At 39.0% G+C, this 144,179-nt stretch overlaps 5 protein-coding genes across 6 annotated transcripts in view; all 5 read left to right on the top strand.

Moving 5' to 3' along the window:
* Positions 1 to 3,990, top strand: part of si:ch211-215c18.3 — a 4,760-nt gene extending 770 nt beyond the window's left edge. The window contains exons 3-4 of the mRNA XM_036581018.1: positions 869 to 1,285; positions 3,331 to 3,990. Of these exons, the coding sequence (XP_036436911.1) occupies positions 869 to 1,285; positions 3,331 to 3,437 (524 nt within the window). The 3' untranslated portion in view covers positions 3,438 to 3,990. The remainder of the gene's footprint in view (positions 1 to 868; positions 1,286 to 3,330) is intronic.
* Positions 3,991 to 14,244: 10,254 nt separating this feature from the next.
* thy1 (Thy-1 cell surface antigen) lies at positions 14,245 to 19,405 on the top strand. Its single transcript, XM_036580495.1, has 4 exons — positions 14,245 to 14,356; positions 16,216 to 16,281; positions 16,985 to 17,293; positions 18,885 to 19,405. The coding sequence occupies exons 2-4, from the start codon at positions 16,242 to 16,244 to the stop codon at positions 18,983 to 18,985; spliced, it is 450 nt and encodes a 149-aa protein (XP_036436388.1). The 5' UTR covers positions 14,245 to 14,356; positions 16,216 to 16,241; the 3' UTR covers positions 18,986 to 19,405.
* Positions 19,406 to 41,606: 22,201 nt separating this feature from the next.
* On the top strand, positions 41,607 to 52,797 carry usf1l (upstream transcription factor 1, like). Of its 2 annotated transcripts, none has more exons than XM_036580493.1 (11): positions 41,607 to 41,669; positions 42,373 to 42,457; positions 43,515 to 43,564; positions 44,941 to 45,056; positions 46,605 to 46,730; positions 47,649 to 47,799; positions 49,660 to 49,714; positions 50,029 to 50,087; positions 50,698 to 50,792; positions 50,948 to 51,076; positions 51,509 to 52,797. In XM_036580493.1, the coding sequence occupies exons 2-11, from the start codon at positions 42,450 to 42,452 to the stop codon at positions 51,596 to 51,598; spliced, it is 879 nt and encodes a 292-aa protein (XP_036436386.1). In that variant the 5' UTR covers positions 41,607 to 41,669; positions 42,373 to 42,449; the 3' UTR covers positions 51,599 to 52,797. The 2 variants fall into 2 exon arrangements, with proteins under 2 accessions (XP_036436386.1, XP_036436387.1); XM_036580494.1 differs by having other exon boundaries at positions 41,657 to 41,778.
* A 2,846-nt stretch (positions 52,798 to 55,643) lies between these two features.
* f11r.1 (F11 receptor, tandem duplicate 1) lies at positions 55,644 to 66,596 on the top strand. The gene is made up of 10 exons (XM_036580492.1): positions 55,644 to 55,856; positions 60,190 to 60,249; positions 60,626 to 60,742; positions 61,019 to 61,159; positions 61,722 to 61,924; positions 62,219 to 62,321; positions 62,645 to 62,752; positions 62,864 to 62,876; positions 62,989 to 63,046; positions 65,560 to 66,596. Exons 1-10 carry the CDS (start codon positions 55,817 to 55,819, stop codon positions 65,593 to 65,595), a joined length of 879 nt encoding a protein of 292 aa, XP_036436385.1. The 5' UTR covers positions 55,644 to 55,816; the 3' UTR covers positions 65,596 to 66,596.
* Positions 66,597 to 67,230: 634 nt separating this feature from the next.
* Positions 67,231 to 115,846, top strand: ubash3ba (ubiquitin associated and SH3 domain containing Ba). Its single transcript, XM_036580491.1, has 14 exons — positions 67,231 to 67,727; positions 101,026 to 101,079; positions 103,396 to 103,582; positions 104,484 to 104,682; positions 106,180 to 106,349; positions 107,513 to 107,721; positions 108,948 to 109,098; positions 109,565 to 109,685; positions 110,517 to 110,639; positions 111,955 to 112,047; positions 112,730 to 112,874; positions 113,443 to 113,549; positions 113,970 to 114,079; positions 114,330 to 115,846. The coding sequence occupies exons 1-14, from the start codon at positions 67,600 to 67,602 to the stop codon at positions 114,465 to 114,467; spliced, it is 1,935 nt and encodes a 644-aa protein (XP_036436384.1). The 5' UTR covers positions 67,231 to 67,599; the 3' UTR covers positions 114,468 to 115,846.
* The last annotated feature ends 28,333 nt before the right edge of the window (positions 115,847 to 144,179 follow it).

Below are 144,179 nucleotides of genomic sequence, written 5' to 3'. Positions count from 1 at the left end.
AAGCAGTGATTAATAAAGTCTGTTTGACCTGTTTTACATTGAAAACAATACAAAAACACAATACTGTATGTTTTAGCTTTTACATTACCAAGAAGGGGCGTCATTCACCAACATCTTCCTGAGTTTCTTCTTAAATTTGTCTTTGAGGAAGGTGCTAAGATAGAGTTTACGTCAGATTCAGGATGTGTTTTTGAAGCACAGAACTGTTCACACCTTTCAGTGTGTGTAGATTCTGTTCTCACCTAAGAACAAATCCCAAATATGAAAACATGATGAATGTCAGAATCTTTGTAAAAACTTCGTAACTGGATTTTTAGAAGAAATGTCTTTTAAAGAATGGTTGGTGAACGTTTGGAGGCCAATAGACGTCAATAAATTAAAACATTACATATCTTGTTTTTATAGTGGTTTTGTCCAAATGCCACTTAGAGGACATTTACATATATTAGTCTTAAATAATCAGTCAGCAGCCTCTTTAATTCTAAGGAATAAAGAGAGGTTGGAGAATAGTTACATAAAATAAAATTTTGACTATTTATGGTACATAAAACTACACAAAGGTCATAAAAAAATAAAATACAAAAAAAATGTATATACTTTAATAAGGACTACCAGCCTTTGCTGCAGTAAGAGCCTCTACTCATCTGAAAAGCACTTACACTACATGTAGCTGATAACTACTGTACATTATTGGGTAAAACTAATATGTGTGTTGTGTAAAAAACAGGAATTAAAGTGTGGGTCCACATACAGATGCTTGCATTTGAGGAGTTAATAAACCATTCTTTGTTGTTTTGTATAGGTTATAGCAACCATTTTGTTTTGCTTACTAAGTCTGCCCAATGCTCAATGTTATTTCCATGTTTAGTGTTTTCATCATGTATGATTGGACTGACTGCTGCATCATCAAGCTACCAGAAACCCAGCTTCCTAGATATTAACTCCTGGTGGTGGAACACTCCTAGAGGCCCTCAGATATTCTCCTGCCTCACTTACATGGAGAAGAATGTGCGGGTGGACTGCGAATTCCCTGTGACCGACAAGATCCCCGGGCCATTCTGCGAGTTCAAACAGGATGGACGCCTCATGGGCACCACCTATCCCAACAATCCAGTCCACCTCATCCCGCCCATAGAGACCCGCCGGAGGGCTAATGTCACGCTGGTGCCTCCAAACATCTGCCGCCTTACCTGGATGCCTATGTCAGAGGACCGGGCGTACACCTACACCTGCAGAGTGTATCAGGGGAGCACCTGGAAGGAGAATAGTATGGCCTTCAACCAGAGTGAGTACATGGTTCAGTCTTATGTAAAGGTTTGGACACACCTGGTCAAATGAGGTTTTGTTTTTTTCCTAAGTAAAAATAAGTACACATCGTCTACAGAGAACCCACTACTGCACAATTTGATGCAAAATTACTTTTTATTTGCTGATTTAAAATTAATGAAATGTGCTATTTGCAAAAGTTATCACGCATTTTTTCCCCAATATGATAAACCCAAATAAACAGAAATCGTGCACCCAATTTGTGGAAAAATGTCAGGTTTGAAGGCCACCGGCACACCTGGCGCATCACATAGCAGAGCACTGCTACAGAATACCGGCAGGGAGAGCTGTTAAAAGCTAGGTTCAAGTTCATTTTTACACTCTACTCATATAAATTGAATGTAATAAAGTCATTACTTATCACACTTTGTTTCACTTTACTACCTTTTACAAACTGGCTGTTCTCGAGCTAAAAGATACAAGCTGAAAAAGGCTAGGCTGGTAACGTTAGCTGAGGTAGACCATCAATACCTGTCTGTTTACCAAAAAGACCGTCTGTCTTTGTTTGTGTAAATGTCAAGCCAAATTTCAAGCCTTGGCTTTAATTTAATGTGGTAATGGCAAAATGCTGCATGGTGAACAGTGGTTGGAGTCACCAAGTGCTAGGCCACGTCAATGCAGAGTGTCGGCGCCAGTGTGCATACCTGCGTTATAAACAGTTTAAAATTTATGAATGCTGTGCAGTGCATCCAGTGTGTGGTGCCCTTGATGTGTAAACTTACTTTCTCTTAGAAAACTCAGTCTTAACAGGCCCATATCCTGCATCATATATTTTCCTCCTGGGGACCAGTTCTACTATTTGCTTGGTTATATGTTTATAATTCATTTTTACATGACCACATTCAAAAAATCTTTTTTTATCCCCAGTTGTTGCCTTCGAGGCTGAAATATGTAAATGAGCTCTGTTTTGATTGGCTGCCCTTTATTATGCTCCATTTAAAAAGCAGTCCAGGCTGAATCATTCTTTATAACACAAGTTCCCAGCCCTTTTCTTTCTTTTCTGCTAATGAATCACGTGCGTCATGTGCATCATCAGCACACAGACTAACGAGCAGGACGAGCTTTCGCTACGAAGATAATTAACTCTGAACAGCTCTCAGCTGCATTATTAGATTTGAGATGTGTTGCTTGTCCACCGTTTATGGGCTTTAACCTCTGTTCAGCGCTGTTGCCATGGTAAAGCTGAATGATGGTTCACGCGCAGTGGAAAAAAGCACATGAATTCCGATCTGAGCGTCACATTAACGTCGCATGGCCACGCATTGGATACATATCCGATGTAGGACCACATATAAAAGTGGCTCAGGTCGGATTTGACATGATCAGATTTGCATGTCCACACAGCTTTGAAAACATCAGATCTGAGTCACATTAGGGCAAAAGATCGGATTTGTGCCGCTTCAACCTGGTAATGTGAATGTAGCCTAAATCCCGGCGATGCCACAGCCAACAAAAAGTTGCATTCCAACAAAAAGTTGGATTCAGCCACAAAGATCATTAGTGAGGACAGGTACTGATGTATGTTGGATGGTTAGTTTTGGTTTGGAAATGCCACTCTCAACTAATCCCAAGGGTACTGGATTATGCTCCATCACTAGGCTTGTCCACTGCTCCACAGTCCGATTCTGGGGAGTTTTATACCCCTATAGCCACACTTGGCAATGGATACGGTGGCCTAAAGCTCATGTCTGGCTGCTCCAGAGCATCCCATTCTACTGGCAAAGCTTATGATTGTAAAGCTGTGTGCTTGCAGTTGAACGCTTGTGTCAGCAAAGTCGCAGGATGAACTAATTTGAAGGGGTGTCTGGATACTTTTAGAAATGAAGTTTGTTTACACAGTAGTGGAATGTAGACCATGACACTTTTAATTTGGCCAAAAATGAGTGCATTCATCAATACTTAGAACTTGAACTGTAGAAATTTATATATAAAATGTTATTTATTTTGTTTGTGACTGATTGTTTTTGCTCCTCTCTCTTTGTCTGCCTGACTCTTCTCTCTTAGGAAATTTGCTGGTGTGCTCTGCTTTGAGTGTAGTAGCTCATGTAGCACTGCTGATCTTCATGGTTATGGTGTCGCTTCCCGTCTCTCTGGGGCTTCTGTCAGCATGAACCACAGTGGCGGTCCGTGTTTGGCAGACTGTCCCTCCAGCATCGCCATTTCTTATGTTTGTTCACATGATCCCTTTTGCAAACTCATCACATGATGATAATGATGTTCACGTTCAAAATAATTGGCTGTTTCGAAGGTACAGTTTTAAAATGTTTCCAGTGTGACACAAAACTGTTATTTTAGGCAGTCAATTACATGCTTTGAAGGTTGTTTTGATCTGTAGGTCTCTTTACACACCCAGGTACAAGCGTTCACCAGTTGTGCACAACACTAGCATATGCGCGTAACATCTACTAAGACGAAGCACATTGTCGTATAAATAGCTGCTGCCCTCCCTTTAGATATAGAATATTTTTTAACCTAATTTCTGTCTGCCACATCTGCAGCAAATGGTCAATTAGACTGGACAACAAATTTGACACATTTTACCGGTACTTCAAAAACAGCAACAGGAAACACACTTATAAACAGTCTCAGCAATCTGGTCAGGGTTGCCAGATTGGGCTGTATCCCTGTGAATAACATTTTGTTTTACTAGCTGTGAGAATAATTGTTTATCAATGATGCTTTTTCTCTTACCTTGTAGTTTTCAAGTTTAATTAATTTATTAATTATTTAATTATATTAGCAATAATAACAGTAATAACAAGCAACTGCCCGTTGGCTTTTCCTGTAAGTGTGTTTTGATCCAAGAGTACTTATTTTATAAGTACAAGGAACTTACTCTCCATGGTAATCAACTTTGTGCTACTGTCAGCACTAAATCTTGGCTTTGTTTTACATTTCTGAAAACACCAACATCCAGTACCTTTGTCCAAAGAATTATGAGTAAATATTATAATTTTATACTGTTTTTGTGTCAGATGAGACTTTTCGTTTCAGATTCTAAAGAAAATATCCAACCAATTCAGCAGTTCAGTCGTCTCCATGCAGTCATGCTTTTGTTACCTTTTGATACATTACTCTTTGTAGAAATATGAAATCAGTTTAGGGGTGGCCTGTTAATCTCAGTAGTAGGTTGTATTGATCCTTGCCATTCGTTCACAGAAAAATTCATTATAACGCTTTATAATACTACTTGTAATTAACATTAAGATGCTAATGGCTTTTCAGCTAATCAGTTGCTCTGTATACAGTCATTTTGACTTCATACCTACACTATATGGACAAAAGTATTGGGACACCTACACATTACACCCACAGGAGCTTTTATGACATCCCATTCTAAATCCATAGGCAGTAAAATGGAGTTGACCCCCGTTTGCAGCTATAACAGCTCCCCCTCTTCTGGGAAGCTTTCTAAAATATTTTGGAGTTTGTTGGAATTTTTGCCTATTTATCCAGAAAAGCATTTGTGAGGTCTGACACTGATGTTGGATGAGAGGGCCTGACTCACAGTCTCTGTTCTAGTTCATCCCAAAGGTGTTTGATGGGGTTGAGGTCAGGGTTCTGTGCAGGCCAGTCAAGTTCTTTCACACCAAACTCATCCAGCCAGGCCTTCATGGACCTTGCTTTGTGCACTGGGGCTCAGTCATGCTGGAACAGGGAAGGTTCTGCCCCAAACTGTTCCCACAAAATTGGAAGCAGACAATTGTCCAAAATGTCTTGGTCTGCTGAAGCATTAAGATTTCCCTTTACCAGAACTAAGGGTTCTAGGCCAACCCCTGAAAAACAACACCATAGCATTATCCCTCCTCTACCAAACTTTACTGTTGGCACAGTGCAGTCAGGGAGGTAATATTCTCCTGGCATTCGTCAAACCCAGACTCGTCCGTCAGACTGCCAGATAGTAAAGTATGACTCATCACTCTACAGAATGTGTTTCCCCTGCTTCAGAGTCCAGTGGTGGCATGCTTCACACCACATTTTGATCTCAGGCTTGTCTGTAGCTGCTCGGACATGGAAACTCATGCCTTGAAGCTCCTAATGTGATTCTACAGAGTATAGGAACTGTGCACATCAGCACTCCCCAGCCCCACTCTGTGAGTTTGCATGGTTTACCGCTTCATGGCTAAGCTGTTGTTCCTCATAGGTGCTTCCATTTTACAGTAATAGCACTTACAGTTGACAGATGCATATCTAGCAGGACAAAACTTTTACAGACTGACTTGTGGCAGAGGTGGCATCCTATGACAGTGCCATGTTTGAAGTCACAGAGCTCATCAGAAGAACGACCCATTCCACTGCCACTGTTTGTGTATCGAGACTGCAAGACTATGTGCTTAATTTATTTACCTTTTAGCAGTGGGTGTGGCTCAAACACCTGAAATTAGGAGGTCTGTCCCAATACTTTTGTCTATATAGTGTCTGTGAAGGACACCATCACAGCACTGCTATGGTATATAGTATATAACAGTATTGCAACACTAATGGAAAGGCAGGCCACGTATCAAAGTCTTGGACTTGTGTGGTCTATCAAATTTAAACTAAAATGGTCGAGGGCAGTTTAGTTCAGCAACAGAATCGTACAGTAGAGAGTGTGACTAGAATAAGACCTGTGAGTCAAACATCTGTCATCGAGAAAAGTAGCCAATTATAAATATAAGTTGCACAAACCAATAAGAATTTGCATGTTTTTAATGCACTTGTAGGTGCTTTTGTCTTCCACAGTACTTCCCTGTACATTGTGCTGCTTTTTCAAATGTATTTTTGCACATGCTTTTGCACTAAGCCATCAAAGCCATTTTACCCACAAAAATGAGGAAATGTTAGCTGAGAAGTCTGAAGGAAATATGCTTATCATTGCTGTCAGAACAAAACCTCATGTCTCCATTTTTTCATTTCTTGTTATTATGTACTTTTTTACGGAATTTGAAAATGCCAGCTGCCCTTTACAGTGTGCTAAACGTTCATGATGAATGGACCAATAGAAATGCATAATTACTTGGAAAAAATGTAGTTGCATTAACTTCCATTCAAAGTTCTGAATGTTTTTTCCTTCTGTTAAGTTACCGTTTTGGAGTTATGAAGTTTTGTTTCTGACAGCAGCGTTTTGTAAGAGCACCACAAGGAAGGTACAACATCTCCACACACTGGTAAATGTAGTGTGTGATGTGGTGTGTTAAGTTGTAACGCCTTCTCTAGGCTGCTGCACAAACCTTCAGCGTCTAATGAGAAGGAAGAGAACCAGAGCTGTTAATGATGTGCTGCTTCCCATACAAAGCAGTTTTGGTTTTAGCTGAATTGTATCCGTCAACTATTTCGTTGTACATTTTGCACTAAAAGGAATGTAGGCCTATATCCATACCAGTATAGCCTGTTTGTGCACTCGCTGTGTGTTGCATTCCAATGTCTTCATTGCATACTCAAGGATCTATGTATTGAAACACAGAGAGAAATAAAGGAATGCAGACTGCAGGCTGTTCATCTTTGCTTCTTATACCATTTCATTTTGCTGTAAATACATCCAGAAAAACAGGGAGCCAGAATGCTGTAGCATCTTCAACGGACAGGAAATCAGATACCTCCACACATGCATATTCTTTAATGTTTCAACATTAAATTGCATGTTCTTTTTAATTCCAAATACTTTGGCAAAAGATCAGATGCATAACTGTCTTTTAAATTCTATTCAGCAATTGCAGTCCTGAAATCTGGGGTTGCTGTAGCCCCCTCAGCACCCCGACATCCCCTCCTAGGGCCAATTGCGGAGAAAGACACTTGAGGACTGGATCATGAGCTGCATCAGATGTGCTGGGAGCAGGGGTAATCCAAAAACGTTCAGGGCAGACATACTGCAGGACCAGGACTGAGAATCAATGCACTAATAAACTAGAGAATTAGCAAGAAGGTGAACCATATTTGGAAACTTCTCTGTGAAGAACTTCTTCACAGGCTAGGATGGTGTGGGTAGACAGAACATCTAATGTTGATGGCCTACAGCTCAGATGCATATCTGATTTCCCCCCCGACACATAAACAAGTAAATTTTTAGCAAGGTGATCTGAGGTGAGACTAACAGTTGTGTGCAAAAGTTTGAATAGTCAAATTAAATGTTTTGTTGATTTTCTTAATAGAAATCGGTTAACATCCTCTACACACTTCAATATGGCACTTTTCTGCTAAATGTGCACAATTATTATTTATTTACTAGGTTTCACACATTAGGGGGAGCAAGAAAATGTAAAAGAACATTTGCACAGGCAACATTTTATGTTTTATAATATGTCTATTTTACATTTTGTGATGTAATTCGGCAAATAAATAACAGAAATTGTGCATGAAATGTGCAGAAGTTTGTTCTCTAGTGGATCTGTTAACTTTATTTTTTAATTTTCACTTAGAAAACCAACAAAACGCCCAATTTTTTGCATGCAACTTAATATATTTACACACCTCGGCACATTTTTATGGACATAGCTTACTTAAACACAGCAATTCAATCAGTTAAGGAAAATCAAATGTGAGTATCTCATCTAATCTAAAACCAGAGGTGCTTTTTCACAGATGAAGCACTGCTCAGCTTTTTTTGCTTTTTCTTTTATGGACGCATCTCATACATACGACTGACAGCTCTTACAGGCAATATGAATTAGATTTTTTGCTATAATAATAATAATACTAAATAAATTAATGTACAAAACATCATTATGCAATTAATTTAACTACAACAATTACTAATATCTATTTAATCAATGAACAAAATTGACATTGACACTGTCACGAATTTATACAAATGACACTGTCATTTGTGTTTTGTCATAGCTTATTATAGTGAAATGGAATCATTAAGACACAAATTGATAGATGCCTCAACTTCATTATAAAATTTGAATGCTGTGCTTTGATTAAAAAAAAAATTATTTTTGAAAAAGACTGGGACTAGGTCACTAAATCACTGAAACTAAGGGGCCGAGCCCAAAACGCAAAAAACAGTGCCAGACCATTATCCCTCCTCCACCAAACTTTACTGCTGGCACCATGTATTCCTATAGGTAGCATCCACCAAACCCAGATTCGTCCATCAGACTGCCAGATAGTGAAGCCTGATTCTTCACTCCAAGGAACACATGTCCACTGCTCCAGGGTCAGCGTAACGACTTGCTCTGCATCCGGATGCTGCGAGACCGTTCAAAAAATTCCAGACGGTTTTCAAGGGTCTGCTAGGATTGAGCCATCAAAACGGGTTGGTCATGTCTCATATCTTATTAGCTAATACTTCTATCAGAGTCACGATTAATAGTCATATTTTTGATTAGAAGGAAAAGTGTTATTTTTCTCTTTCTTTGTATCGTTAGCTAGCCCACGGAACTAATGACTGTTTTAACTTCTCTTTGCTTTTTTTCAATACTGATACAAAACTATTGCAGATTCTGGTTCTGCATTAGCCTCTCTGTGCAGCAATGAGCAAGGCTGTGTCAAGTTGCACTATTCGCCGAGGGGCATGTAGAGATGTCAAAAGGAGACTGGATGACATAACGGAGGATCAGACTGAGCAAAGGGCAACAGTTCTAAGACAAATTGAGACAGGCAGTGAGCTTAGTTTGAGTTATGAAATTGGAAGAGGGAGGGAGGGAAGATTCAGAAAGTGAAATGGCAGAAGTAAGAAGTTGGGAGGATACAGAGTCCACTGCATGGGGTTGGGATAGTGGTGTCCATGCAACCTGCCATGACCAGAGTGCATCTTCGTCTGAGTGCAAAAATGACAGTTCTGAACAAGAGACAAGTCTTGGTGATCAATTAAGCAGTTGGGTGCTAAATTTTGGAGGATCTCTTGTTGCACTTACAGCTCTCTTGAGCTTTTTAAGGCCTTACCATCCAAGCCTGCCCGAAAGATGCACGTACTCTTTTGAGAGCAAAAACTCATAATATCAAATTGAGGAAAAATGTGGCGGACTGTACCATTACTTTGGTATTTTGAATCCACTCCAAAAGACGCTGACTGAGATTGCACAAACTGTTACTGAGAACTGTATGTTGATGCTGCAAATAAACATAGATGGACTGCCATTATTCAAAACCTTCAGCATGCAAATGTGGCCAACTCTTGGATTGTTAATCAGCCATCAGATGACAGAACCAGCAGTAATTGCACTGTTTTATTCGACAAGAAAACCAGATTCTTCTGCTGAGTTCATAAGAGACTTTGTTCAAGAGCTCCAAGACTTAGAGAAAGGTTTTAATTTCAAAGGAAAACGACTTTTTCTCAGATCATTTGTTAAGAACACAAAAGCACATAATGGCTATCACGGGTGTGATAAATGTGAACAGCCTGGGCGGCGTGTGGATGGAAAAATGACATATCCCTTAACCACTTTCAGACATAGAAGAGAGGCATGATGAGGAACACCACCATGCTTTTGAGGGATCTAGAGTAGGCATGATATCCCAGTTCCCTCTGGACTAAATGCATCTCGTCTGTTTGGGGGTTGTCCGAAAGTTGTTATTAATGTGGTTGAGAGGCCCTTTGATAACCAGATTACCCTCTAAGAATGTGAACAGAATTTCAGACCGTCTGAGAGAAATACACTCCTATGTGCCAGTGGAATTTGCCAGACGACTGAGGTCACTGAGTGATGTTGGCCATTGGAAAGCAACAGAATTCAGGGAATTTCTCCTCTACAGTGGTCCTGTAGTTTTGGCCTCTTTGATTGCTGAAAATATGTACAACAACTTCATGCTTCTTTTTGCCAGCATCTCTATTCTTATAAGCCCACATCTGTCATCAATCCATGCATTGTATGCACAGACATTACTGGAGAGCTTTTGTCAGTCATTTCGGTGAAATATATGGCCAGCATGAAATTGTTTACAATGTACAGTGTGTTTGGTTCATATTCCACAAGATGTTATGTTGCATGGACGTCTTGACAACATATCAGCCTTTCCTTATGAGAATTTTCTTCATAAACTGAAAAAGTTTAATAAGTTTAAAGTTTAAATACTGAATAGGAAAAGCACACAGTCCCCTCAAGCAGATTCTTAGAAGGGTATCAGAGCAGCAGAATACTTCTAAATGTCCAAAACAACACCACTTCTAAACCAAAATCTTCCTTCAGTGAAAAGACAGTACCAGGAGATGTATGCAGAAAAGTGGGCAATTAAAATATCAGGAGGAAACAACATTTTCTTTATTGGCAATGAAGTTTGTGCCGTTAATAATATTGTGGAGTGCTCTGATAGAATGTGTTATATAGAGCTTATGCAGAGCGGTCAGTTTATTAGAGTAGCCATTTGGCTCTGATTTTCTCATTTTCTCTACGTTGTCTCTCACTTGTTGGATGAACTGAAATGTGCCAAATCATCAGACATACTGCGGAAAAGTGTTGCATTGCCCCACAGAGATAAATTGGTGGTTATACCATTACTGCATACCTTCTAAGCCCAAGGGCCAGCAGGTAATTTCACTTGCGCATGCTGAAACCAGTCTCTGATCAGCACTACTGCAAAAAAGTGGACAATGAAAATGTCAGGGAAAAAGAGTGAGTATCCATTTGGCTCGGACTTCCTTAACGTCTATTGGACGGTCTGAAGTGTGCCAAATCATCAGATGTCTCTGTGGCAATGTGTAGCATTGCCACAGAGATGAATTGGCGATTATGTCACTACCGTATACTTCTAAGCCCAAGGGCCAGCATGTAATTTCACTCACGCACACTGAAACCAGTCGCTGATCAATGTTATTTCATAGTGCCAAAAGAATTCTTGCAGTTTTTTTGTGTTGTGGTTGTTTAATAACAGAAAAGTAGGGCAGAGAGGATGGTAATACAGAAATCAGATTTCCCTACACTGCCCTTAAGGGTTACCTGAACAAAATTAAGAACTGCCATTTTCAGTTATTTAACAAGTATTATGTCCTTTCCTTGCAGTTTTGTTGACTTAGTGTTTTTATCTAATCAACACAAAGCATGTTTTTGTCCCAGCAGTTCTTATTAGTTTAGCCTGTGAGTCTGTTTGCCAGGTAGACATTTCTTACTGTAACGTCTTCAGTCAACCTTTATTTAAGCTTGGAAGTACATTGAGGGTGGCCCTCATTTTAAATAAAGCTAAGCATATACAAAAACAGGGACTGAAGGAAGCAATAGCACAAAAAAAACAATAAATCAGTAAAATACAAAGTGAAATTCAAGAATAAAAGTCAAATGATAAAATAAGAACATTATATATACTCCTGGCTCTGGTCTTTTGTAGAAATTACTATCAATTCACTTGTATATACACACTGTGTATATGCTTTTGAGAAGCTCTTTTGTGAGAGCTTGAAAACATGTGGTCAGTGCATTTCCTGATTACATACAACAATTATGAACTAATTGAGTTTCTAAGTAGTTTTTTTCCTTTCCTTTTGTTTCTTTCAGGTCATCTACAGCTCGCCAAACCACAGAGCGTTAATAATTCACTTTCGGAAAACATTAAAAAAAAAAAAAAGAAGCTAAATGTTTTCAATAAATATTGTATTTTACAGTTTTTGAATTGTTCCTGGTTTTAGCTGTTTTGTAACTGTTCTTAACTGACATTTTGTGTTGTGATTGAAGAGTTCATTTATGCAGGTAAAATAAAGATATTCAGTACTGATACAGATTACATGAAAAATGAATTTTACCTGTTTATTAACGCATTGATCTGATTGTAATGCTTAGTATATTTCAAAAATAAAAACATAAATAATTATATATATCAGACTTTAAATGGATATCAGACATGCACTGATCAGGCATAACATTATGACCACCTCCTTGTTTCTATGCTCATTGTCCATTTTATCAGCTCTACTTACTATATAGGTGCACTTTGTAGTTCTACAATTACAGACTGTAGTCCATCTGTTTCTCTGCATACTTTGTTAGCCCCCTTTTACCCTGTTCTTCAGTGGTCAGGACCCCCATGGACCCTCACAGAGCAGGTACTATTTGGATGGTGGATCATTCCCAGCACTGCGGTAACACTGACGTGGTGGTGGTGTGTTAGTGTGTGTTGCGCTGTGTGTGAGTTGATCAGACACAGCAGTGCTGCTGGAGTTTTTAAACACCTCAGTGTCACTGCTCTGATCCACTCAGACCAGCTCAACACACACTGGAACCAGACGTCTGAACTGCTAAAAGCTCCCTCACAGCAAGTTATTACAACAAATGTTTATGAATACACTCCCTGATGCCTGAGACACTGTTTCACCACGGTTTGGAGAAGATTTCAGGTCTAAAACATTTTTAGATCCATTAGAAGGATCTGGCAATATGGTCTCAAAATAATGTTTGCAGGTGTCCCACTTGTTTACATCAACATTCCATATGAAACTAAGAAGACACGTGTAGGTTCACTGGTGGTTTTAGATAGTAAATAAAATGGCTATTTGTAGTATTTGAGTTGTAGTCATGGCAACCCATGGTTCCTGTCACCACCATTATAAGGAATACGCTCCAGTAAGAGTCAGTAAGTTTCTTTACAATTAATCATTTCACGTCAAACCACCAAAGTTTAATGTTATCTCCCAACTCTGCAATTAGACATTTATTAAGAAATACATTTTGTTTGTGAAGTAATATGTGTGTTCCCCACTCTGGTCTTAGAATACCCCTGCCCTGCATATTTTACTGTTTTCCTTGACATGCATGATGCAGCTAATGTATTTAACAACACCTGAGTAGTGTGGGCGCATGGGAGACAAAAAACACTAAAATATACAGAACGGACAGTCCAGGACCATGGTATATTTAACACAGAGAAACAAACCATCTAGTTATTTCAACTTTTACAATAAAATTAAATAAGTATTATTTAGTTTGTAGTTGGATTAAATACTTTCAAGTGCTAATATAAATTACTCAATTATATCATGTAAGGAAAAATTAAAACTGCCGGAGGAGATGTGGATTCAGGCCAGCAGGAGTGCGGATGCAGGCTGGAGGAGGTGCAGATCTGGACCGGAGGTATACGCCACTGGACAGTTACTGATCCAGATGTAAAAAGAGGATATGGATGTAGCCCGGATTTGGGCTGTATTAGTAAAGAAATCACTGGGAACTGGTTAGTGCTAGGACAGTGTTGGCCCAAATCCACAAATCAGAACTGTACCAGTATTGGCCCACTGTGCAAAAGGACACAGGGCCAGAGCTGTTTTCCGGACCTGGGTCGGAATTTGTGGATGATTTGTGCCGGATCCGGGCCAGATCATTTTCGCTATCTGGGTTGTATCTTCAAAATGACAACTTTACAGGAAAAGGAATAAAAACTACTTTACTTTTAATGTAAGTCAATGGAACCAGACTTTTTTTCCAAGTCATTTTAGGCCGTTTACTTTGGTCCATTCTTCCTGAAATTTACACACAATGTAAAGGATAAAGGCATTTTCAAATTATATCAGGAACTGAAAAACGACAAAAATGGAGATACAAAGATTTCTTCAATATATTTCAGCAATATATGGATATATACATTGTATATGTAAATACATACATTGTACAGCTTTTTTCAGTACCCAGGCTTGCATCAGGTTCATTAGGCCCAGTTTTAATCACAGTGACTGTTTCATTTAATGCATTACTCTTTTTAAACAATTTTATGTTTTCACTTTGGCTTTCAAAGCTAATCATAGCCAAAAAAGTAGAAAAGTAATCATAAAACTAAAAGTAGACGGAAATGCTGATGATGCGATATCCCTCAGTGATACCTCACTAGCATGCTAATCCATATTACCTCAGATTTACAAAAGTGAGGCGGTTTCTTATTAAACTCTACTGTTGGTACTGACTTTAAAGCAGCTGCTGTATATTCTGTGAACACTAATGGAAAATTCGAGAGCTTTGGAGTGGAAATGAGTGAGGCTGGTCAATACTTTGTGCGATGACACAGCGAGTTGTGCAGAGGGCGTGTAGCACAACCCCTCCATCTCTCCTCCCTTTCAGGAGTGAAAACAGAGGACCGGAGCACTCGAGCGCAGCGGACGTCCAGCTTCAACATCCGACGGGAACAAAGTCATAAGGTCAGAAAAGCCTGCATTTACCTCAAAGCATTACCTGAAATACCAGAATCTCTCAAAGTAAGACAGAATAGATGGAAATTACTAACATGGTCAGCACGTTGTTTTTCTCCTCAGCCGTCCTCTGGCAGGTCATGTAAGGATTTAACGTTGTGCTTTGAGCGCTGAAAAAAAGAGGCATTGATTAAAAATGTACAGCGTTTCCACATGAATAACATCTATTTTCAGCACGGTTTTGTCAGTCTTTTCAGTTTTCTTGTGGCAGCGGCTGTGTTGGTGCAATATATTCTAATCGTGTGGTAGAAATAATGTAGCCCACACATTTGGATGAAGTAACGGATTACTTTTTTTCATTGTTGTACATCGTGTTAACCTGTTAAAAGTGTCGAAAGCCTGTTTTAGGCATATTAATACGTGTTTGAGATTATTTTAAACCGAGCTTTGCCGTGAAAAAGGTGACCACTGTTTTAAATTAGCTGAGTTCTCGCCAAACAATTTTTGTGGAATGTAGGCGAGTACAGTCATGCGCGGTTAGAGGGAACATTGACTAATTGCAGCATAGAAACACAGGCGTTCACATGTGGGTTATCTGCAATCTGCTCCTCTTTTAGACTCAGTTTGAGTGTACTGCTCGTGCTAAACCTTATAAAGACAATAAAAAGCAGTATTAAAGTGGGCTTTAGTTTGTAAAATCAGGGAATTACATAGATTTTTCAACCTTTTTTGCACTCTCAGGAAAAAAAAAAAAGGTGCCAAACACCCCAGTCACTGGGGTGGTGCCCGCAAGAGTTCGTCTTCAGTACTTTTAGTTAGAAAACGTATTTGTACCATATAACAATACGTTTTTAAAGTTCTGCTGAGCCCACATGCCCTGTCTTGTGTCCAGGCTTTTTATTTTATTGTCCTATTTTAAACATTAGGTTATGAAAAGGAGTAAATATGTATTTTTCTCAATGAGGAAACCTTATTTAAGGTACACAAATGGATCTTGAGGGTACATTTACACTGTTTGTAGCTTAATGAATGATAAATGTACCTGCACTGTCCCTTTTTTCTGACAGCGTACATTCAAGTCGTTGAGATGTGAACAGTTTCATTCAGAGCAGATTGAAGCGAAATGATGCCAAAAAATGTCCTGATCTCCCTTTTCAGTGGTGGTGACAGGATCCAGGATTGCGATGTCTACAGTGCAAATATAACCTCTTTCTTTACTGTTCAAAAAGACCAGGAAACTTCAGTGTATGTGTAAATAAAGAATGCATTTCTGCCTCTCCACCACAATTTTTTTTTTTACCAGGTCTCAAAACTTCTGTAAAACAGTTACCTGTGTAAAAGCATTCTGCGAGGTAGCCTTAAAACCCCTAATCATTTCAACATTTTGAAAAGTGTCCGTTAGCCAGGGTTGACCCCACCCACATGTCTGTTGTAACCCAGCTGGGCCCAGTTTCCCTAAAGCATTTCAGTGTTGTGATTAAGCAATTGAGAGAGTGTTCAGTGCGATGCTTGCTCTACCATTTAATGATCATCTTTGTGCTAGGATGCTTACAGGAAATCACAGGTCTGACTAACATTAGAAAATGGCGCCGTTATTTTACTCCACTCAGCATGCAGCAAAGCCACATATTTGGCCTGAAGTGTGGCTAGCCTCTTAGCCACCTTGATTTGCTGCCAGCAGAAATTGCTGACAAAGAGAAGCAAGTTGAGCGTGTTGCTCAAACATTTTGCAAATCTGTCAAGTCTTAAATGGCAACTTCTGCCAGCGCCCTCTATCTATCTGTCTGTGCTGTATGCATGTTCTCTAGGTCTTAAAATGCAATTAAGCAATATTGATCTGTAAGTGCTCTCTTGTGTTCCATCTGCAGGCTTGACCGTGTGTTCCAAAACCATAATGATCTCATACACTATCATTGTTTCATTCTGTCTGCTGGGTAAGACAACACTTGTGTCTCTTCTCCATTATCCTCAGCCACAAAGAAGATGGAGTACTATATAAATACAGCATTTCTTATCACAATCAGAAGTAAAGACGTCAATAGATATACTAAGATGTACTGGCTTTGCCAGCATCCAGTGTAATTTGTTTAGTTTATTTAGTTTGATTCACACTAAGCCAGTTAATCCTAAATTTTCTTAATGCTCTTTACATAAGGTAGCATAAAGCTTTGTGCTGAAGTTTGTTTTGTGTACCGCATAATTAAGGCCGTTGCTATCAAAGATCTAAGTAATGTAATAATCTACCGATTACTTTGAGGATTAATTGAGTAAGCATACTTTTTAAAAAGGCCAAATGCACTTAAATCAGCAATATAAAACTATGTAATTGGTGAAAGATAAACTAGGAAGCCATTAGAAGACCTCATTTTTAATGATCTAATTTAGGAAAACAGTATGGGTTGGTTTCCCAGGCAGGGATTAAGCCTAGTCTTCTAATCCCTGTATGAGAAACCAACTCTGTATTGCAACAAGTGTGTATAAGTAGGTGTTTCCATCTGGTTTACTGTAAGGTAGACCAGTAGGGGGATTTACAATGTACAATTATCATCATACAAATGGTAACTAGTTATAAGTAATAACTGCTGATTTGTTGCAAAGGTACATTTTAATTGCTTTTGTTTGTTTTTTTTTTTTCAGGCATGGTCAGCGCTCAGACTGGGATGACTCTAGAGTCATGTCTGACCAAGGAAAACAACTTAGTGATATTGGGCAAAACAGAGATCAGTTCAAACACTAAATGCACGTATTACTCAGAGGGCAAGGTGGTGGCCAGTTCTGATACAAGAATAGAGCAGGACCCCACTTACAAGAATCGGGCCAGTGCAGAGATAACTGGAAAGGGCTGCAAGCTGACACTGAATGGCTTTTCAAGTGACAAGTCCCAGACATTTAACTGTACTATCGTGGGAACTCCATCTGTGTCACAAACTGTGACTGTGGACAAGAGTAAGGCTTTCTAAAGGGGTTTTGACCTCTCTTTCTCTTTTCCTGTCTTGTCTCTCTTCCTCTTTAAATTCACTAAGGCCACACAAATTTGAATACCTGTTTAATTAATTCACTACTTGCTTCTCACAAAAAAGAAAGAAAAGCTCTTAACCAAATTAATTGAGGAAGAAGCAAAAATAAGGCCTTGCTATCAAAATCGATATTGTTGCATAACATCAGTACCGGCATGCTGGTTTCATCGATATATAGCCTAATTCAATGTTAGCCTTTCCGGTTGATGTTCACCAAATTTCAGATGATGCTGACAATATCAACAAAGGCCATCGTTTTAAAATGACCATGCTCTACTTTTTCACTTCTGTCAAACAGGTATTCAGGTTAGCACTGCCTTTTTTTCCTGTTGTTTGTTTATGTTCCTGTAGCATCCTCCCTTCTCCCTCTTGTCTGTGTCATCTACATCCATTTGCAGTGTGTCTCTTGTGACTTCACTATCTGCTCTATCTGACCATAATTGGATTTCGGATTAGTGTCATATAGAACTGTCAATTAAAAAATCATGAGTGAGTCATTCGCTTTCCTGAAGGAAATGCACTGCACAACAAAAGCATTTAGTCATTATTGAGAGTACGGAAAAGTTGTTTCACTTTCGAGTAGAGATGGCACAAGTGGTGACTTTTTCTTTTCTAAAACACTAACACAGGCACTGGACTGGTGCTTTCTGTGTCTTTAAAAGCTACTAAGATGTAAAGGGCCCATATCAAAGAAGACCAAATTTTTCTATTTTTTTTTAATAAAAGAGTTTGGTGTGGTATATAAACACTGTTGACGTTCCAAGCCATGCCAGTCTGTATTCCTGAGTCCATAACGGTCCACATATGGAAACCAAGCTGCAAAAACAGCCTTTCCTCTGTTTGTGTGAAGTCATGAGAACCAACTAATTTACATACAGTCTGCAGCAGTTCAGCCCCGCTCATTATTTTAAAAGTTATAAGAAGCATTTCAGCCTGGCACAAGGCACAGTACAGGGCAGCCCATCAAAGGAAAGTGAATTCTAAGGGATAAAATAAGGTTGGAAAACGTCATGTAAAAGTTTATGATGATGTTTTGATACCTAAAACCACACAAATGTTAGGGCCTCAGGAAAAATAATAAATGTAGAATATGGGCCTTTTACATTGAACAGTTTTTAACTGAATACCATCTATAAGTGCCAGATTTCTCGAAGAAGCCTACAGGAAGAAACACATAGCCAAGACAATGACAATGACAAAACTCTTATTTTTTTATTCATGTGATATCTTTCACAAAAAAAAAAAAAACAGTGCAAATCTGTGCAAAGAAAAATATTTTAAAATAAAATAATTGGTTCCGTTATACTATGTATCCAGGTGTTATGTTACCACATAACTGGCTACATGTGGCTGCTGTGTTTACATGAATTATTTCACTTTGCTTCATTTCATGTTGCAATGCAACACATTGTGTAATGTTTCAGTCTAGATTTGCTATAGAATTGCCATAGAATGCAGTGATGAATGTTTGTATGAATATATCTCTTTCTTACTATTTTTTCCGAATTTGTGTCCTCCAGAAAATGCGCTCATTTGCTCAGCGTGTGGTATCTTTCAGCACGTCGGCGTGACCCTGCTGTTGGCCCTCCTTGCCAGCCATCTGATACCCAAGCTTCTGTGAGCCAAAGTAACGCTCAGAGAAAAACTCAAGCCCTGCATGTTTGCCGGCCGCTCTACTGTGGCACTGTAGCCAACAATTCAGCACTGCACTGAAAGAAATGCTCCTTTACTGCTGCCAACCACTAAGTGCTTTGTGATTTCAAATCACGAGAATAATTTATGTGGTTTTACGTTTTTTTTTTTTTGTTTGTTTGTTTTTTTCACTGCAGCTTTTGACTTCAGAAACCAGTATTGATATAAGAGGTGATGGGCTTTTTCTACAGTAATGCTTTGTATTAACATTACTCATTCACACTGGGTTCGGTGATTATGACATTATTAACTGTTGTGTATTGATAGATCACGCTAACCTTAATGTGTGCTTGTTTAAACTTTGTTTGTGCTCTCGGTGGTGTGTTATAAAATTACAAAATGTCCAGTTTTCTGACTCGGGTTTTCATTATTATTCCAGTCGTTTGTTTTGAGCAGTTAATAGGGTCAAATATCTTCAGATTTGCAATACTGAGTAATAAGAACCAGTGAAATTGTATTGCAAGTTCACTAGTAAGAACACTTTTCACATTTTGATTGAGTTGTATTACTGGTTATAAGCCAGGCAAACAGCACTGCCAATGCTCTGTAGAGGAAACACGGTGTCAGTAAATGCCCAGTGTAGAGGAAACTGCAGTATTGCAATAGTGTCTGGACATGATCAAAGCTTAAACAAGACGTGCAGCAGCCCCTGTGGTCAGAAAGGGTCATGTTCTTCTGATGTGAAATAGGACTGTTCAGAAAGTTATTTCTTTGGTATGACAGGTGGATGGTGAGGGAGCTTCGCAGGTGGGGTAGAGTTCTGTCTTGTCAAGATTTTATTCTGTGAGATGTTGGAGGTGAGCTTATCTGATCACAGTGATTTAGCTTATAAGGACAACAGAAGTGCTCAGCTCACTGTAATTTTGGCTCAGAGTACTTGTACTGTGCATGTAAACGGAAAATTTCCATCAGATTGTTCGGGAAGGCGTGCATATAAACACCTCAGACTTAATCTACAATCGGAGTGTATTCAATTGGATTGGCAAAAATCTTTGCGTGTAAACACAGACAGTGATGTAAAAGTGAAACGACCGCAACTGTAGGGAACCCAAAGAGCAAAAAAACATGGAAGCTGACAATGTTGAAGGAGATGGGGCACAAATGCAAATTAGTTATATTAAAATCTTTTCCAGGAAATATCAGGCAGGCAGAGAAAGGGTACGGGAATCCGTGAAAAACTTGAAACAAGAAAACTCAATGACACTAATAACGAAGATAAACAGACCATGAAAACAAGAAAATTCTAAAGCTACGCACATGAAAAGAAAACACAAGCAGGAAAATAAGAACACCATGAACATAAACAAAGCTGGCTAATGAACAAAGGAAACAAAGGGGTATATATACAAAAGCTCAAGACAAGGGACACCTGAGAACACTAAACGTGGGCGGGGCCAGAAACTAGGAACAGATAAGGACCGATGACGGGGCAGAACGAGGGAGGAGCTGTAATCAAAACAAACAAAAGCACATGGAAAAAAAGAAACACAATACACTAAAAGAGTCACTGACATAAATAAAAGAAAGACAAGAAACTTACCAACTCAGATATTATTACTGTAGTAATAACAGGACCCTTGTGAAAAATGTGTCTGTTATATATAAGTTATAACAATATATAATATAATTCCAGTATATAATTAGTATATTTACAAGAAACATAATCAAGTACTTTTGCTAAATTCTTTACTGGTTCAGTATACTAAAGTATGTACTTTAATTCTTTACTAAGGTGTACTCAAATGCATGCTTAGCATTCCATGCTATATACCCTTTAATATACAAGTATTTTACCTGTGGTACACCATAATAATAATATTTGCAATATTATATATGTCATAAGTGTACACCCACTGTATGTTAATAACCATTCATTTTATACTTTGGTCATGATGGTCAAACTGGTCATGATAGTCAAATAATTCAAGTCTATACATATTGTACTTAATGTAGTAACAGTAATGCAATTACTGTACTAACAACACATAAATAAGATTTAAAAACCTGTATGTGGAGCCCGACCATGGCCTTTACTAGCTATAAGGGCACCGAGGTCCGGTCATTTTTTATGATAATGAAATTTGATTTGTTTTTTTGTGAGAGCTGTCACTGTATTGTGACCAATCAAAGTCTGCCAAGCTCTGCCTTATTTTCTTTAACCCTCCAATCTCTGCTCAGCAACCATTGCTATAAGCAATTGCTTAAATAGCTTATCAGGGCCTGTCATGTTCATATCTGAAGAGTTTTATTAGATACAGTGTGGAAATGCAAAGTAACTACCCAATGAGTAGTAGTGACTGGTTCTTAGCTGACCTTGATCATCTGAACATGGCATGTTACTCACAACTACACCGGAACTCCTTTTTCAGACGTGCATAACGTCTCACAGCATATTAATGCGCTTTGCTCTCTAACAAAATAAAGCCATTACAGCACACACACTCACACTGCACATTTGAGAGAAGCTAGATAACTCACATTAATGTACGTGTTCCTTTTGGTTTAAAAGTTTCCAGTGCACCCACTGTACGCGAGTCGTAGGTAAATTTACCCTCTCTTTATTTAGGCACAAGGCTGAAGTCAGCTTCCTATTGACCAGCTTCGAATTTTCCCGTTCCACCTTAAATGGTGCAGTCGTGAGGTTCTGGCACATCAGCCAGGCTCTACTTGTACATAATCCACTTAATGTATTTATGCAATACTCTAAAATGTGCATGATGGCTAGGCCACTAGAAGGACAGAAAAAAAGAGAAAAAGAACTTCCGGTTGGGCTCCGGCCAAGATGGCTACCTAAGCCTTGCTCTGCATAGCCACTTTCACCTTTTCTTCTATAACTGTGAACAAATTTCTGTTTCGTTAAATAATCTACATTGAACCGATGATGGCGGCACGGTGGCACAGTGGGTAGCGCTGTTGCCTCACAGCAAGAATGGCCTGGGTTCGATTCCCGGCTGGGCGACCAGGGCCGTTTCTGTGTGGAGTTTGCCTGTTCTCCCCGTGTCTGCGTGGGTTTCCTCTGGGTACTCCGGTTTCCTCCCACGGTCCAAAAACATGCAGTCAGGCTGATTGGACATGCTAAATTGCCCCTAGGTGTGTGTGAATGTATGTGTATGTCTGTCTGCCCTGCGATGGACTGGCGACCTGTCCAGGGTGTATCCTGCCTTCCGCCCAATGACAGCTGGGATAGGCTCCAGCACCCCACCGCGACCCAGAAGGATAAGCGGTTTAGATGATGGATGGATGGATGAACCGATGATGGAACTCTCAGAGAAAAGGGCCGTCGAGGAGATGACTCCATCTACCCCTTCCCCTCGATCTAAGGTGGCAAAGAAAAAAGGCGAAGAAACAACTTTTCGAGGCTGACGACGCCTCTGCTCTTCCATGCGATGCCTCCACTAACGTGAGCAAAGATGACCTCTCTGCACTGACTGACTGAATGTTGAGACAGAGCTAACCGCCCTGACCGCTTCAGTTTCACTTCTAACCAACGTACAGGCAGCTCAGTGCCAGGATAGACAAGACATAAAGATGGCTACGTCGGCACTCACCAAACTACAGAATCAACTTGCGGAGCTGGAAGGCCGCAACTGTCGGAACAACTTAAGGCTAGTTGGCCTTCCTGAAGGATTGGAGGGTTCCAATGCGATCTCCTTTCTTCAGCGCCAGCTTCCAATCTGGTTTCCCTCACTTGCAGCTAACAACGCAAGCGCCATCGAAATAGAGAGGGCGCACCGCATTTACGATGCTGAAGGTGGCTCTTCTTCCAAACCGAGAACTCTCATTTTTAAGCTGTTAAGATACAACAATCAGATGGCAACTATGAAGGCCTTCAGGCAGTCACCTGCCAACTTTCTCCATGGTCAATCCCGTCTCTTTCTCTTCGCTGATTTCTCCGGATCCACTGCTCAGAAACATAAGGCATTTTTCTCCTTGCTTTGCTACTCTCAAGCAGAAGGGCATCCAGTGCTTTCTCATCTACCCTGCTACGCTTAAGGTAACTTTTAACTCGGAGTAATGCATTTTCCTCACTCCCGATGACGCTCAACGTTTTATACAGAGCATTTAATAGACCGCTATAATCGTGTCGTCATTTTGTAGTCGGCGCCATGCTCTTATGCCCATATTAGGAACTCCGGGTCTAAGCCCCATTTCTCTATGACCAGAATGAATAGGGTTTTAGAAAAATCGCCTCTATCGCCCCCTGTGTGAAATAAAAATGTTCAGAACCCGATTCGTGTTGTCCTGTGAACATTCTTCTCCCAAATACCACTGGATCCTCCGAATTACGAGGTTGTTAAAGAGTTGAAATATAAATATTGCTACATGTGAGCTAAAACTACTGCGCACTGAATTCACGTCATTAGACTGGCAGCCTCCTTAAGCAGGTTATCACCGCCTGATCAACTGATGTAGCGATATTAGTATTATAGCTCTTTAACGACCTCGTAATTCGGAGGATCCAGTGGTATTCAGGAGAAAAATGTTCACAGGACAAAACGAATCGGGTTCTGAACATTTATATTTAACACAGGGGGGCGATAGAGGCGATTTTTTGAAAAACCCTATTCATTCTGGCCATAGAGAAACGGAGCTCAGACCCGGAGTTCCTAATATGGGCATAATGAGGACTACAGAATGACGCACGACTACAGTGGTCTATTATGCTGCAATCGGTAGCTGACACATAGCATTTAGTTGCTAGTTCAGTATTCATGATGCTGACAGGAAACAGTTGTGAAATGTTTGTTTACAGATAATGATTTATGGAGAGTAAATGACTGTGGCTGTGTTTGTGTTCTCCAAGGAATGTGCTTTTCTTGTGGGTTTTGGCTAGCCCTTGCAGGAACTTTACACTCTGTTCCTGACAGGCTAACAAATGTTTGTTTACTTTTATTTGCTTTTTTCTCTGTCTTTTCAACGTTCTTGTTTTTACTGTACATTATGTTACATTGCCTGGGGGGCAAATAATTTATGTGATAATTATTCTGTTGTGTTTAAGTTACTTGATTGTTATTCATTGCTTCAGTTCATACTCTTTAAATTATAGCATGTATAGAATGTTTATATTGCACTTGCTGAATGGCATCTCTTTTCTGTACAAATTCTATGGATAACTACAATATTTTATCATGGAATATTTGTGGTGCCAACGAACCTATCAAAAGAACTATATGCTTGGATTTTTACATAGGAAAAAAGCACATATAGTCTTTATACAGGAGTCCCATTTGAAAACATTACAAAATAATAGCGACCTCCTGTGCACCTATCAAGACTAAAGGTGTCTTTGTTGTAGTCGACAGGAAACTGAACTTACTAATCATCAGCTCAGGAAATGATTACGAGGGTAGATCCTGTTATGCAATAGTTAAGTTGGGGACAGTAACACATTGCTTAGCTTCCATCTATGCCCCACACTCATTTGAATCTTCTTTTTTTGATGATATTAAAATCAAACTGCTAGCTTTAGGTAATTATCCATTAATATTAGGAGCTGACTTCCATCTTACCGTTTCAGATCTGAATAGATCTGTTGGGAATCTCCTCTCATCACAACAGAATGCATCTGCCAGCTATTTCAAAACCTTCATGACCAACCTAAACATTTCAGATGCCTGGCGTTTAAAAAATCCCACTACAAGAGATTTCACTTTTTATTCATGTTGTCATAACTCTTATTCTAGAATTGATTATATTCTTATGTCCACCAACTTGCTGCCATTTATCACTCATGCTAACATACTACCCATACTTATATCTGACCATGCTCCAGTTCAACTTGTGATCTGTAATAATCGAAGTAATAGCAGTGCAAAACGTTGGCGTTTTAATGTACATCTTCTTCAAGATAAGGAGTTTTTGGCATATATCAGAAACAGGATCAAGGAATTCACTGATTGAAATAATTTCCCAGATACAAACCCTCACACAATGTGGGAAGTTACAAAATCTGCAATTTGGATTATTTTTGATAATTCAATAGAATTTGTATTCATGGTCTTTGGAACCCCTAAAGAAGTCTTAGACGTCCTTGGACACCCCATTTACATAGTCATAGAAATGACACTTCATGCACCACAGAAACATTACACCAAAGTTCTGAAATTGAATGAAGGTCAAGCTGTCTAATCACCTTACCCAAACTATGAGAACTGCTGCCCTTCCACATCTCTGACTAGCACAAAACAGTACTTCAAATTGTACTGTTTGAAGTTAACTGGTGGCAAAAACTAAAAGAAAAACAAAAAAAGTACAAATATCATCCTTACTAGTTGGAAATGTACATTAAATTTCATTATGTGAAACATGGACACACAGTGTCATTGTCTGGGTTTCCATCCACATATTTTTTTGCACATTTTGGCATATCGAATAAAGGTTCTTTAAAGACTTTTATTTTTAGATGGGCTATTCTAACTGTTATATGTAATTGGTTAAAAATAGTAGAGTTTTGTGGTACAATCTGATGGTATAATAAGGAATACATACATATATCATCTAAACCGCTTATCCTTCTGGGTCGCGGTGGGGTGCTGGAGTCATTGGGCGGAAGGCAGGATACACCCTGGACAGGTCGCCAAGCCATTGCAGGGCAGACAGACAGACACATACATTCACTCACACATTCATAATAAGGAATGTATGTTCAAAATAATACAACATTTAATCAAAGTAATAAACCTCCATAAAACATTGCTGACAGAAACGGTGTCTATAAATTGTCTGCATTTCTATTATATTTTAAAAATCCAAAACAGCACAAAAATGTTACGATTCTGACTATGATCCAACGTGCATGTCACTCATATCAACAAAATAAAATATGAAGGGGGCAGAATCTGATGTCACTCATCCTCTGTGAAGATTTGCTCTCACAGAGTTCGGAACTGCTGTAGTGCCTCTTCCACCTCATCCTCCTCAATGGTTGGCATTCTGGGGAGGACTACAGTGAACTGAAACAAATGCTGATTGTCCTGACATCACTGGGCAACAGTTCTTAAATGTACAATCACAGTAGTCTCTGGCTCCTGTGATAAATTTGAGAAAACAACCGAAAATGAAGAAGAATTAGAGGAAACAACGAAGAAACCAACAGAACACACATTATATCAGGGTTAGGGTTAGTCAGTCCCAAAGTCAGTTTTGGGGACTCCATGCTGTAGTTTAGGCATATCAAACTGGGGACCTTCCGGGCCAAAGTGCTGCGGAGATTAATATTTACCCTCATTTAACGCACTGAATTGAGTTCATGAAAGCCTTGCTAATCAGCTGATGAGCTGAATCAGGTCTGTTTAAGGAGGCAGTGTGCTGAAGTCTGCAGTGTTCTGGCCCACAAGGACTGGAGCCTGACACATGTGCCCTAGCTCATCATATAAGCTTGTTAGTTAATGGGTTCAACCAGGTGTGTTACATGAGGGAATGCACAAAATGTTGAGTCCCCAGGGCTGACTTGGGGAATCCCTGCATTACATAATGCGCACGTGTGATGATGTCATCACTTGGTCCCAACAGGATGCACTCCCTCCCCAAGACGTACTTCTCCTCTGGCTGTAAAAAATAAAATGTATCATACAAATTTGAAGTAATTTCTCATATATAGTTTAGCCACTGTGCTCCTAAGGTTACTCTCTATCCTGGGCAGCCTCATCTGTCGATGTGGGCAGGGTGGCAGTCTGAACCGTCAACGTGGGTAGGGTGGTACTGTCAACCTTCCTCCTGGGCAAGGGGTGGACAGGCTCACTCTCACCTTGCAGAAGAGCCTGTGCCTCCTGTATCCTGAGTGAAACCATTTCCCATGTCTTTAAATAGGAATAGAGAGTGTCTTGTAATTCACTGCTTTGAAAATTATACTGACAGAAGCAAAACTTCCTCTTTCTCCAAGCAGACAGCTCTACCTGTCAAATTTTCCATAAGCAGCAAACACCATAATCATCTAAGGTGTGGCATGTCTGCCTAAATTAATAATAAGCATTAGTCATTATCACCCATTATGTCAAAACTGTATGTGATAGTTTAGTAAAAAACAACAGAAATTACTCACAACTGTGTAGACAAAGGTGATTCAGTGGCAATATATAGGGCTGCCTGTTAATAGTCATAAATAAACATGCAATTTATTGTTTGTAGACAAACACTATAAGTCCAGAAATATGCATACACCTGTGTGTCTGACATTTCTTCTGAAATCAAGAGTATTAATAGGGAGTTTGGCCACTTTGCTCTCTACTCTTCTGGGAAGCCTTTACACTAGATGTTGAAACATTGCTGTGAGGATTTGATCGAGCATTAGTAAGGTCAGGTACTGATGCTGGGTGATCAGTTCTGTATCACTCCGTCTCATCCCTAAGGTATTAGATAGAGCTCCATCACTCTAGAGAACGCAGTTCAATTGCTCCACAGCCCAATGCTGGGGACTTTATACCCCTCTAGATGAATTTATACTGTGCATAGTGATCACAGTACCAGTTTTAACATCTATACCAGTTTTAACATTTTAATGCCACTGTGAGGAAGCTCACAGTGTCAAGTCAAGTCAGCTTTATTGTCAATACTACAAAATGTACAGGACATACAGAGTATTGAAATTGCGTTACTCTCAGACCCCATGGTGTAGCAATAACATTAAATAGACAGTAAACAGGAAATGTGTGAATTAAATAGACACTAAATAAACACTAAACACATCATAAAAATAAACACTAATTGTAGAATAGAAAAATAGAATAATAAAAAAATAAATATAAGAAGGTCCCTGAATTTAACAATAAAGTGACATAAGTGACATAAGGCACATACAGATTAAGGTCTGTAGGTATAAATAGTGCAATTAGAAACAGTAGTGCAATTAGAATGAGCTTATGGAGCAGTTAAAGTGATGAGTGCGGAACAGAAAGTGATGGGTGCGTAACAGTCCCTGGGAATGGCAGAGTTCAGTATTGGGGAGTGGGGGTCAGGAACCTGTGTTTGGGTCCAAACTTTGTGTGGTGGAGGGCAGAAGGGGGGGGGGGGGGGGGGGGGCAAAGTAGGGAGTGAGTTGAGCATCCTGACAGCCTGGTGGATGAAGCTGTCCCCCAGTCTGCTGGTCCTGGCCCAGAGACTCCGCAGTCTCCTCCCTGATGGCAGCAGGGTGAAGAAGCTGTGTAGTGGGTGAGTGGGATCACCTGCCATGCAGAGGGCTTTCTGGGTGAGACGGGCACCTGGACAATTTTGGACATACTGTATCTGGTATTGCCCTGCGATGGACTGGCGACCTGTCCAGGGTGTATCCTGCCTTCCGCCCAATGACAGCTGGGATAGGCTCCAGCACCCCGCCGCAACCCAGAAGGATAAGCAGTTTAGATGATGTGTGTGTGTGTGTGTGTGTGTGTGTGTATCAGGTATTCTGATGCTCTGTATTATACCATTTTAAACAAAAAGTACTATTCTTATGACAGACCTAGACAGTCTAAATAAATTACAATGAAACACACAACAGACTTTGTTTAACAAGACTTAAAGAAAAGTAGCAAGAACTTAGGGGACTGTAAAATAAGGCCTAACCAGGCAAGGGTGAGTTAGTGGGATTGTTGAGTTAGTGGGAAAGTGGGATTGTTTTGTTGGGAGCAGTTATATGTGTAGATAGGTAATTACTATGCCAAGTGGAACTTATTAAAAAGGTGTTTTTAGTACTTACACTCAGCACATAGTGTCCAGGTATCCACACCGAATGAAAAGGGCATCTTTCATGAGAGCAACTATCCAATCACAATTGGCATCACAAAAAAACAGAAACTTCAAGATTTACATATCTTACACAGTTTTTATTTATACGGCATCAACTCTTTGTACAAGAAAAGATAGCAGTGGGTCACATCTGATTGGTGGTAGCCATGCTGGGACAGCATATACGTGAATGATATAAACGTACATCCCCTACAAATATGGATGCATATGTAAACCTGAATGTGAAAATAATTAAACAGAAATTAAAAAACAGCAAAGTATCAAACTGTACCTTTGAATGAACTGGAAACAGCCATTTCCCACATGAAATTTTAAAAAGAAATAGTTCTAATTAGGGAAGCACTGATATAGAATTTATTGGCTGGCATAATAAGACATTAACAAGAGTCGCACAAAGTATCAAAAGTTCAGTGTTTTTTTCAATACAGCAGTGTGGCAAACAACTCAATATCACAACACTTTAATTTTTTTATTTAAATAAGCTACCACTAGGCCGACATTGGATTTTGGCTGTGTTTGATAAGGTTTGTATAGATAAAAATGTAATTTAAAAAAACCAAACATTTTTATTAAGCTGTATAAATTTGAATATTTTTTAATCCAATAACAATTTGGTGTTCAGACAATGACAAGTATTTTTATTTATTTATTTTTTCGGCCACAGTGTTACTACACTGTGTTACTACCATACTACACTAGGTATCGATATCAAAATCTAAATTTTTGTATTGTGAAGACTCTAACCTTAACAATCAACTGTTTGAATTCATTATTTAGTAAATAACCATTTTAACTTAACTTTATGGTTTCACATTGTTTATGTTTATAATAAATTTATGTGCATACACTACGTAATATAGATACTACTATACAGTAAGTAAATGTAACTTGATGACAGAAGGAGCTGAGAGATGCAGAGTTTAGGGAGAAGTTTGTTCCACTGAGGGGCCAAAACACTGAGCAGTTACCTCATAGACATGCTTAGATTTTGAAAGTATATTTTAGGAGCCTAAAAGTGGAAGACCTAAGCTGGAAGGTGCTTGGAATGTAAGAACGAAAGAGTTGTATCTGCTTCTTCCCTCAACAGGATGCCAGTGGAGTGATCTCAACAGAGGAGTCACAGAAAATGCTGGAATTTGCATCCTGCACCATAGTTTTCTCTTTTATAGAGAATGAGTAAAAAGTTACAGAGTTCATGCATGATAGAATACAATTGTACAAAGAATATTATAGACACAAGACTTTCTGTGTAGTCATGTTTCTTTGATGAATACCAAGCTTAATTGCCCAACACCCCTTGGACTGTCTGCCCTAATGGTTAAATCTGAGGCTGTACACAACTCTGTGACACATTCAAAGAAACAAGCAGTACACTGTTCTTACCTGATGCACCCCAGATCTTCTGAAATACTTCGTCATAGGTCTGTTTGTTCTTCATCTCCTCCCTCAGTCTTAAAACCAGGACAGTGAGGGATCCCTTGGCATCAACGTTGCAGCTCATTGGCATAATCCATGGTGCCCAGTTCTCATATAATGGTTCAACTGCACAAGGATTCGGTGCACGGCCTTAAAAAATGGAAAAGGTAAATTTAGTGTCAGTATGTACAAACACATATATCTAAAATACCCTTTTGTCAAAATGTACCAACTTACTGTGAACAAAGCCATGACAAATCATCTCGAACTTAATGGAGTCCCAAAATTCCACAATGTTTTGGTTGCCATTGTGGTCATTAGATGGCTTCGCTTACTGTACAAACAGAAAAAAGTAGCACCTGGTTTGTGCTTTTCAGTTCATTTGGAAAGGTACATTCAATTAACCAGTTATTACCTGTGCAATAATTTAATATTATTATATGTATAGCAACAGTTAATATTGTACTCAGTGCTCATTAGGGCTCCAAAGTGGCAGTAGGCATGAAGGATGGGGTCCCTAGCAGGGTATTTTACTTTGCACAAACCTTCAGGTGTGTTGATGGCCCTTGAGACAGAAGTGTGATCCTACAGGGAAAGATAAAACATTAGTAAAACCTAAGACACTCATACTGAAATATCAACAAGCTTTTCAATACGTAACTGTAAACTGTGTCTAAGAAACAGACAGAGTTCAAGACTCAGTACAACATGGTCATCAAAGTTAAGAAGACTGTCTTGCCATTCTTGATAGCGGTGAGTCATTTGACACTCTGGACATCTTCTGTATAGGTTGACACATCTGAGAAAATATTATTAAGAAACTGCAAACATGATGCATAACAATGTATTGAAGAAAGGAACAAGGAAGGTAATTTGCATAGTACTTACTGTCTACAACAACAAATGTGATTAATTTTGCCTTTTCTGTGATTTTAACTAGGCTGTCAAGCACAGGACTGTTTGAGCAGAGGGGACATATGGACTCTTTCTGAGTGTGTTTTGAGCTTGGTCACATTTTCTGGAATATGAACTGGAATTTTTTCTTTTCAGATATGTACTTAGCAATCAATTTGAAGTCTTTGGTTGGAGGATAAACAGGAGTGCTTTTAAATTGTTTAACCTCCGCTGTGTCAGCTGGTGAAGACATCTGTGTCTCGGTTGATTTGCAAAATGTGCCGTTTGGCAATGTTTTTGTGAGTGCAAGTACGGAAAAAGGGGCATGTGCTGTCTTTGCCAACTGTTGCCTTTTTAAGACCACTGCCTTCTTTGCTGCTCCAAGGAATTTGCAGGCAATCATTTCATCCAGGACACTTACATGGAGGAACTCTTCTTCAGCTGTTTCTGTGCAGTAATCCACAGAAAGAGCAGTCCACTCCACCGTGCCAACAGCTGATACTGCCAGCACTCCTCCAATTCACACCTTAACTAATGTTGCTTGCCCCAATTTTTTTATTTTTTTTTTGTAATCGAGTAAATTATGAATACTTTTAATGATTAGTTGATTAGAATTGCTACACACAATTAAAAAGACCTTACCAAACAGAAACAACCTATGCAGAATATATAAAAGCACACACACACACACTTTCTAAGCTGCTTAACCTTCTAGGTTGCGAGGGGAGCTGGAGCCTATCCTAGTAGTCACTGGGTGGAAAGCAGGATACACCCTGGACAGTTATATATAAAAGCAAAGATTGCAAAATATTTTACCAGGAAAAGATGAACCCAGGGGCCTTTAAGAAAGACATATTAAAGATGCAGATAAATGAGTATCCATCAGGTTCTATTTCTCACTGTAAGAGATCAGTATGAAAACATTAAATATACACCAGTTTCCGCATATTAATTGTAATAGTTTGAAATTGATAAAATTGATACTTTTCAAGCCAATTTGTAAAACTGCTTTGAGTAAGTAACTTAACGTTTAAAAATGTGTAACATAATCAAGAACTTGCAATATTTATGCATATCATTATATAACAGCTTTTAACAGGGGTCACAAAAAGGAAACCCAGTAAAAAATGAAAATATTCTTCTAGCAACAAGTTACCTAACCGCTCACCTAGCCAGCAAGGTTATGTAACTAGGCTAGCTAGCAGTAGCGTTACAGTATGACACACCATATTAACACTAAAAACACACATTAACACATTACTTGTGACATTACCGAGCAATGGCAGCGAAGGGCTTGAGAGTGCATTTCCAGGGCTTGGTGATGAATTTACATCATGCATGCACAGTGGAGCCCCTATTGCTACCAGATGCTTCTCCAATAGACAGTCAGTACAAAGTTACATTAAATGTTCTTCACTTTAAGATAGCTTAGCATTAAAGCCCTTTGTCTTCAGCGACCTGTGTTGCAATGTTGGAGCAGAAAACAGAAACTCCCTCGCAGTCCTTTGAATCCTGCAACATTACATCACGTGATCATCACACGCTGCAGCACAGACAGTTCACTTAAAGAACTGTGTGAGGTTCACTAAAGCTGCTTTTCCACTGCATGGTATGGCTCAACTTGACTCGACTTGCTTTTGGTACCAGCTACTTTGTCTTCCACTACAGATGTAGCGCTCCCTCATGTAGTAGGTTGTTACTGGAAGCCAATCATATGCAGCCTGCTGATCTGGTCTCTCAGACTTTTGGGACCTTCCGTGGGGTTCTGTATTAAGTTACCAGATCAGTCCATTGTCCATATCCAGTGAAAATGATCCCCCATTTTCCCTACCACCACAGCCATGTTCCTTTAGCACTATCCTAAATGACACTGAAGCATACTACTACAGTGGCCTGGCTGTCACACAGTCTGAGCCGAATGACTGACATCTTCATCATTCAAAAGAATCTGCTCCCGGGTGAGAGATTTTGAAAGTTTGGCAGCCAACATGAAAGAGAAACTGTACAAACAAACTAAAGCGATGAAGAGAGGACTAGAAATAGAGCCAGTTGCTGCTGCTGAGTCCAAGGACATCATTGGAAATGAAGTCTACCCCTGCGGATTTTTGATGAACCCCCATGCTCCACCCCTGGGTGCTTCATCTGACAGGAAAGCGCCTGACTTTAGTGCAGCACCAACCTATGGATTTTTGGAAATCAAGCAAATCAGTTTTGAAGACTGTGCATGCTGCAAGGCTGATGGCACCTATGCTCTGAAGACCACCATTTAGTACTACTTCCAGATGGTTGAACAGATGGGTATCACTGGTATGATATGGTTCAATTTCTTTGTCAGGTGCAAACAGGACCATCACCTGCACAGCTCCTCAGTGTAATTCGTTGTGCCCCATAGGGTAGATTCGTGTAACCATTTAGAACAAATTTTAGAACAGAGTGCCTTGGAGGTTACTTAGGAGAGCACGAAAGGTTCACAGTTGGTTAACAGAGCCTACTAGTGTCATGAGTAAGACTCTATAAAATATGTGATACTCTTTGATCCTCCTAATGATACGTTTGATATGAATGCAAAGTCTGGCTATTGCTTGTGTCTGTCTCACCTCTTTTAGGCTGAATTGTGCGCTCGGGCCTAAAAAAGGGTGGGATCACAAGGGACACATTTCTTTCAGAAAGAAGGTCCTTGATGAGAAAGCCTTTATCAGCCACTTTAGAATTTCCTAATCAGCTTGCCGTAGTCACTGTGCCTGACTCCATCCTACCATGTTTTCTGCAGTAGGCTGTAGGGCAGTAAACACTGCTTTGAGTGTGTTGTAATCTGGAAGGCCTGTGCAAAACATGATGTACTTATCATCACCCTTAAAATCTTGAGAGGAGGAACTGCTTGTCTTCAAGCTATAATATTAATTCTGCTTGATCATTGATGGTCTTGCAGGCTTCCTCAAGTTGCGTCTCCAGTGACAGAGGCAGTTTAGCATAATCATAATCAGGATGCAGAGAGCTGTTTCTTCACAGGAAGTGCAAGACTAAGAAAATATTGAGAGACATTTTTTCTAGATGAGCACAATTTAAAGTAGTGATCAATCTCCAGTCTGATGCTGTTCACATGTAAAACAATAGCTGAAGAGACAGAAGACACATTATTAATACTGACAGGAACTAAACAAAAGTACCACCAAAACATCAGTCAAGCAAAACTATAGCAATCAGATAATACTGATAAGGCACTGCTCGTGAACCAAGGGAAGTGGATACATTGTTCTGCACTACACTTACCTCAACTACACTTGTCACTTACCCCAACTCACTGGAATTCACATCAACCTGCAGGATAACATCCTCACCAACAGTAGTGGTTGCATATTGAAAAGCATTAGCATAGTAAATTAGTTACATGAAAATATGTGGGCTAGGAATTTAACCTTGAAATGCCTTGAAGTTCCTCCTTACAGGCATCACGGTGCTGTCAGTCCAGGCAAACAAAGTTGGCACAGCCTTCCTCAACTTTCGCAGGCCAACCAGGGTCTTCAAGAAAGACTCTTTCATGAAGTGATCTGAATGTACTTTTGTGTCCATGTGGATCTGTGAAGTTAGATAAAAAGTTGATGTTACTGTTTTACAGCTGTGTGCTTCGCATAGTCCAGCTTAGCAGTGGTTATCATAAACAGTCAAGGGTTCCCTCTTGTTTTTATTTTGTCTTAAGTCTCGGCTACCCACAGAGGGACATTAGATGGCCAGGCCAGTCTAAAGAGCTTTGAATTGCCTAACGTTACCCTTTGAATCAGACCCTTGCTTGTTTTAACATGAAAAGAAGGACTGGTTCAGGGCTCATAAAGCCATAGCTATTAAGCCAGACTAGGTAGCTTTATGGTTACATATAACAGCTAGTTTGCTGGTTGGGCTGGCTAGTTAACGTCAATGTGGCTAGCCTAGTTAGCACCATCAGCTAATAACCCACCTACATCCTACCTTGAAATGGCAACCAGGATCTCTTCTTATTTTGTGAATCCATTCACAGCAAAGTACAGGATCTTTTGGGAAATTATGGAAGATTTGACCTCTGTGAGATTTTTACGTCACCTTTTGATATCGGCTCAACTTGCTTGGACCCTCGATGGAGGTGGTACCAAAGTAACAGATTTATCTAGTGGAAAACGTTGGGCTACTTAACATAATCCCTGGTTCTTTGATAATGGAGTGAGGTGTTTTACTATGGGAATCACCTTGGGCATGACCAACTATGGAAGCTCCAATGACATCACGTCTGTCTATGACAGACAGTTTGACCTGTGACCCCCTTCTTCCCCAGTCCCAATAGCCACGGTCGACCTACCTGATTGGGTAATTCTAAAGAGATTTCTTCCTGAATCTAAGCAAGGAGGGAAGAGTTGGTGAAACACCTCACTCTGTTGTCAAAGAACCAGGGATTACATGAAGTAACCCAATGTTCTTTTCCTAATTACGTTTGGTGTTTCACTATGGGAGATATAGACTGCTCCTGGGCTGCGTCCGAAATGGCATACTTAAGCAGTATGTACTAAATGCGATCCAGTACATACAGCTCAACCGTTAAAGAACTACGTACTGTCAGTATGCGAGTGTGCAGGATCCAAACATCCTCGGACGCACTACATCCGCCATCTTACCAACAAACGCACGCTTGATCATCGATGGTCTTGCAGGCTTCCTCAAGTTGCGTCTCAGCATAATCATGATCAGGGTGTGGAGAGCTTTCTCTTTACTGGAAGTGCAAGACAAAGAAAATATTGAGAGACATTTTTTAGATGAGCACAATTTAAAGTAGTGATCAATCTCCAAAGAAGACCGTTAAAGAAGCATGTACTGTCAGTATGCGAGTGTGCAGTATCCAAACATCCTCGACACACCACATCTGCTGTCTTACCAACGACCACACGCTCTTTCACCTGTGATGTTTCGACATAGCGCCAACATCCAAAGAGCGTTACTCACCAAAAGGATTTCCTTCTGTACGTCGTAATGGTAATTATCAGATACTTAGCCATGTTTTAACAGGCCAGTCACATTTTAACAAGAATTTGAGAAGATAAATATAATAATCAGGATTTTATGTATCAACAGGAATAATATAAAAACAATGTGCCCATTGAGAAACTGTAATTCGTTATAAATAACCAACAGTATAACAATAAATGCTAAAGCATATCACTCATGCAAAGTGCATCTTTTTTTCTGCTGCATTTATTTTACTCAAAAATTAACCATAAATTCTGTTTTATGTAAATATAGGAATTTTAAAAATTGTGTGTGTGTGTGTTTGTGTGTCCCACCTACCCCCACCCCACTTTATCATTTCAGCTCAGTGTGCTGTACTTTTAAGTCCACCAGTGTTTTTCAGTGGTGATTGCTCACCTTTTTCCTCTGTCCATTTTCATTGCTATTGTGACAGATACTTTTTCTTACAGACATATTACATCTACATATATGCTGCTGTTATCACAGAAAGCAATGTTATGTTGTTGACTAAATATCAAATGACAGCAACACTTAAAAACATTAGTGTTTTTGAACAAATAGAGAAATAAAATAAGCCAAACGTATAATTACAAGACTAGGGCAAGACCATACTGGTTCTTTCTAATTTGTTAATAACTGGGAGTGAAGTCAAGAAAAAAAAACATCTGAAGGTACACCATGACTTTGCATCGACACACCCTCAAACACTTCTCTTTTCTCACAAAATGTAATAATGACAGTGGACTTTTGGCAGTTGTTTCATTTTAATGTTTATTGTTAAAGTTTATTATTATGATTTTTAATAAGCATGTCTTAAAGATGAAGAAACCTTTTCTTTCTCTCAGCTCACATTCTCTTTTCTTTCTCTGTGCCTCCAGTTCTGTTCTCTCTCTCTCACCTCCTGCTTGTTTTATTTAAATTTACAAACACAATACGAGGAAAAACATGATGCAAAAAACATTAACGTTTCACTGACATTTTGCTTGTAATCTTAACAAAACCAGCCTACATTGTATTTTACTCTGATGTTGTCCCACTTCACATGACTTTCCCTCCAAGTTCTGCTCCACCACGAAGGCTCTACAACACAATGCACACAAGACAGTTAACAAAGTACAGTGGAAGCTTTCCTGTTCAAAATAAAGTGTACAATCGTTTAAACCATCTGTCGGTAAGAGTGGAATAAGGAAAAGGCTCACCACTATAGCATGTTGGCCAACAGGATCACAGCGTTAAGCAGACTTTGGCTTTTAATATTGACTGAAATCCTCTGATTGCAGGGTTTTTGCGCTGGTGAACAAGGCCTCACTTGCTACTTGATCAGCAGCAATTTACAATTTGAGAAAAGTTCACGCACTTATTGGTGGCAGCAGCTGTTAGTTAACACTAACTGAAACTGCCTCAGCTCGTTAACACTGCCAGCCACATCATCTCGCTTTGTATTGACCTCAGCTGGTAATCAACAGACAAATTAGTCTGTAGTTCACAGCAAAACTCCTCAGGTTGGGTGTTGTAGACTGAAAAAACTGAGTTCTACTTTCACTCACTGACCATCTGCTTACACTGTGCTAACGTTAACTGTGTGCTAGCAGTTACTGAAACGTAAAGCTACTTTCACACATAAACATTTACACCTCATACCGCTAATGTTAACCACATTTACATTGATAAAGGAGTCAGTTACAGACCGATTTTACAAGCCAACATATTTGTTTAAATCAACTTGTTTATAATACCTCAACATAAACACTGGTAACTTTAAAAAAAAATGCATTATGCACTTCAGCTTGTCAAAACTGTAAAGGACAGATACAATGGGTTGGTAGTTCAACATAAATCCCTTGTATTTGGTGTTATACTATATTTTTTTGTTCGTTTAAAGCTAACGTTACTCACACTTACACAAAGCTGTCTCCTCTGCTCAGCTGCCATGAAGTGACGTCCCTCCGCTTCGAGCAGCTCTTCAGCTCCAGTGGAATCATGGGATAGGACAGTGTGCTGTGGTCGCGTACTTCAAAATCTCTGCCAAAGGGGAATTTGCGTGCACTGTTTGATGAATACCACGTATTCGGACACACTAACTATTCTCACGTACTGCTTTTGCGTACTATACAGTATGGAAGTAAGCCATTTGAACTACCTTAGCCAGCCGTAGCTGAAAAGGTCCTGGGTTAGCGCTGCATTAAACTGTATTATCTATCCTCTCTTAGCACTGCATGTGCCAGGGATGGGCCTGCGACATCTAACCTGTAGAACCTGTGGCGGTGCACAGATCCCGTACTGACATGCCCCTGAACAAGGCCCAAGATGTCGCCGTGCCTCTTGTAGAGTGGACTCTCGGACCCTCTGGTGGCTGTGAGCCCTTATACTTCTAAGCCACAGCTGTAGCCTCCATATTCAGTATGATGGCCTTCGGTAAGACAACGGCTTCCCTTTTGAGGGGTTTTGCCTCCTGAAGTCCAGCATCCTAACTAAATAATGAAGCAACGTTCTAACAGGGCATAAGCAGTTCAGTCTCTGATCCTCCACAGTCGCTAATGGTGGGGGGGTGGTGGGTGGGGGGGTTGAAAGGCTGCCAACTCCACCGTCAATCAACTGTATGCTGAGTCTATCACTTTTGGGAAAAGCATGATTAGTGAGCAAGCACACTCGAGTGTAGTCTGCGTCAAACGCCTGTAAATCATTCACTCCCTTCGCTGTGGTCAGCGCCAGAAGCAAGGCTGTCTTAAGAGAGAGACACTTCAGCCCCACACCCTCCAGGGGTTCAAAGGGGTGATAGGAAAGAGCGTCCAGCACCAAGGACAAGTCATACAGTGGGACCAAAGGCCTGGAAACAGCCAGTTTACGGTGTGCCCACTTCATGAAATGACAGACTAGGCAGTGCTGCCCCACAGGCTAGTTTCTAAAACGTGGCAAGCTGAGATAGCAGTTAAGTATACCTTGATTGTTGAAAAGGCTTTACCTTTAACCAAAAAATCCTGCGTAACGCAAAGTAACTCTGCCAGTGAGCACTAAAAAAGGAGTGATATTTTTCAGAGCACACTAATCCTCAAAAACTCGCCATTTACTGCCATATAGTGTACGAGTGGAAGAGGCCCTGGTGCTTTGTATTGTATCAGTGACAGCAGGGGGCAGACCTGCCGCATTTAGATTTCAACTCTCACTGGCCAGGCCCAGAGGGCCATGATGTCTGGGTTAGCGCTGCATTAAACTGCATTACACATCCTTCCTTAGCACTGTATGCACCAGGGATGGGCCTGCTACATCTAACCCGTAGAACGGTACAAACGTGTTCCCTGAAGTGAAGCAAATGACGCTGTTCTCCCCTCCGACAGGCTGGCTCGATAGGAAAGGGAGTTTATGCTGAGACCCAAGTGCTCTAGGCACTGTGAGGGCTTTCAACGACTCTTTTTCCAATTGATTTTGAATCCCAGATTCCTGTTAGTTCACTACAGCTACTCTCAACCTCCTCTCTCGAATTATCTGTGGCAACAAAACACAGTGGGTGCACACTTGCTGATCAGCAAAAGCATGTTTAGAGCCCATGTAAATGATGCACAGCAGGTGAGGGTCCTTGCCCAAGGTGGTGGCTCTACATGACGCTGGGCACAGGTGGGGTGCAGCCTCCTTGGTGTCTGGTTCCTTCCCTTTGATGAGGGTGGAAGCCATGGATAATAACTGAGAAAGAGGCGAGAAAAACTGTACCAAACCTGTCACCTAGACTCGTCACAACACGGTAGCCTTAAGGTTAAGTTTAGTTAGTGAGGCCAGTTTAGAGAGATAACTTGTTGTGACACGTTACCTGAACTCTGAATGTCAGTCTTGGTCTAGCCTTTTTTTTTAATTAGCCGACAAACCGAGCTAAAGGTAAAGGCTCGCCTCAACGCATTTAGCCTCCAGCCACACTAAGTTTGTCTACCTCTGCAAGTTAATGTGAGGTAGGAAGAAACATGACAATAGCTTTGGCAAATAAATGCTGAGGTGGATCATTCTCAGCACTGCAGAAACACTGATGTGGTGGTGGTGTGTTAGTGTGTGTTGTGCTTGTACGAGTGGATCAGACACAGCAGTGCTGCTGGAGTTTTTAAACACCTCAGTGTCACTGCTGGACTGAAAATAGTCCACCAACCAAAAATATCCAGCCAACAGCATCCTGTGGGCAGCGTCCTGTGACCACTGATGAAGGACTAGAGGATGACCAACAGAAACTGTGCAGCAGCAGATGAGCTATCGTCTCTGACTTTACATCTACAAGGTCGACTGACAAGGTAGGAGTGTCTAATAGAGTGGACAGTGAGTGGACACAGTGTTTAAAAACTCCAGCAGCACTGCTGTGTCTGATCTACTCGTACCAGCACAACACATACTAACACACTACCACCACGTCAGTGTTACTGCAGTGCTGAGAATGATCCACCACCCAAATAGTACCTGCTCTGTGAGGGTCCATGGGGGTCCTGACCACTGAAGAACAGGGTAAAAGGGGGCTAACAAAGTATGCAGAGAAACAGATGGACTACAGTCTGTAATTGTAGAACTACAAAGTGCACCTATATAGTAAGTGCAGCTGATAAAATGGACAATGAGCGTAGAAATAAGGAGGAGGTCATAATGTTATGCCTGATCGGTGTATATTCAGTAAGTAAAAAGATAAGCACAAAGTAAAAAAAATAAATAAATAAATAAAATATATATATATATATATATATATATATATATACAGCTTTTTTCACAAGGTGAGTATAGTTAGCCATTTATTTACTATCTAAAATGACCAGTGAACATACACGTGTCACCTGACCTATTATATGTAATGTAGATAGAGATAAACTAGTGATAACTGATAAAACAAATAAGCCTTCGTTAGAGACTGTTTTGCCTTACAACACCCTGTATGTGCTGTAAATTTATGGGTGAATGTAAAAAAAATAAGTTTTAACTTTTTCAAAACAATCATAAAACACTCAACGTCTCAAGCATCATGCAGCATGTTCATAACTATTTGTTGTAATGACTTTCTGTGAAGGCGCTCTAAGAGGCATTAAACTCTTTAGGCATCTGGTTTCTATCACCACCACTGTAAAAAAAATCTGACTTGAGTTTATCTAGAATAGACCATTTCACATCAAACCAGGTTCTCTCAGCCAATGAGCTGATCAACTCACCAGCCAATCAGCACTCAGTAGCAGTAATGCCAACCAATCGGCACTCGCTACCAGTAATAACAACCAATCAGCACTCGGTAGCGTTAGTGCCAACCAATCAGCACTCACACTAGCGTCCAGCGGTACTAAAACCTGTTTTCTGAAAAACGAAAAGATACAGATGTTTTATTCATTTATTTTTATTAATTTTTTTATACTTATTTATTTTTTATATTTATTAATTTGTATTTTTGTAAAATACATCCTTCTACTTTCCAAAATTAAAGGAAGGACCTGTTTAAATGGTTGGAAACGAATTTGGACCGAAACGCTGGACTGTGCGCGCCCTCTAGCGGTTCGTACTGTTAGGGTTAATGTTTGTATTTTGTAAGAAAGCGCATGCGCAAAACCTCCATCTTCGGAATGCCTGCTTGGGAAGAGTTTATGGTAAATTTCCATAGTAAATAATTAACAAAATCTCCATTTGGCAAAGCGCATGGATTATAAGGATATCCGACAGCTCCTCAGCCGTTTAGATAAACCCAGGCCTTTTGCTGTAGGTGTTTTTGCTTTTGCTTTGCGTTTGTTTAGGCGTTAGCTTGCTAAGCTAGCACTGGCGAAATGCTAGCCAGCAAGCTAGCTAAAGCTATCGAAGACTGCTGTTTGTTATTCCGAGCTTTGTTAACTTTTGCCGGGTTGTCTGGATACAATGACATTATTTCAGTCAGTGTATGATGTGTCGTAAAATGAAATAGCACCTTCCAGGCAAGTTGTGTGGAGTACAGATTACAGGGGGATCAGAAGGCTGGTTCAGCTCACAAACACTACTGTAGCTACTGTTTCCAAGTCCTGTAGTCCACCCACAGATTCGTGCTGTACACCCTTCATTCATCTCAAGAAGCGTTTGGTGTTTGGCCAAAGATGTGATTCAGGTGCAGGCAAACTACGCCGTGCAGTGCAGGTGGACTACTTGACTGAAGCTGGAAAACGTGATGTGAAGCTTTACTGACTGCTTAATTCAGCCTGTCCGGGATAGAGAAGCTACTTAATTACAGACTGGTTTACTGCTAGGCTGCTGACTGACTGTAGCCTTTACATTTTCCCTTTGACATGTTGTTGGACCCATTATGACAGTGTGCTTTACCATTAGGCAACTGTTGGTAAACTGAAAGAGTGATTTAAAAACCCTTGGGAGTTTGGGAAGGACCTTAAGATTGACTTGACACCATGAAGGGGTGAGTTGCACCAAGTGCCGGCACTGATCCACAGATGCAGAGGTGCTCTGTGGAATGATCAGATCCAGCTGCATGAGTCACTTCTCTTTTGCTCCGAGTCTACATTGGGCTCCAGTCAGTTTTGCATCAGGGTCATCTTCACAAGGCTTGCAGGTTGGGGTGGGAAATATGGCAAAAATATAACATCGCATCTTCACAATATGCATCATAGTATTTTGTTTTTTGCCAGTAGTAGCACTAGTAGTGCCACAGTTGAAAACAACTATCAAAAACCTGATGATTTCACATTTAGTGCACAGTCCTAAACCCTTGAGACTAGTTAACATGAAACATTCATCTAATTATTGTTGTATAAGTACTGTTTATGTTCATGATATAATCAGTAAACCTTATAGTAAAACAGTATGTAATAAAACTGATAAAATATTAGTACCACCTCAGCTTGCAAGAATCCAATATGAATGGGATTTTTGAAATCCTTGGGTGTTATTTTCATACTTAAGACAAATTTAGCGAGGAACTTGCAGATCTTGAAGTTCATACAGTTGGAAATGTTCACCACCGTTGGCCACACGTAACACCAGTGAAGGAAAGGAGACACTGGATGTTTCCTCTGAAGCTGCACTTCAGGCCTAAGTCTCATATTTGACTCATTTTTCACTTGGCTCGGAATTGACTGGATCGCGATGTAGCCTCTACGCAAAATGCATTAAACAGGCACAACACATACGTACATTCACACTCATCCTTGCAATCCCTAGATTGCTCATTAATTTCTTTTTCTATAATTTATGTTGTGATACTCAGTTATTCTGCATGGCCATACTTTCAAAGCATCTTTCATTTGGCTTGGACGTTCTGTTGTGTATGGCGTTTTCTGTTAGCCAGTCTAGCTGGGATTGGTTTAAGGCGGTCTTACCTGCGCTGCATATATTAGCCCCAGTTTTTATCTTTTAGCAACTTAGTAGCTTTATAATCGCACCCTTAGGCAATATTGCTGCTTATTTAAGCTTTCAATGAAGTAGATAACATTTTTGTTCAACCATTTGTCTCACAGGCAGCAGAAAAGTCCAGATCCAGAAGTGGATGTGCCTCTCATTGAGGAAGGTATGTCATTTTAGAGGAAGAAAAAACCTGTCATTGTTAGGCAGCCGGATAGTACACTAAAATGTTTCTCGGACGCACCCCAGAAAAGTGAGAGGAAGATCCATCAATACATTGCAGTTTATGGCTCACCAAGATCTCTGAAATTATGTCAAGTTTAATGGGGTTGGGACCACTTGTTGATTTATCAGTTATTGTCAGTAACGGCCATGAAATTGAAAAGCAGAGTTTAGTGTTTAGTGCTTTTTGCTTTCCGTTTTGTATGTGCAAGTGTTCAGTGCACCCGTTTATTTTCCGAAAGACCAGTTATGACTTTATTTTTAATACACAGGAACTCTGTAACACCCCACACCTTTTTTTATTAAAAAAAAGGAGAGCCTGGCCTTTTCCTGTTTTTCCTATTATATCCATAGTATATAAGTACGACTGCAAAACGCTAGAGGGCACCCATGAGCAAGTCTCATGGAGCAAAATGCCTAAAATGAAAAATTAAATTGTAGCCATTTATGTGGAAAACTTTTTTTTTTTTTTGGAAAGTAGAAGGATGTATTCTACTAAAAGAAACAAGTAAAACTTACCAGTATGTTTCCATTTTTCTACAGAAAACAGTAGGATGCTTACATTACTGCTACTGCAAAAGCGGTTAGCGCTCACTGACGTCATAAAGATACGTGACACACTGTTAGAAAGAACTATGACTTGAGTTCAGAAGTGCTCAAAAACAGCACTTTTGGCATTTTTCATTAAAAAAATGATTAATCACTTACAAACTATGATATTGCACAACCTATTCAGGAGCTCAGGAGCGCTCTCTGGCATATGACATAGCTGGCAGGCATCAATGAGTGTCAGTTCTACTCATTACAGTTTCTCTGTTCCAACTTCCACCGAAGCTTTCCAGCAGGTGTGTGTGTGGGGGTGGTAGAGTTCAAGACACTGCTTCAGCTTGGGGCTACAAATTGCTGAGCAAACTACAACAGCAACCATGACCTCTAATGTAAAAGATGACACTATTACTAATGTTTACGTTTTCAAAGATTTTTGACTGTAAAGACTTTTGCAGTTATACATTAAGTACATAAAGGACAGTTTCCATTTGTGGGGTGACAAATGGAAACTGTCCTTTATGTACTTAATGTATAACTGCATAATACCTGTAGTACTAAATAATAATAATGAGATTTACAATAATAAATATTTATTAATAATTCTGTTTAGATTTATCTTAGCCTAAACACTTTTGCCTGAGCAGTTTGCCAAACATGAACTTGTGTAGAAAATGATCTGCTGTGTGAACTTCCTTCACAGGCTTTGTAGGTTTGTCAGACTTGTCTGACTGGTTTGGCAGATTGTAACCTCTGTGTGGTTTTCTGTGAAAGGCACTGTCGTCTCAGCTAGCGACCCATCTGCTATCGCAACGATCCAGTCAGCTGCCACATTTTCAGCTGATCAGCCAATCAAGTACCTTTTCAAAACGGAGGGAACGGCAGGGCAGGTACGATCAATGTGTTTCTGCAGTTTTGTTTGCTTTATGTAAACGTTTGTGTATTATTTCTTATTTTATGTGCTGTTTGTTAGTGTATTGACTTATTTATGTTATGTTTATGCTTAATGTTGGTAGTTGACTTTGTGCTGTTCCAGAATAAGAGGGTGAGGGTTCACATTGTCTCTCATTATGCAAACCTGATTCAACTGATTAACTAATTAAAAACGCCTTGTCAAGTTCAATCCCTGATGATGCTACAGCTATCCATGGCCGGGAGTCCTAGAGAGCATAACTGGCCTCGGTCTTTCTTGCTGGAAAGGGTGCCCTCCTGTCTCTCCCATCACCTAGTGTGATGGCGCCTGCTAGCTGATGTAACAGAACTGGTAGTTAGCGCAGAGAGGTTGCATTATCAGCAGTTTGAAAAGATGTGGTGGCGCTTCACAGGACTCAGAGGAAGCCTGTGCTATCCTTCACCCTCCTAGCGCTGGTGGCATCGTGTAATTGGGTGATGTGTCTCAACTGGGGGGAAAAAAAAAAGTTGGCTGGTCACAGAACTTCGTTTGGTACTGTCTAGAACCCTTTTTGCTCTGAGTGTATGTCATGCACTTTTGGAAAGTGATCAACCATTAACTAAGTGTAGTGCTGCTAGTAAAAACAAGCTAAGCTTAAAGCTTTTGTTTTATGTTGTGCTAATTTGTGAAATCATATAGTTCTGAATGTTCAGTGACTGCAGCTGTTACTGAAGGCTTGCCTTTTTTTAAAACAATTGGCCAGCACAGAAAAAGCTGTAGGCCACTTGACCTCTCCCAGTTGAGCTTTTTTATCGCAATTCAGGGCAACCAGAGCGCGCTGCACAAAACACAGTTGCACAAGGCGTGTAAAACATGAGGTGCCCAGGATGAAAAACAGTGTACAAAATGCATCTCTTGATTGAAAATGTAAAAAAAGGCACCTGATTAAGCAAGTGAAATCAGGTGTGCTCCTTCTTGACTGAAATGAAAACCTGCAGCCAGGCAGTCTCTTTGTGAATAAGATTACTGACCCCTCTTCTAGATCAGTGTGAGTGGTGGTCATTCTAGAGCAGCATGAATGGTGGGGCAACTTTTTAGAACAGACTGTATGCGGGAGAACATTCTAGAACAGCTTTAATGGTGGGAGAACATGGTACCACAAACCACATTTGGGTTTCTTGGTGGTTACTGTAGAACATTTTGTCGTTGTGTTCTAAACTTTTAGGTCAAAAGCCACTATGATTGTAAGGTTGACAGCTTAAAATCTACTCGTAGTTTCTTTACCTTTCTTGCAAATGTGGTGAAGGATATTCAGCTGATTAGCGATCTTGCCACTTAGCTATGTTCATTTACTAGTTGTACTGTCGAAATGATGCACCACACACGCTCGCACAATTATCTACAGTTACACAGAATTGTGTATGTGAGTGAACCTGATGTCTTTGGAAAATTATTGCAGTCTGCTGCGATCACCTCAGTTAACTGCGATCATCTCAAATAATTGTGATTAGGCTATTATGTAGGCCTGTTGACCCCTGTGCCGTAGGTGACATACCGGGTGATCCACGTGGCTGATGGACAGGTGGAGGCCCAGTCAGATGGAGCTGCAGCTGTTAGTGTGGTTGCTGGCTTCCCCACGGCCACCCAAGCTGCGACACCAAATATAACACAGGTATCTGAATTTGTTATTACTAGCTAATTGCTCTTGTACCAGGTTACTATATGCAAGCAACAGTGGCATACAGGAATGTAAACGTTGCCATGATGATTGCATTACTCGAATAACAGTGGCGTTCCTATCTATGTGCAGAGTCCTAAAAGGCATTTTGAACACGTTAATATTTATACAGATGTGTCCAGTTTCACAGCGGTACTCTGCCATTGCTAATCTATTCAACACATGGAATGTCCTCTTTGCCATCATCTGTCTGCTGGCATAATGCTTCCAACTAGCAACTTGCCACTCTCCCCCTTGCCTAACACTAATGCATCTGATCCAGCTTAGAACCGCAGTATTATTCTGCTCGTTAAGGCTTAGATCTCCTGTAAAACCTTATTGCTTAAATCAATAGTTTATCAAAAATGTAAATTCACACAATTATCCTCCACCGCAAATGTAGCTGATCACTCAAGACAGGTTGGTGTTCGAAGTTCGCTTCTTTAGTTGCATTGGAATTACAAGATTAATCAAACTAACAACTACTGCAACACCCCACTAGTATGCATTGTTTAAACTGCATGACTAAATCATCACACACTTGCCTCAAACCGCCACAAGTCGGTAAGTAATCTGAAACAGACTGTGGGCACTGTGTGACATGCTTTTATCTGTAAAAATTAACCTAATTCAGCCTTGGCTGTACCATGCTAATCTGGTGACTATTAACTGTGCAGTACATTAGCCTTATAACAGTGTAAAACTAAGGAAGCAAACTTCAAACACCAAATATGCCTTGGCTGATCAACTACATATGCAGCAAAGGGGAAAGTAAGTTTGATTTTTTGCCCAACTGCCACTTTAAGCCTTGTGTAAGGCTCATGACTATCCCTGTGAGGTAACTAAGAGATGGCAGATTCGATGTGTCCACAGGCTGTATTCTCTCAGGCTGAGGGACTAGAAGGAGAGGCTACCGAGACTCACTACTACTATCCGGCCACCATTGCCGCCGACACCACCCCTGCTACCATGGTAACCAGTGTCCATGCAGCTGATTCGCTGCTCACTCAGCCCACTCCAGCAGGTGAGAGCACTGTTTGCATGCCAAAGTCATGAGGTAGCCTCTAATTTGCTTAAGGGCATTTGTGGTTGGTTTAGATATAAGCTGCACTGTGACGTTGCCAGCGGACATGTTTATCAGATTTACGTCAGCTCATGACTTTGCTCATACATACCAGGCTGCTAGTGGCACAGATGCGCTGATTATGTCCTTCTGTCTTCAAAATAAAGAAATGCAACCTGTATCAGATGAGTGATTTGTATCTATTCATGATGTTCTTGATATCACAAAATTCAGTTTTTATGAGGTTACCTAAGACCTTGGTCAGACAGGCAGCTCAAGTCAAGTCAATTTTTTTCCAGATTGCACCACTTAAAAATTTAAAGTGTATGATGATCATTAGGCTGTTTAGGTGCCCCTCTGGCACAGGTACTGCATCAGCCATTGTGGTTGAAAGTAGTACTACTTTTCCTCATTGGCTCATTGGGTCTCTTTCTGCCTGCTCTCTCTGTGCCTGCACTTTCATCATTAGCTACATACATGCGAGCAGTGCACTGATGAAGAAATGTGTGAAACAATCCAGTTAGCAGTCTATGGAGTTAATTTTGTGCCGGAAGTTTCAAATAAAATAATAAAATCCACAAGCGAAGTATTAAAATGTCCACAATATTTTGCAAATACAAATAATGAGAGTTAAATCAAACTTAACTTTTCAAAAAATTACTGCTCATTTTCACTCATTTTGCCAGTATTTCCTTTATTTTCCCATTTTGCTGGTATATTATTATCTTCTGGAATCACCTTTTGCTTCTGACGTTTGGCACTTTTTAACCAGGAGTCAGGTCTTAGAAGAGGACGTTCACCTGCACTCTGTATTGGTCAACTTATTTAGAGTGACAGGTCTTCTAACCACATAGCCACGCCTACTCATTGAGCCGTGATCTGCCTCGAACATTGTACTGATAGTAGTAATGTTACTGCCAGAGAGGATTGTGCTGACGTCTGATCTTATGAGCAATGTTTGTTGTATTAGTTAATGTAACACACACTCAGGGTCCTACATCACCCTGTGTAAAATTGGAAATTGAAGTATATCAGGTAAACTTAGCTGTTTGCAGCTTTGTTTTGCTAGCGCTATCTAGCAAAGCTGTGTCCCCTGAAGAGCTAACTAGGCGAGCTTTGCAGCTGTTTAAATCAAGGTTTGTTATCCTTGCTTCTGGAGACCCACAGCTCCACACTGTTTCAACTATTCTTTACGTTAAAACGCCGATCCAGCTAATCAATTGATTATCAAGCCCTTCATGAGCTGAATCGAGTGTGTTGGGTCAGGAAATCGTTGAATCTGCAGTGCTATGTGGTCAAGGAAAATAACGCAGCACTGACCTAAACACAGTGAAGTGTGGAAAATACAGTCTGATCATACCAATCAGATTTGGTAACTTGGATCTTGAAATCTGAAGAGCCGGTTTTAAAAAAAGTCAGATATGAGAAATAAATCTAATTAGCCCTGCCGTCTGAGCAAATACTAATTAGTTATATAACAGTTGCATCAGTAAAACAGTAGTTCCCCTTTTCTATCAGTTCAGTTACTTTAACTCCACTGGGTTAGTTGGGCTATTTATTCTCAAAAATAAAAGATAAATCGAACAGTTTGTACAGGACGGATAGATAATGTAGATAATGCAGCATTCAGGTTCTTGTTGCTATGCAGTTTCATTTGACACCACCGGTTTTGCACAGTGCAAGTGGTTTTGCTCTCTGTAATTATTTTAAGTCTCTTTTTTATGAAATAGGTGGTTATGAGGAAATACTGACAACACCAGGATGTACCGCCAACTTTGGAAAAGTATGCAAATGTCTTGATGTTTTGATTAATATTTTCAGGTCAACTCTACGTGATGATGTCATCCCAAGATGTATTAGGCACAGCCCAGCAGAGGTGAATATCTAAACTCACATGTGAAAGAGTATATATCACTGTCGTCGGAAGAAAACCTTGTATCTCCAAAATGATAACTTTACAGGAGAAGGAAAAAACCTACTTTACTTTTAATGTAGGTCAGTTGAACCTGACTTTTTTTTCCAAGTAATTTTGGGCCATTTCTTTACACACAATGTAAAGGACAACAGGCATTTTCAGATTGTCAAAAACCGAAAAACAACTCAAATAGAATGGAAAGTTTTCTTCCGACAGCAGTGATGTATTCTGTTTTTTTACAGTCTTTTGATTCAGCTATTTTTTTATATCCACAGTAAGAAAGAAACCCCACGTACTTCGAGAGATGACAAGAGAAGAGCACAGCACAATGAAGGTAAGACAGCGCTCAACTGCTGCAGTTGAGATATTCAGATAAAAACGGTTGTGGTGGTGCTTGGCTCCAGGTGTATTTCATCAGAAAGCCAAGGGTACATAAAGGCAGCTTGTTTACTGTATAAAAACTTTAAAGCTATATCTTTTTTAGTTAAACTGAAGGGTAATATCACCAAATATTCCAGATTTTTGCATTATGAATTTAAGATATAAACAGAGTCATTCAGTGTGGTTTGATATGAGAAACTATGTGAGGTGATAGAAAGAGGCGTCTAAAGAGGTTAATGCCTCTAAATGCCACATTGCAGTAAATTTTTATATGAAATTGTTAAAAATATGCTGCCTCCTGGCTTAAACATTGATTTACAATAGTTTTAAGATACGTTTTTGGCCCTTTTTTTAATTGTTAGTATGCATTAGTGGTGGAGTGATTCATACAGGCCATAGTAGAGCGACATAGTAGTATAGTACTAGTAATGTTTTTTTTTTCCTTCAATTTTCCATTATTTTAGCAATAACTTTGCATATTAAAATTCAGAAAATGCTTGTAGATTAGGAACCAAAGTTTGTACAAAATGAATTTAATGTAAACCAAAATTCATTCTTTTTAGTCGAACGCAGACGCAGGGACAAAATCAACAACTGGATTGTCCAGCTGTCCAAAACCATCCCTGACTGCTCCATGGACGCAACCAAAAACGGACAGGTATGGCTTGTGTCCACACGCTTCACTAGAGAGAGGTTGCTTAGAGTCAGCCTCTGTTCAGTGCATTAGCTGTGAGTTAAAGCTGTCTTTTGTGTTATTGGTGAGGTCTGTTCCATTGTTTCAGTTTTCTGGGTTTCTCTATCTGTTTCTCTTAGAGTAAAGGGGGCATCTTGTCGAAGGCCTGTGACTACATTCAGGAGCTGCGCCAAAGCAATGCTAGATTAGGAGAGGAGCTGGAAACGCTGGAGAGGCTGAGGATGGACAACCAGCTGCTTAGACGAGAGGTAGAGCTCTGAGAATATCTAATTTAGAATAACATGATGTTTCCTGAGCACATTATTGGTATCAGCAGAGTTTACAGAATGCTGGCCAGTTGCATCTTTTTTAAAAAGAAGAAAAACTACAACCATTTTTCCACTGTCATTTAACCTAACATTTTCTTATCTATTTAATTCATCACCAGTATTTCATTGTTTTCATCCTGTTGTTTATTACTTAATCAGTTTGTCCAGTTTTTCAGCTTTCATTAAAATTGTTTTGCATTACTGTTTGAAAAATGAAACATTTTGATATGTATTATATATCATGAAGATGTCCTCAGTATTGCAATATTACAGTTTTGCTAAATTGCCCACCCCTAATTCAAATTTTGAGAACTGTGCTTGTTCTTTAACCCCGTCCTCTGTTTATGTTATGTTTTTTGATCTTTTACACAGCTGGAAGAGTGGAAATCTAAGAACCAGATGCTCAGAACTCAGCTACGGCAGCATGGTATCGTAGCGGCCTCGAGCATGGACCCTCAGTGAAGCCCTTTGAGGCTTCACTTATTTGCCTTTCAGCTCATAATGTAGGACAAGGTTGGGAATTGTTTAGAGAGAAATGAACCCAGATAAGCCTGTAAACGCTGCTTCTTCTCTCAGTGAAAGACTTCATTCTCAACCACAGGTGATTAGGGGTACATTTTAGGGGTATGATTTCTCAGTTAGACACCTTAAAGGAGTACTCCGGCTTTTTTAGCCTAATCTCTGCCTGCCACGCCTGTAGCATACAATCAATTCCACAGACAATAATTCTGACACCTTTCCTTGTACTTAGAACAGAAACAGAAACCTGTTGACCTCGAAACTCACTGAAGCACCTGCCTATTGGCTTATATATATGATATATAAGAGATACTGTGTATATATAAGAGATTTTCATTTAGTACAATTTTTCAGTTCTTTTCTAAATCTAGGGAAATTATTGTCTCTTGTAATCAACTGTGTACTGCAGATATGATGCAAAGAGTTCAGGTTGAATTATGCTGCCTTTTTCTTTTAAGCCCAAAAGTCAGACTGTCCAACAGGAGAAAAGCGAAAGAACATTCCTACTGGAGAGTGTTCACATTGAGCTTAAAGCAGCCCTGTGTAAGATTTTGTAAGAGTCTTTTTGTTAAAATTGAAAGGAGTAACATTACTGAGTCAGGAGAAAGAAAAACAAGTGTGTGCGCTGCTGTAAGTCACCCTTTAAAGCCTGGAATAATTCAAATGTTAGAGGTGTCTGGTCGGCTTTTATGAGAGTTTTTCGAACCGTGTCATACGTCTTAATAATGTAATAACATCATATTTAAAAAGAAAGTCTGGCTCGATGTTTAGGTCTCAAATGCAAATAATGACAATAGTAAATAATTAACTTACATCCTTGGAAGACATGTCCTTCACCAAGTTTTGAGCTCTCTTTTGGTACTCTCTCAACACGCTCGCAATCATCAGATCAGCCAATGTTACAAGTCTTTGTTGCATGCATTTCCACATTTCCACCAGTGATGTCTCCAAATCCCCAAATCATACATAGTGCAGCTTTACTAAGAAATCATGCCATTTGAAATGACCCCAAAATTAATGTCAGGTGTATCTGAACTGCACTGAAATACTTTTATATATGTTTTTCTGTAGCAAGAACTATCAAGTGTCTGAAGAATATTTCTCTTTTGTGAATCACTGAAGAATAGATTTATAGTTTGGAGCCTGTTAAATATTGCAAATGGAAATAGAATGTGAAGTTTTTTTTGTTTTTAGGCAAATAGAAAGTGATGGCATTTGTGCTGTGAAAATGGTCTGAGGGAAGGGACGCAACTGGAGACTGACAATCTGTTGAATAAGTTCTGTAAATAAACAGAATAATTCAGTTTACAAAGATTTGTTATTGATTCAGAAATCAATGAATATTTGTAAAAAGATGACATTTTGAACTGGACAACGGGGTCAAGTTTCCATGATTTATTTTATTAGACTGCATTTAGAACTATATATTACATGTTTCACATTCATATGCATTACCTAAAAACTTTACCAAATTCAAGAAGGTAGCAAATATATATATATATATATATATATATATATATATATATATTGCTCTAAATGTAGGTTTAGGTTAGCTGTTTTTGCTTAGCAAATATTTCATTATTTCTGGCCACATGGTACTATGTTTTAAGATATTGTTTTAAATGATGTAAGTTGTGGGAATTCCACAAATGATTAAAAATTTCTACATAATTCAGTCATAAACAATTGAATTATGTAGAAACATGGAAACAAAGTTTTCAGTTTGGAATTTTTTTTTTATAGTGGTGGTGACCACACAACATAAAACAATGTCTCAGGCATTGGGCAGTGTATTTATAACCATTTTTAATGATAACTTTCTGAGGTACCTTTTAGAGGCATAAAACTCTGCAGACATCTGATTCCTATCCCCACCACTGTGAACAGTTCTGAGTTTAAGTTTCTCTAGAATGGAGCTTTTCACACCAAACCAATCTGAATGACTTCCTTTACATTCTAAAGACTGAGTTATGCAGACATTTTGAAAATATTGATGGAATGCCCCTTTAAGTCTACGTACCAACAATGAAGTCAGGGGATATTGTGTAATTAATAATGTAAAAATGTTTGTACTACTTTTCTTTCTCCCAAATAATTTATCCACATTGTTTGTAACACACTTATTGTTTTTATTAAATCTAAAGAAATTAGGGTGTTGGGTGTTATGTCGTTCTTACATTAAGCACACAAAAATACACATTTCCTGCTGGAAAAGATGTCCAAAAGTATTTAGGCAACCTTTTCTTGTTAGTTAATTGAGCTACTTGAAAGTGCACCCATTGCTGACACAGGTATACATACAGTTGTCTAATCTCTATAGAAAAGCATTTTGGAGCAAGCAAGCAAAATTTATTTATATGGTGCTTTTTACAACAGGTGTTGTCACAAAGCAGCTTTACAGAAAAATCAGCATTACAGAAAAAGAAAAATCCGGGTCCAAGCCCCCATGAGCAAGCCAGTGGCGACAGTGGCAAGGAAAAACTCCATAAGAGCAGGAGGAAGAAACCTTGAGAGGAAGCAAGACTCAGAAGGGGAACCCATCCTCCCCTGGTCGACACCGGATAGCAAACATTGTTAGTATGAAGTATTATAGTACAAAGCGGGCAAAACAGGTGGAGCAATGGTTAATTTGATTAGCACATCTTTACATGTGTAGAGCAGCCACACATGAGCCTAAAGTCACCATGCTCAATGCCAAGCAATGACTTAGTCTGTGAAGCAGTGGAACTGTGTTCTCTGGTGTGATAGAGCGTCATCCAATACCTTTGGGATGAGTTGGAGTGATCCAGAACTAACTATCCAACATCAGTACCTGGCCTCACTAATGCTCGTAAGGCTGGATGCAATCAAATCCTCACAGCAGTGTTCCAACATCTAGAGTAAAGCCTTCCCAGAAAAGTAGAGGTGATGACTTCAGTAAACTGGGACAACATACAACATATTATTACAGCAAAATAAATTGTATAAAACCTTGTAGCTGATAAAAGCTGTGAAACCAGCTGCACTGAGAGATTTATCACACATACAAACTGAAGGGGAATCCCACATTGTTTCAAGATTTTCATCATCATTAATGTTACATATTAAAACAAAAGGCACAAGTAGGTTCACTGGTGGTTATGGATGATAAATAAAATGGCTATATTTGTGCTGTAGACGTTGTGACCCCTGGTTTCTATCAGCACCACTGTACAGAAATCTGAGAATGCAAGTTTCTCTACAAGGAACCTCTTCACATCAGACCACTCTGAACGACTCCGTTTACATCGCAAGGACTGAATTATTCAGTAATTTTTAAAAATTAGTTGACTTCTCCTTTAGGTAAAACAGGGGCGATTCTAGGATCAGAGCTTTAGGGGTGCTGAGTACCCAATAAGACCCCCCCCAACCCCCAGTCTAGCACCTTGGCTTTAATATCAATACATAGGCCTACCAATGGCACAGCAGCTTCTCTCACTCGAATTCAAACAGTGGACGGTCGTTGATTGACAGCCTGCAACATCAGCTTGCTAGATAGAAAAAACATCAGATGGCCAACAATAACAACATGAATGGTGATCTGTGATTCAGTGCAGCAAAAATTAGGACTGCTGCTAGTGATTGTATGTGTTGGTGCAGAGTGATCATCCTCGTCTGCGCTACTTACTGGAGCCACAGCACCACACAGTCACACTGTAACTGTGTGTGTGTGTGTGTGTATGTATACTGCACGGCCTCGGGGAGAGCGGGGCGGGGGAAGAGTAGGAGAGAGAAAGTAGATCATATAATTTGCTCATTAGAGACAAACTTCTGTTTAAAAAAACGATTTTTCCTCCTATTTTCAGGGGGCTGGGACTCAGTTTAAAGGGGCTCGACACGCCTATGAGATAAACATCAGCCTCTCCTTCTTTCCTGACCAAAAGACGAGGAGGAATACAAGCGTAACCCCTGCAGTCTACTTTCACCACGTCACACACTGGGCGGGGCCAAGCTGAACTCAGGTAACAAGTTAGACCAGGAAGGGCGTCCAGTTTCAGCAGTTTCTCTTCAGCGTCACTTTTGGCTGTTGTTGGCGCTTAGATAACGAAAACGGACCGGATTCCTACTTAAGTTGTCGATATTTTATATTTAAATATTTCCTGGCTGTTCTCCTACAAGCAGGACATTTCACATTCAGCCATCATGTTCTTTGTCTTGATGTGTCTCTGCCTGCACGCAACAGGTAAGACCTCCGGCCGGTGTTTCCTTTCTAAAAGTCACACTTCGATTTATTTATTTGTTTGTTTATGTATATGATTTATTTATTCTTTATTTTTTTAACTTATGTCATCATGTGCTGTCGAATACCTGAACAAAATTAGACCATTTGTATCTTAAGCCGAGGCAGAAGTTGAGCTGCTGTTTGCTTTGGCTGCTACACACGAAGCCAGTGAGCTGTGTTCTGTTACAGTCTCGACAAACAGATGACAGGCCGCTAAAGGGCCGGTAAAATTGTCGACTTCTGGCACATTTAGGAGGTTTTTTTGTGTTGTTTTAATCTATTAATTATCTTACTTATCTTTCCCCTCGTCAGTTGACGTTGTTTGCTTCGTGAAACTCATCTTTTCGCCTGTGTGTGTGTGACGCACCTGTTTAGCACACCTGCTATTTAGCCAGCAGCCTGTATGAGATGAGCCTGTAAATACCCAGTGTAGGTTGTATGATGCTTATTATTAGGCTTAGTCGAGTAAAACCTCGACGCTGATTTCATTTGAAGGGTTTTTTTTTATTGTAGGCCTTTAGTCTTCAGTTTTTCAAGCAACAGTATCACCTTGGAACCCTTATCTCCACCACCCCTCCCCCCGAAACTCAACACACACACACACACACACACACACACAAACAAGGAAATGGCTCACTGAATACACACTTAAGATAAAGGTAAAGCAAAACTAAAAAGACAGAGAGAGAGAGAGAGAGGTGGGTAGTTTTGTAGTAAACTAGTGGTGGGTGAAATTATTATTATTATTGCTGTTATATATTATCACAATACTTCAAGAATTTTTCATGATACACAATATGTCAAAATATCTTCTTATACGTTGGAATAGGTGCCAGTGGTGTCGCATTTTATACAATATCAACAACAAATAATTATTTATGTGTATATTTTAGTTTTGCACATCATGATGGACTAAACGCAATTAAACAGAACTAACTGTGCGCTCCTTATATTGAAACAGGCAGTTGGTCTGTGTTCTTTGGGCAACTGACGATATTCACAATATACTCAGAAAAGCTTATTGTGACACTGACATCCATTTATTATGATAACGATGGATGATGTTGTTGCCCACCTCTAAAGTAAATCTAACTGTATTTGAGTAGATATAAAATTAGCTGCCAGGAAACATCTTGAATAAAAAATTCTCAGGTCAAAAACTGAAGTGCTTAAACCTCTGAGTACATCCAGCGTAACAGCTGAAGTTTGTTGGGCGGTATTCTTCTCTGTTTGGCCTAAAGGGAAATGCTAAAGCTCAAAAGTGAGAAGTGTAAATCAAAGCATTGCAGTTGCTGACACTTCAGAACAGACTTAAATTAACCATGATTAAAAGAATTAGGAACCAAATGTGAGGGACTAGAGGGACTGAGGATAATGGGAAATCTTTTCCTCACAAATAGGGGTATAATTTGTTATTATTTGAAGTGTTATGTCAAAATACTCAGAAAAGTACAGATGCCTTTAAAACTGAGCTAGATGCGAACTGCTACCCAACTTTGTAGGTTAGTGTTTAGGTTCTTAAAGCAAAATTCTGAAGATTTTAGTAATTTTCTACATAATTTAAGTGTTGAAATATAAACAGGGACATTCAGAGTGGTTTGATGTGTGACGCCCCGTTCTAGAGAAAGTCACCGGCTTTGGTGTCTTTACATTGCTGGTGTCAGGAACCAGGGGTCACAATGGCAATAACACAAATATAACCATTTTATTTATTAACCAAAATCACCAGTGAACCTCTGAGTTTTATATGTAATGTTGGTAGTGATGAATCTGAAAACCATTTGATTTTCTTTTATTTTCTTTGGGTTTTGCTACACACCCTGCATGTACCTCTCCATCATGAATGGATTTTACTCATACATTTTACACCAATACATTATCGCAGAACTATCATGAAACAGTGTCTTGGTCAATTGCATCAGGCAGCGTATTCATAACCATTTTAAATAACTTTCTGTCAGGGAGCTTTCAGAGGCATTAAACACTTTAGATGTCTGGTTCCTGTCACCACCATTGTGAAGAATTCTGAGTCTGTAGGTTTCCAATGAAGCGTTACACATCAAACACATCAAACCAGACTTTCTTTACATCCTATTGATTTATTATGGAGACATTTTTAATACATCATTTTAATTCCTTTTTAGACCTGTCTAACTACAGTCAAGCCAAGGGGATATTGTGTGATCAAAATATAAAAATGCTAGTGCTACTTTTCTTTCTCCAAAATAATCTTCAGTAATTTATTCAGGTTGTTTGAAACACACTTATTGAGAGAGTTTTTATTATATTTATTAATTATATTAAGTGCACAAAGGTACACATTTCTGCTGAACAAGGTTGAATTACTGTCTAAAAGTATCCAGGCAGCCCTTTCCAATTAGTTAGTTCAGCTACTGTAAGGTGTACCAGTTGCTGATACACTTGTAATCATTTCATGTAGTAACTTATTGTAAGATACCTTTTAGAGGCACTAAACACAGCAGATGTGTGGTTCCTATCATCACCACAAGTTTCTCTGAGCACTTCAAACCAGAATATCTGTTTACTTCACAACCAGTTAATTATGCAGAAATTTAAAAGATCAGAATTCCCCTTTAAACCATTCCTAGAGTAATGTAAAGCTGTAGGAAGCTAATTTTCAGGTGTTATGATCTGGAATACAACCAAAATAGGGATTTTGCTGGTGAGATCATAAGGACTGGCTTGAGAACATGTAAGTTAGCGTAACGAGCATTTTTCAGTTTATAGCATTGTAGATTATTAAAGCCTCAATAGGACAAGATCAAAATGGATTAGCCTGTGGTGAACTGTAAGCCTGCTTTTGTAGTTCTAAAATAAAGTCAAAGTCCACTTTCTTGTGCATGTGTGTTCTGTGTCTGTGTCTTATGGTGCTGCACATTATTGCAAAATCAGTAGTGATCTTGTCCACGTCAGTGGTAATAAAAGGCCACGATGAGTGTTTAGAGCCTCTTTCCGGTTGGAAATTGCTAAATTGTGTGTTGCTAAATCGATTTGTGTATTTTAAGTTGTTTTTGTACCATACGGTCAGTGGTGAGTCAGAGGCTGTAAGTGTAAAACAGACATACTGTAGCTCAGCTTTTTTGAACCTGTTGCCTTTGGAAGTTCCCTTGCCGGACTGCTTACTCAGCAAATCTAGCCTTTCAGTGTATTTGGCCACACCTTTAAAGCTAGAAATTTACAAGATGATGTGTTCATAGTGTGTGCTATAATTGACAATTGAATACACCTCATTAAATAAACAAGTATTGCTTTGAAATATTTACTTTGGAATCACACTAGATCTGTTCATTGCATTGTCCTAATGCTGAGTGATCACATTGTGCACTGACTGCCTCATAGGGCCAAAGAACAGAACAGTTGTGCTTAAACACGATATTTGAAAGCAGAAGTTGTTATCTTTATAGCTCAATGCAATTTTTAAAGCTGCCTTTTTGACAGTTGTTAGCTTTCACAGTCACAACAAACGACATTTAATTGGACTTGTCTGCAGCCATTGAGTTGAGGCGTATACATGTAAATTAAAAAGAGCAGAAAGCTAATTTATTGAGACATGTTGTGGGTGTTGGTAAAACAGCAAAAGTCCGAACTGATGCGTTAAGAGGGCAGTGGTGTGTAGGTAGCGGGTTTTAAGCTTAAGATATGTATGTCTTCAGGTAGGAGCCAGTAAGTATCCACTATTAGGTAGCTAATCAGCAAACGTGGCCACTTGAGCTTTGTGCTTTAGTAGTTACCATTAACAAAAAAACAAATTGTTAATCACAATTATTTATATGGCACTTAATGGCCAGCTAAAATGTCATGATTGTGATAGGCCGAATTGAAAGTTTGGGGAATTAGCTGATGAGTCAGGTATGTGGCACATGGCCTTCTAGTCAAGAATGCTAGTCTAGGTCATGTTACGAATAAGGAAGAAATGTGATGAAGCCGTGATAAGGAAACGAAAGCTCTGAGCGTGGGCAGTAGTTTCTGCCAACGAACATTTTCTTTTCTTAGGGTCGCTGAGTGTGAATGTTTCGGGTTTGTCTTTATTTTGAGTGTTTCTAAATGTCTATGAGATTATGAGAACATGGTAATAAATAACTAGAAACTTTAATAAATTCTAAAATCTGGCACATCCAAATCTTTGGTACCGTACAATGAAATGATCTTGATCAGTTTTGGTTTATACCTCAGAGTGCTTTTAGTTTCTGCAGTTTTGCTCAGAGGGTTAAAAAGAAATTGGTCTCAATAATTGAACATTTGAACACTTATTATCTCTCTTTATCTCTTTCAGGCCTACATGCTTTTTCTGCCTCCACTTCTACAGGCACTGTGATGGTAAAAGAGGGCAGTGGTAAGTGCTATATACACATTTTATATATATATATATATATATATATATATATATATATATATATATATATATATATATATATATATATATATATATAGAGAGAGAGAGAGAGAGAGAGAGAGAGAGAGAGAGAGAGAGAGAGAGAGAGAGAGAGAGAGAGAGAGATTTAAAGGCATTACTCTTTCTGATACTTCCAATTATGTGACTTAGATAGTTAGTCTGCTTAAACTATGCTTCAAGTGTTGATCTCTTTGGTGTACTTGCAAGCTAAAGAACAGTTTCATAGATTTCAGTCACTGCATGGAAACATTTCACCCAATTTAACCAGTATTAGGAAGATTTAGCTGAACTAACCTGGACTTTTATGTATTTTCAGGAGCTGATATGAAATGTGATTACACTGCTGATTTTGGGGCATCACCTCGAGTGGAATGGAAATTTAAGGATTTAAGGGGCTCACAGTCCTTCATCTTCTTTGATGGCCAGATTACCGGTAAGAATAATATTTTCCAGCCAATCAGTCTGCTTTTTTTCAACCATGCACGTACGAAGCTCAAATGTTTATTATAGATGAAGAATGGACGACGGTGTTTACTGTGTGCTTTACATGAATCGATCTGCTGTAAATGCTAATTAACTTGTTAGACTAGTCTGTCAAGTCTTGATTCTTTTCTGTAAAATCAAATGTCTCCTCGGCATACCAATCTAAACAGATTTCATTGTATGACAAGATTGTGTTTTATTTTTATTTTTTTTTTATTTTTTTAAGCCCCGTACAAAGAACGGTTCACTCAGTATGCAGGTGGTCTGAGGATCGAAAAGACAACCAGAAAAGACACTGGAGGCTATACATGCGAGGTGTCTGGCAATGATGGCTATGCAGAAGTTGTAATCAAGCTAACAGTGATTGGTACGTTGTTCTTTGTTGCTTTATGTAGCTATATTTTTTCACTCTCTGTCACTGAATCTGTTTCTAGCTGCAGTATACATATTTTCAATTCGTTATTGTGAGGGTGAAAATTTGACTTGATTTGTTAGTATTTTCACTTAGTAAGTAACAAGTTATTACTTTTTATATAAGTGTAATTATTTGACAAAGTCAAAACTTTGAAATGTCAAACATAAGCCAGAATCTGATATACTACTGTCAGAAATGGGGGGGGGGTGCCTTTTTTATTTCACCTGGTGGGAACTGGTTTCCATTTTGTTTGACTGCTGTCTCTGAGCAACAGCCATGACAGCCATTTTTTAGCATAATTTAAAAATTCCACTTACCCTTTACTTTGTGTCAAAATTTCACAGTAATTTGACCGACAGAAATAGTCCAAAAAAAATCAGGAAAAATCTCTGTTCTTTAATTTCTGTTATGTTCTATCAGGTTAAGAAAACATTTTTTCTTCTTTTAAAGTTACCAGCGACATACGCTGTCCTGTACATGCTGTGCTCATGATAATAATCCCTGTACCCCACAGTACCTCCCTCAGTGCCTGTCAGCCGAATCCCTACCTCAGTCACAACAGGCAAGAATGTTCTGCTGACCTGCTTCGACAAGGACGGCTCTCCCCCATCCACCTACCAATGGTACAAAGATGGCACACCTCTGCCTGAAGACCCCAGCAAGTTCCCTGCCTTCAAGAACATGACCTACAAAATGAACGCTCAGAATGGCAACCTGGTAAGTGGATAAAACCTTTCAAAAATGACATATAGCTGATTGCTGGTTCTACTGAGGCCGTTTTAATGACGTACATAATATAAAGTATTACTAGTAATAAAAGTAAGTATGTAGCATTACTTTTTTGCTTTGACCATGATGAATTAGAACAGTAAGAAGTCAGCGAAACCAGAATTTTTTTAATGGATTGTAGAACTGCCAAATTAGTTGTTGTATGTACTGACCGTCATTGTATCCCAAATTTCCCCTTGGGAAATCCATCTGTTTATTATTTATGTTGTGTGTGTATAACAGGAGTTTCCCAGTGTGGCCAAGACAGACAGTGGGAAATATTTCTGTGAGGCTTCCAACAGTCAGGGACCTAATCAGCGTGGGGAGACTGTGTTAATGGAAGTCAGTGAGTAAACTTTTCAACCTGTCTTTAATTTTCTTAAAATGCTTTTAGGGCTAGATTAATATGAAGAAGATATGCATTCCTGTGGGCCTCCTGCAGGACCCACCACAACATCTTTTGGCGCATGGTTTATTTTCGGTGTGTGGATCGGGCCCAGTGCCTGCGTGAGCGGGACAACACGTGTTGAGGAATCTCATGGATGAATGAAGAAGCAAAATAAAATGATAAATCACTTAACTATGAGCCTTAGTCTTAACCTTAGTTGCTTTTATTTCAAGTCATCTGTAGGTACTCACTGTGTTTTATGTCTCTGTTTAATTTTGTAGAGGATGTGAACACAGGAGGCATCGTTGCTGGGGTCATTGTAGCCCTTCTAGCCATTGCGTTGCTTTGCTTTGGCCTGTGGTACGCTAAAAAGAAGGGATATTTGCCCAGTAAGTTTTTCTTCCTTCTGTATGTGTTTCCTTGTTGAGATTTAGCTCTTTTTGGTTTTCTATGTGTATAATGATCAAATTCATTCTGTATTTTTCATTCTCTCCATCCAGAAATGCCTGAGAGGTAAGATATATCTTTCGTCTTATAACTGATTTTGCAATGCATAAACTCCTCTTAGCATCTTAAACGAGCAGACGTTAGATGGATGACAGTTTTTATGTGTTTTATATTACAGCAAGCAGAAATCAGCAGTGTATACTCAGCCTAGACAGGACTATGGGGATGAAGACGATGTAAGTACAACTGTCTGACACTAATCTGATCAACTCATCTGCCTTTTGTGGTGTTACTTTGTTGTACTGTTTTCTTTTAATAGATATAAAAACATTCCTTCTGTGGTAATATTGTTAACTCAGTAGGGCTGCACAATTCGTGATTTGTGTTGTGTTATCAAAGTAATTCCCTTTGCTTTTTTTCCTCCTCTATTATCTTTATTCAACAGTTTTGCAAAATAAAGAAAAAAGTAGAGCAAAGAAGTTTGGAACATTGTTTCAAATATATGTTTTTTTTACTTATTTGCCAAAAAAGTTGTTCCAGCAGCTTAGACTAAAGCAGACAGTGTTGTTAATTAGCAACCAATAGTCAGTAGAATAATACAAGTATGGAGAAAAAAGTGCTGTCATCAAATATAACAACACAGGTAGGCTTAAGGTGGGGCATCAAATCATCTGTACTATTATGCCTTGATATTGTAATGACCATAAACTAGATGTTGCTGCTAAAATAGCTTACAATCTATAAAAAATAAATAGATTAGAAAAGTAGATTTTTTTTTTTTCTGTAAAATGTTTTCCATCTGGTTAGTGTTTACAATAATTTGTAAGATTAAGAAAAGAATAAAGAACAAATAGTTCAATCAAAACAAGATGTTATCATTATTATGGAAGCATAGAAACATTAACTTTATTAATGTGTTTTAACATGTTTACTATTGGTAACTTAAATGTTATCTGATGATGTTTAGAAAATAGGAATACACTGCTATGAGAATTGTGCGCTGATGCCACAATCTGATATTTTTCATGCACATATCTGCTGATGCTGATACATACACATTTATAAAATGTAGAAATTGGGAATTAATTCCAGTTTCTGGATTAGCTTTTCAGAAAAGTGTAAACTACAATATGCAACAAAAGAGCCCTCTAATGAACCAAATTTCTATTTCTGTGAGCCAGTGTCATTTATGTTATTTTTCATGCACGTATCTGCTGATACATAAATATGTATAAGAAGTACAAATTAGGACTACATCTATCTGGATTGACATTAGAAAAATATAGCAGTGTATGAAGCTACAAATGCAGTCAAAAAATAAAATAATGTCATTTAAGTACAGTAACCCAGCCCAGCATCACCTAAACATTGTGCTCTTCCAATGTACAATACATACATTTATCAAATATATCTTTCAAACATTAGACAAATCTAAACATCTTTTCGATTCAAGCTGTTAACCGCCAATGCAAAGAGGATTACGATATTATTGTTGATCTCTACAAATTTCATTGCCTCTTGTGAGCAGCCTCGAGTGTTTCTATGAGTATTTTTGTTTGAGGCAGTGACATGATCCAGCAAATGTAATAGAATTGGTCAAAATACAGCAGGTTAATCATTGTTAATCATATCACATCAAGCGTTCAACAATATATACTATACCAGCAAAAGTATGTAGACACTTACCATCACACCTATATGATCAATATTCCAATTCAGCCCAGAAGTGTTCGATGGGGTTGCGGTCAGGGCTCTCTGCAGGTCACTGGAGTTCCTCCACACCAAACTCATCAAACCATGTCTTTATGAGCCTTGCTTTGTGCCCAAGGGCACAGTCATCCTGGAACAGGAAAGGACCTTCCCCAAACTGTTAGCACAAAGTTGGAAGCTTATAATTGTCTGCAATGTCTTTGTATGTTGTAGTATTAACATTAGCCTTCGCTGGAACTAAGGGGTCAAACCCTGAAAAATAGCCCCAGACAATTATCCCTCCTCCACCAAACTTTACTGTTGGTACTATCCATTCTGGTAGGCAGTACTCTCCTGGCGTCTGCTAAACCCAAATTTATCCTTCAGACTGACAGATAGTGAAGAATGATTTATCACTCTAGAGAACATTTTTCCACTTCTCCACAGTCCAGTAGCAGCATATTTCACACCACTCCAGCCAATGCTTGGCATTGTGCATAGTGATATTAGGCTTGTGTGCATGAAGCTCTCAATGCACAGTACTTGTACTGATCTGTCCAACTGCTGCTCTGCTTCAGCACCCGGTGGCCCCACTCTGAGTTTGCGTGGTCTACCGCTTCATGGTTGAGCTGTCGTTGCTCCTTGATGCTTTCATTTCACAATAATAGCACTTACAGATGAACAACAGGGCAGAAATTTCACAACCTGGCTTGTGGTAAAGGTGGCGTCCTATAAAATTGCCACGGTTAAAGTCACTGAGCTATTTAGTACGGCCCATTTTACTGACCATGTCTAATGAGAATGCATGGCTATGTGCTTGATTTATACACCTGTTAGCAGTGGGTGTGGTGAAACACCTGAACTCAATAATTAAGATGGGTTTTCCACATACTTTTGGGAATAGAGTATATATGTATATCACAGTTGCATGGTCCAGACATAATGTGGTATTTTGTTGGTGTTGTGCAGCCCTATAGCCCAGCACATAGTACTTCTGCCTTTCCATATGTAAATTAATACAATAAAAGCCTCACTATTGCACTGTGTTTGTCTGTTTCAGGTGGAGTTCAAACAGAAGTCATCATTTGTGGTGTAGCCTACATTTTCACCTGTTTAGCCGTGAAGGATCTCTCCTGCTGTGCTGATGTCTTTTAACTGGGATTAAGCTTGTGTGTGTGTGTGTGTGTGTGTGTGTGTGTGTGTGTGTGTGTGTGTGTGTGTGTGTGTGTTTTATACCACCTCTGGTCATTTGCACTGCACTGACCCTAATGCTGAGCCTTGTATCAGAAAGCGTCATGAACATCCACTGGATCATGCTGTTTGGTTTTCTCACTTTTAGAACAGAGGGATAGAACATGAGTAGCGGATAAGGGCCTGAGTAAATTTACATTTGCCTTTTACTTTCTGTTGTCAATTTGAATTTTTACTATAAACAAATCTGTGGAAATTTGGTACCAATATAATTTTTTTGCTTTTTTCCCCCTGTAGAAAAATATTACTGTCTTTGCCATCCTTCAGGAAAGCATTTGTGCAATGTTTGTTAAGTGATGTGAAGTACATATAATTTGAATAAGCTTATTAAATTTGTGTATAAGTGACACTGACCGATTAGTGAAGTGACTTTAGTGTTGTGTATCCGCTTGAATTGTACATAAACGTCCTTATATGTTGATGTAGGAAAAAACAAGGTACTAGAACATTTCCATACTAATATCCTATTTATCCAACTGTTCTGTTTACCTAATCAAAGGGTTTAGATTGTACTTTTGTCTTTTTTCCTCTCTCTTGTTTTTTAATTTCTCTTGTGAAATGTAAATAGATGTTCTGGTTCTGTTTTTTTTTTGATGCATTGTACTTTTTTACTACAGTTGTGACACACACAAAGCTGTAAATCGAACATTTAGATATTTGTGATAAGACATTGGTTTGATGTGTCTGACAGCAAATCCACCTTTAAAGTGTCTTGCACAATGATTTTTGGTTAACTTGAACATTGCACAGAAACAATATAAAAATACATGCAATACTTGGCTGCTTTAGTCTTTGTCGCATGTTCTGGCTGTAATTCTTTCAATAAATATTTTAACGTTATTGACATTTGTGTCATTCAAGCTTTTCTGTATGTTTACTCCTATTGACAAATATAGCGACGCCACCAGGGGGCGGTACATGCCACATTTCATATTTTCCCACAGCAATTTCTGAATCAAGAGGGTCAAATTTCCTTTCAACCCTTGAACGACCACTTCTGGTTTCTCCAGGTGTGAAGATTCAGTCAGGTAGTAAAGTGAACGTGTTTCCTTTTAGGCCTGGATAGCGTTGAATTACACTGACCCACAACGCTGCAGCCTATAGGCTCCATTCAGAGATATGCGGTCCGTTTCACTGGGCTATACGTGTTTTCTCTCTTAATACATAGGTGGACATCCAAAACAGCCTTTGTAACTGAGGTCATAACCTGCTCCTGTCATTATCGTTTAAAAACCAGTTTGCCTGCCTTCCTCAGAGTTATTCACGTAACAGCTATGCGCTCAGTGCACTTACATAAATACACTCATCTCGATGTGCGAGCCAAAGCCTGAATGATGAAAACTCTCATTTAGATCTGCCCTGTTGCTCGGCGCTGTCCCTTTAAAACGACAGTGGGCGTGGCTCGAGGCGCAGGCTGCGCGCTGATAGGCGCATTCGGCCGTCAGTCAAACCTCCATTCATAAATAAGTCATCTCGAAGAAGGAAGCGAATGTCAGTCGGGGGATGCTGCCTCCATTTCTGCACAAAAATGAACTCTGACAGCGTTTTTCCTCACACGTCCGGCTCCGGCGGGCGAACAAGGACGAGCGCAGTGTCTCTGGTTGTCAACCAAATCGTTTAAGATTGTACAGCAGCGAGAAACGAAAGCGAAGTCCGAGTTTGTGCGCAGCGGACTGTGAGAGAGCCTGTGTCCCTGGTACATGCTCCGCTCTCCCGCTCTCCCGCTCTCCCTGCGGTGTGGCTGTCCGCTCCACTGTTTTGGTTCAGTTTGTACATGTTTGTGTGGCCCGGCGCATCGAAAGTTCGCGAAACACGAGGAGTAGTGCAGCGCCAAATGGACCGGTGAGCCATGGCAGCGAAAGACGAGCTTTACGCCAAAGTTACGCCGCGGAGGCAGCGCCAGACCCGGCCGGGCACTGTCAAACACGGCTCCAGCCTGGACGTGCTGCTGTCCATGGGCTTCCCCAAAACCAGGGCGTGAGTAGCCTGTCTTTTCCACTTTGTCGACCCCCCGCACACATAGGTTACACAGCTGCCAGACGCAGCCGAGAGAGCGTAGCTAGTGTATGTACGTCTGTAAAACACAAGACGCGTAGGCTACAGGCCACAGTTAACCTAGGTTACTGTTGTTGCGGTTGGAGCAGCACTTAACCAAATGTGTGTAAACTGTTGTAATGGCGTCGAACTGACGTTGTTATAGGTTCTGCAGGACTGTGTTAAAAAGCTAAAGCAGACTTTAACGAAAATTAGTTCCACCTTGTTTTTCTGACGTCTTTTTCAGCTCCCATAAGTTCTTAAACACGACAGGAATTTGTTCTCCACTCTGTTACTTGTTCCTTAAATCTTTCGGCCTCAAGTAGCCGCAAACTGGACCTGGACGGTACTACTACACTAAAAGGAGGGGTTTTTGGATATTGCATGGTATGGAAACCCACTTTCCTGTCAGGTAGAGGAGAAAAACAGCCTAATTGTTTCCTCCTTCTCTGTTCCTGGCAGCAGTTTGTCCAAACAGGCTTAGCATCTCGAAATAATTAGCTTTTGGTCTCAAGATATTGGCTTGTTATCTCAAAAAAAGTATATAGAAAAAGACATTTTCTTACTAGATAATGATTTATGTTCTCAGAAATGACTTAGAATCCCAGAATAATGATTTAATATCTAGAGATCTGGATGAAATTTCAACATACCATGTCCAAATAGTGGGATTGAATTTCAAGAAAGTAATAAATCATTATTTCTTTTGGTGGACGTAAGTCATTATTCCAACATTATTAAGAAAATAATAATTGATTACAAGAGAGGAAAAAAAAAATCAGGCTTTTTTCTCCCCTTCTCAGTCTAGTGGGAATGCGCTTCCATAAGAGGGAGATGAGTTAGTACTATTATTAGTCAATAATGTACAACTTCAACTTTAGGTTACTCACATCTAGACCACAGAGGACGATTAAGTCTTTCCTTGAGGTAAATGCAAACGCCTGTGATGGCCTACTGTATTATCCGAAGGCGTTTGATGAGAGGAGGTTGGTTGTGGAAAAATCATCCTCAAGTTTTTACATCAATGAAATAATGCCTGGAGTAGAAGTAACTACCAAAGGACATTAAGAGTTAAAAAACCTGCAGTGGAATTTTTTAGAACGTCCAACATCTGTCGGCATAGAAACTGAAGGTTGTTGGGTATTAATGAGTCAAATGAATGGAAGACAGTGGGTATATGAGAGGAAAAACTTAGTGTTGGTTGAAGGTGTAGCTGTATCTCAGTGCACTACTGTGTTAGCTCCTGTATTGAGTTAAGAGGTCGTTCTAATGCATATCTGGTTTGAAACTCCATAACAGCCTTTGTGTACATCCCCTTTGGTACTGTGCGGTTACGTTTTGAAGTTTTCACATCCTGGAACTGCCTTTATCTTTTGTATTACCTGGGTTCACAGGGCTGTTGTTGTTGATGTGTCGGTCTGCTGGTATCTTTTGAAAACAAAGCCTTTTTATTTTTGCTAAACTCAAAATTGATAAACTCTGACTTTTGATTTGTATAATCTGTTAATCTGAATTCAGTCTGCCTTCCATCAAGTTGAGAAAATCAGTGTTCAGGAAGTTGCTGCTTGGAGCTGTGTCTGATGGGGTTGCCCATTTGTTACTGCTTCTACTAGATGCGTCATTAAAAGCATCTCGGTGTAAGTCCAGGAAGCAGAACTTGAATATAACGCACACTCGTCGCTCTGTCTTCATGATGACATGTAAAGCTGGAGAACGCTGGTATCTTCAGTTGACCATGAAGGCACCATTATGCTACTGTCAGTGAGGACATGCACACGTACAGTTGTGTTACCTTTAGCTTGGTATAATCCCTCCATGGGCGTAATCTGTGTGGAATCTGTCTTGTGTTTCTGGTCACAGATTGAGATTGTGCTGGCCAAATGTTAACGTTTAGATTATAATCCCACGAAGTCAGGAGGTCGACAGGGGAAGATGATTCCTGAGGCTTTTTTTCCTGTTGTTTAGTTTAGAGTTGTGTGTGTGTGGTGAGATGCAAGATATGGTTACATAGTTCCGTTGCAGGCGTTTGTTGGCCTACTTAAGTATAAAAGGTGTGCTGTTGACTCAAATTAAAACACCACATTAGGTAGGCCATCCTATTTGAAAGCACGGTTAACCTTGTCTCAGTGGTTGTCCGTATGCAGCGATATGCAGTCAGATTTTCAGTGTTCGTTTGTCATCCTAAATTTGTACATAGTTCTGTGTTTTTCTGTGTTAAGTGAGTTTGTATAGTCTTGAAAGCTACTATATACACATTTTTTCAGTTCCTCAACTGAGGCTACTTCTTGGAGGAAGTGTGAATAGCTTTAGGGAGTCGTTTTCAGGTATTTGTATAAGAGATTGAGCTGAAATTAAACATCCACAGGGAGAGGATGAATGCCAGGCCAGGTCTCTGTATGGCCAGCCATTCCACATGAGGTAAACACCTAGATAGATAGAAGTAGATGCTACCAGTTGCCCAGAGACAATATTTCCCACTTTGACCACTAATTATAATATATCACCCACCGTTTCATGATGGTGTGGTGACACTGGTTTTCGCCCCTGCTAAGCTGATCTACTAAGCTGGTCCACCCAGCTGTTCCATTGGCTAAAGTTTGCTAACATCGCTCTTTGAAATAAGGTCTCAAATAGGATGTTAAAGCTGGCATTACGCTGAGAGGCTATCGCTGTAGTAGCTAAACAGTACCTAATGGTGCTAGGGTGGATGATGTCAGGACTGACTAGCTCAGCAGTGACGACCACCGTTGTCACCATAATGGCAGTTAAGTTTTTAATAAATATTCCCTTTTTCATCAACACCTGACTGTTTTTTGGTACTGAAGCATGTTTGTTAATAGTGAATGCAGAGCATATACCATAAGCATGTTCTGTTATCCTGGAAGGTAATTCTTAATTTTGGCCATAAGATTCTTATCTTGGTGGGCTTAATGATCTATGCAGTTTTTAGATTTGTCTACCCCTGCATAGATGTATGTAATCTGTAGGCTGTTCCATCCAAACTTAAAGGAATACACTAGCATTTTTTGACCCAAGCTCTATCTTTGCTGCATCTGTAGCATATGGTTATTTACCAGAGATAATTTCAACACGTTTTCCTGTACTTGAAAACCTGTTGACTCAAAGCAGTTGCATATTGGGGTCCAGTATGGACAGCCCTTCTAATTAGTGCACTGAGTTACATTAAGGTGGAGTCTTTGCTCACGTTGGTGTTAAAATGTTCACACACAGTCAGAATCTGCACAGAAAACCATTTGAAGTAGAATAGGATGCGCAGCCACACTCAAACCTAAGGTCACCATGCCCAGTGCTGAACATCAGCTAGAGGGGCGTAAAGTCCCCCTGCATTGAGCTGTGAAGCAGTGGGATTGTGTTCTCTGGGGTGATAGAGCGTCATTCAATACCTTTGGGATGAGTTGGAATGGAGTTTTTAATCTAAAACTAATCATCCGACATCACACATCACGACCTGACCTCACTAATGCTCTTGTGGCTGAATGCAGTCAAATCCTCACAGCAGTATTCCAACATCTAGTTTGAGTAGAGGCTGTTACCAGCAAAGGGAGCTGAACTCCCTATTAATAGCCTTGATTTCAGACGAGCGGTTTCTACAAACCTGTAGGCAAAGTGCAGCTAATTATCACCTGTTATTACATTATTCTTACAATGGTATTGCAGTAACGGCCACTCATCACTCATACGTTAAACAATGTTGTTTTACACAGTCATTGCACTGTAATGTCATGCAGGGTAAACAAATTCATCATTAATGTATCCTACTTGTTTAACCACCCCCTTTCTGTGAAAGGCTTCATTGAAACCTGTCATGTTTGCTATGGCATGCTGGTTTATTGCACCTATTATTGGCTGTTAGCTCCTATATTGAGGATCAGAATGAACAAGTCAGCATTATGAATTATTCCAGTGAAATTAATTCAGTTTGAAAGCTCCCAGTCAGAAAGCAGTGGTGCACAAGTCAATTCTGTTTTCTTTATTAGCCATGTGTTTTTTTTTTGAATAAAAAAATAATAATAAATTATGTTAAAAAATTGGCGGATAAATGCAAAATTCCAAGCAAGATAAATTTAAAAACATTGTCTCCTTCTGTACAAGTTCAGTTAAGTCAAAAACGGTCGTGGGTGATATTTCTAAATCAACTTTGAAATCTTAATGTGCTTTCGAAACCAAGAAATGCTGGAGGGCCAAAGAGAAAAGGCGGTGGGAACTGGTTGAGGAGATGAGATGATGACCGCAAGTTTAGCAACTGACCTGTGAAATCTTAGACTGTATTTCACAAAAAGTAAAAAAAAGGTAAATGTCTTCAAAGACGAAGATGGAAAAAGTTACGTCTGACATCCGTCCAAAAGACCTGACCGCGTTAATCAGCTTAGGGTTATAGATCACACCCGTGATTAGATTTCTCTCATCTGTTTCTCACACACTCTTGAAAAGAATTCATACTTCACTTATGAGTTTACAGAGAAAGACTGTGTATGAAACAGTGTCATTTTTAATCTGCAACCACTTTAGGGCCTCTGTTTTTAAGCGTTGCACCATCAATCTGTGCCATATATGTACATAATACCATAAATATTCTAAATGTTGGCTTTAAAATGGTAGCCATATTTTTTGGTGCCAAATTGATTTGAAAGGAAAGAAAACATCAGTTCTGCTTTTCTACAGTAACGGTAGTACCAAGTCAAAGTTGTGACAATGGCATCAAAATGTGCTTCTCACTGAAACTTTGTTGTTTACTTGAATAAGTGAATAATAAAAGCTGCTGTGAACTTTTAAAAGTGCTTGAAGGCTCGATGTCATTACGCTGTTTGTGTTTTTTTGCTAAAAGAGTGTCTGTCTGAAGGGAGTTTGGTTTCTGTTGTGGTATCAACTCTGGTATCAAGAATCATTTCACTAGTATTGGTTTGGACTACCATTCTGGTGTCATGACATCTAAAGGCCTCTTAAGTTTGCATTGAGTCCCGTTTTTCCATTTTTTTATCTTTTTTATTTTTTACTTTTTTGCTTTATATTAAAGCTCAGAGTTTTAGTTTTAACGGTCATTCTGTTGAACTCTTTCTCTCTGCTTCTCACACACACAGCTAGACTTAACGAAAAACAAAGTCTTTGGGGTGCTGGTCTGTATTTTATTCTAAACTTTTTTTGGCGACATAACATGTTCTGGCCAACTTTTTTGCTTTACTCTGTTTGCATTATTTAGTACAAGCTGATATCTGGAACCTGACTGTTTTGTGTGTCAGTCAACTCCATAAAGACCTCAATTTTCCAATAAACATTTTCGAATGTTCTCTCATCATGGGTTTTAACAGTGTATCTGATGTTTAGCACATCTTTTTCCACTTGACACAGAGGTGCTGAAATATACCACTTTTACATTTTTAGCAGCGTCCTTGATCAGCTAGATTAGCATCTGGTCTATATTTGCTGATGCTAATATGATCTCTTGCAGCTCTGCTAGTCATGCATCATAAATTAGGCCTAGTTTAAATGTCATCTTCTTGGTCATAGCGACCATCGTTTACCTCGTATAGATGTTTATAATGCTTATTGGTTGACTGTTTTATGCAGCAATATGTAGCATAGCTGACATCATTTCCCAATACTCTTAAAAAAAGATGGTGCTTCAAGGGTTCTTTAGTAAAGAAAATAGTTCTATATATAGAACCATGAACACTCAAAAAACCCTTTGCATTATGAAAGGGCTCTTCAGACTGATGGACAATATGCTGTAGTTGATTCTGTATAATAGAACCTTTTTGGAAATGGTTCTATGTAGCACCCAAAAGAGTTCTTCTATCGTTACGGTGTCAAGCTTGTAACAATGAAAGAATCCTTTTGGATGCTATATAGAACCATTTTCAAAAAGATTCTACATAGAACCATCTATAGGACATTCATGCACATTGTTTATCAATCTGAAGAACGCTTTCATCATGCAAAGAACTCTTCAATCATGCAAAGGGTTCTTTGAGTGTTTATGGTTCTGTATGGAACCATTTTCTTTACTAAAGACCCATTGAAGAACCATGTTTGTAGTATAGTTTATTATATCTGTTCACAAGATATATTTACCAAGTATATCTGTTTACAAGGCCTGTATGTGAACTGTTTTATGTAGCAATATTAAGCATAGCTGCCATCATTTACCTAGTATAGCTGTTTACCAGGCCTATAAGTGTAGAGTCTTGTGAAGCAATAAGGTAGAATTGGGGTTTGGTCATTGGTACTGACCTAGTGTCCCTCAGCAGCTCAGTATGAGTACAGTCTTTAACCATATAAGAGTAATATAACCGTTATTGCCATCATAATAAATTATATCTGAGAAAAAACATGTACTCAGTTTTCCATAACTTTTTCATAACCTTTTGTGACACTAGTGCTTGGCTGGTGCATGTTGTCCGTTGTGATTTATTTATTTATATATACACACACACACACACACACACACACACACACACACACATATATATATATATACATACATGTCATCTTCCAAGCACTTTGATGTTCTATTTTCTGCCATCCTGTAATAACCAAGTGTGCATAGGCTGCACATACAGTGGAAACACTGAGGGTTCCTGTGTCCTGGCCACTCAAGGACTCCTTCCAGTTTCAGCCCTGATGCAAACACAAGGCCAGGAGTTGCACAAGTTTTCCGTTTGAAGAGAGCGGCAAACGAACAAGATCGTTGAAGAGTTCAGGGAGAGTGTGAGTAAGCCTCGCAGTGGGAGCATTTCAGTTCACTGACTACTCTGGGTGATTCTATTGAAAAGCTGTTCTTTTTTTCAGGAAGGATGAATGAACTCCGAGCTGCTCCTGAGTTACATTTAAAGACGTTAATGTCTCTGCTTTGTCTGTATGGTCTGAAACGTGCTTCAGTTCAGGCAAGACTTCTTTGCAGCCTCAGCCTTCAGAAGTTATTCTAAAGTATTTTAGTACATGTATTTGGTTTTGTACACTCTGAGGGCAACGAAGTTGAGAAAAACAGGGTTAACCTACAAAGGATGCATGTTTTAATATTTTTCCACTGAAAGGCCAAAACTGGTTAAGGTTAGGGTTCAGTTTATGGCTTCAAAAGTTATAATTACATATAGGTTGCTATGTATTAGGGCTTGACATAGATACCTGTTAAGATATCAGACTCATAGCAGATGTATGAGTGGTTAATGCTTAATGATTAATCTTTATTTCAGAATTTCTCAGTACTTGAAACAGTGTATCCTTCTTTTGCTTTAATGGCACTCAAGGCACATTTCTCTAAATGCTAAAACTTTATTTTCAGGTTTAAATGAAAAACATCCAAAGTGATCTCAGACTCGAGCCTGCTGTATATAACAGACATTGCCTTTTGTGAAGTAAACCGCCAAAAACACTACTGTGGTTGAAGTACACAAACCTTGTGAAAAGCATTCAAACACAAACAACAGGAAGATAATGTGTTATAACAGGCGTTTGTATGCAAAAATTTGGGTGTCCCTGGTCAAATGACATGATTTGCTGATTTTCTAAGTAGAGAACAGACTTCTGCACGTTTTACTGTAGAATACTGTTTATTTGCAGAATTTAATGTATTAGAGGAAAAAAATAAACTAAGACTGATAAATTTAGACCTGTGCAAAAGTTATGGCACATTTTATATGTGACTTTTTCCCAGTGTATTAAACCCAGCAAATAAATAGAAATTGTGCCCTGAAATTTGCAGAAACACATTTTCACTTAGAAAATCAACAAAACGTGTAATTTGTCCATGGACACTCAAACTTTTGCATACAACTATAGATATTGAGAATATGGATTAAAAAAATAAATAAGCAAAATAACACCTAATTAACAGAAACAAAACTTGCTAAGAATTCTGGGAAAGCTGTGTTGGAACATCTGAATTATTTAAGACTTTGTGAGTCCCTGCTGTTATTTTTGTTCAGAGAATTAGACCATTAAGAACTGACAACTGTATTTGACAGTCGTATCACTCAGTGACCTGTTTAATTAAAACTGTCAGTGTTTTATTTTTGGCCATATTAAATTGTTCTGAGCAGAATTTTCAGCCCCTTAAAATTGCGATCAGTAACAATTTTTGTAAGTATAATACAGGATATGTTACCCAACAGTATGAGTAAAAAAAAATCTGTCGCTGAGTTGGACTTATTGCTGATCACACTGATTTACTGTGTAACTTCCCACAAAATAATTTGGTCATTCTACAAAGAAGTCCACAGATAGCTGGTGGTCTTATTTGGAAGCAGCCAGCGATGACTCGGCCATGACTCTGCAAGCCCTTAAGGACGACACAACAACTGCATTGTGTGGGTCTCTATCACATGAACGATTAGTTTCAGAGGAAGAGTGCAGGGAAGTGGGCAAACCTAGCTGGACAATATATAAGGCAGTATATTGCAAATGTAAGCGGCAACAAGTTCACTAATGATGTCACTGAAACCACTTAAAGATATAGAACATTGTCATTTTTCTGAAATTTTAACTTTTCAAAGAAATTTTGGACCATTTCTGTTTTGACCATTTATCATGAATTGTCCATTCTATGTGAAGGTCAGCTGGCTTTTTCAGTTGATGTAAAATAAAGTAACAGTTAAACGAATTCATTTTGTACTTTATACAACTATTGATTGGCTCGTCTATTTTTATCTAAAACCAGGTTATAGTGAGTTTATGAACATATTAGGGATGTGCAGAAGTACTTGAGTATTCTGTTAATCATTTAATGTGCCAGTTCAGATGCTGAAATCACTAATTAGGTACTCGTTTTAGCACAGGAAGTTGGTAAAATATGCAAATCAACAGTTCAGTGAAATGCTGCTTTTATGTTATATCAGGGCAGTCAAATGTTACAGTTTTGCTTGTGTTTGTGAGTAATTATGTATTTTACACTTTACCTCTCCGAAACACGAATGACTGAGTGTGAGTGCGTTGATAAGGATGTGCTGTTAAGGACGTTATTAAGAAGGCAGATGCAGCGCTGCTGTATTGCTAACTAGGCTAACTACTCTAGCTGATGTTAGCTAGGTCCAGAAACTGTGTATATATATTTCTCTGATGAACTAATATGTCAGTACATCAACACTGAAGAGAAAAGACCTTGTGTAAGAGAATTAGTCCTCGGCAGCATCCAGTGTTGTATCACTATAAGCTGTAGCTCTAGCTCACATCTGAAGAGGCAGCCTCCGTTGCTCATCCAGCGCGAAAACTACCAATCTCACTTGGCTTTGAGTAATAAAAGATGTTGTCAAATGTATTCCTCTGCTCGCTGCTAATTTTTTTGTTCTACTGTTTTTTTTTACCTTCTTAACACCAGTGCTATCACCAAAAAGAGTAGGCATCCTATTAGGGTGATGAAAGAAATGGGAGAAGCCATTAGCTTATTGGCTTTAGGTTTTGGTAGTTTAAGTATATTTGATTTGTTTAACTTGTATTTTGTATTTTGAAAAAGAACTTCAGCTCCAGTTATTTAGATGTTGATTCAATCACCCTCAAATTTCCTATATAAATACATTTAATAGCAAATGTTTAAGCACTTTGATTCTTTGGACTTTTTCTTGTAGTAGAGAAATTGCATCAGGTCACTTGCTTTTACTGGAATAGACTTTTTGGGTGTTTCTTCAGTTTGAAAGGCTGTCTTCATTGCACTTAATTTCTTTTTCAGTTGCTTTTTTGATGCAGAGCTGTGATGGTTATAAAAGTGTGACATTGCACTTCTATAAAGGAAATACAACTTTGCCTGATGCGTCATTTGTGAGCAGTTGAGTTTGGCTGACTTCGCTCAACAGTGGAGCTTTCACTGAAAGTCATTTCTTATTGTTAATTCATAGATTTACCCCTTTGTTGTTGTTGTTTGTTGGTTGTTGCTGGTGCTACCGTTTTTATGCGTTTAATGGTTTTGCATGTCAGACGCTTGGGAGAAGTAAGAGAGATGAATCTTGCGACGCTAAGCCCTTCCTAAGAGTCCTTGTGTTTTTCTTTTGCGCTGCACCCAGGCTGATACTGTAGTTTAGGGATTCTTTTGAGAAACAGATTGTGGTTGATCTTGCATCTCTTTAGTTCGTCTGTGGAAAAAAAATCTTCAAGCTTTACCACAGTTACCCATCAGTAAAGATAAAATGCGTAGTTTGCGCCTGAAGTTCCACGTATTTGTGGTGAAATTATGATGAAATGCCTTAGAAATGCATTTTGATGTTTGTTTGCAATGAATCTGCATGCATTTTTTATTTTTTTAATATACATGTATATACATGCAGAATTATGATTGCATGTAGTGACTGTATGTTGCTGAAAAAGGAAAGAACATGATTTTTTGTGTCGATGTACATGTGCACACACACACACACACACACACACAGACAGAGAGTCAGTCCTCCTACGCTTGCAGGCTCTCTGTACGCTTGTAGCACAAAGTTTGTCCGCCGAGAGGAAGTGGCCTGTTTCAGGAAGTGGTTTGTGACCTTTCAAGAGCACTGAGGCTGCTGGGACATAAAGAAAGCCATGCTAAAGGAACCCATATGTGCTGAGTACTGAGACATAGAGACGTGGGGGAGAGGAGACACACATACACACACACACACACACATGCACGCGCGCATACATATTTGAAGTTACCATATCATCACTGTCCAAAAAAGGCAAGTATTTCCAACATGTTAAATTTACAGGAGAAGGCAAAACGATTCTTTACGTTTAATGTAAGTCAGTGTTTTGGCCCATTTCTGTTGGTCCCCTCATCAAATTTTGAGGTGAAGTAACAGGCAGCTGCTGTATTCAAATGATGCTGAAAAATAAAAGATTTACGTCATGGGTGCTGTGAGTTCTTTTACAGTGCTACGTATTGTCTTAAACAGATGGGGAGTTTTGGGTGATGTTAAATTATGGCATTTTATTTGTAATTGGGAACAGGTGATATGCTCGCTATATGAGCTCAAATTTCTATCACAGTATTTCTTACTATTTGGAAGATCACTGTATAAATGATATCAAAAATTTAGCTCATATTAGGTACAATAATTAACAATAATTACAATAGTAATAAAAAGATTATTACTACTGCTAGTATGGCGACTTTACTAATAAATAATAATAATAATAATAGTTGTTGTTTTTATATATTTTTGAAAGCCCTTCAAAGTTCTTTACTAAAATTTTTGGAACTAAAAAGTTTTCTTTTTTTGTGTACATGCTAACATGCTTTTTAGTAGCTTCTCCCATTCCCCTTTAATGGAACCGGTTTTTAGTCGTTCTCCCGTACAGCCTCTCCTCCTGTTTGTCTTCTGACTCATCCTCAGTTCTATTTTGCATCATGTAGCGGGTCTCTTAAATATATTTACATATTCACAATATATGAAATATAACACATAAAGAGTAATTGTACATTGAAATGTGCAGAAGTGTGTTCTCTGTAGAGGATGTGTACTTTTTTTTTTTGTTTTGTTTTGTTTTGTTTTTTTGCTTTAAACATATATAAATAAATATATAAAACAATATATACAAAGCAAAATACACAGTTTTAAATAAACGTATTTATGTCAGTGGTTTGTCATTGTAGCTTGTTCCATCACTTTTTCATCAAGAATCATTGCTGACCGAGTCTCTCGGCTCCTCAGCCAGACCTCATTGCTCAGGTGTCCATGTTAAGCTAAAGCTAACCCCAGAAGACTGGCCGTTTCTTTATGTCCACTGCCTTGAAAAACAAAGCAGACTACTTCAGATGAAACAGACTGGAAAGCCATCCAGCTAAACGTGCTAACGCTAGCGTGTTTAGCACTAGTTGTACGTCTTGTTAATTTTGTTTATTTGTGGCTACCAGTGTAACAGTTGGACTAAACTGACACCTTTAGGAAAAAAATTCCTCTGACTTTCCGTTATCTAAATAGCCGTATCTGTGTTCGACTTCGGGTAACAGAGTACATGATTACATATGCACACCCCTGATAGCTTGAGCCCTAATATATATACATTTCTGTGTCTCTGAATACAGTGACTGGGGCAATTTCTGGAAGTTACAAAGGCATCTCTATTCTAACTCTAAATTAATATCATTTACTTTTCCATTCCACTTATTTTTCATCTCTGTGATTACATTACTGTGATATATAGATGGACCTCATATGAATTTACATGACCACCTTACTGGTTGTTTTAACTTAAATTCACATAAATCTCAGTATTTATCACAGTCTGTTCTAGATAATATATTGGCCTCCTGGTTTGGTTTCCCAGAGTGATTAAACAGATACGGGAAAAGAAAATAAATGTAGAAATTTATGTTCCATTTTCCTTTTGTAAGGGAAAAATTCATAGAGCCAGGAGCCAGGAGCTCTTCCTTTTCCATCTCCTTTGAATAAACTGGTGATTAATAAATCATGGAAGCAAAATGAATAAAAAATGAGGGATAAAAACTTCTTAAATGGCTGGGGGAATAATTTAGGACAGCATGTCACGGCAACAGCAGCCTTTGACAGCTCTCTCAACTACCTGGCAACAGTCGGCTGTCGTCAGGGTTACGGGTGTCTGTCGCCAGGGTCACAGATGGCTGTAGGGTCTCGTGCAGGTGGTTATTTTTAGATTTGCAGAAGCAATAGAAGCAACAAATTTCAGGATTGGTGCAGCGGGGAAGCTATTCTCGTTCATTATAAGGAGGTAAACCTAAGTGTCCAGCATAGAAAGGGAAGTAGCAACTACAGTTGTTGATTAATCTTTTATGTGATGATGGTAATACGTAGAGACAGAAGTCATCCTTAAAATGCTCTTACAAGAGGATGACACAGAACTCAGACAGGTGATTTAGGTGTAGTTAAAACGATGGCTTGGTGAAAAAACAAGCATACACTATTTTCCTCTTACACCAAATGTAGTTAATTAGCCAAAACATGCTTGATGTTCAAAGTTTGCTTCTTAAGTTTTGCACTGGAGCTACGAAGCTAATGTAGCTGTAATGGAATAATGGAACCATATACCTACTTATTAGCATTCTGCATGCCTAAATCGTGACAACTGCCTTAATTATCAAGTAATCTCAAATAGACTTGCTCATGTGGTTTCTCTGTTTTAGCTGTGCATCATACTTTTGTCCATTTTTACAGATATAAAATGCATTTTTATAGTCATAGTTACAGTAATCTTAAATGATTTAAGATTACTAGTCAACTCTTTAAGTAGGGATTGGCTGATACCTGAACCTTTTTATTTCTTTTATTTACTTTATATTATTTTTTTTTAACTACTAAGCTTTAAAATGGGTTCTTTTTGAATTACTTCACTTAAGAAGAGCATCTAAAATAACAAAGACAAAACTGTGTACAAATAAAGAGGGTAGGTAGGTTTTAGGTCAGGTTGTGATATTAAAATATTACAAAATGATGATTTAAAAGCTAAATAAGAATTTATATATAGAACAAAGGTTATATATAGAACAAAAATATGCTTGTTCTCCGACTGGATGAGGGGGTGGGGTTCTGGCGGGCCTCATTTTTGGCCTGTGGGCCTTAGTTTGGGCAGCCATGTTCTAAAAGTATGCTTTCATGCTGAAACCGCTCAAACCCTGTACTGCTAATATCACAACAATGGGATAAAATGCATGGAGAAATACACAGTGAACAAAATCACATCACATAATATGAGTATGTCAGCTGTGTCAGGCCAGATTTGTTACAGGATTCGATCGAGTTCATTCTTTTCTGCCTAATCCTCAAAAGTTACTGCCTAATTCAGCTTCTCCTGACTGCTGGAAATAAGTCACCTATTGGCTGTTTTCTGACCTAACTTCACTGAACCTTTCAATGAATGCTTTCTTTAAAGGACTATGTTTGTAAATGAGTTGTGAGTATGACCTTTCAGACTTTAAAGAACCTCTACATAACGTGAAGTTTCTATACCAGTTAAAGGGTTTTCTGAGAACTGCATATTCAAGCCAAGAACCATGTAGGACTCTTTTCTTTTTCTTATTATGAAGAGTGTAAGTGAATAGTGGTGAATCTGTTTAAAACTATGGGAAGTATGAGCGTTTCTGATTAGTTTGTGAGGTGTAGCAGTGACTAAAACGGATGTTCAGTGCATTGCCCTTTTCTGCTGAGAAATCGGGGTAGAACAAAACCCAGTCTGTGCTGCAGACGCAGGCCCGAAAGCTGTGATGGAATAAGCTGGTCACAGCAAGTGGGGTTTTGTTGATGCCTGAGGATTTGACCAGCTCACACCTGTCTTTGTCTCTCTGTCTCGTGTTTCGTTCTGTCTCATTCGGGCCGCTTTCTGTGTGTCTCGGAGCATTGTGTATGTTTAATTTTTCTTTTCCAATAATTATTATTGAATATTCCATCTCCATGAGTCATTTTCCCTGTGTAGGTAGTCACAGTTGTTTCAGTAAAAGTCTTCAAAGGAAATGGAAACAGCTTGGCCTAGCATGTTCACCTTTATACAAGAAGAGTACATATTGATGTGCTGTGCATCTGTTCAATGTGATGTATGAGTCCTCTAGGGGATAGGAAGTCTAGAGTTGTTGATTTCTGTTGTACTATTTAAAAGTAATTATGTAATTAATTACATATTCTGTTATGTAATGGGTTGCACTCGATTTACATTCTGTATTGACAGGTTCGAGTCTGCGGTCGAGGCAGCACAATATAAGCAAAATGAAACTATCTGTTATATAAAGCTAGTGTCTCAGTGTACTCAAGCCACGTTTACAGGAGCTACTAGCTGACATTCTAATTATGATACAATGCAATTAGCTGCAATACAGTTCAGTATGTTATATTGTTAATCCCTATAATAAAACCACATCTATTTTTTGACTCCTGTGCATCAGGAAATTGGGGCAGCATTCCAGCTCTAAGAGTCAAAAGCTTTGAATCTTTTACTCTTTCAATTCTGTTTTTTTTTTTTTTCTTCATTGTAATTTGCTGATGTTACGTTTTAATGGAGATATGTAATGCAGGAAAGAGTTTCCTGCAAGAGTTTAGTTTTTATGAACCATTGAGGAAAAGAGGGATAAGATCCAGCTCTTTGAGAATGAAAACCTTACTTTAAATGTGGTTAACTGATTTAAGAATGGTTTGTTTCCAATAGTTTTCGATGGTTTTCTACTTGAGCTGCATTCAGCAGTGCCTCTTTGTGTTACAGGCTGATGATAAGATGCTTTAACCGTCACACAGTCACGGTCTGCTATAATCATTTGTGATGCTTCATGGTTCTTTTTTGCATGTGAAAATTAGCATTTGTTTAACGACGCAGGCTCCGATCCGAGGGAATCCGATGAAAATCCAACAGGAGGTGGAATAAGTTTGTGCTTGCTCCAAGTACTCAAAGATTTTGCACCATTACATTGTACATTTAACTTATAAACTTTCAAGAATAACCAGCCAGCAGAAAGAGGCATATTTTTGTGTCAGCTTTAAAGGAGTGGATAATATGTTTTATCTCCCTGCCAGCACCCACATCTATCATCAAACGAAAACCCTGAAGGAGCTTGCATCCCTGATACCATGTTTCACTCGGAAATTCGTTATGGTTTCTGCTTCATGGTAACTTTAACAAAACTAAACAAAAACTTTAAGAAAACTCAGTGCTGACCAATTGAAAAGTTACAGTGAAAATTAAAAACTTTAAAATAAACCTACACGTTCACACCTTCTCATGGAGAGCATCTGTTTTCTTGAAATGTTATGAAATAAATGGAGGATTTATAAAAGAGAGATTGACTGATTGTATGAATGAACAGAGTGAGAAAGTGAGGGAGAGAGAGGTATCTACTTCGCAGCTAGTGTGTGGGACAGAGACAGACTTATTGTCAGAAGCTAGCAATTAGCGCACAATGCTAGCTGGTGCTGAGCCACGCGCGAGCTGGAACTGAACAATCAGAGATGGCACACACTGGCTTTGTGGGCGAGTGAGGGCAAGTGAGGAGAGGGACGGAGAGTGAAAAGAACGTGTGTGTGTGTGTGTGTGTGTGTGTGTGTGTATGTGTGTGTATGTGTGTGTGCACAAGAGGTGGAGGAAAATGGAGATTGAGCTCAGAGGAGAATTAAGAATGCAGAAGGGTGTGTTATTCCTGTGTGAAATGCACACATGCACAATCACAGAGCTTCTCAGTAATAAACCACTGGGCCTTACTTTACATACATGAGCAAACATATTTTTTTTTGGTACTTTTTTTGTTACTTGAATCTTTTGTTAATTGAACATTATATATATTATATATAATATTATTATTATTATTATTATTATATATATATATATAATGTATGTGTGTGTGTGTGTGTGTGTGTGTGTGTATGAACCAGACCCCCCAGATTATTGTTCTGTATGCAAGATCTAACCACTTCTTAGTCTCCTCAAACAGATTTTTAGCCTTTTATTTCATTTTTAATTTAATTAAGGATTGCCGAACCAGATATTAACTACAATTAATAGTAGACTGACACAAGGAGAAGTTAAGCGAACATTTTGTATAAATTTTATTTATATTTATTCTAATATTAGTGTTTTTCTGAGTAAGTAAATGCTTACTGCTCAATTACACAGCTTTTTCAACATTATTAGATTGTAGAAATAATCTTAGGTGCTTAAAACTTTTGCACAGTAAAAAAAAAGAACTATAGTGCAACAGAACACTACAGCAGTTTCTATCGGATTGCTTAAAGAATCTTAGACAATTATGAAGTGCCGCGCATTACTATTAGCTGTAAGGTACCAAATAAGTATTTATAGATTACTATAACTAGGAGAATATTATTCAGAGGCACAAGAATTAGATTATACTGTTATAACCTACTATAATAATATACCATACTATAGTAACAAAAGGAGAAATGATGTTTCTGCAGTTCTTTTTCGTAATGTGGCCAGGCTCTCTAGCTAAAGTAGCTTCAACGCACATGCGCGCACACACACACACACACACATTAAATATTTTTTACTAGTTACATTTCTCACAGTAGTTTAGCAGAGCATTGCAGAATAATTTGGGGGGTGTGTGTGTGTGCCCACTAATATGTTTTGCAATAAACAGGAAGCAAGTTTCTCAAAAAGTGACAGAGTTTGGACAGACTAAAGTGAACCACATGACATGTACACACACGTACACACACACACACATATATATATATATATGTTCACACACACACACACACACACACTTGTGTGGTCAACTGTGGAGAAAGGAACCCCCGTTCTTTAAAATGGTGATATAACCACAACTGCAGGCAGCTCAGAACAAGTGCTGTTTAGCCGCATCTGTGTATCTCTAAGTGAAACACACACACACACGTACACACTCAAGTCCAGCCTTTTCCCTCCCAACTGCAGGGCAGGAAATACAGTTTATAAATAAATCATTGAGTTCCTGCATGGAGTTCTGACTGGAGAGGAAGGGAGGGGGAGAGAGCCTGTAACACAATAAACACACACACACACACACACACAGGTTGAGGGAGTCTCTGATGAGACTGTTTACGTGTTGAAGTAAATTCAGATATATGTACAAGGTTATGATTGGTGTTTTCTGTAGTCCGATGCAGACAGTCTATCTTTGTTTAGGATGTAGAGATGTTATGGTGTGACGTTTTCATGGGATGATGACCTTGTCAAAAATGTAATGGTTTCACCATATCACTGTATTAATCAACCATTTAAACCATTTAAAAATGCATGAGATTAAAGGCAAATTCCACTGATTTTACAAAATGTCAGCATAATTAATTAAGATGTAAACAAAGTCAGTCATAGTGGTTTCATGTAAAATGCTCCATTCTAGAGAATCTTACCAGTCAGAATTGTTCGAAATAGTGGTGATCGAAACCAGATGTCTTAAGAGTTTAATGCCTTTAAAAGCTACATCACATAAGGTTATTATATGAAATATTATTAATGTGTTACCTAAGATACCTAAGTATTTGACCTGAAACATATTTCATTTAAATCTCTATTTGACCTGAAACGTATTTCCTATAAATCTGATCAGGGCAGAGAGGTGTAAGGCAAAACAGGTCCAAGAGAAAACGTATCTTTATGGAATTACCTGTATTTTACTGTTATCGATATCACATACAGAAACCCAGAATGTGCAGGCTCACAGGTCTTTTTGGATAGTAAATAAAATGGCCAGATTTGCTTTGTAAGCATTGCATCCCTACGTTGTAAAGAACTCTGTATGTGCACCATTTCACATCAAACCACTCTGAGTGACTTTGTTTACATCTCAATGATGTAAATTCCCCTGTGAAATTAAAGAAGAATTGATTATGAAATATGAATAATCTCCACTTGCATATGTAGCGTATTACATTGCCATTACCCTTGAACATTAGTTTTAAACAATTTCTTCATCCTCTCCATTGATAATTTTTTTTTTTTTTTTATGGTGAGGTGAGGTGTTCAAGTGTAACATACCATTGTACATCCCTGTGTATAAAATGAACAAAATGTAAAAGATTTGAACCCCTTAAATGGCCTGGACCCAAAGTTTTACTACACACTTCTATAACCCAAGAATAACTCAAAGCCAGTTTGTATTGTAGTCAGTGTAGTTACTGAATAATAGGCCTAAGTATGTAATAAGCCTGAGATGTTAAGGGGTTAAATTGATCCTGTAATTAGTAACGTCATTTTTATGTATTGTTTTTTCTGAGATATTTGTAGACCATCTTTTTGTTCACTGAGGCGATGGTTCTCATGGGGTTCATTTGGGGGAATTGTGGATGTCTGCCGAGAAAACGTATAGCTATAACTCTGTTACATATTTTTGAGAATGATTTTTCCATAAAATCCCCCAGCTCAATGATATACTGTTGTATTTACAAGCCAAAACCGGGTGTGTGAAGGTGCTTAGCTAAAAGGAAAAATGGCTGGCTGGCAACAACTCTGTTAACTTTTGTGTATCAATATTACCTGACTATTGACTGACTATGCTAAAAGACACATAAAAAGTAGCCGAGTTGCAAAAGAGCTTTCAGATGGTTGGCTGTTTGGTTTATTTGTGGCCAGTTAAATTTTTCATGTGTTTGGTAGCCATGTGTGTAGTATTATTAACTAGCTATGTGGCATCTACCGGCAATGTGAAATCTTAATCTCCTGCACACAGCAAAACACACTAGAGCTACTCTAGAGTTCAGAGTGACTCTTAGCATGTGTCCAGATGGACTGAAAACCATGTATGGGAACCACAGGTTTAAGAAAAGTAACAATTGTAGATGTTTTATTCTTTGAAAAAAGGTTAAGGAAAATTGGTTGTTCTTGTGTTGGATGAGTAACAGAGGCTGCCACTTCAAATATGAGCTAAAACTACAGCTATTTGGTACAACACTAGATGCTGATGAGAACTCATCGTCTTACGCTATGTTTCTCTTCACTGAACGATGTGCCAGTTTAATACTTTTTCAGAGGAGTATATTTCCACTGTCACTGGACCTCAGCTAGACTAGTTAGCCTAGTTGGCTAGCAGTAAAGCCACGCTCCATCTCACTTCATCTCAGCTTCGTCTTCAATCATGCCCTTGACAGCTCACCCACAGTCATCTTCCTGTGATGAAACGTAACGAGTATATTACCCAAATTGTGACTTCACTGTTGGTATACTGATGCCTTGAGCAGTTAACAGAGTATTCGAGTACCCGTGCACATCCCTAATCAAAATGCCTTTATGTATTGTGATAAAAGGTTGTTCCATATCACCATTTCCTACTCATGAATGAGATGGAAATGCATTTCAGAGAAGTCAGTGGTGACGTAACCGTCTGATCATACACCGTGACTAACCATGCAGTTGTGACACTGTAACAACCCTAGTAAGATGCTCTGTGTGTGTGTGTGTGTGTGTGTGTGTGTGTGTGTGTGTGTGTGTGAGTGTGCATGTGTATTTGCCCCTGTGTAGGTATGCGTTTGATGTATTTACAGTATATGTGTGTGCTTGTAGCAGAGATGTCACTGATAAGTGTGTGAGAGCAGATGTGCATGAGTACAAATATGCATTTACATTTGTGTCTTATGTTTGTGTTCTTTTTTTTTTATGGTGTACGTGCTTATAGAGGAGATGTGTCTGATAAGTGTGTGTGTGTGCGCACATAGTGGAAATATTTCCTTGGTGTGTGTGTGGGTGGTGGGTTCTGGGTGTGAGGCTGTGTTCTCAGCATCTAAAAGTGATGTATAGTCTCTCTCACTCTTTCCTTCTTCCTCAAGGCCACACACACACACACACACACACACACACACACACACACACACACATACAGGAGCTTTGTGAAGCTACTCTGTAAATCCCCTTATTAGGAGCTGTCAATATGGAGCTTCTTATTACTCATTAATTCCATGGCCATAACCCTAATAAGAGTATATTCTGTTTTTCCATATTGACTAATAGGGAGGGGATGATGTGAAAATGATCTGTCATGAGACTAGTGGTCAAAATTTTCATGGTTTTCAGTAGGATTAGAATGCACCATTTTAAAAGCAACAATGTACAATATAATAGATATTATATTTCCTTTTTATTCTAATTAGCAGATATTATATTAACTACTAGGGATGTAACAATACATTCAGCTCCTGATTTGATTCATGATACAGAATTTCCAGTTCAGTATTTTTATGATATTTGCACAAAATTAAGAAGAATAATGACTGTGGTCATGATGTTGCACAACTTACTAGCAGCACTACAGCTGGGAGGCAAGGAGTGTTGGAGTAGTAGTGTTCAAACGATGCATTGCATTAGATAGTATGATTAATACAGTGTCTGCTCTCCATGATGCATTGTCACATCTCCGCAGTGCACGTTGTCACAGCTTTGCATTGTGATATGTCACGATGTCTTGTTATACCTCTGCTTTTTATTAAACCTTATGTTTTGCTTTAACACCGTCAATCAACTAATTTAAAGCATGGCTGCATTATTTACTGCGCTATTGAAATATGCACCATTTATTTTTTAAGTTGTATAATCAATTGTGTTTAATTTAAAGAAAAGTGCAGTTATACAAAAATTTTATTCATTTATTATTTTAAACCATTATTTATCTTTTTTGGGGTTTAAGAATGCCTTTATAGTTGTAGTTTGGTCCCCTTGGTCCAGACCAAAACAAAAAAAATAATTTTAGTTCTGGTTCACTTAGCATTCACACTAACATTGAGCCAAAGGATGTAAACCGGTTATACAAGTAAAGGTTCTGGTTGGACAGTTTTTATGATCTACAGTAACTGTGATTATGTCCACCAAACTTTCTGAATCATGCTTTTTTTTTTTATCTGGGCGTGTTGTTTTTATTTACTACTTTTGTTTACCTGTCTTGTGAAAGTAGGGCAATTAGCCACAAGGCGTACTGCATTACCGTGGTTTTGCACAATGCAAAGCATGGTGAAATCCCTGTAACACAGCCTTGAGTGACTTACTGCATTTACAGCACAGAGAAACCTCACCACATTAGTAAATAATATCATTCATGTGTGCTGTCAGAAGTGTATATGCCTCTAAAAGATTGTAAATGGCCAATTATGGTATGGTAATTGTTCTGTAATAAATATTAATCCCTAAAATACCCTAGAATTACCTTTTTGTGGTTAGTTTCATGTCTGTTTTATAATGCTTACGGTTATATGTTTACTTTAATGTAATGTATAATTTTCATATGTTACTTCAGTATAAAACTAATGACGTATAACAAGGAATTACAAGCATTCGAACTGTAGTATATCGTCATATTCGGTGAGTCAAAGGCACGTGATGGGTACTCTAGATAAGGTGTGATATTTGCGTTGAGGAAATATCTCAGTTTCTGTGTAAGGGGAAAGTCTTTGTGATGAGTCAGTTGCGGTGTAAAAACACACTGATGCTAGGCGGTGAATCAACTGCAGTACTTTTTGAGCGTTAGCATTGATTATCATTGCCAAAATACTTCTTGGGTTATTTTCAAAAGTAAAAGTGGAGTCTAAGATAGGAGAGGCCTGGTGTGATACAAGCATCTATCCTTGAGAAATGAGCGTGAGCATGTGTTAATATGTGGGTGCAATGCATGTCTAAGCTGACCATATGGCCTGTGTATGTACTATACTTGTACTGTGTATATCTGTGTAAAAGCATGTTTATGTATTAGTTTCAGTGTTTCTTATACTAACCATACATGCATTCATCATCAGTGCCTGTGTGTGTATACGTGCTTATTTGTGTATCTGTGACGCTGGGTGTTCGTTCAACATGTGTTTTCGTGCATGTGTATACACGAACAGCCATATGGCTGTGTATCGGGGGCTTTCCCATCCCAGCATGCACTGTTACAGTGTGGTGTACAGGGCCTGAGGGCGAGTGGGTGTGCTGGCTGTCCTCTCTGACTAAATATAGAGCCATCGAGCTCTCCGCTCGAACTCTGACCTCAAGGAACACACACACAGAGCTCTGTGTACTGGAGGCCTACACAGCCCTGCCCATGAACAGAGGCCCAAACAAAGCCAATATGAGGATCATGTGCATTCACACGTTCACTGAATAGTTCTTAGTTTCTCAGTTACAGCACTCACTGTGTTCAGTGTACAATGGCAGATTACTGACACTTTGCACTAAATTGATCCCTGTTCTCTGTATGCAGGGCGGTGGTGTTGTCCACTCACCACCAGTCTTACCGTAACAAAGCTTGTGTACACTGCTCCATCTTTAACTGCTAACGTGCAATACTTTAAACAAGAAGACTGTTCAGAGTCAAGTGCTGTGTAAAGTGTGTCTATCAGTGGCTACTGTCACAAGAAATGTGCATCACCATAAGGAGCTTTATAAGGAATTACTTGTCTTTTTGTTTTTCTATGCCACATTTAGATAAAGCTGTTCAGGGAATGCTGACGGTTTTATTAGAATGCACAAAAATATGCTCACACTTGTGTAGCAGGTAGCTAGAAGTAGGACTGGTTATTGTTCAAAGATTTTTAATACCTTGAATTTAATACATGTTCCTGAACAATACTCTCAGTACTTTCTGTTAAATTATTAAACAAAAGTATTTATTTCTTAAATAAGAAATTAATCTAAGTCGTTCAGTTTGGGTTTAAGCCACTAAGCACTTAACACAATGAGTTTAGGCCATTAAGAATGACACTATTTTCATTACTTTGTAGTATTGAAGGATTTCATTTGGTACTATAAAAGACATTTGGTATTCAGCCCTGTATGTATTTGTTTTGCCCTTTTTATTTTACTTTTTGCCTAAATGAGAGGAGGGTACCGTGACGCTCTTTTTGATCAAGAAGCAGGAAAATGCATGCTGCATATGTAGGATATTGTCATTGCCGTTATCTGTTGTTGATTGCTGTTATCTATTGTTGATCATTGAAACTGGAAACAACAAACTTGGTTTACTTGCACATAAATCATAATTCATAATAATAATAATTTCATAATTTATTGCTTCTCAAAATCTCATTGCAATTTATTACATTATATGTTGTGTTTACTATTATTTTTAGCCCTATTCTTTGTGTCAGCCTCAATAATTGGTCTGTTTGCTTCATTGACTGAGAGGATGCTGAATTAGCAGGTGTGAATGTGTTTGCATAGACATTTTGTTGTGTTCTGTACATTCCAGTTTACTAGTTCGCTTGTGGTAAATGTGAGTGAAAGACATTTTGAAGGAAGGCGGTGAATTCTTCTGATCACAAAAGGTTTCCTGTCCTTTGTTCTTTGCATAGTTTGCATCTCTCGGCTCCTCCCAGACTTGTCTGAGTGCCTTCAGCTCCACATTTAGCAGAGCTTTGTAGAGGATGGTTTTCAGATCTGGCCTTCCTTCTTTTCTATTGCCATTAAAGATCATATTACCAACCTGGATCATCATGAACCTCTCTGAGAAGTATTGAACCAGTAGAAGCATCAGCAGCAGCTGATCCAGGGTCAGTCCCTTAGAGGGGGATAAAATTTCTGTTACTGCTCAATGCAGTGCTTGGAGGTGGAATTCTGGGTAGTGTAGTTCAGAGGATTGGGTGTGGTTTTGTTTTGGTATGTGTTCTAGGACGTGCTGTTTTCCCTCTCCACCTCGGCACTTTAAAGTGGTAGTTCAGTGGTAGCTCAGCGCTCTAAAGTGATAATAGCACCCCCCCACCCCCCGCCATGTACATGCGTCACATAGCTAAAAAAAACAGGCTCTAACATGGCTGCTTCAGTTGTTTTTTTGCCGTGTGTTGCAGTTTTGTTCATTTTTGTAATTAACAAAGTCTTCCAGCATCGCAAACCTCATAAACAAGTTAAATGTTTGATGATTAATATATTAGGGATGGACTTTTCAAACAACTTTGTGGTCAAGTTCTCGAACAAATTGGTAAAATTGGCAAGCATTTATTTATTTATTTTTTTTATTTATTTATAATTTAAATTACAGCTTTAAACACCTGGATTCTTTTTCTTTGTTTAAAAAAAAAACAGAAAATCAGAAAGAACTCCTCAAAAAATTAACAATAGTCTGCACTGAAAATGTAACCGTTTATCAAGCTAAATGCTAGCTAGTCACAATCTTTGCACTTCATGATAACAAGGAGTCTTTTAGGGCAAGAAATACTCGCTGTACTGCAAAAGTTTGATGTTCACAGAAGTCTTTTTTTTTTTTAAACATTATTTAATTTCGCTTGAAGCATTTCTCAGAGCCATTGGTTTCACACAGCCTGTTTCTGCTGTAGCGCCATATTGGCAGCTATCCACGTCATATGCAAAAACAGTGGTCTGTGGTTGGTATCAAAGTAAGTTCTTCTTGGCCATGTTGTCAGCCTGCCAAACACTTGGACAGTTGCAATGATAGCCTAACATCACTGCCATTCCATAGATTCAGGTATAACTAGAGGTGGCACGATACCATTTTTTTTTTTCTTTTGTAATACTGATATTAAAAAAATGTAACATCAGTTGATACAGATCCGGTATTTCGTCTTCAAAAACTTTTAAGCTTCAAAATGAGTTGTTTTTAATTGAAGGGCTTCATATAAAGGTAGGCTGTCATTCTCAATGTACTCGAACACACTGCTGCCCCACAGGAAGAAATACCCAGCCAACATGACCTAATGGGACATAATGTGACTGTGTTTTGTGTCTGTTTCAGGCTAGATTTGTTGCATGATTGGATCAGATTAATTTTTTTGCCTTTTTTCCTTTCTGGTATTTGATCGGTGGCGTCTCTAGTTTTAACTTGGAGAAATGTTGTGTTGCGACGCAAAATGAGTTTGTGGATTTCAAGTAGTGTTTTAATAGTCGACCAGGTAGTTATGCAAAGAATGTTTTGTTAATTACTAGTCGCTATTAGATAGATATTATTTTCGCTGTCCAAAAAAAAGTATTTTTCTGCACTTTTTAAGCCCTTAACATTGTGCAAACGTTTCATAAAGGATAAGAAGACATCTCTCACATTGAAGTACAGAATGTTTTGCCTTCTCCTGTGAAGTTACCATTTTGGAAATACTTGTATTTGTTTTGTATTTTTGGTTAGTGGCTATATTCAGTTTGCGTGATGCTGATCTGGCAGCTGTAAGTTTTTGTTACTTGTTAGCATATCAGTGCAAAATTAAGGAAGTAAACTTTGGACGATGAACATGTCTTGGTTAGTTAAAGTTAAAAAAAAAATAACTTTTTGGGGGGGGGGTTATGTGAATTGAAAAACTTAAATAGATTTTGTTGGGCATAGGCTTATGGAGCTTTATGGGTTATGTAGTTGTGCACTAATCCCATTATGTAGTCCTTAACCAAGCACATCTCTCTGTCTCTCCAGGGTGCTGGTGAGACTGTGTGATTTTAGGGCTTTTATAAAAAGACACTAATTAGATTGAGGCTGTAATTTCATCAGTTCATTCTCGCACTGAGTGAGAAGGGAAAAAGCCCTCTCAATGTCAGCTTGCGGGTGAAAAAATGGCATAGGGCCTTTAGCAAAACCTTACATTGGATTATGTGCAATTATACTTTACAGACGTGTACAATTATCTTTCACAGGAGAATATTACAGGCAATTAGACTGTACGTTTTTACATTCACTTGCTCAAGCAGAATTCATATTTTTATGCCCGTTTCCCTACAATTATGGGTTCAGGCAGGGCTTCAGGGGGAAGGTGTATGAGAGAGAGAGAGAGAGAGAGAGAGAGAGAGAGAGACTGTCTGTCTTAAACTATGGTGTTCTATGAGCTGTCTCATGGTGCAGCACACCCTGGGGGGTGCGGTGTGTGGTAGTGTAGGTATGTTTTTGTATTTTTTCAGGACACTGAAAATTAGAGAAGCTGTCTGCACCAACGAAATGTTCCAGACTTTGTAATGTTACATTTTTTTAAAACTGAAAGGGCAAATACATTTGTTTTTGGTTACTGAGGTTAGAGTGAGGATTATGTCTAGGGCTAGGCTAGGAAATTGTGTGTGTGTGTGTGTGTGTGTGTGTGTGTGTGTGTGTGTGTAGGCAATTTTTAGGGGTATATCGATACACAAATTTTGCAATATAGTATGTATTGTTGTTTTTGCATCATAATATGATACATTTAGAATAGAAATACTAACAGACCTTCAAAATTATTGTGGTATTTTTATTGCATTTTCTTAAAAGGCATAAAATAAATAACAAAATAAACAAAAGTACAATATGTATATATAAGTAAATAAAAGTGTAAACCATAAGGCTACATCTCAGTATTAAATAAGTTGAGCATTACAAGTTCATTTACAATCTGATCTTGTGTTTCTGTTTAAAATGTGGCTCTTACCTTCTGGCTGAAATACATGGCTCAGTCTCTGCCAGCAAACTGCAGAATCCACAACCGAATAGAGGTGACTCTGCAGCTGAATAGAGGTCCAAATCGGTATCCATTAACAGTCCTATGGAGCAGGTTATTTATTTTGCCTGTTAAGAATCAGCACTTAGCGGCTGCTTGAATCCTGTGGGGAGAAGTAGCTGCTGAGACTCGTGTTTTCTCCACAAGGCTGAAGTGGCTTCCTCTTCGCCAGCTTCTTATGAAGATGTTCTGCTCAACCTTAAATATTTGAAGTATTAGCATGGGCGTCTAATTCTCACATTAAGCGAGGGTGGCACTCTGTCCTCGTTTGATCTACCAATCTTTTCCATCATCATCATTGAACTTGACTGAGAAACCTCACCATTTCAGCTTGGCTAATCAACTACTTAAGATAGGCCTAAGGTAGAGCTGGGCGATATGGCCAAAAATGTTATCACGATAAACAAAATTTATATTGTTCGATAGCGATACATATCGCGATAAATGTCAAATTATTATTTCTTTCAAGTTTGAAGGCTGATTTTTGCTCCTGGGTGGTTAATTGCTGTTCGGAACACAACAAACACTCGCCAAACAGTTGAACATTTTACAAATCTGTCATGGGACAGTGGGAGAAAGTGTCTGGTGAGCTGTTTTTACCAGCTGGAAAAGCATGACTATTTTGTATAGTCATAATTTAAGAACGAAAACAGATTATTTTTAGCTGGTGACGAGCGCTCGGCTACCCCGTTACAAATGACATCACAGTATTCAGACACCAGCTAGCGACGACTGGATATTCAACTGTAGTAGTTTAAGGGGTGAACCGCAAAATATCAACACCAGACAAACAGAGTCCTCCTTTTAGGTACGTTTAAACTGAAAGCGGTGCTTTTGTGTCGCGTTTGATCTACAGTATCATTAATTCGCCGTGTCGTGCAGTGACGAAGCGCTGCTTTAAGTTAGCCAGCTGCTAGAAACAGCTAGCCTGGAAAGCTAGTGCTCTCCCGCTCTCCAATGCCTCACAGCTTCCTCAGTTTACTTTTGTTTAAATCAGGGCCGTAACGGCATGAACCCACTTCTTTCTTTCACTTTCGTTGCTTGGGAATGCACTCATACTTAAATATGACTATCCGAGCGCTGTAACAGCGCTTTAGTTGTGAGGATTGTGATTTAACGCTGCTAAAGCTGGTTAGGATGTACAGAAAGAGGTGAGTTCGCTGTAGTGGTGTACAGTTACACCACTGACCTCGTCACTCACACTCGGTCACAGGAGAACAGATCGCCTGTCGCTCCACTCAAACAGGGAATGTATAACTCCGCATTTCAGCCGTTGCTAAAGACTCATCTTACTCCTGGCCCCCTCCCTCTCTAATCATGTAGAAAAACTCGGAAGTGCGCCCTCTCCTGGCGACAGCACAGTAGTGTCACTTTCCTTGCAGTAGAAAACGCCACCAAGGCTTTCGCTGAACGTGGAAGTGTGAGAATGGTGTATTATATTGAAGATTTATCGAACATGTCGTATCGCTCTATCGAGGAAAAGTTATATCGCGATAATTATCGTTATCGATTTATCGCCCAGCCCTAGCCTAAGGATAAGACCTGAACAGTGGACTTCTTTTTACATTCGTGGTTGGCACTTAAATAGAACGATCAAAACCATTCCTGTTATTATGCGTTTGTGTTCGATTTTGCATGTATTGCCATCTCGCAATTCCCAGAGTATAAAAAAAATGAATATAAGCATGCATATCATGACCCTCCCAAGCATTTTTTTTATATATGATATATAGTTGTTGCATATATGTATGTATGTATGTATGTATGTATGTATGTATAAAACTGCTGTCAAATGACTAATAATCATGGTTAATTGCATTCTTTTGTGTAGTTAACTTACTTGTTCAAATATGACCCCAAAGAGAGATGTTTTCTATTTAAGAAGCAGTCTGTTTTGTTGTAGTTATATGATTGGACAAAAAAAAGCTGGTGAGAATGTATTCATTGCTGTCAGTAATTCAATAACATTTTTTTTCATTGTGTGAATGGAAGGTTCACATGAACCTGAATGTGACACATAGATGAAAGCAGTGTGATCCAGCTTCTTATCACCAACATTCAGTAAGAGCAACAGTGGCTGCACGTTCAGTTCCTCTGGGATTGTGGTCTTTAGCTCTCATACTGTTATGTTCCATGTTTTGAAAGAACTGTAGCTTTCCATTTTGCTGTTGCCAGTGTGGTTTGCTAGTTTACTGACATTGCCACATCAGTGGTGTGTTTTGTCGGTAAAGGGTACTTCAGACTTGATGTAGTTCAGTGATAAACAAATTCATAGCTTAGCAGTAGCTGGAAATAACTTTGGTTTTACAAGAGAGTCATAACAAAACTTTGCATTTAAAAAATATATATTTTAAACATTGTAAACTTTTCCCTGTGCAAACGCACATACATCATTACAATAAATGCAAATAAACATATCACTGCTGTTGGAACAAAACCTTTTATCTCCATTTTTATTGTTTTTCAGTTTTTGTCATAATTTGAAAATGTTGTCCTTTATATTGTGTGTAAATTTCATGATGAATGGACCAAAAGAAGCAGTCCAAAAATATATGGGGTCTGGTTCCATTGACTTATTAAAGCATGTTTTTTCCTTCTTCTGTAAAACTATAATTTTGGAGATACATAGTTTTGTTCCGACAGCAGCGGTATGCAAATAAACAAATGTATTATTTTTAAAAAAGTAGTTGATATCTTATGAGCTAGAAGAACAAAGTTTGGTTCCAGATTTCTCCTGGATGCCTCCAGCCATCACATGGGTCTGTTAAATTACATCACCAGCACACTTGATTTAACATAATGAAATATTGATTAGCTGAACCAGTTGTGGGATGACAACACAGTACTGTATTTAGAATAGATATGGGACATATGTACAACTGTGTGTGCGTGTGTGTGTCTTTTTATGCATATGTGCCTCTAATGTGAGCCATATGTGTTGCATCAGTTCTTATTAGATTCTTTAATAAACCTGCTGCACTGTCAATGCTGAGATGGGGAGAGATGCAGACATCCTCACTGAGGGCCATTAGAGCATTTTATAACTTTGTTGAAGATAACTCTATTCTATGTCATTTCCTTTTTGCCAACCCCTCATTTTATCCCAGCCTGAGTGAGATTGCTTTCTCATGCTGCTCTTAGTTAAAAACACACAGCTCAAGCTTAATACTCTTTCAACCAACCTCGCAAATGGTGGATAGTGTTTCAGGGATTGTGTTTCTTAAATGATTCAGCTATAATAGTGTCTCTGTAGGTAGTGCCACGTTATGTGAATTTGTTCTTACAATGAAATGACGTGGGAGTGTGTGAGCTGTTTCATTTCCAGGTTAAGATGATGACAAATGTTGAATTGAATACATTTTTGTTAGTATAACGTCGTAAGATTGTTTTAAATGGACAATATTTGATCATTGTTTGGTTGTATTGAGTAAAGATACTCGACTAATTGTTATGTTTAATATTAATCCATTAGTTAGTGAGATTGTGATCTAAAATATTAATTGTCATAGCTTTATTTCCAAACAGGTTTGGGCGCCCCTAGTTATATTAAATGTTTTGTTGATTTTAAAATAAATGCACATCCACTACAGGGAACACACTTCTGAACATATGATGAATGAAGCTTAAATGACTTTTTAAAAGTCAGTAAGAATTTTGAGTCAGAATTGTTCACAGTGGTGGTGATAGGAACTAGACCTCTGAGAAAATCACCTGACAGAAAGATGTTATATGAAGTGGTTATGAATTTCCTGATGCTTAAAACATTGTTTTATAGTAGTTCTGGCTTTAAATGTGTGCTTTTTTTTTTTTATTATTATTCATTCCTTGCAGACAGATACAGGCAGTGTGTTGCAAAATAGTCCCCAAAGAAAACTTACTTTTTCTGATTTATGACTGGTTTACTATTATTAATATTACGTATAAAAACATACATATAAAAATGTGTGCAGACTCAGTGGTTGTTTTGTACAGTAAATAAAATGGCTATATTTGTGTTGTAGACATTATGACCTGTGGTTCCTTTCACATCTCACCAATTTAATAATGCAGACAATTTGAAAACTCAGTGGAATTCCCTTTTAATATGGCCAGTGATGTGAACTAACAAGGTTAAAAAAACAACCACAAAAGGTCAAGGACTAATAATCATGGTTAATTGCATTCTTTTGTGTAGTTAACTTATTTGTTCAAATATGACCCCAAAGAGAGATGTTTGTTTTCTATTTAAAAAGCAGTCTGTTTTGTTGTAGTTATACTGTTTTGTTGTAGTTATACTGAAAGCGCACATATAAGGAAACAACAAGAAAACAGAAAGAAGAAATTTCTTCTTAAAACCCACTTACATAGTTTTCACGAAGATTCTAGCATTCACGAGTGTTTTCTTATTTGGGGTAAGAACAAAATCTACACACAAGAGCACAAAGATGCGAACAGTTCTGCGGATTAAGAACACGTCATGGATCTGATTTAGACTTTTTCTGTGTTTTTCCTAAGAACAAATTTAAGAAAAAAAACTAAAAGATATTAGTGTGCGAGGCCCCAAGTTATCGTGTTCTAGTTATGAGACTTTTGTGCAGCTGTGGTGATATGTAAGGTTTTATGTGGGTTTGAGTTCTTCAGATATTGTACTTCTTCTATATTTATGCATAATGTTCTCCATTTTATACATTGTAGTTATTGTAGCATTATTTTCTAGTCGCTGTTTGGCCTTAGGTTTTCGGGGCTTTGTCAGTGCTTGTGATGGACTATATTAACTGCAACTAGGTTAGTGAGACCCTTCCCCCAGTGCCCACATCACTGCACATACAGACATGCATGAGCGGAGTGAGCACAAACTGGATGCAATGTGTTAGTTTGTGTCAGCGTATGTTGAGTATGTCAGGTCATGGGCTGTATATTAGGATTGTGGTATGGCCTGCTTGCATGTGGTTTGCTTCAGATGTTACTCTTTGATTTAACTAAGATTGTAGATGAAGCATTGCGAAATCATCTGTAAGTGCCACTAAAATGAATGAGTGGGTGATTGGCCATTGTTTATAATTTGTCGCAGCACTTTTCGAGACATGTAAACATCTCAGAATGAAATTCTGAATGAGGCCAGTCCATAGTTTCGTAGGTCCAAACTTTGACCAGATGAGACAGCAACTTGTTTGTGCATCGCATCTCCTGCCTCTGAAATGATGACCTTTTCAAAAGATGTGCTTAACTTTTTGATATACGTTAAAAGTACAGGGTGATTCAAAAAGATTCATCCGATTGCAAAATGATTTATTTCACTTGTTAAACTAGTTTTATTACGCAACAGTGAGCAATCTCATGAGGTCAGACATGATCTCATAGCGAGAACTTCTCGGGACAACCTAAAAAAACTCCAGTTAAGATGTAGATGTTTGTCATGTGCATAAAACACATTACATGCAGTAACAGTAAACCTATAAAAACCAGTAATACCTCTTGCTGGGGAAAAACAGATCTGTTAGTTAACGATAGCATTTTGCTTGATTGTTTGTTTTGCTTGTGTTATCGATAGTGTTCCAGATGTTCAAAAAGCACTTGGAGGTGGGTTTTAGAGGGGGTATTCCCTTGTTAACTGTGAATTCCGCTGCAGTTAGAAGTTTAACAAGTTGTCCCCAGATGTGTGTTTGTGTCTCCACAAGACTACCAGTGACCCTACACATGTAGTCGGAGTTTTTTGTGTAATGTTTAGAGTGGTAAAAATGATACACATCAAAATGAAGTTGTCCTTTGGTACTCTTGGCCCTGCAAGGACTTTAGGTTTTTTACAAATACATTTTAGGGCTAAACCTTATCTCAGAACTATCGTAAGGTCTCAATCATCAGACAACATACTTATTCCATTTAATAACTTTTTCTGTGAGGTAACTTTTAGAGGCATTAATCACTTTGGACGTCTTGTTCTTATTGCCACCACTGTGAGTCAGTCTGACATTTCATATCAAACCACCGTGAATGACTTTGTTTACATGTGAACAAATTTAATTATGCAGAAATATTTGAAAAATCTGTGGAATTCCCCTTTTAATGCAACAAGATTTTATTTTTATTTCTTCGTCCATTTCTATTTGCCCATTTGTCATGAAATGACCGCAGTATGGAAAGTGCAGCTGGTGTTTTCAAATGGCATGAAAATAAACACATTATGAGGAGTAATTGAAATCAGTGAAGGAGGTTGATGGTTAGCATGGGTGCACATTAAGCTTCGATGATGATGATGATGATGATGATGATGAAAGCTGCTTTATGTTTTTTTCTTTTGCCTTTCTCCTGACCTGCTGAAGGGCTGAAGTATGCCTGTTATCTCAACAAACTGCCGAGCGCTCGTGTTCTGATAAACATCCTCCGGAAAAAGAGACTATTGATTTTTCTGACCAGGATGGAACTGATCTCTCTCTCTCTCTCTCTCTGTCTCTCTCTCTCTGTCTCTCTCTCTGTCTCTCTCTCAGGCTGAAAGCACTGGTTTCGACCGGCGGCCGAAATGTACAGGCGGCCTGTGATTGGTGAGTAATCACTCGTGCATGCACACACACACACACTATGAGAAAAGTGAACATAGCCATTTGGCAGTTGGTTTTATGAGTCTGTTAAGGCCATGTCCTTCTGTGTCTTTGGAAGTTAATCACAGTACTCCGCACACTTATTTTGAGTACTCCATTCTGACATACAGTACTGTCTAAAAGTCAGGGACCACCCTTGATTTATTTTAATTTACAGTTAAAATGGCTGTTAAGGCCATCTTACAGCATTAGGAAAAACAGCAGAAAACATGTATTTAACAGAAACTTGCACAGTTGCCTCAACAACTAAATTTCAGGAGACATGCTTTCAGTTTTTCAAAGAAATCTGCATAGTTTTCCACACTTCCACAAGAGTTACACATCCTTTTAGACATGTAGCATCAAGCTTCTCACAGTAGGCTAGACATTTTGGATTTTTTCAGATCTGAAAAAAGATTTTCTCCTCTTTTTTCTCCATTTCTTCTAAAGATTGAAGCATTAATGTGCCGGGATCAGTTTTTGTGCTCTACCAGGTCTTTCACTGTTGTTAGGAGTGGTTAGGAATTTCTCTGTATCTTTTGATCACATTGTTTTAAATTGGGTTTTGGAAACCTTTGTCTTTTTCTTTTACTACCCCTTCCTTATGCAAGTGGATCATCTTTACATTAAACCTCCTCAGAAATATCTCCTGCAAAATGAAAAACTTCTTAATGGCCACTGTGACAGCAGAATAAATAAATGAAGGGTGGTCTGTGACTTTGGATGATACTGTATTTTTAGGAAATTCCTGAATGATTCACATTTTCTCTGCTAATTGACTATATATGAATATATGCATATGTACAAAACATACACATACATGAATACATATGTATATTCTGCGTATGTGTGCTTTTTGTCAAATATCTTTATGAAATGTTTTTGGATATGAGTTGAACTTCTTTAAAGTGGTGACCCCATGCAAATAACTTTCTTGAAATGAGTCACACAGACCTCCATTTTGCCAGTAAACAGCTCACTGTCTTGAACATTTTGCTAACGGCTATGTTAATTAAGGAACTATATGGTGAGATAAATGTCTGACGGTACTGAACATGAGATGGATCTGCCAGTTAAGCATTTTTGGCTCATACTGCCTGATTCCATTTAGCGGTCCATTCACCAGAACTGATTTGGGTCCAGAGGTCTTTGCAGTAATCAGAAAGTCTGGAATCTGCACATTTCATGACTCATAGTTCCAGCGCTACTGTTAATTTTTGTGACTATCCACTGCCCTCTGCTGGCAAATATGACAATATTCTTCCCATGAATGACAGTGCAGAGATAGGAGATGGACCTCAAGATAGCCAGAAATAAATCTGACCCCTGTACACAAAAACATATGTAATATTATTGATTTTAGTAATAGTGGTTAATAGTATTTTTGCATTACCTGATAAAATCCAGCCAAGCCTTAATAATGAGCATGACATCTTTTAACTCGGCATGAAAATAGTTTCTTCAAAATAAAAAGGTTAATGTTAGCTGCATCCTGTCAGTAACTAAAAATTAAGTTACTCAACTTTTGTAGTTTTGTGAAAGTTAAAGAAGAATTCTACTGCTTTTAAACGTTTCAGTCATTTCAAGGGAGCAGTCGTGGGCTGGAGGGAACCAGCCTTGCGACCAGAAGGTCGCCGGTTCGATCTCCTGAGCTGACAGTACATGACTGAGGTGCCCCTGAGCAAGGTGCCTTATCCCCAACTGCTCCCCGGGGCGCTGCGGATAGGGCTGCCCACCGCTCCGGGCAAGTGTGCTCACTGCCCTCTAGTGTGTGTCTTCACTAGTGTGTATGTGGTGTTTCAGTGCACAGATGGGTTAAATGCGGAGGCGAAATTTCCCCATTGTGGGGCTAATAAGGGTCACTTAATCTTAATTTTAAACATTATAATCATTAAGATATAAACAGTCTTTCCAAGTGGTTTAATGTGCTACTATAGAGAAACAAGTCAGTACAGCTCAGAGTTGTAGTGATAGGAACCAGATTTCCAAGCATTTAATGCCTTCATAAGCTACTGAACCGAAAACTGCAGCGTGAAATGGTTACAGATGGGTTGCCTGTTGTTTGAGACGTTGTTTTACAATAATTTTGAGAAGCTTTTGGCCTAAAACATATTTGTTTTTCTTACTGTATGTACCACTGCTATTATCATCATTGATTCATTTGGTTGGTTATAGGAAATAAAATTAACTGGCTGTCTCACCAACACTGGCTTTAGCAGGGTGTTGCTTGAGGTAACAAGGCAAATTCAACTACTTCTCACCTTCTGTCTCCCTCTCCAGGTTGTTCTCCCATGTGGACGACCCATTCCTGGATGACCCCTTGCCGCGGGAGTATGTGTTGTACCTGCGGCCAAGTGGGCCTCTGCTCCACCAGCTCTCTCACTTTTGGCAGCAGAGTCGGGCCATGTGCGGCAAGAACAAGGCTCACAACATCTTCCCCCACATCACCCTCTGCCAGTTCTTCATGGTCAGTCTTATTTGCCTTTGGAATATGATTTATGCTTATCATGCTTGTGGAGTTTAGTAAAAAAATGAAATTTTAATTAAACACAATTAAGGCTATGACATAACCACCTGGTTGCCGTTATTTAGGCTGACCGTAACTAGTTTCCACAGTTGTTTGCGGAATGTTTACATCTTGAGAAACAGAATGTGAACTGGGTGCTTTTTCATTAGTCCACTTGAGACAAATACATGGAAATACGGAAGGAAAAGTAGAAAAAGAAAAGAAAAACAAATATATGATAAGACACATTACGGGTCTTTTCAAAAACTACATATCCTTACCCATGACGGGTGTTATAACATGTTAACAGGGCAGTGGTGAGCACTGAGCTCTAGCTGTGTCTGTGGGGTGACAAAATGTTGATAACTAGAACACAAAATAGTTAATCAGCCAATTTGGCCACTTTAGTTACTTGTATGGTAATAGTTGCACAAAATGAACAAAAAAGACGTGTTTATCGCAGTTATTTATTTCATGATCATGACAGATATCTGGTTACGTGTCAAACAGACAGAATAGAGTTTTATTTTGCACCATAATTTTTTTTCCTCTTTATCATATTATAAGGAATGTAGGCATATAAACATAGCAATGTAGGCTGTAGTGCTGTGTACAGTGATTGTTTCTGAAAAGGCCTTAAAATAAAATACCACTGTCAGTCCACTGCAAACATTTAAAATGCAGTGTTAAATAACTGATACATTTTAGGCTATTTAAAATGTCAATTAATGAATAAAAAGCTCTTTATCCACCAGTGCAGGACAAGGTTAAGATTGTGCCCTTTGTAAAAATCCTGAACTTGGCTGTAAGAATAGATGGTTGATCCTGGTCTCTTTCTCATTTCGAACATATGTGTGTGCAGTGTGCAGATGCAAAGGTGGAAGCTCTGTGCGAGTCACTGCAAACGGTGGTGGGACAGTGGCGAGGCCGCTTCCCCTCCCCTCTCCCCCTGGAGCTCTACACCTCTTCCAACTTCATTGGGCTCTTTGTGGATGAGAAGGTGGCTGAGGTGCTCAAGAGTTTCGCAGCTGACTTTGCCGCTGAGGCTGCTGCGAAAGCAGGTATGCATGTGTAAGACTTTGGTACCCCTAAAATGACAGTTTGGCAAAAAAACGAATCTACACATTTTCTCCACTTACCTCAGTTGTAGCCAATCAGCCAAGAAATGTTTAATGCCCGAAGTTTGCTTCTTTAGAGGTAAAAGGTTATTGTAGCCATTGGAAGCTTGTGTTAGTATTGTGCATGCTAAATGCCTAAAAACTCAAAGCGCATCAAGAAACCTTAAATAGACTTACTTATGTGGTTGTTGTCACTGCGAAACATATTGTTATGTAATAAAATAGACAAATGTACAGCAAACTTCAGGCTTTAGTCTGGCCACTACTACTGTTTTTAACTCAGATAGCCTGGATTGCAGTATCATAGTCCAATGTTCACATCAGCATTAAGGTTACAATTACTTGGGTCAAAACAAACAACAAAATCTTCCTTGCAGTTAGTGCCATGCAGAACAGCAGTGGTCTAGTAAAGTGGGCTCATTCAACTTAACAAATGCTGGCCAGCAAGACAGAAATCATTCCCCACTTTTGAAAGGCACTTTAAAGATATTTTATTTTCCTTGTAAATAAGCTATAACCAGTATGTTGTACTTTACAGTAGTCCTCTTTTGAACTTAAAGACAAAGGAACTGTCTTTAACTGTCAGTTCTGTTTTCAAAAAACAGGTGCTCTTATCTGTTACCAGCTTTTCTGTGGTGTCAGTTTGAGTAAGACTGCTATTACCAAGGGAGCTCTGGGTTTTATTATACTTTCTATAATTCGCTTTGGAAATAGTAATCAGTAGACTACAGACACTACAGACTCATACTGGATTAAAGTCATGGATCTCCTCAGTAACTGGTCAAATTACAGCACCTCCGTAGATACAACTAATCCAGCTTGAATAGGGCTTTTGAACCAAGTGTGATGATTTAGGTATGCAGTTTGTGCAGTGCTAATTGGTAGGGTGTAGCAAAACTAGTGCTTTGCCAAAAAAAGCAACACCAAATATGTCTTGGCTGATTTTGTTCAAAATGGTGTATATACACTTGTAACAATTTTTAATATAACAAGTTTTGAATATAATGGCAAACACATTTTATTTCTCTAATAAAAGGACCAGTCATAGTACAGTTTAATGATATTTCTTATATTTGTAAAGCCCGCAACCAACAATGTAGATCATGAAAGAAAACAAATTAGAATATTAGAATGCAACCCTTTATTTGATGTTATGCATATTGTAAAATCAGAATGCACCAATGATATTTTGCCCATTTTATGCAGCCCATGTGTCAATTACTGCTAACACAGGTTTTTAGAGGTGAAGCATCTCGTGGACCTGGCTTGTAACTCAAGCACACACGTTTAGCAGGCTGAACCCCACAAGGGGGAGCTGTTAGACCTCAAATAGCTTTTGATGCTTCACAAGAGTGGTGCTTTGCATCATTGACAATGTGTTGTCTAAGAAGATATTGATGTCTGTTTTTGATGTCACTCAATTTCCCCTGCACTGCTCAGATGTCCATGTGGAGCCACACAAGAAGCAGCTGCATGTGACTTTGGCCTACCACTTCCCCACCAATCACCTCTCCTCCTTAGAAAAGCTGGCCAGAGGCGTGGATGTGTCACTGGGCTGCGATTGGCTCGCCGTTCTCTTCTCACGGGACATCCGATTCGCTAATCATGAGGTATGACCCCTCCAAGATCTAAAGTCTTGAGAGATTGAAGGAAACCCTTAAGTGCTAGCAGATGTTATGCTAGCAGACGGCTAGTGGAGGGAAGGCTCTGTTGGTTTCAGTGGGATGTGAATCCTATATATAGATCAAACAGGCTAGGTGGAAGCACTTAGCTTTTCTGGACGGTGTTTAGGAGTATAAATGGTGTCAGTCCCACATCTCTTGGCAGGATGGGCCATGCATTTATAGCACTTTGATTTCTGTGTGTCTGCGGTCTCTCCAGACTTTACCACACTGTGGTTCTGAGGCCTCGAACGCTACCCAATATGAAAGTACTCGGAGTATAGCTTCATAATGAGTGGCGAGCCATTTTAATTGAAGAAAGTTCAACAGCAGTTTTTCATCATGCGCTTGCATGTTATGAAATGCCTCCATTCCCTTGAGAAAACCACACACTGGTATAAGACTGTTGCAACATGCCACCCCAGTGAGCTCCTCATGGAAAAGAGCAAGAATTAGGCATGAATAACTAAAGGGAAAAAAAAACACAAACACTGTTCTGTCAAACTTATTTATAATATTTAAGTGTGTAAGCAACTGACTGGATTTTAGCGTTAAGGACAAGGACAGTTCTAGATTCCGTTTGCACAGTAATCTACTATTTTCTTTCTGCATGACTCACAGAGGTCTGTATTTTCATGTATTTACCGCTTGGTTTTGAGCCTAGTATTGCACTGTATCTGCTAATTTTATTGTAGTATGTGTGGATTCTTTGCACTATGTGTCGTCTATGTGTGAGACTATTATTGAAACTTACTATCTTAAGAACTGACAAGCTTAGGATAAGGTTTTTTTTAATCTATTGTACAAAAGCAAATCTTATAGTGTCTTATAGAAATGATCTCTTACAACATCTCGTCACCAGTTAGGAAATGTTATTCTGTAATAGCTAATGTCCTGAATTCAGTCCTAATTGAAGTTGTCCTTGTTACTAAACAGACAAGATTTCAGAGTTAGGATGGCCCTTGACCACTAAACTCTGGCAGTGACTTATGTTGTGCTGAGGTCCTGGAGGACTGATATTTTGTTCCAACATGTGCTTGTATTGGGATAAGGGCAAACGTCTTCTTGACTCTTGATTTGGTTGACTTTCATGGCCTCTTTTCTGTTCTCAGACCTTGCGAGTGATGTACCCCTACGCACCCCAGAATGAGGATGAGCTGGAGTTGGCTCCAAATGACTTCATCTTCATGTCCTCAATGGAGCAGGGCAGTGCCAGCGAGGGCTGGGTGTATGGGACCTCGATGGGCACAGGGCTGTCTGGTCTGCTGCCCGAGAACTACGTCAGTCGAGCCGACGAGTGTGACACCTGGGTCCTACATGCGTGAGTCCAGAATTTAAAGGAGAACTGCACTGATGTTACCCAAACTTCTACATAATTCAATTGTTAATATGTAAACTAAATCATTCAGAGAGGTTTGATGTGCGATGCTCCGTCGCTTTACAGAGTCAGAATTGTTCACGGTGGTGGTGATATGAACCAGACGTCTGAAGAGTGTAAAGCCTCTAAAAGCTATTTTGGTGTAAAAGGGTTTGGTTTTGAGATGGTTTTAGTCTTTGTCTTTTTTTAAGCCATTCATGGTGCATGCAGGCTGTTGTAAGGCAAAGTAGTCCACAATTAAATTATTTATTTATTAGGTTTACCACTATTTCACTACTATTAACATAACATAAAGCCTCAGAAGACATTTGAGGTTCACTGCTTATTTTCGATAGCAAATAAAATGGCCATATTTGTGTTGTAGATCCTTGGTTCCCATCACAACCACTGTAAAGAAATCTGAGTCGGATTTTGTTTGCATCTTAATGACTGAATTAGGCAAACCTTCAGAAAAATTGGTGGAATTCCCCTTTAATGTCAACCTGAAATCAAAAGGACCTTTTTTGTCTTGTTAGTTTTTGTCCCTAGTCTTATCATTTAAAAGACAAAATTCTTGTTTTTCTGTAATCTTCCATCATAATGTAATGAGTTCAGCCTGCCTCTGAAACACTTTCTGATTTTTGGCTATGTTATCTCATGTTTATAGTATCACTAATAATAGCATTCACTTCTCCCTCCCACCACCCCACCTATCATCCAGCAAAAACATTTCATTCAGAAACAGGCACAGCATGCAAGGAAAATGCATTGTGATTTCCAATTCTCTTTAACTTGAAAGTCTTTCAGTAGCAATGCTAGTGATTGTATGGCATGTCTTCCTCCTTCACTCTCCTACAAGCTTTTAAATTAACAGCTGCTGGTTGTGGTGATGTAATCATGGGCAAGTCAGCCATGCAGAGAAAATGTCTAATGCACTGATGTTAGCTAAGTTACTAATAGAGTGGTAGAAATCATTTCTAGCAGCCTAGTTACAGTCCTTAACAAAAAGAACAAAACTGTCTAAGCAGCATTAGCAAATCAACTAATGACACCTAATAAAATATGAAAGCTCTGTTAAGCTGTGCCTCATTTTTGTTACATTTTCCTGTCATGTTATTTTTTGTGTTCTTAAAGACCTGGACTTTTTGTTTGTTTCACTACTGATATTATTATCTATATTTCTTGGACAGGTCCCACTCCTTCCTCAACTGCACCTCCCCCACTAATAGCGGTGGGGCAATGGGTGGATCTTTTCTTGATGGACAGCTGGATGGCCGTCTCCTTGACGACCCCAGCCTAGTGGACCCGGCTAGTCTCAATGTCATATGCCACCCGATGCAGGTGCGGAGGCTTCACTGCACAACCCATAAGCAAATATTCAAATATTTGTCAATCTAAAATATTTATACATTACTGTGTGGAAATGTTGCATCGTTTTGAATGCAGTTTTTAGATGTTAAAATGTCCTTTAAGTATTGTAAAACAGTAAATATATGTAACACACATATCTTAGGTGAGCATGCCATGAATAGTATCTTAAAGGCTGACCACTAATAATGTCTTTTTATTTTTTTGTTTGTTTTATTTTTTAACAGCCAAGTGATCTATGGTGTTATGCTTACACAGTTAATTCTACCTAGTTCAATCTCTTTAGTCAGTTTGGTCTTGTACATGTATATTTATTATTTCAGCTTGCTGAACTACAGTAAAGTGGGGAAAAATATGAAACATTTCAGGAATCAGTGACCCTGTAAAATGTCTCTTCATTTGTAGTGACAGTTTACCGCTATTGTGACTCCTGTTCTAGATGCTGCGGACCAATAGCCAGTCTCTATTGCCCAAGCGGACACTGTTTGTGTGTCGCCATGGTGAGAGGATGGACGTGGTGTTTGGGAAACACTGGATCACCCAGTGCTTTGATGCCAAAGGTTAGGGTTCAGTGGTTTGTACCTAGTAGACTTTAGCCCTATTGGAGTTGGTTTAGTTTCACCTGTGGGAGGTACTTTAGGTAATTTAAGTGATTACTGACAGGGTCTATTATTTTTGTCCAGTATGAATCTGCACTATGTACTTTTTACAGTTTGACAGCAATAACTGTGGAGCAAATGGCCTTCTGTAATTGACTGGATACTGAGCTCTCTCAGTTAAGCTGGTAATATGCTTCACACAACGCAAGAACTAATCCATATCGAACTACTGCCAAACACACTGTCTTAACTTTACAACCCAGCCCGAGTAAATGGTTGAGAGACTCTTCCAAAGCATCCATTGTTTCATTATTCAAGAAGTGTGCAGTGAATAGCAGCAGTTAAAGCCTCCTTTTTTCCAACATCCACCCTGTCTTAATTTAATCCCATGTGAATATGTTTAAATACATTATTTTGCTTCAAAACAACTTCAGTTTACTGCCTGTTTAACAGGGTTCCTGTTCCAAATCACCTCATGCTTATGTAATAATATAGCCTGATAATAGACAGGAATGCCTGTGCATCGTATTATTATTGTTAGAGTTTGTGGCGCCTGTTGCATAATGCTGATGTAAACATCCTGGTAATTACCTTTCCGTCTAGGCTATCTGTATGAATTTGGGGAAACTATACATATTTTGTCCCATACAAATCGGTTGCTTATATCTCTTATACTTCCAATTACACAACCTCTGTGCTGAGACTAATCCATGTCCAATTCTGCTTAAGAAAACTTTTCAGTATGGCTGTTTTCTGTGTATTGATATGTTATGTGATATGTGTGGGTTGCAGGGCGTTATATGCGAACCAACCTCAACATGCCATGTAGTCTTCCAGCAAGAAGTGGTGGATACAGGGAGTATGATAAGGACTGTCCCATCACTGTGTTTGGAGCCACACAGGCTCGCCTAGTCGGTCAGTAATACACAAAAACATTCAGTGCCAGTCTAAAAAAACAAACACACTATGAATATTTGCACTTACATATGGCAGTTGCTACTGTGTAAATTGTGTGTAGTACGTAAGCTCACGGAACAAAAACTTAGTCGCATGTATCATTTCTTTTCTAACACTTGGTTCTGTGTACTCTTGGCTTAATAACACAGCCAGTCCTAGGTAATCCCCAAATAATGATAACACCAGTCTCTTCAGATAGTTTCTGTCCAAGTTAGCCCGTTTCCACAAACTGTGCACAGTTTAGTCAGTTTGTATGCACCTATTTCAGCGTTTCACCTGCTGTTCCAAATTGAGAATAGGTATTAAGATCTGGTGATTTTGCTGGTCAGTCAAAATTTGCTGATTGGTTTGCTAAATTGAGGCATAAAAGATTTTGACCCTTTTCAGTTTCCATTGTTTAAGTGCTGTGTGAATACACGCAACCATGATTTATCAAGGGGAACGTGAACTGGATTCATTGGGTGCATATATTTGAGATGTGCCCTCAGGTTGCTAGTGCTGTAATGGTAAGCTAACTGTAGCTTACAAAGCTTGCATACAACTTTATCTTGAGGTTTCACAATTTTCCCATGTACTGACCTTTAAGTGCTGCTCTGAGGTATTTCCAAATAGGGCTTTTTGGATTGCATGGAATGCAAATCACTCTCTCTGTGGCCGAGTTAGGTTGTGAACTCTGCCATCATTACCACACAGTTGTTGAATAATTTGCTCGTTTCAGCTTTACCTATATTTCATTTTCAATCATGAAAGTGACGTCCTGTGACTTGTCTGTTACGCAGTGCCATCAGTGTAGCGGCGCAGGCCTATGCGAGAACTCGCAAGGCTAACAGCAGCAGAAAAAACCTGCTTTTTTCACAATCAAATATTTCCTTTTTTTTTAATTCAGTTATATAATTGAATTTAAAATCTTCATTGACAACCCTAGTGTTCCATCACTGTTGAACCAGTAACATAGACACCTTTCAGTTGTCATCCTGGAATGTGGGAATGTTAGTGTTGTTCTGCTTGGATATGAAGCACAAAGTCAGTGGAAGAGAGGGCTAAGATGGACAGGAACAATTCCAAGAGGCTGGGGTAATCCTTACCTGACGGCACTGATGCTGTTGTATTACAGAAGAAATGATGGATGTGACCAATGTTTTCCAGGGAGCGTATTAGTTTGAATTAATTATTTAACAAGATTTAACAATCCAGTTCAAGCTCAAGATTGGAACATCTTTTAATTGTAAACACAGATTAAATAAAAATGTTTGTGCTACTTTGTTTATTGCAGGTGAGGCCCTATTTGACAGTCATACGGTGATAGACTTTGTGTACTGCTCTCCATCCCTACGGTGTGTGCAGACAGCCCATAATATCCTCCGAGGTGCAGTCACCATTATCTCTCTTCTCTTCCTCTCCAAACTCTATTTAGCCCTCTGACCTCCACTTACAATGACTAAGCGCTTTGAGTCCCCGCCCCACCCCACCCCCTTTGCTTTTATTAGGTTCTGGTATACCATTCGTTCTTATCTCCTCTCTCTCTCTCTCTCTCTCTCTCTCTCTCTCTCTTTCTCTCTCTCTCTCTCTTTCTCTCATTCTCTCTCACTATCTTTCTTTCTCTCTCTCTCTCTCTCTCTCTCTCTCTCTCTCTTTCTCTCATTCTCTCTCACTATCTTTCTTTCTCTGCCTTTCCCCCCTTTCTCTCTTTCTCTCTCTCTCTCTTTCTCTCATTCTCTCTCTCATTCTCTCTCACTATCTTTCTTTCTCTGCCTGTCACTCTCTCCAAGTTCTTTACCAAGCTTTGATAAAGAATTTAAGAACATCATAGAACCCATTATATTATTAGAACCCAGAATGCATTGTGTAAATTTCCGTGTAGATATTTGAACCGTGTTTTAACTGGTTTATATATACAGGTTGGTTTTTAAATGTTAATAATATTAACAATAATCATAATAATAATAGGCTTGCATCTCTGTTGCAGTCACTCACAGTCCTTCTCTCTCTCTCTCTCTCTCTCTTTCTCTCTCTCTATCTATCTCTCTTTCTGTCTCTCTTTTTCTCAGGTCTTCAGCAGGATGGGAAGACTAAGATTCGAGTTGAACCGGGTCTCTTTGAGTGGACCAAGTGGGTGTCAGGCACTTCCTTACCTGCCTGGATCCCACCCACCGAGCTGGCTGCTGCTAACTTTAGTGTGGACACAACTTACAGGTTCTTTTTCCATTTCAAAACATTAATCACTCAATCTACTGCTCCTATTTTTTGAAACAAAAAAATCTGAGAAAAGCTGAGATGAACTTGATATGACGAGTTTCTCTCCATAATGTTTGTAACATGCAGAACTGTACAAAAGCAATAGAACACTCAAGATTGTGCGTCATGGAATAACATTATGACCGAATCACAGCTGTGATGTTAGTTGTGATAACACAATGCGATAACATTGGTAGCACACTATTTAATCAGCACTCAGACTGTGTGGTTAGAACTAACGGTTGTAAAATTAATTTATTGATATCTTAAAATGATCTAGTTTTGGATGGCATTATTTATGTTATGACGTTGTGAGAGAACTGTTGTGTGTGTGTGTGTTCTGTTGGCCTTTCTCAGAGAACATTCTCAGAGTGAGAGTGCTGATCTAGGGTCAGCCTTGGCCTCTTGTGTCCAAATACATGTGACTGAAAGGGCAGAGAGTGTTGATTCTAAGTTAGCTGAGGAATATGGGACAGTTTCAGCAGATGCAGTCTGGAGCATAAATGGCCATGTCTCTTCTGTCCAGACCTCATATTCCCATCAGCAAGCTGACTATGTCGGAGTCCTATGACACCTACATCAGCCGCAGCTTCCAAGTAACACGGGAAATCCTTACTGAGTGCAAAAGCCTGGGTGAGTAGCACTGCTGTGAGGGTTTGACTTGCAAACATTAACACCATTTAAAAGATCCCGAACACTCATCCCACCTCCCCATTACTTTGGCCTGAAGAATGAATTCATTTATAATGAATATTCACCCGTAGTTTTGGTTTATTTTTCTGTGTTTGTGGGTGAAGCATGGATAGGTCTGATGTAACTTTCCACAGACAGCATTTACTACTCTATCAGTTGGTTTTCCATATGAGGATTAAGTCTAAGCTTGGACTAACTTGCAATGTCAGTGGTGATTCACCATTGAAAATCCTTTTTACTCTAAGCTATGGCCTAATCTAAAGTGTAGAGCATGACTATTCTTTTGCTAAATACCAAAAGAAGAAAGTAAATTTGGCACCATATTGCTATTGTCTGCTAACTGTGTGGTTTTGTTAACAGGAAACACAGTATTGATTGTGGCACATGCTTCCTCTTTGGAGGCGTGTACTCGCCAAATGCAGGGTCTCAGCCCCCAGAACTCCAAAGACTTTGTACAAGTAGTACGAAAGGTCTGTGTTTATACTTTTTTTTTTTCTTTTTAATCAGATCAAGCACTGTAGGGGTAGAATTAGTTTTACAAGAAGAGGGTCTGTATTATTATTTGTAAGGGATTTGACTGGCCGATTCATACGGGTTAAGGTCAGAGGGGAACCTTTAGGGCCTTGTATCACTCATCATATTTTTGCCCTAATTGCTTACCCCTATTTCTCGGTACATCCGGGTCTATTAATATCTCTCTTTCACTCTCTTTCTCTCCAGATTCCATATTTGGGTTTCTGTGCCTGTGAAGAGATGGGTGAGACAGGGGTGTGGCAGCTTGTGGACCCGCCCATCCTGCCCCTCACGCATGGGCCCAATCACAGCTTCAACTGGAGGGAAACTTTACTGCAGGACTGAGGTGCTTCGCCTCCTTTGGTTTAGTCCTTTGGCTCCGCCTTCTATGCTCCTCCTCTAAGGGCAGCTGAGAATTGTGCTGTCAACTACGCTCTTCTTCCACACCATTGCAAGCGTGCAGCATTCCATCATGAGCAGACCAAAACACAGGCCAGGCTTCCACAGAGCAGTCCCTACGCTGCTGCAGTACACCGTGCCGGCTCTATACATCTTTTTATCTATGGCAGCAATGATATGTGTAATGTCCGTGTCCGTAAATGTGCTCATATGTCTATCCCCCCTATTAGAGTGCAAGCTTATTGGTTAGCAGTCACGGATCAAGGTCAAAGATTGCTTTGAAGAGTTGTGGCAAATTGGAAAGAAAGGAAACAAAAAGGCTCCACAGCAACACATTCTGAGCATAACATGAATCCATCAAGTCAGCTGCATTCAAATAAGGCAGAATTCACCGTACATGTACAGGTGTGGAGCTTAAAGTGGACGATGACCCACTCAGGTTTCATGTCTCTGTAAGGAGGCCATGTTGCACTGGCCACGTCACATGTTCAAAAGTGCTGAGTCATCAAAAAAAGGCTTCCAAGACTGTTGCCTGGTGGCCCGAGTCTTCTCGGCCTTGATGTTTCTCATCAAATGAAGCAGTGAGGTCAATTTGGCTGCCACCAAACACACTGTGAGATAGCATTTTGAAACATCTCCAGACAACAAAGCACAAGAGATGAACCCTAACGCAGACAATCAGAAAGGACAAGCCAGGACCACTAGGAAGTAGCCGATGCTTTTTGGACAGCTGATTGTCTCCGTGCTGTGCTGCAACTTTTCACCTAGTTCGCCTCAGGATGATGGTTGGTAAAGGGCTTATTTTAGCAATTCATGCTAATGGGGGGATAAAAAATAATCATTGTTGCATGCTAAGTATTTTCCACAAAACGAAAGCTGTTTATCGACTATCTCTGCTGAAAAGATCACATTGTTTAGGTTCCACATGGTTTATAAACGCTTAGCGGGCCCTTTACAAGCCACAGGTCAATCAGCAAGCCTTATTTTTTTGCATAGCGGAAATCAACCAAACAGAGAAACTTGGAGATTAGTCTACAAACATGTACATGCCTGTTCATAGTAGCACAGTTCAAACTATTTGGTTCTTTTCATTCCTGAATAGAAAAAATATGTAACTTCTTCTATTTATGTTATTCATAGCATAACTTGCTAAGAATTTTTCTGGTGCTTCGTATAAAGTATTTTTTGGTTTTGCTCTGTTAAGAAAACAGAGGAATCAAGCTGTAGCAAATCTGAACATGCAGTTATTGTTTTTTCCTCTATTCTCGCACGCACTATACATATCGGCCATTGTGAGCCACTCCTTTTCCAGATCTGTTCAGATGTGTTTTCCTCAGTTGATCCAAACTACAGAAAGAGGCTTAATGTAGTTGGGTGATGTAGTTTTTGGGTCTTATGCTAGTGTATGTGTGCACATCAGGTTCAGTAACATGCCAAGAATATAGAAACTAGGGTTATAGCATTTGAATTTCTTTTCTTCTTCTTTTTTGGTAAATCTGTCAGTGTTGTACCTTGTGGCAACTTTTTTTGGAGGATTTATGCATACTTTGTCATAATAATAATAATAATGATAAGTAAAAGCATGCCTTTTTATTTGCTTGTAATTATTTTACCCTGATGGGGCCTCTCAGTCATGTAGTGCCCCATTTTCTTTCTCTTTGTCTTCTAAGCTATGTTGGCTTCCCAGTTATGTCATATAATTGTTGTATTCATGCTGGGCCCACAAATGCGTTCTTTCAGACCTGCTGTTGTGAGGTTGGACAAGCTTTTTACGTTTCCATTTAACCTAACGAGAAGTTGTTGTTTTGTTTGTTTGTTTGTTTGTTTGTTTTAACACTTATTTGTGGACAGCTATGGTGTTTGTTTACACATGTACACATGCCTTGAGTTGCCACCTAACATCAAGTTTCTAGTTTGAAGTGCCACACCAGGGGTCGGCAACCCAAATGTTAAGAAGGGCCATTTTGTCCTTTCAATAAAAATCAAACCACCGACACAAAACACAGACTTACTTTACTCTGCTTTAAGCTTTAGCTCAGCTAGCTGCTTTTCTCGCATCTCCAGCGATCTCCAATCTTGTTAAATGTCTCTTAACGATTTACTTTTTACAAGGCTGAAGTCAGCGTCTCGTTTGCCAGCCTCTTGATCCAATTTTCCCGTTCCACCTTGCCAGAATGTAACTGGTGCACGATTTAAGGTGGAACGGGAAAATTCGAACAAGCTGGTGAATGAGGAGCTGACTTCAGCCTCGCGACTCTTTAGCGTTTGACAGTTTTTTGTTGCAGATTAAACGTATCAGGAAACCAGATGGAGTGATTCTAAATGCAAATAAATCCATTAGTCTCCAAATTATCGATGTTTGTCTTAAATCTTTCTCTTTGCTGTTTCGTTAGCTACTAGCTAGGCGAGACTGTTGTCTGCGTTGCTGTGTGCCCAGCCGTCTGCACGCCAACCTTCAGGGTTTAAGGATGAATTAGCAGTTATACAATAACTCCAGCATTTCAGACCATTTATTGTTAAAACTGTTAGAACGATCAGCAGAGCTTTATTTTACTGTGAAAGAGGATTATTTTATATTTACTTTAAAATCTAACCCTGCTGTGGAGCCACAACAGGGCGGTTAAAAAAGCTGCACGCGGCTCTGGAGCCGCTTATTGCTGACCCCTGTGTTACACAAGCAAACTGAACTAAGCTGTTGTAGCAATTCAGGTTGGAAAATGAAAAATTAATATGGCACCATGCTAAATTTAACCCAATTACATGACAAAAATGCATGTCAGAGTTTCTTTGCAAATGTTTTGCCCACCAAGCAGCAGTTGCTGCGAAAGAACACATTTGTGGGCAGAGCATGAACAGGTCGAACTTCCTGCTGTTTTAGTTTACCATTATCTTAAAGCGTCTTAATGTTCACCGTTTTAGTTTTGAAAACTTGCTTCTTGTGAGGTTGTGTGTCTGAGTGAGTGCGCAGGTGATTGAGAGAGTTAATTCTGTGCGAGATGGAAATACCAGTTGCCAAACGCATCTACTATATAGAGATCATTGTTCTTCCAAAATAGCTGCATATGAACTCGCCCGTCATGCGCTCCAGAAAACAAGGCCAAGAAGAGTTGCCGGAATTTCTGATGGCAGCTGTGCTTGCCTCGATGATGACGTCATTTTTAAGCATCGACTCGGCCGTGCTAAGTGTGCAGTTGTTCCAAAAGTGTCTTGTCTTCGCTTAAAGGAGGCAGAGGGAGAGAGCAAGAGTGAGTCTGAGATTCCTGAGATGCTGTCAAGTTTCTGTGAGCTTCAGGCTGAAAGAATCTACATCGGTTGTCCTCAAACTCCACTGTCTCACGTCACTTTCACAAGAGAATGGAAAAAGTAAGGTTCTGATAAGTTCAAACTATGTGATGGGGACAGAATACTAGTACTGCGATTCTATTGCAATATGCTTTAAGTTATTACTTTTCTTTTGCCATTCTTTTTAAATACCGTTATATAATTACGACTTCACAGACATTGTTAATGATGTAGCGAATTACCTTTTACATTTGATTTGAATTGTTTTGACAGGTTTGAGTCTGCACTTCCAACCTTCTTAGCCAAATTAAAGCTGTGAAAAATGTGGCAAAAACAGAACAATAATTCTTCTTTTCAATAAAACAAGATGGACAGAACAGAAACCCCCCAATTCCCACCAGTTTTGACCCAAAACACTTCCAGTAGAAGCCATTGGGTGGATACTGAAGTACCTGTCCCATTGACTTGTATTAGAAGTGATTTCCAAGTTAACCAGTTTTCTTTCACTAGTGCAGGGAAACACGTCAAGATTATTGTCCATATTAATGGACACCATGGTACAGAAGTGGCAGACAGATTAGGTTGAAAAACGAGTGCAGGAATGAACAAGCAGGATGGCAGAGATTGCAGATAGGAACACGAACCAAGTTAGCATTGTCTGCACTGAGACGTGTGCTACATTTTGTATAACCTTGTGAACTTTTGCTTGACCTCTCTGTAAGCCATATTCATATTCCTCGTTAGAGTCCAGGTCATTGAAGTTAAAGAGGACAGCACATGTATCAGTGATGTTCCTACTTGGGGTCATTATTAAAATTCAGCTTTTGAAGAGTCCTATTGCTCTCGTTCATGCCAACTCTGCATGCATGAAGAAGATACCGACTTCACTTCTTAAAGGTAAACTCTACTTGAAACAAGTACACACAAAGTATAATGGAAATGATGTATATGTATTTAAATTATTACGTTGATTTTTATGCATTCCAATAAGTGTTCCAGAAGAATGTGCTCTATTTTGTTGCAAAGGCGATCCTGTAATTATGATTGTTGACATATTTTACGACATATTTTAACTGCTTAAAAGATGATAATTATGTTTGAAAATAAATGTTTTATCACCATGAGTTGTGTCAGTCTGGTTTGATATTTGGGGGAAAAATGACTAAGCAGGATTTGTCAAGTCAATTCAAGTCAAAGTTTATTTATATAGCGCTCTTTACGACAGAGCAACTTTACAGAAAAATCCGGGTCCAGGCCCCCATGAGCAAGCCGATGGCAACAGTGGCAAGGAAAACTCCGTAAGAGTGAGATGAGCCAAGACTCAAAAGGGGAACCCGTCCTCCTCTGGTCGATAGATGTTCTTCCTTAAGGTCAAGTCAAGCTCAGAGCTTGTTTACACCTTTCAGTAATATGAGTTTCATGTCTGGATCATATGTGGATGTATTTTGGCTGGATTCCATTTACACCATAATCATATAATTATACCACAATCTTATCCACAATGGTCAGATGTAGCTGCAGGTTTTCATTCCAAGCAAGCTGGAGCTCACCTGATTCCACTTGTTGAATCAGTTGGTCTCAGTCCTCAAACCACTGATCATGTGAGCTCCTGCTGTGTTGGAATGAAAAAGGGTAGCCACACGGGCCCTTTGCAGATTGGACACCCCAATTTACACTGTTCTAATTTTTCCCTGCAAGTTACCACACTTCAATCAAACGTTCAATACTATATTTCATGTCTCTTAAGTGATATATATAATGATGTTCTTAAAATAATCATTGACATCTAAGAAGGTAAAAAAGGTCAATTTTGACTTTAATGCTCTGTCAACTCGACTCAAACAAACGTTGTTAAAGAAGTTCTATACATTGCACACAACTGCAAACAGCTACAGTGAAAAGCACTTAGCCACAAAAGTTTTTATCAGCTGGAAAATTCATGAGGCCCTCTTTAGTTTGCTGTGCTTGCAGCTCTAACAGCGGCCACTAGGTGGCAGTGCATCTCTAAGAACAGTGGCTTCTGCTAATGCTTCCAACGTTGTCTCAATTCACTTGGATGTTTGTATCTGATCCCTCCATTTAGTAGGGCGGGTGAGCTCTTGTCCTGCTGGGCTACATTACTGCACAGTTTAGTGACTGTCCTGCTCTAGCATATTACTAAAGCCACCAAAGAAGCTTCTTATCATTTGAAAAAAGTTCAGCCTTTTCTGTCTCGCAGAAACTTGTTCATGCACTTGTCACAAGCAGAGTTGATAACTGTGATGCTCTTCTTACTGGGAATCCTTAGGAAACAATACATCATCTTTAACTCATACAAAATGCAGCAGCACAGATCCCAACTAAAACAAACAAACCAAAAGATCTTATTGCCACCGTTTTGCACTGGCTACCTGTATCTTTTAGGATAGTTTTTCAAATGCATTAGTTTTTAAAACTCTAAATGGCCTTTAAGCACCTGTGTAACTCACAGAATGTCTGTTTATGTTTCAGCACATGATCTAAGATCTGCAGATCCTGGCCTTCTGCAAATACCCTCCGTAACATACAGAAAACATGGAGAGGCCTGTTTCGGTTATTATCCTTCTAAACTGTGGAGCTCAGTTTCACCTTTTATTAGAGTCAAGCTCAGCGCTCACTTTTAAGAAGCATTTAATTTACCTTTCAATTAAATGTATGTCTTGTTTTGCTTATCTTTTTAAATTGATTAGTCATCACTTCATATGATTTAAATCAACACTAAACTCTCATTTATATCATTTTTTGCCTTATTGCTGTTACTGAACAGTATCTATAATAGATGAAAACCAAACTCAACTTTAATTTTCTTGTAGTGATTTTAAACTTTATCACTTGACTTTTAGCTGCCACCACTATCAAAAGTGCTCTATAAGAAAAGTTATTATTATTTTTCATTCATTATCTAAGCCACTTATCCTCCTGAGTGCTGGCACCCATCCCAGTGCTCACTGGGCGGAAGGCTGGATAAACCCTGGACAGGTCACCAGTCCATCACAGGGCAGACACACAGACATATACATTCACACACACACTCACACCTAGGGGCAATTTAGCATTGCCAACTCACCTGACTGCATGTCTTTGGACTGTGGGAGGAAGCCAGAGCACCCAGAGGAAACCCACGCAGACATAGGGAGAATGCGCAAGCTCCATACTGAAAGGACCCTGGCCTGAGAATCGAACCCAGGCCCTTCTTGCTGTGAGGCAACAGCCCTAATAATAATATCATCATCATCATTATCATCATCAGCAGCAGCAGCACTACTAAACTTGCCAATTACGGGAAGGCTTCACTAAAAAATCTTCAAGTTTGTATGGAACCTATTCCATCAAAAGAAAAAGGCCACACAGTTAATCATAATAATGAGGAATTTTATCACAATTATGACTTTCTATCTCATAATAATGAAAATATTGTCTCATAATTAATATACTAAGTCATAATTATAATACAGTAAGTCCTAATTATGAGATAGAGTGGGGTCCAAAAGAATAACAATAATATTAATCTTTATAACACTTTTCATGCCAGTGGCAGCTGAAAGTGTTATACAGACAGACACTCTGTGATGTCGGCAGGAGCTTTAAGCTCATTTAGAGCCTTAAAAACTAGTAGCAGAACTTTAAAATCTGTCCTAAGAGATTCAGATAGCCAGTGCAGTTCTTTTACAACAGGAGTGATATGATCTCTTTGTTATGATGTGTGCTGCTGCATTTTGTACACTTTGAAAAAGGGTTCTATTATTACAAGCTTGGCATCGTAACAATAGAAGAACCTTTTTGGTGCTACGTAGAACCATTTTCAAAAAAAGTGCTATACAGAACCATATACAGCACATTCTACATCAATCTGGAGAGCACTTTCACAATGCAAAGAACCCTTTAAGCCTGCAAATGTTTGCTTTGAGTGTTCATGGTTCAGTACAGAACCACTGTCTTTACTAAGGAACCCTTGGAAAACCATGTTTTTAAGAATGTAGGTAAAAAAGGCCAGTTCTGATTATAGGATGACTTCTCCTTTTCGTTCTTCGTTTTTGCAGTTTAAGACATTGACGTGGTCTGTTAAAGTGGAAACTAAGCTGCAAAACAGCCTGTTTAAATGAATTGTTTAAACAACACAGCAGTTTAGCTCCACCCATTTACACCGAAGTAAATGTGTTTCAGCCGAGACTGCTTAGTGAATAAGGTACACAACAGGGCAGCCAATCAGAACACAGCTCACAACAACAACAGCTTGTTTAATACTAAGGGATAGAGAGAGGTTGAAAAATTGTCATGGAAAAAAAAGATTATGATTGTTTTCGGTTAATAAACCTACACAAATAGAAATAAACAATAAAACACAGTAGTAGGATAAGGACTCGTGGAACAGGTGAAGCTTCATTGGAAAAGACTGTGCGAACTTAACTTATGTTAAGACTAATGTTTGATTTTCAATCTTACTTTTCAATAAAGTGGAGAAAAAAAGGTTTTATTAGACTTGAACAGCTGTTTACTGAGGCTTTGAGTATATTCTCCAACCCACAGTTTCATGTTCCTCAGAGAAATTGTGGACATCACAGCTGGGCTGAAAGGAGTGGACTTTGGAGGTTGGGCTTTTCGTTCAGGTTTGCAGCGGCAGGATCGAAGCATCTCTATTGTAGATGCTTAAGCAGTAATAAAACATGCTCATTTATTAAAAACTCTCTAACAGTCAGTGTAACTTCTGTATGCTGTTCTCAAATTTCTGCCCCCAACCATCATCCAAAGGGGCATCCAGCCTTCCTGCATCAAAGAGGGATTCCATCTATTTTTAAAGTGTTTTTTCCAAATTATGCATAATTCAATCATTGTGATGTAAACTAAGTAATTTGAGATGTTTCTTAAATGAAACGGTTGAGATTGAGGTTTTGTTGTCATCCAATACAACCACTGAATCTATAGCTTTTTAATGTGACGTTGGTAACTGCAAAATAGTGATACATCTGAAAAAATATGTTTTCTTTGGGGACCATTTTGCCTTACAAGGCTCATAATGTACCTCAACACCATTAATGGATTATAAATATACATTTAAGGCAAAACCCTAAAGGCATCAGGTGACGTATTCACAAACACTTCATGTAACTCTTTTTGAAGGTGCTTTTAGTGCCATTGAACTCTTCCGACGTCTGGTTCCCATCACCAGCAGTGTCTGTCACTACGTTTTTCTAGAATGGAGCATTTTTCATCAAACCACTCTGAATGGCTTAGTTTACGTCGTCATGATTGAATTATGCAGAAATTTTGAGCTGCTCTCAAGAGTCCCCTCCCCTTTTATAGTCCCACACCACTGCTCATATTCCCACCATGGACTGAAGACACGGCCTTCACTGGCCAGTGTATCAGTGGCTCATGCTGAGTAAGAATTCAAGCCAAAAAAAAAGATCCTCAGGAGCAGCGGTCTGCGAAGGGTCAAAGGTGAAAGGCTAGAGGTCAGGGGCCCTGCGATGCTTTTTGATCAATAGGCGCGCCGCAGACTCCCTCTAGCCCTCTGATCCTGCTGCCTCGAGCGCAGATTATCCCTCTCACAGGTGTTGCTGCTGATGAGTGTTTGTGTGGGAGAGGGAAAGAGAGAGAGAGAGACTGAGTGGGAGAGCTTGGTGGGACTTTGAGACTATTAGTTGCTCTCAGACTTAATATTACTTTTAACAGCTTTTATTTCTCTACACATAATAATTCCTTCAATAACACTTGGAAGCCTTTTCAAACTCCTCAGCTCGCACTGAACGAAAAGTGGGCGACATACAGTCGCATGCAACAGGTGGTCAAATTGCATGTTTTGTTGATTTTCTAAGTGAAAATAAGAGAACATCCTTTACAGAGAACACATTTCTGCACATTTTAATGCACAACCACTGTTGTAAACTTGAGCAAAAGTACAAGTTATTGCACATTTAATGTTTTATGCTTTTTTCAATATGATAAACTCAAATGAATAGAAAATGTGTGCTGAAAAATACACTGTATTTAAGTGTTCTCTGTAGAGGATGTGTAACTTATTGTCAATTAGAAAATCAACAAAATGTCATTTGGCTGTAAACTAAATTTTATCACGTTTAGAAATTTTAATCATTTTCTTCTTCAATCACAGCATGATATTAAAAAATATATATAATTTAATTAAATACAACTTGTTTATTATTATTTATTATACAACAGTTAGTTCCGGCCACGCAAGCTGATTGGTTGAGAAGCGTTCTAACTGTGCTGTTATTTCACCATCACGGGTTTTTCACAAACACTGTATCACTCCGCTGAGACGCCGTTGCTAAGCAACGACTTTGCTAGAAGACGCTCAAGCCATTTGAACGTTTTTTACTTCTTACTTTGCCACAAACAGAAAATGGACACTTTTAAGATCACATTTGACAGACAGCCGATTTGGTCAGACTCTGAAGATGAGACTACACCAAATTCCCAAACTGTCAGTTGGTCTGTGTGGAGCTGGAGATCGAACGGCCGGCTGTGCAGCGAGTGAGCGGAGCTCGGTACTCTGATGTAGCACAATGCTCTGATGCTTGTTAAGGAACTATAATTTGGCGGAAGGAACTGCTGACATTAAAACATATTAAATGCCGCGTTCACGGCCCAATTTATTAATTTCTTACTTTAATTATTTAACTGTTGTGTAAAAGCAATAGAACACTCGAGGTCGTGTGTTGTCGCTATAACATCATGGCTGTTATGATCTGGGGCATTTGCCTTTGGCTCGTGCCTGTGACCAAATCACAGCCGTGATGTTATTTCGCGATAACACACACTCTCTTGTGTTCTATTGCTTAAATAAAAATAAAAATGTATATATTACTATTACTACTACTACAACTATTACTACTACCATTACTACTACTACTATTACTACTACCTCCACTATGAGTACTACTACTACAACTATTACTACTACAACTATTACTACTACTATTATTACTACCTCTACTATGAGTACTACTACTACAACTATTTCTACTATTACTACTACAACTATTACTACTATTACTACTACTAACTAAGAGAATACACTTTATTTATACAATATACTTTAATACAACAATCTTCTTCTTCTTCTTATAATTATTATTATTGTCATTATTATTATATCACTGTCTGTTAAGCCACAGTTACATGATTTTTAATAATAGCTGTTTGATACCTATTGCATTTTGCTATTTAAATCACAATAGCTATTAAAACCTTTGGAGCTACAAAAATATAACAATCTAATCTCACCATGACAATATCTACCTGAAAATGCTATTGTTTTAATGGTTGGTACAACATACAATATGGTTAAAGAAAAAACTTCTTCTCAATTAATATAAGAGGGTATATTACACTAGTCAGTAGTCCAGCCATGGTCAGTTGTTTCTACTGGGTTTGATAGTCACAAGTTGTAGATGTTGAAGCTTTTACATATAAATTGCTAAAAGTGAACGAATTGAAAGGGACTTACAACGCGTTCCTAAGCACCCCTGCTTCACCTCTTGTCTCACATCCTGCCTCTAATATATCTATTTTTACTCCATGTCTGTCAGCCTCTGCCTCCTGCGTCTCCCTCCTTTCTTTTTTGATGGCAACCATAAGAACAGAGTGTTATTTGAACATAAACGCAGTCCTAACATCACCCTTGCTCCCTATTTAATACCATATGCTGTTAGCAAGTGGGCCATAGGTGCAATGTTAGCCAGTTAGCTGTCAGTCCTCTAAACAAAACCTAGTATCTTGTCACCTGTGCCTTTTCCAGTTACTTTATGAATAGGAAAAGTAAGGGTAAAATATATCACAGATGGTCAGGTCAGCTAGCTTTAACACAACTTCAGTTTAAAGTGATAGCACCACCCTGCTAACAGCATATACCAGCATTTGTTGTGTTTTGCATGCTGATATGATGGTCAACAAGTATGACCATGTTGGGTGACCAGCTAAACTAGCCACAAACAAATAATATATCAGCATAAACAGGCCCAGATCATCAAGTTAGAGGCTTTTGGGCACAAATATTTGGTGGGCCCCTACCTGGCTACCTACCTGTTTTGGGGGGTCAGTGATTTTTCTTTATTTTTTCCCAATTTTCTCCCCAATTTAGTCACCTCCGATTCCACCCACTACTTAGGACTCCCCCAATCACACAATACTACCAGCGCTAGGATGGCGAAGGCTAACACAGGCTTCCTCCGAGACCTGTGAAGCACCACCGCATCTTTTCAAACGGCCGCTAACGCAACATCATTGGACAGCTGAACGTGGTTGGAGGAAAGCGCCAACCGCCAGTTCTGTTACATCAGCTAACAGACGTCTGCACTGACTAGGGGAGCCCATACTACCTACCCAGAGAGAGCGAGGCCAATTGTGCTCTCTTGGACTCCCAGCCATGAATGGCTGTAGCATCACCAGGGATCAAACTCGCAGTCTCCCGATGACAGGGCCAATGCTAGACGGTTGCACCACTCAGGAGGCCTGGTCAGTGATTTTTTGTGTGATATCACAGCAGGTTACACAACACCTATGTAACACCACGACGACAGCACACTAAGCGCAGTGTTTTTTTCACGTCGAGACAAAACAACATGAACACAGCAACCAATGCAGCACATCTCTATGTTTGGCTTAGCAAGCTAAACACTGACCCCAATTAAGATGACATAAATTAAAACCAGATAGAAGAAATGTGAATAAAGACAAAAAAAACAGTGAACTTCAAAACCCAAACTGACAAACGTCCTAGCTAAAGCATACTGCCACAGCAGGGTGTGGAAATGTTTTTCCCCAAGACAGCCTGCAGATCACTGCCGGAAAGGATGGCACAACTTTTCTTTAACTTGGTTGACAGTTTAAATGTGGCTTTGGAAATAGGCATCCTCTACTCTGTCAAGGAAGCAGGTCTCGCTTTTACAGATTCCCCAGACACATCTTTTGAATATCTGGAGCTTTAAATTCAAAGTACTTTAAAGAAATGCTAGCTCAATGCTAGAAAACCTGAAAGCTAGGTAATGGTGGAATAGGGAACAGTTGCTAAGCATTGATTGGATGAGAAAATGAAAAGGATGTTTAGGAAAGACATGGAGAGTGTTGGGATTATTATCGACTATAATACAAAGACAAATTAATTTATTTTTTCTGCAGGTAAAATTCCCACTGCCACTGGGAGTCAAAATGGCTGTTTAGATTTTCTTTTAATTGCTCATGGGGGCCCCCTAGTGGCTCAGGCCCATAAAACCCATTTGATGATCCAGGCCTGAGAATAAACCAGCAAAAACCAGCGTGGAATACGTACTGGTTTGTGCTGTTTTTTTTTTCAGCAGGGTATCTACAAAAACCACAGATAATTTTAATGTAACGTTAACTAAGTTAGTTTCACAGTAAAAGGCAGAACATTACTTGTAGAAAGACTGTAGCTTAACATCACATGCTAGATGAAGGAATCAAGAATGTTTATCAAGGTATCCAAAATACAGTAAAATCCATATGAAAGTGTGATGTTTGGGGATGAAACAATACAACAAATCATACTGTATCATGACTAGCATATTAGCTTGGTCTAGTGTGTTAGTTTGGGCCAACATATTAGCTTGTGGCTGTTGAATGCTTTAATAAACGTAAATGTAAACATTAATGGTTTAACATTAGAGAATTAACACTAACATAAGGCACATTTTCAGCCACTCCTTATTTTTGTTGCATCAATATATATATATATATATATATATATATATATATATATATATATATATATATATATATATTTATATGTATATTGGTGGATATATATATACAATATATATATATATATCGTATTATGAATTTTGTGTATCATTACACCTCTAGTATTCTATTTTTCCACTTATTCCAATAGATGGATATTTATTTGGAAAAAGTATGAGCATATGCTACTCTTTGGTCTTTTGTCCAGTTCCAACCTCAGCTGCTGAATATGTGTCCTCTTTCTGTCCATTTTACTTTCTATAGCAGGTGAATGTTGCATACTAGGCAAGGCCAGGTTATTTTTATAGCACCTTTCATACACTGCAGTCATTCACAAGGCTTTACAAATGAAAAAATGCAAAGATAATTCAAATTAAATTAAAACATGACAATAAAACAGTCAGTTTAAAAGACAAGAAAACACAGAGGTTGATGACCATTTTATGGGCCAGTTGGAACAAACGCTAATGCTTAGTGAGCTATTGCACATTTGCATCCCCACCTCCGCTCCTCCATGTATTATGTTTAGGAAATGATTAGTGCTTGGGCCTTGGCTGTTTGGAGGTCAGTGGGCCAATGATAGAGCTTTCATGCTTCAGGGGAGACTGGATAGTGTTACCTCTGAAAAAAAGACCCTTGCTTTTGTCTTCCTGTATCACCTTTGGGGTCAACCTTCCTTTTAGAGCGAACAACCGAAGGTCCATGTTTCTATGCACGATCACTATTGCCCCTTCTATTTCCCTGTAGACCAGACACTCGCACACAGATTGAGAGTGCCTTCCCCTTCTACAGCGTTCTTCCAAAAGAGTTCTTTTGTTCCACACTTTTCTCATGACCTTTGACCTTAGGTATCAGTCTGGTGCCTATGTGGAGCTGAAAGGTATCCCCCCACCTTGTCTCATACTGGCACACTCACTCACAAAGAGGGGGAATAGCAAGATTTAGGAAAACAGGTCAAACTGCTGCAGTAAATTCTTGGTGTTATGATGTTTTTTATGTTTGTCTGGGTACTTATAAGGTGGGACAGTTACAATGTGTTAAAATATGTTACACAATCTGCATTTCAATGCAACAAACAGTACAAAAGACAGTGCAACAATTTGTGTCATGTGGATTTTGGTGAACGCTGAGACATTACTGATATTGCCATGGATGCTAAACACTTAAGTCATTGTACTTTGTTACTGTACTTAGGTATTATTTTCAAACATTTGTACTTCACTCAGTTATTACTCAATTATTTACTTATAATTATTTCAAGAGAAAAATAACATACTTTTTATGCCCTATATTTTTATATAGATCAGTGGTGGGGAACTCCAGTCCTGGACAGATTGCTGATTTTCATGCTCAAGCTCTTGTGATTAATTGCTAAGTATCAGTTAATTATCAGGTTTAGTTGGTGTTCTAGAGCAGGGAAACCACCAAACAGTGCTGGACTCTGGCGCTCAGTTCCCTAACAATCACCACCTTCTCCCAACATACACTACACCGCCTCCTTGTTCCTATACTCATTGTCCATTTTATCAGCATTTTGTAGTTCTACAATTACAGATTATAGTCCATTTGTTTCTCTGCATACTTTGTTAGCCCCTTTCACCCTGATATTTAATGGTCAGGACCCTCTCAGGACCACCACAGAGCAGGTATGATTTGGATGGTGGATCATTCTCAGCACTGCAGTAACACTGATGTGGTGGTGGTATGTTAGAGTGTGTTGCGCTGGTCTGAGTGCATCAGTCACAGCAGTGCTGCTGGAGTTTTTAAACACCTCAGTGTCACTGCTGGACTGAGAATAGTCCACCAACCAAAAATATCCAGCCAACAGTGTCCTGTGGGCAGCGTCCTGTGACCACTGATGAAGGACTAGAGGATGACCAACACAAACTGTGCAGCTATCATCTCTGACTTTACTTCTACAAGGTGGACCAACACAGTAGGAGTGTCTAATAGAGTGGACAGTGAGTGGACACAGTGTTTAAAAACTCCAGCAGCACTGCTGTGACTGATCCGCTCCTACCAGTGCAACATACATTAACACACCACCACCGCATCAGTGTTGCTGCAGTGCTGAGAATGATCCACCACCCAAATAGTACCTGCTCTTTGGCAGTTTAGTGGGGGTCCTGACCAGTGAAGAACAGGGTAAAAGGGGCTAACAAAGTATGCAGTGAAACAGATGAACTACAGTCTGTAATTGTAGAACTACAGAGTGCATCTATATGGTAAGTGGAGCTGATAAAATGGACAATGAGCGTAGAAACTGGGAGGTGATTTTGGGGGTGATTAGCACAGCAACTTCCATAGCATCCAAAACAGCAAGAGCTGAGTTGAACTAAGGCTCTTTTTCAACGTTTAGGGACCTAAATAACCCCCCTTTGCTAGGTTACCACCAAACAGCTTCATAAAATGTAAGGGACGAAGTCGCCATGTTGTTTCCTACGGAGCGATTTTTTTCTCGATAGGGCGTAGTGAGCGAGGGAGCGAGTGAACTGCCGCTGTGTTCTTACAGCGCCCTCCGCCACTTCTAACCCAGCATTGTACCTCTTGAACTTCGGCAAGGTAGCGTCAACATTAGTTTTCTAAAAGAAGAAAAAAGAAAACTGTAAGATGAAAGTAGTTTTCCATGTTCTAATAGTAACATTATTTTTAGTCTGCAGTTGGAGGTGAAAAGACGTTTGGCGGTTCTGAATTCTCGCCTGTTCATCTGTAAAATCTGGACTTAATCTCAATCTGTATGAGTCGTTCACAACATTTAGCTATAAATATCACAAGTCTAGCTAATTATGGAATCGATTAGCCAGCCCTTTCTATGTACTTTACAATAAATGTTGGTGAGCGAAGTTGTTTATTGACGTTTGCTTCGCCGCAGCTAGCATACATGCTAACGTTTGTGTAGTCCCCCAGCTGGTTAGCTAATGTTAGCAGTGAGGAGGACGTTAGCTAACCTAGGATGCTAAGCGCGTATCTTATCTTCAGAGAAGTCTGCAGTGACTATAATTTTGCCAAGTGAAAAACGAACTAAAAATTCTCAATAAACCACACTTATGTTATTTTCCTATTATCTCAGCCCGAGATACAGTAAAAGGCTGAACAAAACGAAGCAAGTATTCGTCAGTAACGTTAGCTAACGTTAGCTGCTCTGTGGCACCTCGTTTAAGTGTTGTTTGTGGTAACGCTTGCTTTCATTAACCTAACTGCATTAGCTACACATTTCAGTGGTTTTAAGGCATTCCACAAGCAGGTATGTATATATCTATAAGCATCAGGTGTTTTTAAAAGTTTTCAGCTCTGTAGGCAAGGGCTCTCGCTGAGTAGCATGCATTTTCGATGTCGTTACATGTCATTTTTAACAAATGTGGTTCCGAGTATCCATGGAAGCTATCACAGTATTTTCGAAGATGCATGTATTTTCCCCAAAACAAAAAAAAACAACTTTCATGTAATCGAATTTGCTGTGTAATCTGAGCTGAAACAGTGATCATAGTAGGTAAACAAGGAGGAGGTGAGAGGCAGTTTATGCGTGAGCCTGTGGTAATCGTCACAGGTTTTGACATCCTTGCTGATTTTCTGTTGCTTGTGGTGGCTGTTACCAGTGCTCGATTGCTGCTTTCACCCGGGCTGTTTTACTCAAGAAGCCTGGAGTCCTAGAAGACTGGAAGTTGTGTTTGTTTGGACTCTCTGTGGCTTGACAATGAAGAGAAAAACAATCACACTTTATTGGTTTTGTACGTGTATTATGCTCTAGCTCAGGGTGTAAATCTCTGATCCCAGGGTTATTCAGTTTGGTTATGATTTAAAAGAATCAAGAAATCTTACATTTCCCCACAGTTTGATTTAGTTTGATTTGATTATGTTGATGTGATTTAGATGTGACTGGAGTAACTACACAGAAGTTAAATATATAGACAATAAAACAATATACTGACCTTTTGTGTTGAAATATCCCAATCGTTTTATTGCATTTTTGCACCCCTAGCTGTACAGCCTTGGTGTTTTGCCTATGACAAGGCACTGAAATTCGGTAATTTTATGGTACAGACAAAATGACCTAAATACAACAGAACGCTGAAAACTTCTGTTGTTCAATACTAAACATTTCAATTTGTAAGTGGTCAATGTTATCAGCATCAATGAGCTACTAAGCGTGCTAATATCAGCAGCTCTTTAAATGAATACACATAGCAGTGTCTCTGACCCCCCACCCCCCCACAACAGCCTTCAAAATCTGAGACATCTAGGTACAATGCTGTGGCTTAGTAAAAAGTACATTAAGCTTTTACATAATTTTTTTTATTATAGATATTTGTAGAGATTTAATATGTATTTATATGTATATAATTTAAAAGAAGGTATGGAAAACGTAATGCTAAGGAATCAGTTATCAGTACCACACTAACGAAAATGTTCGTCTAGAGCTGACAGCTGGGCTCAGAAATGAAAATTTTCCCTTGATTGTTTTTCAAATATTTGAATAGATATTCTAATTCAAATGCAACATTCAGGTAGAATACATAACTGCAGTAAACGCCTGATTTCAAAGCCAGGGTTATGTCTCCAAAAATCCATAAGTGGGCGCCCAGCAAAAATATCAAGCATTCTTTAGAAGCTTATGGTGAAATGAACTAGTGGTTCTCGACAGTGATATTGTATACTAGGGGTGGGAATCTCTAGGCACCTCACAGTTTGATTAGATTACGATTCAGAGGGCAGGGCTGCGATGTGATTATAAATCAATTATCAATGCATCTTGATGCATCTTTTTTCTATACAACATTCTTGCCTAACTAGAAGCTAACAAAAAGACAAAGATTGAAGAAGAAGTCGATAATTTGGAGACGAATGGACTTCTATAAGCACTCAGCTGGTTTCCTGGTATGTTTAATCTACAACGAGAAACTGTCAAACACTAAAAAGTCATGAAGCTGAAGTCAGCTCCTCTTTTGAATTTTCTTGTTCCACCATAAATGGTGCAGCAGTTACATTCTGGCGACTCTAGCACCATTGAAGGTGGAAAGGACAAAATGGCTCTTGGGTTTTTCCGACCCCTGGTCTAGCTTTTAATGCAGAGGGTGCCGGTCAGATTTCTCTCTCATCCTTTTGTGTTTTTGGTACGTGCACACCACGCTTTTGCATTCAGACAACATTACATTATCAATTATAATTTAGAAAACTGATTTTTGACATTTGTGAATTGATTCAGAATCGTCCACGTCCGCATCGCGATGCATCTAAGAATCGATTTTTCCCCCCACCCCTATTGTATAGTATGCAGCGCTTAGCCAAGCATCTAATAGCAGCTTACTTTACTACCTTACATTTTTAGCATACTGTGCCACAAAGCGTCCACATTTGAAAGCCAAAGTCTTTCAGGCTGTTTACTTACCTCACATGAGAATGTATTTCTGTCTATTATCATTATTTAGTTTTCGCTCATCTCAGAACGAGGTGATAAAAAGCTGTCGAATGCTTGTAAAAGCTGTCTTGTACATTTAGCAATCAAATGAAAGCCAAAATAAATAGTTGTTTTTTAGCTATGGCAGGTAATCACATTCTCTCTTGTGTTTGATGGCGGTTGTGTATGAAATTGAACATCAGATATCCACTGTTTTAAGCCTGATTTATTTCCGATCCATTGCTTATGTTTCATGCTTGATTTATGCCACTGTTGTAGAGGTGACATAAACATTAGACATTATACACCACCTGCTGCAAAGGTCTAAAATGTCTAAGAGCTTTAAAGTCTAAAAGTCAGATGTGTTAAACTGTTTAAAGTGGAAAATGAGAACGTTTAATACCTGCAATCGCATGATCTATACTATGGATGTTCTTTTGACTGATAACTGACTGTTACTAGTTTTTGATTAATCGTTAACCGACAAACTTAAAATCATGGATGTGACCCATGAAAACATAAAACACAGCACTGTGTTTTATATGAACAAGGCTTTAGGCTTTATAGAATGAAAAATCACAGTCCAGTGCAACAGATATGACAGTATCTGTCGTATACTGGTATCGAGAGATAAGAGAGAAGTTGACATTTGCCACAAAGTCTGTATATGCCGACTTTAATCTGTTTGACTGAATAGAATTACAAAGTTTGAACGCTGATTTTTTAAACTGTCTATGTAGACCGTATTGTCTTATTGTGTACATCACCACCTGCTCTTAGCTTCTGTGCACAATGTTAGCAGCACTGCTCAGTTTCTCCGTGCTCGGTATTCGGCACACAGCCTGCTATTTTGAATGAAGCAGCTTTGTTGAAAATTGCCTGTAGACAGAGCTGTTTGTAAGGGCTGTATTTCATGCAGCATGGACAGAGTGTTTTTGTTTTTGTACAGTGTGAGAATGTAAATCATAGGCTTAGTCTGTACATGACGGAAAATTTTAGCTCCGGAAATGAGCTGGAGAAACTCCACGTTCTCCTTTGGCTTTTCCAAAGTGAAAAGCATCCTGTGCAATGCTTCAGTTTCTGGTGTGTATAGTTTTGATGGGAAAACATTGCGTCAAAATATTTTCCATTTTTGAGTTGTTTTTTCATGTTGCGCTTGTGTGTAACAGCCTTAACACGCCATGCTCAGTTACTTTAGATGATCAATCCGGTTAATCATTAAATTCTTTAAACGATAATATGATCAATGTTGGTTAGTGTTTGTAACACTGCAGTGTGAAATCCCAAAGTTGGCAGTTTATTTTTAAAGTGCGTTATGCCCTCTTATCTAGGTGAGGACTCCTAAATATCTATACATAATACATTTTGGGGAAGATCTTTGTTTATGTTATGTATTTCTAAAGAAGAAGGAAACAAAGAATATTAGCTGATATATCTGATTTTTAAATCCTCAAATATTGAAATTGGTATCGGTCTTAAAAATCCTCTGTCGTTCGGGCTCCGCTTCAGATGTAGAACTCCACTAGTGAACTCCTCAGATGCATCAGCCTGTGATTTCTGCTGTCACTGTGCTACAGAGACTGTTGTTGAAAGAGACAGATGAGGAGCATCAGACCTATGAGTCGTACTTAACTTACAGTGGTACAGAAATGCTTTTTCTGTCTCTTCTCCACTGCAGCACAACTCAATCCAAGGTTACTAATGTAGTTAGCAAGGCTACCTGATGCATTCATGCATTTAAAATCAGCTAGATTTTAATGATTTGATGGTAATTTGTTATGGTATTGGACTCTGTATCAGTGAGTAGAAACATGTACTTGCTCTGAAAAAAACGGTATCTATGCATCCCCAGTCCTAAAGCTACTTTGCCAAAGTAGACACTGTTGGTCCAGAAAGCACACAGTGTCAGACCCAGTCATACAGATCCACATCTACCCCTCAACTCGTTTGAGCTTGGATGAGCTTCACCTGGGCTTCACCTCGTGCTGCGACACTAGGCTCCTGGGCCTTGTTCTTTACTATGAAGCGGCAAAGCTGTCTGAGCGTGGAGCGAAAAAACAGAACATTCTGTCTGCTCCCTGGATTACTAAAGCTATTTCCAGAACTCTGTCTCTCTCTCTCGCTCATTCTCACTTGGTTTGTGTGTGTCTTTTGCACACACACACACAAACACAGAGGCTTTCCAGGGCAGCCAGCCTCTGGAGACAGCTGTGCTCATTGGGCTCATTGACTGCCTGTAGCCACTTAGCTCATATGGCATTAAGCTATAAGTGAATGTATGGTATAGATATAGAAGCCTGCTGATCCAGATACACACAGCATGCAGATTAGGCTTAGGGTTGAGGAGCTGGGATGGTGATGATTCACGAATGCCAAGCTCGAAAAGGCCTTTCCTCAGGGTTTGCTGCCTTCAGATAGACCATATTAGACTTTTGTGCCTGGATTATAAGGTTTTTGTAGGCAAATTATAATCCTTTTGTACCTGGATGCTTCTCTCTGAGCGGTTCGTCAGAAATTATACATCTGATTTCAGAACAATCAGTGAATAAAAATGTTGTGGTACAGATGAGGTATAGTTTTGACACTTGAGGTTTAGCGCTAATGATTCAGCTATACACTTTTAGAGTGTGAAACAGGGAGTGTGTGTGTGAATCTGGGTCAGGGGAAAAAAGAGGAGATTATGTGCAGACAGAGCTCCTGTCTGTGTGTTGATGCTACGGGATGTATTAGACTGAGGGATTTCTGGGACAGACATCAGAGAACATTCAGATAACGCTCACACACACACACAGTCACAGTCAACCAGCCCTGTTACATAAATTGTCCCTTTACAGGTCAGCGAGTCCAACCTTATGAATCTGTTCAAGGGGAATCATATAGACTACAGCTTAATTCAAGCCCTAACTCAGCTATCCTGATTTATATTCCAGCAAAACTGCGTTCAGAGGGATTATCTTAATTTCAAATATTGCTTTCCTTGACATTATTTCTGTTTTTTCCAAACTTTCTGAGTTGCTTACGCAGTTGCAAGTCTATGGCACTTTTTATGTGCTGCAGAGTTCAACCATTCTGAATGATAGGCCTGTCAGCATCATGACAATTAACTACTACTTTAGTGAAAACATTTCAAAATACCTTATATGTATATACATAGTTTTATGCAGCAAAAAATACATACAAATTGTGTGTCCATCAGGGTTCTCACTGATAGAACAGTTTAAAATATGAGTTATCAGAGTTTCTGCAGGTATCAGCAAATTCAGTTTAATACAGTTAAGCCATCTTAATGCCATTTTGAGAAATCTTTACTGCTTCTTTGAGGCAGTCATGAACAAAAGTTCACTAGAAGCTTTTGTGGGATTTTTTCATAAAAAAAGGGAGTAACCTCCTAATTCCCATACATTCTACTTCTTATTTAGGTTGTTTTACATCCAGCTTAATAGCCCACATGATTTATTCAGAATGTCTGCAATCATGGAGATAAGAGTGACAAGATGATTTCCAACACCTCAACTGGTGGTCAGACCATGCACGTCCTGCGTAGGGATGAGTGGCGTTATTTGAATTTTAGTATTTTAGTATTTGTTTATTTAATCAGGTAGGCTAGTCATGTGTTCTGTAAAGTAATAAAAGTGTAATATTCTGTAATTTTAAGAGTTTTTACACAATCTTTTCTTAGAGGATGTGTTAACTTGCTTCCACTTGAAAAAGCAACAAAAAATTGACTAGAGGTATTCAGACTTTTGCATACGCCTGTTAACAAGCTAGTATTTTAAATATTTTGTTTACTGATGATCTCATGACATCTATCATTGTAACTGAGTAACTAAACATTGAAGCTAAGCCAATTTAGCAGATGCTGTTGATCAGAGTTGTATTTAGTCTCTATGATGGTGGTCAGGTTTACATAGAACTTTTTTAGGTCCTGCTTGGATTCAAAACTTTGTGCTGTAAGCTCAGATTCAGGCACAATTTTGTCAGACTATATTCAGCTTCAGACCAACATTCTAAGCCCAGTTAAAGCCCTAATACTGGGCCTATACTAGCCCCATACCAGACTACTGTTATCTGCAGGTTCCTTGCGCACTGGTGATGAGTGCAGCCTGAACTTTCCGGTGAAGTTTTCCAGCTGAGCAGGCTGCTAGACTAACCATCATCACCTCTTAGATACTTTCCCTTAATCACATAAGCCAGGAAAGATGAACAGATGAGGTGTGTTGATGAATTCACAACATTTTTAGAATCATCTTTGAACTTTGCCGAGCGTAATACGTGCGAGGGTATGTGAGGAGATTATGTGTGGGGATACACAAGGTATGTGCGGAGATTATGAGATTTACTCATAACCAAATCAGTGTTTAATCTGCCTCTCTCTGTATTGGTGAGGATGACGCAGCTGTCATGAGTTTTGCAGTCTTGGGAACAGCTCTTAATTTGCTAAATTGCCTGGAGAGATGGAGGGAGAGAGAGAGAGAGAATGCACGAGACGGAACAGATCTAATGAGGGTAAAGAAGGAGTGAAAGAGAGACGAGTGTTTATTAAAATTCAAAGGACAAAAGGAGTTCTGCAAAAGGCAATTTGCAAGCGAAACGACTGATGCAACAGTGCAAAGACGCAGTCATACAATATTCATATGAGCACTTCCTCTCTCATTTAGGCCTTTATCTCTCAATTTCTCTCACAGTCACCTGGGCACTGAGCTACGGTTTAAAACGAGCGAGAACTGTTTTATCGCTTGAATTTTCTCTCATCCGTCTATGAACTAAGCTTGGGATGGAAGTAGGGCTGTGATGATTGCTCGATTAAACCCACTTACTCAGAAAAATCCTTGAATAAAGTGTTCCTTCTTGATGAACTGGCAATGATTAGTAGTTTGAATGATAACAATACATGTTTTTTAAGAAACACAGCCTGATGGATCCATTTATAGGCATTATTAAATGTCAAATCGTGTTTTTATGTAGTTATTCTGTTTTTTAGTTGACTCTTTTTAAAGACTTCCAAGTTTTGGTGGCACAATTCCACTTTTTTCCACTCCGATACCAGTATTGAAACCTTAAGGATACTGATACTGACCCATTATTTTTTAGCTTTAAAAATGAGCTGTTTTTATTTCAAGCGCTTCACAGGATTGCATCATAATTTATTTTTTCTTCCCTCCAGCATTCAGTCTGTTTCCTGAAGGGCTCTGCCTGATGTCATCCCCTATACATCTTAGTTCATGTTTTTTCCAGGAAAGTAATTTGAACTCATGTATGAGCTCATCATGGTTTATTATTGGAGATGGCACTGATCTGATACAGGGTGTCGGTATGAATATCAGCAGAAAATACTAGATAGATATCGGAGGGGAAAAAACTAATTAATCTGTTCTGATTCTATAACAAATCTAGCCTGAAATACTCACATTGTGTTATGTGATGTGAGATGTTTAATTCTTTTAACGGGGTAGTAGTGTGTCTTTAAGCATGATAGCCTACTTTTAGATGTTCATCTTAAGTGAAGTGCTTCCAGTAAAACTGCTCATTTTGAAGCTTAGTCAGTATTGGTATTAAAAAAGAAGTGCTGTCGTGCTGTTTCTATTTTGCATTTGTAACTCACTTACTCAAAAAATCCTCAAATGAAGTGTACCTTTTTGATGAATTGGCAATGATTATTTGGCAGTTTGAATAGAAATAAATGTTATTTTTTGTAATGCAAATCCAGGTTGATTTTTGTACAATTTTAAATGTTTATGTATCTGTATCTGCAGATACAAAAATACTGAATATTGGTATCACAATTTACAAATCAGTGCATCCCTAATGAAGTCCATTTTTCATGTTTGGCATTAAACACCCTCAGTAATTACTGGATTAATTGTCAAAATAATCAAAACTCAATTAGTAAAATAAGTGATACTGATAGGTCTAAATGCAAACACAGCAGAAGAAAGAGAAAGAAACACGCTGCGGGGAAAAGTGCAGAAAGTGCACATACCTCTACACACACCATACACATGTAAACCAACCAGTCTGCATGCAAACACACTCTTGTTTTCATTGTTTTTGCGCATGGCACATGCGCTCGGTGCATGCAGTTAAGTTAGACTTTGGACTGAGCTGGCTGAGGGGAGGGCAGGAAAGCAGAGAGTGTGAGAGAGAGAGAGAGAGAGAGAGAGAGAGAGAGAGAGAGAGAGAGAGAGAGAGAGAGAAAGGGAGGTAGTGAGGGAGGAAGGGGGAAAGGAGGGGGGGCGTCCTGCACTGAGAGTGTGAGTGTGTGTGTGTGTGTGTGGAAAAGTGGCTGTGTGCTTTCTCTCTCCGTTTGAAGCACTCTTACACACTCTCTGTCTTTCTCTCCTTCTCTGTTGTGTTGGAAGCAGGCAGCCAGAGAGAGTCCTAGTGCAGGAACTGGATTTAGAAAGTGGACGAAGAAAGTAAAACCAAAGCGGAGGAAACAGCTAGAAGGTGTGGAGCTAAGCTGATGAAGAAGGGGATATGGAGAGACAACTTTGCTGAGAGAAAGCGAGGACGAAGGTGGGCAGAATTTGTGAAGTCCTGGGCGAGTGCCTTGGGGTGAATTCAACTTGTGTGTGCGTGTGTGTATGTGTGTGTGAGGGAAGTTGAGATTGGCATCAGAGAGTGTTTTCTTAGAACAGCTTTCCACTTCATTATTGAGCAATGGGTGCTTCTAAAGTTAGACCTAATGCAAGTTGTAGATGTTACATGTGTGTGTTTGTGTGTGTTTGTGTGTGAGAGAGAATATTAGGCATGTGCCTAAAAATAATAGTATGATGATTACCTAACTTTTTATCTCGGTTTCCGATATTATCGCAATTCTGTATTAGGAGAAAAGCGAAAATAATAATACATGTACACACATGAGTGTTTAGTAGTGTTGGCAGTCCTACATTTTGGGGACTTGATGGCGCAGCAGTCATCATTAATTTCTGGAATCTGGCTTTTCATGACCGTCCTTATGGGCATCACATTTTTGGTGTCTTTTTTTTCAGGCCGGGTGGTAGACCCTCTAGATAGCCCACTGAGTATGAAAGGATAACACTGCACCCTTTATGGTGAGCTGTGAAGGTGCTCAGACCAATAACACACTAAAACAGCTGTACAAACATCAAATAAAGCATGGAATCACTGTGACAACTACTCTGCGTATCTATCTAAAACATCTCTGTTGAAACTGCAACTTGTTTGACTAAAATGCAGTCACAGTATTTCAGAGTGTCCATGATAGTAATATCATGTATACCTTATTATTGAACATTGGCAGATGTGTAGTAGTAAGTTATGCCGCTGTTGACACATACAGACTTGAGAGTCATGATTTTCTTGCATTGCTTTTGAAATGCAAATAGTGCAGTATAATTATTATAGTTACTGTAGTTATATAGTATAGTATTGTGCAGTATAATTACTGTAGATATGGCTTTAGATTGGCTTATTCACATATAAACAGATGTACTTACGTACGCCATATGACGTGACTTGGAAGTTATTATGCAGACTATATTTGTGCGGTTACTAATATGCTTAATTAAGCAACGTCCTTTAAGTTTGCATGAACGCATGAGTGTCCAGGATCCTGTAGTCTGTGCTTGTGAGTTGGGAGAGAATGTGTGACTGTGCGCATGTGTAAAAGAGTAATGTCTGTGCATGTATAATGTTTGAGCGTGTTAAACCGAAAGATTATAAATGTGTTTGCTTCTGTGTGTGTGTGTGTGTGTGTGTGTAAGTGAGTGTGAGGGACTCAGCTGCAGCGTCTCTCTCCGTTGGCTTGTCTGTGTCTCCTTTGTTCAGACGTCCAGACGTCTACTGCATCCAGAAATAGAGACACTCTGTTTTTCGAGGGTTGCACAAAAAACGCATACATGTATAGTACATACAAAGACACACATGTTTAAGCATGTGTGTTAATGCTTATTTGTTAGTGTTTTAAAAAACAGAGGTATTTAAATTGGGCAGTAAGCATTTATTTGCTCAGACAGACTAATGTTAGAATATATGCAAATAATATCAATACAAAAATCAGTTATGTTATGTTTATCAGTGTGTTAGCTTAACCATTTCCAAACCTCTCCTCAAGGAAGCCCAGTGTTATTTGTTGTTGTCATTCAGTACTTAGTTTGACTGATCAGTATTTCATTAACCCCTTAAAATCCCAGGCTTCTTACATATTAAGGTTTATTATTCAGTAACTACAGGGACTTCAGTGCAAACGGGCTGAGCTGTTCTTAAGTTATAGAAGTGTGTAATAAAACTTTAGGTGTGTCGGCAGCCCCTGGCCATTTAAGGGGTTAAATCAGGTGTGCTGTCGGTGGATTTGAACAAATACACATTACAATGCAAAAGTCAGTGACCACCATGCATTTGTTTCCAGTCAAATCAGCCATTTTAGCCAAGTTATTTATTATTTAGCATCAGGACAAAAAGCAGAAAACATATTTAACAGAAAACTGCATGGAAGCATCAACACCTAAAGAAATATTTAAGCTTTTGTTCTTTCTAGCAGACTTTCTTTCGGTTTTGGTAAAGACCATCAAAGTTCAGTCTTAGAAGTTGGTTGCATTATCTGCTTCTCGCAGTGCAAGAAATCCCAAATATAGCTTAAGACTCATAAGTCAATAAAACCTTACCCCACATCTCAAATGTCCAGTTTCGGTGTTGGGTGTAAATTTTCTTCTCTTTGGCAATTTCTTTTTCTTATTTCTTTTTCCTAAATAACAGCTTCTTGACAGCTAAACATCATTTTAGAACCATAGCAATGAACTGTCTTCTCACAGTGGAAGGATGGACAGAAACACTTGTGGATTTTTCAGATCTGGAGCAAGAGAGGAACTTGATCTCCTCACACTCTCAAAGATTAAACATTTAAGTACTGCATATCTGATGGTGACAGTTATGGTGGTGTATGGTGGTGTTGCTGTTTTGGTTGGAAATTACATAAATGAAAGGTGGTCTTTGACTTTCGCACAGTACTGTATGTGATGGATGGGGGTATCCAAGAGAAATTAGGAACCAAAGCTCTGACTAGCTCATAAGAGATCAACTACTTTTTTGAAAACAAGATATTCTTGATACTTTTTACTGCATTAATGCTTATTTGTGTTCATTCCAATGTTATATAGTGTTTTTACAAGCAAGATCATACTTTAACCCACGATAAATAGTTCTAAACATTTTGCTTAGACTTTTGCAGAGCACTTTGTTTAATATAGATTATACACTTACTCCTGGCTTTATAGGTCAAAGTCAGTGGTTCTTTCTAATCATGGACACCCAGCGCTCTTTACAGTTTCTCTGCTGTAAAGCTCTTGATTTTACTCATCAGCTAACTATCAAGCCCTTGGTGAGCTAAGGCAGGCATATACCAAGTGTCTTTCATTCCATTACTTTCAGTGATAAGGGTGAAGAAATATATTAAGGTTTCCTTAGAAAGCTTCTTGGTGATCTACAAAAACATTATATCACAATGTTCTGTAGATCTTTTTAGGACAAAAATGTCCTAACTGTAGAAAAACAGGGCTACTACTGTGTCAGAACAGGCAAAATGTTTTTTTGTAAAATGCTTCTTTCAAGAACATCATTGCTTAAAACTAAAATGGCAAATAAGTTCTTAATACGTGCAGCATTTTATTTTATTTTACCTACTTACACATATATAACACATGGGATCATATTTATGACCCTTGGTCCTGACTTGGTGTAAAAACAAACCTGTGTGTGTGGTGGGGTAATCTGCAGGAGGGTCTGAAAACATACAGGGTGTCCAAAAGGATATCCTGTGGGTGAACAGCTTAAAATATCTTGTCTTTTTAAGGTGGTTATTGTGGAACCACAGTCAGAAAGTAACATACCCAGAGACAAAAACACAAACTAATCTTGAGGACTACTATGTGAAATAACCAGTTTATGAGGTTTTGAGTACACAGCGATACCTTTAACGCACGCTGTAGTCTTTTTTACAATCAATACTGGTGCCACTCATGGCGCGCAGCAGAAAGCGTAGCGTCTAATAGCCGCTGAAAATTGCCAGTGTTTAGTTGAAAAGTGGCTAGTTTTAACGCAAACACTGGCGCTGCAGATTTTACAAGTTTTTATATACCACGGTAAGATAGTTCCACACTGCTGACATTTAAGCTGGCAGTATACTTCAAACGATAAAACAACTAAACAAAGCTGAACTACTATCGAACATGCTGTTGTAAGAATACTTAATGTAGAACTGTGCACGTTTCTGCACCTCAAGAAGCTCGTTTCATGCAGAAGAAGAATCAGACTCAACGTCTCAGAAGGAACGATGCTGCAATCAGGACAAATCACAGTGAAGGGTAGGTCTTAGAACAAACGAGGTGGTGATTAGGTTCTGTTCAACAAGCATCGCACATTGTGTACTCAAAAAGGCCAGAAGGCATTGCTTTGATTCGAAACATTGTTTTGATTTGGAGTATACTGCTGGCTTTAGATATTTGTTAACTTCTGAAAATGTACCTCACTCCTGCAGGTTATGTGTAATAGTCATTTTATGTGACCTCTATGACAGTGTCATAAGTAGAACACAAAAAAGAAAAAAACATCAGAATGGGATCAGGCTTCATATAACCGATACCCGATCTATTACAGCATGCTTGGTTAGACTCCTATCTGGCCAGACCATTAAAGAATGGGGTAAAAAGGGGGTAACAAAGTATGCAGAGAAACAGATGGACTACAGTCTGTGATTGTAGAACTACAAAGTGCTCCTTCATGGTAAATGGACCTGATAAAATGGAGTGTAGATACAAGGAAGTGTGCTAATGAAGTGGCCGGTAGGTTCGTGAATATAACAAGAATGTATGTTTTTCGAAAAAGTATTTGATGTCTTGTGAGCTAGTCTGAAGAACCAAGGTTGATTCCGTATATATTAAGTTGAGGACAGGGGGAGGGAGTGGAATAGAAATGGGAGAGGGGAGTTAAGAGAAACTAGAGATGCTTCAATACCATTTTTTACAGTACAAGAAATACATAATTTTAAGTAACCTACTTAGAATTAATCTTAACTTGCCTTAACGATTAAATCATTAAAAATCTAGCTGATTTTAAATGAAGTGCATTAGCTAGCTATGCTGCGTTAGTTACCTTCGAACGAGATGTGCTGCAGTGGAGAGGAATGTGCTATGTTTAGTGTCAGAAAAGTGATTCTGTACAGCTGTAAGTAAAGTACAAGTCATAGTTTTGCTCCTCGCCTCTCTCTTTTAACAACAGTCTCTGTA

The sequence above is a fragment of the Colossoma macropomum genome, unplaced genomic scaffold (assembly GCF_904425465.1).
Source record: "Colossoma macropomum unplaced genomic scaffold, Colossoma_macropomum, whole genome shotgun sequence".
Lineage (NCBI taxonomy): Eukaryota > Metazoa > Chordata > Actinopteri > Characiformes > Serrasalmidae > Colossoma > Colossoma macropomum.
Note: the sequence above shows the minus strand (reverse complement) of the source record. Positions and strands in the feature narration are given on the sequence as shown.

Excerpts from the sequence above, each read along its gene's own strand:
- thy1 (XM_036580495.1), top strand. The coding sequence starts at position 16,242 with ATGATCTCATACACTATCATTGTTTCATTCTGTCTGCTGG. Across the intron at positions 16,282-16,984 it reads TGTTTCATTCTGTCTGCTGG|GCATGGTCAGCGCTCAGACT; the intron begins GTAAGACAACAC and ends TTTTTTTTTCAG. Across the intron at positions 17,294-18,884 it reads AACTGTGACTGTGGACAAGA|AAAATGCGCTCATTTGCTCA; the intron begins GTAAGGCTTTCT and ends TGTGTCCTCCAG.
- usf1l (XM_036580493.1), top strand. Across the intron at positions 43,565-44,940 it reads TGTGCCTCTCATTGAGGAAG|GCACTGTCGTCTCAGCTAGC; the intron begins GTATGTCATTTT and ends TTTCTGTGAAAG. Across the intron at positions 51,077-51,508 it reads ACCAGCTGCTTAGACGAGAG|CTGGAAGAGTGGAAATCTAA; the intron begins GTAGAGCTCTGA and ends TCTTTTACACAG.
- f11r.1 (XM_036580492.1), top strand. The coding sequence starts at position 55,817 with ATGTTCTTTGTCTTGATGTGTCTCTGCCTGCACGCAACAG. Across the intron at positions 60,250-60,625 it reads GATGGTAAAAGAGGGCAGTG|GAGCTGATATGAAATGTGAT; the intron begins GTAAGTGCTATA and ends ATGTATTTTCAG. Across the intron at positions 63,047-65,559 it reads ACTATGGGGATGAAGACGAT|GTGGAGTTCAAACAGAAGTC; the intron begins GTAAGTACAACT and ends TGTCTGTTTCAG.
- ubash3ba (XM_036580491.1), top strand. The coding sequence starts at position 67,600 with ATGGCAGCGAAAGACGAGCTTTACGCCAAAGTTACGCCGCGGAGGCAG. Across the intron at positions 101,080-103,395 it reads GTACAGGCGGCCTGTGATTG|GTTGTTCTCCCATGTGGACG; the intron begins GTGAGTAATCAC and ends CTCCCTCTCCAG. Across the intron at positions 114,080-114,329 it reads TTGTACAAGTAGTACGAAAG|ATTCCATATTTGGGTTTCTG; the intron begins GTCTGTGTTTAT and ends CTTTCTCTCCAG.